The sequence below is a fragment of the Melozone crissalis genome, unplaced genomic scaffold (assembly GCF_028551555.1).
Source record: "Melozone crissalis strain CALT ecotype California unplaced genomic scaffold, PUWL_Pcris_2 ptg000016l_1, whole genome shotgun sequence".
NCBI classification, from domain to species: Eukaryota; Metazoa; Chordata; class Aves; order Passeriformes; family Passerellidae; genus Melozone; species Melozone crissalis.
The window spans coordinates 48,690,418-48,833,669 of record NW_026535794.1 but is presented as its reverse complement, the minus strand read 5'-3'; the positions used below and the strand labels follow the sequence as shown (position 1 = coordinate 48,833,669).

Sequence of the window (143,252 nt, the reverse complement as noted above, 5' to 3'; positions counted from 1 at the left end):
TGTGGTGAGTGAAACTATGTAAAATAAAAGCATAGCAAAAGCTGTCTTATAAACAAGTCAAAACTCAGTTTGTCAAAACCCTGCAACACATTATAATACCAGAAAGCATAACTTCACCATCTTTTGAAATCTTCATATTTGTTTAAAATCTCAGAAACTTTCAAATCCCATATTTATTTTCTTATTTTTGCCTTACTCCCTTATCTAGAGCTCATTGCTTGCTACAGTCCTGCAATCATCATTATATTCTTAGTTTTGAACAAAAGATCTTCAGAATTAGAGCTGCCTGGAGGAGCATAACCAAGGTGTTGCTTTTCAGTCATTTTCACACATGCAGTTTGTGTTGTGTCACAACACAAACCTCTTCTCACACCTCTTCTGACACACCCCTTGCCCATGTGAAATCCTGGCTGCAGTAAAGGCAATGCAATAGTCTTCTGCTATTCCCCATCTTTCACCCAGTCCTTCAAACAGTGTAACAGCTGATTTCTGCAGTTGTTGGCATCTCAGGTATTAACCCTGTCTTGAGAAATCAGGGACTGTGTTCAGTTCCTCTCTCTGGGACTCCTCCACCAGGTCATTCCACTTTTCTGTGTGTGACCTTTTCAATGTGAAATGTCAATAACAACATCAGTTAAAGGGATTTGCTGTTGTTGGATGCAAAATCCTTAGAACAGCTAAGTGTCACTCTACAGTTGGCTTCCAAAACAAGAATGCAACATGACCCAAAAATAAACACTAGGTCAGTGGCACCTTCATTTCTTATCCTAAAATGAAAAACAGATGAGGAGTGAATACAGACTTCTGAAGACACCTCATCTCTACTTAGCTCTGGAAAACTGTCATCTCTGCCTTCATCAGAGTTCTGTGAAGGGGTTTTTCCTTTAATCCACTTTTTAACCAGCCAGTGACTTCAACCACTCCATTCCTCTGTTAAACTATCTGCTGCTTCCTTGACATTTCTTAATAAGTGTAATCAAGAACCACAAGATTCGCTTCTCAATTATACCTTTTTAACCTGTAAGAAAGCTGAATTTCACAGACAAACCAGCAGAAAGTTGCCAAATACACGTCTCTGTGTTTTGCACACCAGCTCATATATAGTATCTACAGATGGCTATGACTGGCAACAGATATGGTGGTACACCCTTGGAAATGGGATATTCAGCCTCTTTTAGTAAGAAATCCTGCTTTCTTTTGGCCTTGTCCTAAAATCAGCAATTTTCTTCTGCTTAGAAACCACCTTGTTGTCTCCCTTTTCTCCTCCCTTGAGACTCAGGGTTCTGCTGGCACCTGTTCTGTTTCAAGGGCTGTGCTTAAATTAAAGGAGATATGTAAAACAAAATTTCCACCTGATCTTCTTGAGGAATTATTCTCTCTAGGTGATCATGCTCGGAAATTGCATTTTGTTTGCTCCTTGTTGTATTCTTATAAATAAATCACTAAAAAATGTCCACTTTTTTTTCACGGTGGACCTATTAACCACATAGGATCATCTGGTTATACCCCAGATTGGATCATCTCTTCTGCTATCACAATACATTGCTTTGAAAGTGATAAACCACCTGTACACACCATACCAAGTGAGAAAGAAGTCGCAAGAACTACTATATATATTTATTTGCCTCTCTTTTGCATAATTTAAAAGATATTACAATTGCTTTGTGACAAGAAAAAAATCAGCTACTTTAAACTTAATCAGTTTATTCACAATGTCTGATGAGAGCTGTCTTCCAAATGTCCAGAAATCTAATCTAGGATATTGAATAAATTGGCATAGAAATATCAGTTTCATAATGAGGTTTCAAAACCAAAAATGTTAGTCTATCATTTTTATGTGAAAGTCATTCATACACAGTGGTTTTCCAACTTGCTAATAGTCCCTGAGGTGGCAAATTAGGCTTGAAGTCTCGGAGCCCAATGCTATAATGTAATTTTGCTTTAGTTTAGAAAGAAAAGTGTGTGTATCGTTTTCAAACAAATATGAATATCCCATGGCACTGGGATATTCCAAACACCCAGGAGCCAATGGTTGCTTGGGGCACATTAAACTCTGTCACATCATGTGGTGTAAGGCAGCTGCCACTGACACAGAGGCTGAAATAGAGAGGCTGAAATGCTGTGACAGGCAACCTGACACTGCTGCTTTTGGCAGAACTATCAGGGATTATTTCATATTTGCCAAAAATACCTATATTGTAAATAAGACAGCAGTTAATATAGCTCCTTAAAAAAAAAAAAATGAAACCCAGTGCATTTAATATAAGAACGAGACAAAAAACACCCCTGACCTTTACAGAGGACTAAAAATAATACTGAGTTCTCTCTAAACCACATTTCTATCTCATTTTCTATGGCTTGAGTATATGAAATACAAGGGGCAAAAGATGAAGGAATTAATCTAAATGAAGGTGAGGGTAGCTAACAGTCTGCTGCTGTTAGAGCTCCATAAGCTAATATTTCAGACCTCTTCAATAAGAAATCAAAAGCCATCAGTAAAATACCAAAAATGAAAGGCATTATTGAAATCACAAAAAACAAATGCCAAGCTATATGTGAACAACACAGGATTTACCCACCACCCTCAAAAATAAATCTAAAAAAAAAAACGTTTATATGCATGCTCCTCCTTAAATGTCATGAAGGAAAGTGTTCCCAATAGAAACCAAATTCTAATACCAGAGTGGAATCAAGACAATGTATAATTTTGCCAGAACAGTGATACTACGGGCATTTGCATAACAACAGCACAGAACAAATTCACAAGATCAAATAAAAAACTCAGGATTTAAAGCTTCCTCAGCCACAGTCAGCAGGCCAGCAGCTATCCAAAGTGAAAACCAGACTTTGGCAACTTTTTACCTTACCAAGAAAGAAGATAATGAACACAATTGACTACTTCTTTCCAGAATTTTTATTTAAAGGGCATATTTAGAAAAGACCATTGTATTCTCACCAAAGTAAGGTCTGTTATCTTCCTCTAACATACTCCCTTATTTCAGCTTCTAAGTCATGAAAATACTTAATCAGTGTCAAATTCAGATAATTAGAAACTGCAATGAAAAAGGGCATTGATAATAGGTGTATTATAAATGGCAATGTTTTGATGATGTAGGATAATTCTCCATGACTCGTTTTGGAAAGTGTTCATGTATTAAAGAGACACTCATTGGTATCAAATGAGTAGAAATTGTGACTGCCTGACATCCCCTGACACTCCAGATTTCAGCTTTACCTGTGCTAAGCAATACATACAGAATTACAACTTCTAGTAAAACTCACAGAATGGCATGCTTATCATTAAGACACTTCTCCAAGGAGACATTTTATATTTTATTTATATTTTGCATTTAATAATGTCTTTCATTCAGGTGTTGCAAAGGTCATTAACATTCAGTGAAACCTTGCACAAAGCACAATAAGGCACGTAGGCACTTCATCAATAGATGACCTGATCAAAACCTAGAGCTGGAGAAAAATAGTGAAAGTACATAAATTGTATTTAGGCACCTTAGATGAATATTAAAAGCAAGACGTTTCAAACATGGAGACAATCAGTGATGGTCATATAGCAAGTCACAGAAATAGAGTCCAAACCTCAACTGCCTGACTTCGTGAGCGTCAATATTTGCCATTGTTATTACAATATTTGATGCTGGATGTGCTTTTTTTTGAAAATACCCTGGGTATTTACACACCTACATAAGCTCTCTATGGATTTTTTAGAAGTTTATCCCCTGCCTGGCTGACAGTATAGCTTTAAAAATACATTCCTTTCCTTGCTTAGAAGTTTTACTCTCCCTTCCTTGCTTTGAAGTTTTGAACGTAGTTCCTGCTGTGAATACTTATATGTGCTAGATATCAGCTTATTTTATGCCTCATGTAAAGTGAAGAGGAACCTTCGCTTCTTGGAGACACTGGTTTTCACTGCCACTGATGGCTCAGACAACAGAAAATTTAGCTGCAAACAGTGTGAGACAGTGTTTGTACAGATACATTTTTAAATGACACAATTCATAGTGTTTGGAAGCAGGCAGTTCATACTTACTAATTATGTCTGTATTGTTACTGTAGAAATGGAACACTACCAGAAAAATAGAGATGGGTGGGAAAAACAGATCAGTAAACCAGAAATAGCAATACCAATCTGACATAATGTTTACCCCAAGGTCATTTAATCTACACTGGTCAGTACTGATGAACAGGCTGGACTTGTGAGTGACGCCAGAGCAAAGGGGCTGCACTGGGAAAGGCAAGAGAAGCATCACTGATTTTCAGGGCACCTCTTCAGGTAAACTGAGGGGTAATACATGTTTCTCTCCCCATGTTCAACAGCTAGGATTAATGAATAAATTCTATTCCTCACTTCTGCACTGAATGAAAAGGCCGGAGCAAGGAATGTGTTTCTGTTTCCAGGAGTGGTTGAGCAGGACCCCAGGTGCCCAGCCTCTGCTGCATCTTTGGGAAATGTGGCCACCACCTGTCATGTTCATACATGCAAAAGGGAGGAGCCAAGATACTGCAGTCAGTCTTGTGTGTAATATAGCTGCAGATCTTCCTTAAATTCTTGCTCACTTCTCTTTTGAAATAAGGACTTCTCATGCAAACAATGCCTGTGGTTGGTGGGAAGAGAAAGAATTTGAAAACTGTAGATTTTATCTGAGAAACTTTCAAAATAATACAAAATGTGGACTTTAACGTTGTTATAAGGAAAATCCTCTACTGTGCTTTCCTTAAGAATACTTGAAAACTGTCTTTTGTGCAAGCTCCAGTCTGGTTAATAATGCTTATGATTCTTAGGGAAAATGGATAAAGGATCCATACTTTCCTTATCACTCCTGAATACATTCCACTGTAATTAAAATTTCTGACAGCAAACAGGGCACTATCACCTCTACTTTCTGCTTGCTTGCAGCATCACTTTTGCATTTCTTACCCAGGACAGAACTTGTTTCTTGCCCATGCTTTTGCAGGGTCAGCCACAACGGCGCTCCTGATGGCCTCCTCCATCTCACCATAAAAAGCACACATGACATGGAGGGAATCCAGGGACACAGGGACTCGGCATTTTGAAACTTCTCCCCAAGGAGAATTCATGGGGAAAGCCTACACAGGTGATAATCTCATGGACAGAGACCTCAGTGGGACTCCTAAGCAGTCACATCAGGCAGGTCAAACCATCTGGAAAGATAGGACCAGACTGAAGAGAGCCAGATATAAAGTCCTTGCAAAAGGGCTTTGTACTCAACAGAGAGGAGAATTTAGAGCATGTAGCTTACTTTACCTCTTACTACACTAACTCCCAAAAGACTGCCTTGCAATCCCAGTTATTCAATCCATTATTGTCATAGCACAGTGATATTCAGAGGTCAATGTAAAGTCGCCCCTGGAATTAAATTAATGCATTGCAAGACACAGTTCTGACACTCTGATGAGCTGGGTCCAAATTTACACTTCAATAAATTGATGATTGTCTCTTACAATAGGAAAAAAGTACAAGGTTAAGCCACATGGAATAATAATGTTTCTAATGGATTACAGCACGCAAAAGAAGTTAACATATTTTTGTTTGTATGATTCATAGCCACTTTCACATCCGTAGGAACCTGCTATTTAGTCCAGAAGAATAGGGAAACTAAGACCATTTGTCATCCAAGTCAGTAAGAAAGAAAGAAACCTTCTACAAGATAGAAAAGTATATTAAAGAACAGAATGTGTTGGGGATAAAAGCTTGTCACTTTGACAAGGTCAAGAGACAAGCCAAGCCTGTGCATGGTAAATGCATGGAGTGTTCACACATTTATGCTAATGACAATGTAAACACAAATGTATTTATTAGGAATGTAATTTTCATGAGAAGTCACAGCTGAATGACAAATCATGAGTGTCTGAAAAGCATGCAATGAAGAGGAATCCTTGAAAACAAATTACTTCCCTAACCTCCTTGCCTCAATAAAGACTTTAACAACCTTGCATTAAAGTGAATGAATACTGCTCAGCTGTTCCCAGAGTATTTCAAGTGTTTTGAAGAGTTGTCTGTATTCCTGAAGTTTTTATCATTTTTCCTTAAAACTTTTGAGTTTTGTAACACCGTATTAGAAATGCAATGCTTTAGCTGGGACCTTGAGATGCAGCCAGGGAATCCAGGGAAGAGATTCCCATTGGGCAGCAGGAGGCTGAGCTCTATTCTCAGCACACACAACACTGATCTGCTCTGGAGCCTGGCACAAGGCACCTCGTTTCATGGCACCTGCCTTTCCTCTTCCTAATTAGCTGTGATATTTTGGAGGAAAGGGATAGAGGGAAACTGAGGACAGGACTGTCTCCTACAACATTGTAGATCCAAAAAATTGTATCTTCAGACTCCACTTTCAGCCAGGACATCTTGGTATTACTGAGGTATATATAAAAATATCACATTGCAAAGCACCCTCTAATATTTAGAGGAAGATTGTGTGTAAAAACAGTCACCAGCTGTTCCTTCTCTGCATGCTTAGGACAACTGGTGCCACTGGTGCCATAACTTTTGGGAGCCTCAGTTAGAATTAGCTATTTGTTCTGGACTTTGATGAACCACGTATGAAATCAGCTGGAGAACCAAAATAGGAGAAGTTGTTCTGGTTACTTTTTATATTTCATTAATCTCACAATCTAACAACCTTTTTTTTTTTTTTTGAAGCCTCATCTGCAGTTATATGAGAATCTGCATTACCATAAAAAAATTCTTGGCCCTCCTGATTGAGAAAGAGTATCTTGAAAATACCAGCATTACTGGTTAAAGAAGAGCAGACAAATATGCAATACGGGCATTAACTGTTTCAGGGCTGAATTCCCAAGAAAGAAAGAATTTTGAGGCTGTGATTTTCTCTTCAATTTCTCATTTGTCTCTTTTCCTGTCTTTGCCCAGTAATTTTGATAGCACTGACTAATTTCTACCAAAACTGACAAGAGAGTAGATATTTGAAATATAACTGCCTTGTATACATTTTGTGAAAACTTTAAGCTGGCTAGCACACAGGGAGCCAAATTATTTTCCCTCACAAGAGCAAAGCAACCAGGATGTAGCTGCTCTTCACATATGCAACTGCTGACAACCAACTGGCAGTAGAACATGTGTAACCATCCATGGGCAGCCTCACATTAGCCCTGGCCCTGATTGTCTGGGATACCACTGACAGCTCCTGCATCAACAGCACACAGAGGAGGGCTGACATTATTCAAATGCAGGGAATGCATACAGGAAGAGATAACAGACTGGAGGCAAAGGACAATTCATAGGAAACCAGGATTTATTACTCCCCCTAATCACAGAAAAACTCACTTAAATCTCACTGGCTTTTGCATAGGGACCATAGGCACACTGTCAATCTTAGGACAACACAGTAAAATGAACACACAGCATTAATTTTGACTCATCAGAAAAGATTCTTAAAAGCCTTGTCACCTTTTTTTGATAGCACTTTCTTTGCTTCCTAGGCCAATATGATGTAATAGATTATTTATAAGCTCTTGAGCTCTTTATGCAATAATTTCACTGCTTTCCTAACTTAGCCTTCAAAACAAGAGTGCAAGAGATACACATAACTGGACAAGGTGAAAATTCATGAGAAAGTGTGTGGTTTTACATTGCCTTTAATGAACCCCAGAGAAAGTAGAAGTACTGAAAGTGCTTCTAAGTAGCTGCCAGTAACTCATACCCAAGTAAAGGAGAAAGATGTAAAAGAATAGGCAGCTAAAGGGGTTATTAGGATTTTTGATGGATATGGTGCTTTAGCACATTGCCACATGGCAGAAAGATAATTTTTTTCTGGTTTTGTCCCTCTCCTTATGATGTGGTTAAAGTGGAGAAAAATTTGAGGGGCATCCCAAACCATGCTTACTCAGATAAGAGAACTCTGCCTAGTGTAGCCTTTCCTCTGCCACGTGCCCTTCAGACACATCATGAGCTCACTCATCAAATGGTGTGGGCACAGTCCTTCATACCACCTCCCAGATCAGGCAGATCAGAGCTGCCCCTATCTTAGAGACATTTGTTGGAACAGAACTTGGCATAAGATGTCCTGTTAAAGTTTTCTGTCCCTCCTTCCCTGCACAGATTTGTGGTTCCAGCCCATTCTCTACTGCTCTACCTAATGCTATTTTTGATGTCCTGCTTTGACAGGAGATTCAAACTGAAACAGTTCATGTAGGTGTGCCATTGCAGAAATGACCTGTTACAGTGTTAAATTAGCCATTTTGCAAGAGATGAAAACCATCTTTCTACCAGACCTCCGCTCAAATTTCATTCCTAAACAGCTATGCCAAGATTTTAAACTGCTTTGAACTCAAAGACCTGAGACTAGACAATCTTCTTCCTGCTAAAAGGGATGAAATTCTTCAGTGCATGCAGAATAATGAGGAATAGGGCATTGACATGAATGCTTTTTCAGTCTTCTCAGGCAGCAGACATGGATGAAACACTAACTGTACAAAGATATTGTTATGGTTACAGATGGTTACAACCTTTAATTTATACTTTTCTAATTTTCCAGTGTTCTTGACACTCTCTGTCTAAACCAAGGAAAAAGAGACTTGACATTTTAATGCTGAAAAGGTGAGAAAAGAAAAACAGGTTGCAATTTCCATCTGAGAAAATTCAAATTCAGTCTCTCTAAAGCCATCTTAGATCCACTGCAGATCACTTCCCAAAAGCCCATGTGGCACCTCACTTCAAGCAAAGGCACAGCAATGCAGTGCACCTGTTATCTGCATCACTTCATCTAGTTAAACAGTAGTTTGTCTAAAACAACATGCAAAGTCCCCAAAATCTGAAGTTCTAAATTTTCCCTTCTAAATTTTCCCCTGCAAATATGTTTTCCTTCCTTTAAATGATCCATAAATCTCCCTCAAGCAAGGAAGCAGAAGTGAAGCAGTTCAAAGTAAGCAATCACTTTCTAATCCCTCTTTATTAGAAACAGGCCTGCAGTGTTGTACTTGCTCTCAGCCTGGGAGCCTGGGGACAATATTCTGCTACTCAGGCAACTTCTTCACATCACCAGCAAAGCCCTGTGGATAGTATGTGCCAGCTGATCTGAATGAGAAATCCTACATCTCACCAGCTATGTCTTTTATTTACTTAACAAGATACAAATACAGCATCTGTCTTACGGGTTTTGTAGAGAAAGGAGTGAAGTTTACAATGAAAACTTGATCAGAGTTGTTAGCCAGGCTTTATCCTCCCATGACTGTGCTGAAGGACTGTGAAACACACTCCAAGGATGCATTTCCCTTATTTATACTGAAATGTGGCATGCATGAGACACTTGTGTGAAACTGCAGATGTAGATCAATATTCCATCTTTGTATCTGAGTAATTAGAATTATCTACTGAATTTTCCATCAAATATGAACAAAAGAGAGAGTCAGCCTTAACTAAAGATGTAAAAACTCCCAGTCTGTCTGCTTAAACCATGCAGAAGAGAATCTTTCATGGATCATTTTCCTCATTTTAGGGACAAATGCAGAACCTCTACCTTTTTTAAAGAGAAAATGGGTATTCCATGTATAAACTTCACCTACTTCAAGTAACTGGTTGAGAATACCTGGAGTTTCAGTTGTTTTTAAGTACAGATCTACACACATAAATCATGCATGTGCCAATGCACACAGTGGTTATATCAATACTGCCCAATGTGTGACAAACTCTGGAGAAGTGGAGATGAGGAAATGAAATCAGTCTGTGCAGAACCATTTTTAATATTATGTTTTCAAAAGAGTGCAGAATGGCTGTTCTTCCCCTGCTCTTTCCACTGGAAGATTTAAGGAATCTACACCCATTATTTCTTTTTACTCAGTGCTTCATGTCCTGTGGTGAGCGTGAACTGCACTTGAAAATCAAGATTGTAGCAAAAATTACCTCCCCAGTGAGCTGATAAGGGAAAGAGCAGCACAATGTCAACAAATTCTTGCTTTATATTTTAAATCTGGGGGGTTTTAAGGCAGTTTTGTGAATTAATTTAATTTAATTTAGACAGAACAAAAAATTTAAGGTTTCAATCCCATATCTGTGTTACAGTTATGCAAGCAACTGTATTGCAAGGGCATAGAAAATTTCTGCAGGCAATTTTATCAGTTTATTAGTTTTGAATGTTCAGCAAGCACTCCAAAGGAGGACAATTTAGAGAGAATCCTGCTGTGGTAAATACTCAAAGTTTTCAATAAGAATTCTTTCAGAATAGAGTCTGATGAGCCTAGGATGTTTTATGGCCACTTTTCCAAGAGAGAATTTAAAGGAAAGCTGAATCTCTGTTAAAAAGTCCATGAGTGGGTGCTGTTAATAACTCCAGTAGGTTGGGGATGATTGCACATGACTTGCAGCTTTGTTTATTCTCTGAATATTAGATGACATGGCATAAATCCAAAGGGAAACAATTACTATTCATGTGCTGAGAAACAAAGCGGAGCTGGTTCTTTTACTTCTAAACTCTCCGAGGAGTGACCAAGGAGCAGATTTATGAAAGAGCTGTAACTTACAGAAATGAGACTTCAGTTCACCAAACCAAATTCACACTCTTTGGCATCTCCTCCCACATCAGCCATGTCTAAGTTCTGTCAGCACCTTTGTTTTATCCAGAAGGTGTTTAGTGCAGAATTCATAACCACAGAGAGGCGATCAGGCTTTACCACTGGACGACAAGGTCTTGGTCCCTGGACCCCCTGACTTTTTCACCCAGGAATCTCTTAATGGCTGCTTACATGGAAGGACCAGGATTAAGAGGGAACCTCGCCTCCAGTTTGGCTTTGTTTTATGATCTCAGAGTGGCAGATAGTGATGGTCTGAGTATTCTGGGTGAGAAAAGGCTCTCTGTGCTACCATTTTGTGTACAAATGCTCCCACCATTTTGCTGTTGTCTTCAAGATGGACTTCTAGGAAGTGTCTCAGGGAGATGGATCCCATGTAGACACCAGAGCACCTTCAGGCAGAGATTCATTTTCCTCTCCATTATTTCCACATGCCTAGCTTGAGGCAGCTGTACATTTTAGCTGATCTCATAAAATAAGTGTAATGGCTGCACTGGATTGCATCCTGAGGAGTTTTATTCCCTACTTGAATTGTATACATTTCTGAACAGAAGATTTTGGATTTCATTGTGGAGCCAAGCACCAGGCATTTGAGTGCCTAACACATTTACTGAACACATTTGCCTTAATGTGCTTTCACTAAAAAGAAAAGAAACATGTACGTTTAAGATCTGCACATCATTTGAGGTCATCTATTAATTGTTCATTACTCAATTGATACCAAAAGAAAACCTAAAATTAAAAAAAAAGCCCTCACAAATGCAGCTATCATCAAATGCACAGAAATCCTACAAGAGCTGAAAGAGAAAGGTAACATATGGGTAAGGCTGGAAAAGCTAATTTTAACATGATTTAGTTCAGCGAAGAACACATCCTGATTTAAAATGTGGTTTTATTCTTATCTCACATTGGTTATACTTAGTTATTTTTCTGGAGATTGATTCTCACTTTTAGCCATTATTAAGGCATGCTATTTTGCAAGTAAGTGAGGCATTTTTACTAAATTTGATGCCTTTTCTTTGTCAACTAGAAGAAAGTATATTAGTGTTCTGATTTAGGGCAAATTAAGGGGGGAAATTTCTGAAGGGGTCCCTCTAGAAAGCAAATTCAAGCGGCCTCTCCTCCACCTGGTTTGGGAGACAAAAATCTCCTTTGAGAAAAGTGGGAAAAAACCTGTTTATTTAACAAGCTAAATATTCACAAGCATTAAAAAAAAAAAAAAAAAAAAAAAAAAAGAGAGAGAATAATGTTAAACAATAAAACCTCTTGCTGTTCTGAAGAGATGGCAAATTCAGGAAATCCTTGCTGTGGGGTGTAGCTCGGCTCACTCAGTCTCTTACCCACACTGGAAAATGCCACATCCCAGGCCCTCTGGGCCGCAGGTGGGAGCTCCTGGTGTTTTTCTGGGTTTTCAGTCTATAGTAGGGCTGATCAGTTCCAGGAAAAAGAAAAGCCACAGTCCAGGGAACTTCACTGCCTCAGCTAGCTACAAAAAAACTAACTAAAAAGCAAAGGAGAGCTCCATCCCACTGTCCATGCTGCAGACAGCACAGTCCAGGAGCAGGGTGTGGGGGAGCAAGTGCAGTTTCTGATAACAAACTCCACACTTCTTTCCCCCACTCTGCTCTCAGAACCTCTCTAAAACTGGTGCAGAAATTAATATCCAGCATAAACAGAACAGATGACTGGGGACACGAGCATCATAAAGTCACCCGAGGACAATGAGGTAACATAACTGTTAGACTGTATTCTATTAGAAAAAGGCAGATAATGCTTTTTGTTTCTAAGGGGATTCCTTTCTATTCATGATTTGGGTAAAGCTAATTTGGATGGAAATATCAATCATATATAATATGCAAAAACTTGATTACTTTAAGCAAATAAATACAATTACATGGAATACTTTGAATAATGACAACACATTTATTGAATTATATTTTGAAGTTAAGACTGTTTGAATAAGGACTTCTTTGTAATCATATGTCCTTCAAGACATCTAGAATCAGAGGAGGTTAACTCCTCCCCTTCAAGGTTTGTCATTAGGTTGTAAATTCTCTTCAACCCAGGTTTCAATGCCCAATCAACTTGTCAAGTTCTAATGGCCCTTGTATTGTATTAAGCTTTTCATGCAGAAAAAAGCATATAATTTATTCCTTCAGCAAATCCCACGCACCAAATCATGGGAGGTGATTTCACCTATTACACTGACTGGACTTCTGTGACTGACAGCAAATACAGACATTGTCCTCAGTGTGATTTACATGGATTTTGTAAATAACTCTAATCTGCAATATACATTTTCATGACAATATTCAGGACATAAGCAGTAAACACCTTTTAGTAGAAAATATTCATGACAGTGGGCCCAGTTGCATGCCGTTTTTTGAAGCCACTGTTGTTTTATTGTCTTTTCATATCAAGGCAGAAAAAGAAACCAGCAAACATACATTTTAGTTTCTTGTTAACCTACTCATAACTTGGTCTGGAAATGGGTCAGTTAATGCTCTTTCATTCTGCTTAAGATATTTTTCTGATACATGAAGCAAAATAATTTTCTATCAGTGTTTATAAGGCTGGTTTTGCTCAAGGCTCTTTATCTTATCATATCAATCAGCCAAGGCTAATATGTGTGACAGAAAGTAGGACAGAGATCCCCAAAGAGGGACGAAGAAATGAAATGACAAATAAGCTGGAAAAGATGTGGGGTCATTTCCTTTTCAGCCTCAGTGAAATACCTTGCTTTATGAGTCAGCATTGAAGATATAAATAGTTTGCAATGATATAAATAGTTTGCAATAACCAATATAGTCAGATGATGAATATCAGACATTGGCAGAATGTATTTTGTTACCTCAGTTTAGCAAGGCAGGAACAAACAGGACTGATTGATCTGAGATACCACAGCTGAAAACCATAAACCCAGGGGATGAATCCATGTTTTGGTTACCTAACCAATCTGCCAGAACACCAGGCCATTGTGCAACACAGGCAGAATCACCTCACAAAGGCTGAAAAACAGCAGTTTGAGAACATCAGCTTAGGAAACCCTCCTATGTACAGAGACACCTTTCCCCGCCACTGCAAAAAACAACCTGAGAAAGCAAACAAGAGGCTCGTTGTCCTGCAGCCTTCTATTCAATAGTATTGATGGCCAGTCCAATTGGCAAGAGAACATCCCTGTTTTGATTTCTGACTAGATGAACTACTCAGAGAGTCAGAGTAGTTCAGAAAGTACACTTCAGCTTGTACTTTGAGACCTGACTGCCCTTGCACCTGAAGAATCTCACTCTGGTTTTGCTTGTTTTCTCTTTATAGCAATGAAACTAATCTGATTTTTACCAGGTTTACTCCACTTTTCCCTAAGTATAAATAAGATTAAGATGTGTTTGGAAGCATTTATGATGGGTACAAATAAAGTTCCTTCCAGTGCAGGGGCAGCAGAACCTACAGCTCTCTCTGAGCTCATGTTTAAACATTTCACCCAAATACATATATCTTCATGTAACCGCAGTTTTAACCTTGTTTTATAACAGCAGCCCTTTTTTAAGGAAACGTGGAAAGCTAATTAATTTATATTGCAACAAATTATCAGAGATGATTTTTCCCTACCCCTCCCCCCTACTTAAAACAAATGTTGAGGGAGGAATAAGTAAAATTTTGCAGGTGGAAACAGTACAGATTCTCTCGCTTCGTGATTCTCTCCCTGCCATTTTCAGATGAGTACATTTGCTTTCCAGGAGAGTTTTGAAGTCATCAGTTCTAATGAAAATGACAGGTAAATTGAGCCTGATCATGGGAAGCAAATGGCAGTGTGTTCCAGGGGGAGGCTGGGTCAGGCAGAATTGTTCATGCTAATCCAGGCAGCTAGTCAAAATCTGAACAACATACAGGGCATGAGGTCCTGCACTGGTAGCCTGCTGAAGATGACAGTAGCATGAAGCCCAGCCCTACAAACCAATATCCTTTTGCACCTAAATCTTGTCAGCACTCTCCATTTCTTCATCTCTAGATAGGAATGATCAATTCCTGTCCACTGGGATATCACAAAGCTCAGCTGTCCAGTGTTTGTAAAGCATTTTGACAGTCCCAGATGGAAGCTGCTCCATGGAGAGTCGCCTCTACCTCCTTGATGCTGCTACAGTTTTAATCCAGCCTTTTATCAACTGGTATTTCATGCACTCTCCCTTGCAGACGAAGCAGTGAGCGAACAGAAATGACAAAGTGCGCTTCCAAACTTCCCTCCCACTCACCTCTCCTCCATCTGTTGGAGAGAGAGATTTTATTTGCTGCAGAACTGCTGTCTGGCTAAAAATGTGAGCACTTTTTACAGCATGATCCCACTCTCTCCTCCACACACACCCACTGCCCAAGTGCTTCATTTTGAAATATGACATTGCTTCTTAGCTAATCCCCTGTGTAAGAAGAGGCTTCTACAGCCCATTTTATTAGGGGATGACTAAAAAGCTGCTGTAGAATCCCACATGGTGTTCACTGCTGATCACCTCCATCCTACCTATTAGGAACAGTAAGAAACAGAGGATATCCGACAATAAAGACTATTTTTCTTCCTCTTTTCCCTGTCACAAACAGTCCAATTCAGTCTTATGCCTCATTATTTCCAAATTTTGAGGTTTAATCCTGAGTCTTATGGCAAATTGGCATTTATCTTTAATACCTAGGTCCTGGAAGGAAGTGCTCACTTCAGATTTTCTGTTTCTTTTAAAGAAAGCAACAAGTCAAGTACTCCTGGATAGGGAGGAAAACTAGGTTTGGCTGAAGACAGCCAAAAAGACTCAGGAAATAAAGGCATATAAGAAAACATCAAATTTCAATAAACACACAATGCAATCCTATGGCTTTAGGCCTACAACTGTGCAACAATTCTAAACTGTGGATCTGGCAATATGAGGGGTGGGGGGAAGTTTGTGGTCATGGAATACAAAATTGTCCACCATGTGTAATTAAGCAGAATATCAAAACCTGTTTTCAGACAGTATTTTAGTCCAGATTCCAAGGTCTGGACTTGAGATGCTGCTGAAAGAGAAAACACAAAATAAATTAGACAAAAAAGAGAGACATTGTCTAATTTATTGCTGAGGTGAAACCTCTAAACTTCAAAAACCTCCCAACTCCATTCTTACTCTGGATATTGTGGCTTTCATAAAGAGAAAAGTTTTGGACGTTTTTCAGTTTTCATGGTTAAAGGAACTATTTTTCCCCCAAGTACCTATAGTGGTCTATCAATGAAACTAGGTAGACAGATAATTTTTTTCCACATTTTCAGGTAATTTTTTTAGTAATCTTTGCAGAATGAGTTACAAAATGTGATGTCCTGGCATTAGAAAGGCAAGTTATTTTTTGGTGAAATTGCCTTGTTAAGATTTAGGGCTTGAATATTTCAATGATCTCAGACTTAGGGGAGAAGGATGTACTACTATAACAGACAAAAAGAATGCAGAATTTACAAACCACAAGGACATTTGGAAAAACTCCCACAATAAGGAAAAAACTATCAAGTCAACTCAATCAACTTTGCTGAAATCAGTTCTGAGTGGGAAAAGGTAATTCTGGCAGGGGGAGTTCATGACCACTGACTCAAGAAACCCACAGACTGAAGAGAAAAATTGAGCATGTGGACTAATCAGCATAAGAAGTGAGGGACTCAACCAATAGAAGACAAGATATTAATTAGTAAGAGAGCTGTGTAACTTGAAGCTAGTGAACATTAATGCTTTTGTTTGCTAAAATGTACATATAGTGAAAAGTTTTGATAGCCACTGTGATGGCTTTGTGGATTTGCCACCCAGCACCCGTTTTTGTGCAGAACTCTAAATGAATACCTCAACTCTGCACGTGGAATGACGTTGTGCATCCTGGGTTAAAGAACCATATTTTGGGACAACATTTGGAAGACAAGCATCAGAAAAGACATGGCATTTTCTCTTCTTTCTCACCTCAATTTGGCTAGAAGGAATATGGGGATGGAGGTCCATACTACAACTTTGAACCTGTAAAGATTGCGTCCCTTTTCCCATAAGGACACAACTTCAGATTGTCCTCTAGCAATTTCAATCAATAGGCTTCAGTCAGACAAGCAGATGCATCACTGTTTCCAATTAGAGGCCCAGGCTAAATTACTAGGTGATGAGTTCCTATTAAAAACTCATTACACCTAGAAGAAAATGTTTTTCATTTGGGGAATGGTGACTAGTCCCAAGTGATGACCCCATCCTTGGACAGGATTCAATCAATCGTGACAGCTGCTCAAGAGAGTTATAGCTCCTCCCAGACAAAGGGGATTGTCTCAAAAGGGAGAAGTTCAGCATGTTTTTCTTGCCTGTTCACAAGCCACAAGAACTTCAGAAAGATCCTCCAGCAAAAAACAGATGGAGTTAGCAATTTATGAACTAGGCACACAAAGTGGGCAAGGTGAGGCCATAAAGAAGGGCTCGTGTCTTTAGGCAAGTGATGGAAATAGAAAAAAAATCCCCACTCCATATCAATATTTACTGATCAGTAAAAAACAGTAACCTAATTTTAATTCACAATGCAAAACATACTCCACACAACAACCAAAACCTTTTCTTTGCCCCTGCAACCAGACTGCTGCACAGAGCTATAAATACCCCAGCTCACAGGTATAGTTCATTGTAATACAAGTTTATTCCTTTTTTAAACCTCAGACTCCTCCAGCAAAACTAAAGAATGGTGACAAAACGTGAATGTAACATCAGGAAATTCCTTCCTATTAGCTGGTGTTTAATCTTGTCTGAGTAACACTGGCTTGAACAGCAGAGACATTCAAAGTGATAGGGTCAAGAAAAAGTGAGAGTTATCCAGGCATGTTATTTACAGAGACAAGCAGAGCAACTTGGAAACTGGTTTTTGGCACGCACTTATTTATTTCAGCTTGATCTTTCTGTTCTTTATACAGGTCTCTAGCCAAGAGTTCCTTGTTAACTGCTCAAAGTGCATCTTTCAGGGAAACTTGACCATGTTCTATCTAACAACTTTAGAAAACATGGTTCTGCATTATTTTTTTAAGCTAAGTATTTAAGTGCTTTATATCTGCCCAATAATCATTCAATAGCATGGTTAACTTACTCCAGTGGAAGGCTGTTTTACAAGATTGCAAAGTACCAGTTGCCCTAAGATCTTCCAATTCCAAAATTGATGGAATTATGTGAGCAATGTCAGTATCTGCATTTAAGGGACACTAGGGATTTAAGGGATTTAAATTTAAGGGATTAGGAGTAGCCTCATCAGTATGGGAATGAGGCAGCATTCCTCACCTTGAAGGTAATGTCAGTTTGACCTTGACCCTACACAGCAGCCGACTGACTGGGGGAAGGAAAGGGCTTCAGAAGAAGATGTGTGGGACTAGCGACTGGCCAGTATCAAACCCAAGATACTGGTCTGCACCACGCTTGGTTTGACCCTGTATCTCTACTATATGCCCAGAACTGCCATATTTTGACAAACACAGTAGCTCAGCATGTCACCTACCCCCCAAATTTAACCAAGATCCAGAAAATAGGCAGCTCTTTCTCATCATCTTCATCTGTTCAGTAAAGAACTCTCTGAGGTTCTTCCACACCATGGACATCTTCATAAAACAGTTACTGTTGACTAGCTTCTGAATCAGTGTGTTGTCCCAGGGAACAGGAGGTCCAGGCTTAACTCCACATCCACCTATCACTTAACAGTGATGAGCCTGGTTGGGGGGCTGCTGGTAATCCCACCTCTCCTACTGAAACTGTTCCACTGCACAATGAATTCTGGAGTCATTTATCAAAGAAAGGGTACTCAAACCTGCCCTACTCAAACCTGGAAATCAAGCACCACCAGTACTGCAGGTGCAGGTCCCTTTCCAAGATCTGGTGGATCTCTTTCATGTGTAGGACTGCTGTGTTGACACCTGAAACTCAAATGCATGTATTCCCTTCCTGAATGGATTCCACTTCCACCCTCTCTCTGGCTCCAAAATATCCTGAATTAGGCACCTTCAGCAGCAGCTGCAGTGAATGTTTTCTAGGCAATTTGGCATCTGATGGCTCAGAGCATCCTCCTGGGAGGGCTAAGTTTGAAACCTGGGCATCTCAGCAGAGCTAGAGAAGTATTCCAGCCACTTAGCTGTTACATAAGTATCCATCATCACCTATTCCTCCAAGCAAAATTTTCTGTCTCCTGGTGAAGGTGAAGAACTCTGACCTATTCTTTTGACAGGGAGATGCCTGAAGGTTTCCACACTTCATACATTCCTTCATCCAGACTTCCCCACTGAATGCTCTGGTGATACCAAGGCTCTGTAACTCACCTGTATTCAGCAGTTTCCTTTCTGCATGTTCTCTGACATGTGAAACACCATTTTAGATCACAGCACCTTTCAGCTCTGTAAACCATGAGGTAACCAATGTTCTCCATAGAAATTAGGCACCTGAATTATTCTGCTTCAGCATCTTGCCAAGCTACTCTGTGTTCAAGGGCTCTTCTAGATTTGCAGAGCCTGCCCATAACTACTATTAGTGCAGTAGAAGACCAGCTAATCCTACAATGAATAGTACAGAGAGATATAGAGCACTGAACTCGTGTAATGTAGCTTCAGTGAAGATCTACTCACCCCTTCAGAAGGGAGAACTGCAAGGATTTACTTCCACAAGACCTAATGAATACTACTTTAGGGTGTCACTATTATTTATTTGAGAATTTTGACATTTGTAGAATGTTGAAGAGGCAACCTAATTCTGTTAATTGTTTGCCAAAGTTTCAGTGCTGGTTTACATAGGACAGTTTAAAAACCAGTTGATCAGAAGACCATGGAAAGTAACTTCTAACTGTTTAGATATGACCAATATTTAAATCACTAGCAAGTACTCCTTTAAACCATGAAACTCTGTGTGTGGCATAAGCAGAAGATGGGCTCTGGGAAGGTAAGAGTCTCCTACCGATCTCTTTCCAAAGAAATTGCAACTATTTCCATAGACCAAGCAGCATACAGGCTTCCAAGACACTGTAACCCATCCTCCTGCAACAAGGCAGGATGAACACAGCAAAGAGTATGAACACACACTACCTGTGCACAGGCACCTACCATGCTCAGATGACAGGCTGAAAACAGTTACAGAAGTCCATGTTAGAAACCTGAAATAAATGTTCTAATTCTCAGAATACTGATTGGTAATGGTTATTAACCCGACAATTCAACTACTTCAGTATTTACGTATCTGGCTATTTAAGTATTTCACACTGATACTGAGTATGTGTACAGTCAGAAACCCCGGTGTAAAAACGTAGTTATGAAAATTACAAAATAAAGTATGCAAACTCTTCCATTCCCCACCACACCAGCTCTTAGAGCGTTAGGGAAGATATTCAAAATGTCTGCCATCTGCCACATCAAGATAAAGAGCAGGGGTGTTGCCTGGTACTTTGCTAATACACTTCTGAGTTACAAGCTAACAGAAAGATATGCCATAAATCTAACACCAAGGTGTCTCTGGGTCTTGCTGTGGAAGTGTAGATGCGAAGGCTCTAATGAAAACTGAATTATAGAATAGTTTGGATTGGAAGGGACCTCAAAGATCATGTTGTTCCAAGCCCCCTGCCATAGACAGGGACACCTTACACTAGACCAGCTTGCTCACAGTCCCATCCAACCTGGCCTTGAACGCTGCCAGGGATGGGGCATCTACAGCTTCTCTGGGCAACCTGTTCCAGGGCCTTATCACCCTCACAGCAAAGAATTTCTTCTTAATTTCTAATCTAAACCTACTCTCTCTCAGTTAAAAGCTGAGAGTCTCGCTTGTCCTATACATGTCCTTGTAAAAAGTCCCTCTCCAGCTCTCTTGTAGGACACCTTTAGGTAGTAGAAGATACTCCAGGGGGTCTCCGGAGCCTTCTCTTCTCCTTACTGAACAACCCAAATCTCTCAGGCTTGTTCTCACATGAGAGATGCTCCAGGCCTCCCATCGTCTTCATGTCACTTCTCTGGACTCATTCTAGCAGGTCTAGATCCTTCCTGTGTTGATCAACAATAACCATTTCAGAGACAGTCAAAGTGATAGGGTCACATACAGATACAGTAGTGTGTCCCTGTCCATCATATTTTTGTTACCACTTTGTTATTGCTGGTTCTATTTTTTTTTACCTCTTCTTTTCTGTATTTAACTTTCTAAATGCTCCAACAAAAAAGGCTGAAGCTCAGTAGCAACAGCTGTGGTTCCTTTCATGCAAGGAAGGGTGCTTCCTAATTGGATTTCAGCAAATTCTGCCACAGGGGTTTCTGACAGGAAAACCTTTTGATTCATTTACAGAGATATGACATTTTCTTTCTTCCTATGTTTTCCGTAAGTACAGAGGAGAAGGCTTCCCTTTAGGAATGACAGCAAATGCTTAAAAAACGGCAAGTGTTTAAATTATTTGCTGAGTCAGAGTTTGAAACAGCTGACTTTTAGGCAAGTGTTTTGGAATAAAACTGTGGGCAGTGTAATGAAAAAATGTTTTTAAGAGAAATAAAGGGAAAAGGTGAAAAGTACACATCATTTACCACACAGTTCTTTGTATTAATATGAGGTTCAAGGAAGCAAGATATTTTTTTCCTTGGGAAGTCTAAAATTTGGAGACTTGTCATGTTTAGGACCACACACCCCATCTTCCAACTGCAGCAAATAGTTTGTTCTTCTTTTTCATTTAGGTGTAATTTTTGTATCACCAGGGAGAGAGATTTTAAGTCACCAGTTTCGGAGCTTTTGAAGCCTTTTCAAAATTCTTTTCAACATGGCTTAGACAGGCAGAAGTGGGTGGATTAGCTCGACAGCCTGCATCCACTGCTTAGTTCCAAGGTTTCAGTGCAATATGCATCTCACACATACCAAGGCACCTGTCGTGGGTCTTAAGCCCTTTGAGTCATAGGTGTTAGCTGGTGCCAGAACACTGGGGCTTCCACCAGAGGTGAGAAACATTTTTTAAAAAAATCAGGAAAAAACCAGAACAAAAAAATCCCATAACCCAAGGGTATATTATATATGAGCAAACTCATTTTGCTAATGTAATATGTAAACAGCATTAATGCACTGAGATAGCTATTAGCTGAAGAGACTGCCATAGAAAAGGAAGATTCATGTTTCTTTATGGAGACCAGCATAGGTGGAAAAGCCCTTTAAGCAGTGACACTGGCCTGGAGATCCAAGTAGATTTCCCATCTCTGCTTGAACTTTACTGAAATCTTGACCTAATCCATCCCTGAAACTGTAAGCTCTGAAATTTGAATTGCCATTATTTTTGTCTAGCAGTCAGCATTTCATATGTTATTGAAATAAGTTCCAGCTGGGAGCACTGATTCAAAGTCAGAGAAAAACCACTGGGTTGCATGGAACCACATCAAGAATCACAGGTCCCTGAGATTAACTTCTGTTGTTATTTCTTTTTCTTTGTTTCCCCATTGCTTGGTATTTTGCGATAATGTTTCAGCTGTTTTTTTTTTTTTTTTATAAAGAGAGAGAAAAGGTATAGTAATTCAATCTTTAAAATGTGGCCAGCAAGAATTTTGAAATTGTAACTGTCCTTAAAAAGTTTAGGTAGTGTTTTCTGCCACAAATGTAAACAGTGAAGCTGGGAAACTAATCAGGAAAGTTTCTGCAAAATACCCATCAATACAGAAAACAAAGCCAAATAATTCACATTAATGATCAAGCTTACCTAAATCTTGACTTCTATACAGTGCAAGTGACTTGCATTACACTTCATCAGTGTATGTTTCCAAACTATCTTCTAAATCCTTGCTTAATGAATAAGACTTCTTTAAGAAGAAATACCTGGAAAGAGACCTTTACAATGCATTAGAAAATTATTACTGCTACCCACATAGCTCCATTCTACGGCAGCATTTCATTTTTTACCCATTTAAAATGTCCCATTTCCACAACACTGAGCATAATAATAAGTGATTAAGTTGTTGGTTTTTTTTTAAAGGTAATTATTGAAGCAATTTGTTATGTATACAAAGACGAACCTTTTTAAGGGCAAAATATTTCAACAACTAAATAATACTCTAATTATGTTTAACACACAAGTGTTTTAATTGAAAAGTTTACTAAAGGACACTACATGTTGTGGTTCAACCCCAGCCAGCAACTAATTACCACACAGCTGCTCACTCACCCTCCAACCTCCCCTGTGGGATGGGGAGGAGAATTAGAAGAAAAGGTAAAACCTGTGGGCTGAGATAAGAACAGCTTAATAACTGAAATTAAGTCAAATGCAGTAATAATGACAATAATAATAATAATATTAATAATAATTTCAATGAAAAAGGAGGTAAAAAAGAGAGGGTGGAAGAAAACCCAAGAAAAACAGCGATGCACAACACAACTGCTCACTCCCCCGTCCGATCCTCAGCCCCTACCCAGCAGCGATCAGCCTCTCCTGCCCACCTCCTCCCAGTTTGTGTGCTGAGAAGGTGTTTTAGGCTGTGGAATGTCCCTTTGGCCAGCTGGGGTCAGCTGTCCTGGCCATGCTCCCTCTCAGCTTCTTGTGCACCTGCTCTCTAGCAGAGCCTGGGAAACCAAGAAATCCTTGACCTACGGTAAGCCCGGCTCAGCAACAGCCAAAACATCAGCGTGCTGTCGACATTATTCTCATCCTAAACTCAAATACACAGCACTGTACCACCTATTGAGAGGAAAATTAACTCTATCCCAGCCAAAACCAGGACACTACAGTATCCTGGACACACTGAGGTTCCATCAGAATGAAGAGACACTCTGGACCAAATTTACAGATCTCACTCATGCAGGCACATACGGCTTTCAGAAAGCATTCAAAAAATCACACAAGATCAAGTGATTTTAAAAATTTTACAGGTTTTATAAAAGCATTTTACATTACAAAAATGTATCAAAACCCCTCTTATAATTAAAACTTACAAAGCACTTAAAATGCATAACATTCTTTAAAATTAGGATTATCCATTTTTTCAATAGGTACAGGTAGAAGTTTATATCAAAACTTTATCAAATAAAAGACAACCTCTAGCTTTCATACCTATTTAATCAGAGGAATATACACTGTCAGAAATATGAATGTGTTTATAGAGATTTCTTGTCTATAAAAATAGAAAAGAGGGATACTGTGAATATCTCACCTGAAGACTCAAAAAGTTCTAAACATACCAAGACTCTTAAAATCAGAGAAATTATCAATCTATTTTTCTGAGGATTCCAGCTCAGAAGAATGATGATGCAAGGAAGAAGTAAAAAACAACTGAGTGGAAAAACACCCCTGAGATAAATCAGAACATTAACATTTTTTTCTACTTGCTTGTTTCTTTGGCTTTTGTTACTTTTAAGCTATCACATAGGTCTGAAAGGAAATTGGTCCAGTCATAGGTTTTAACAATTACATTATCATAACACAGGTAATTATTCTGACACAATACAAGCAATAAAAAAGCCCAAAATAAAACACAGCATAAGTTGCTCTTTTTCTTCAGACTCTTCTGATTTCTGATCCCGCCCCTCTATTTTTAATTTTTTTTTTCATTCTAAACATGGATTATTAAGAGGATAAAATAGTCATCTGGAATAATTTTTCAAATTATAGTTTCCCACGTCTTCCTTTTTTCCTTGGGCGTTTTTTATGGACAAGTTCTTCAAAAGCCATTATTTCATCTTCCACTTCATTTTCCAAGTCTTTATCATGCACCAAGCCTATATTAAAAACAATAAATTAATGCAGAATGGAAAACCCCAACAACTTTTTCTCTTAACAGTACGACAAGCTTGTCTTTTATATGTCAGCAATATACCTTCATATGTGCATAATCATGTTTGAGAAGTGTTTAGATTAATATGACGATGTGCTTAAGAGCTCTGCAATGAAGCAGAGACTACTAAGCCACTTGCTGCTCTAGTAATTAATTTTCACACTGAAAATCTGTTTCTATTGTTATTTCCTTTGACTTTTCTAGGAAGTCTGTCTCAAGATTCAGTTTCAGCAGACACTATATTTCCTTGCTGACTTCCAAGACATACTATAAGGTTCTTTTTGAGACCACAAGAGCACACCCTCTGCTATTAACTGTATCTGCTGGAACAGGGAGAGGCAACCCAAGGCTTTATCACAACCAATTTTTTCTAAAATTGAGTTACTTTAATGCTTTACACACAGTCCATTTTGTAAGTCTAACCACTTCACTGCTGCCAACTGTTGCAATCCAACCACCTAAATATATGTTTAAACATGATCATTAAGGGAGGCACAATGAAGTCTTAAACTTGCCCTCAGAGATCTGTGATGCAACGGACTGCATCAATGTATGCTACTTTTTTGTATGAAACCAAGAGAAATGGAAGTGAAAATAAAAGAAAGAAATAGAGGCATCCTTTATCAGGCTGGGATCCACTGAAGGCCGGGGAGAAGTCTTGCTCCACTCTGGCCACCCGGCATCCAGCTGCTTTGTTTTGAAGAGCCACTGAGGGAAAGCCTGGTTATCTCCTGTTTTCCAGAGTGCCCCTGTGGGAGTGCCTCTCAAAGGTCAGTGAATATCCACAATGCTGCTGAGTGGGAGACTGAAGTGATGTTTAGAGACCACTACTGAGCAGCACTGGGCACAGAAAGCTGTGCAAATTTAAAACATACCTTCTTCTGCCATCTTGTGAGAGTCCATTTGCTTCAGCCACTTGTGAGCGTCGTCAAGGGTGTCAACCAATTTTTTGGCATGTCTGGTTATTACTTCTTCAGCTGAAATGGAGCACAGTTAGCATTCTGTGAGAACACTTAGCTGAGAAATGGACAGCAGCTAAAAGTCAAGCACGAAATGAAGTTACACAGAGCCATGTGGGATGATGATGCTGCAAACCCAGAAGTTATGGTCACCAGGATAATTCACTAATGTGGATGAAGATGATGTACATTCTAATCAACATTACTAGTACTATCAGAACAGAAGTTCTACATCCTTGTGCTGCCCCTTTTGAGTTACATCTGAATCCTGAAAACATTCTACTTTATTTTTGGGTTATAAAGTTCCTGACTCTCATTATCTCTCTGAAATTATACGAATCAAAGTCAAACATGGACCTAAAACGGTCCAGTCTTTGCTGAACTGCACAACTAAGAACCTCAAAAATGCCTGTTATAAAGAGAGGGAAAAGTAGCCTCAGAAAAAAATAATTTCCCTCTATATATTTTCACTGAGTAGAATAACAAGGTAACATTCATCGAGCAATTGTCATCATGAAATCCATTATTGCCTAATTAAACCTACTATATCCATCTTATTCATCACTACCATGGTTCACTGAGCAGGGGGTCAAGTAAACAATAAGCTAAACTTCATGGACTTCATCCATATGTGCAACTTTCCACTAGGAGTAAAGATAAAGCTTACACGTGAAGAGCACAACCTAACATTTAGTTACAAATTTAACACATTTCACTGATCAGAGCTGATGAACATATCAAGTACTACAGTTTTTCACTACTGTCAGACGTCAAAGGCAAAATGACAGCTTGACAGGATTGGTGGATTTCTACCAGTGAAGCCAGTAACAATGTTAAGATTTAAGCTGTCACTTTCCCAAAGCAAGTATACCAAACAATTTTGCTTCTAGGCCACTCATTCACTAATTCAATTTTGCTTGCAAAAATCAGCATAGAATAATGCTTTAAGCATATAAGGGGGTGGAGGGGGGGGGGGATCTAATATCAAAATGTGCATCTCAAGCACCATAAATTACTAAACTTTTTAATACCAATGTTGCCTTTGAGTGAGAGACCACAGATTTGTGGTTAAGTATCTACTTTTGCTCAGCCCTAGCAAAATTATCAGTTCAAGGGCAGAATAATCAGAGATATCCTTAGTCAAAAACTCCAAGTACTCCAACCAGGCTACCCCTGCATATCCAAATTACTATGGCTAGAAGTAAATAGGAAACAGTAGAAACAATAAAAGAATTAGTAAAGATGACCTGTCAGTAAAACTGCAAAGTTGCTGTAAAACTGTGTAGGTTCAGGGAACATAGTAGATCATGACCATGTAGAATTCACTTTACCATCTATAAAAATTCACTACTATTCACTTTTCTTCTACAATGTAATTCATTACGTTGGAAGAGTTTAGAATGTATTTTGAATATTTCCAGCTCTCTCAGTTCCTCTTTTCATCAGCTACCTGAAATACCTGGAAAAACCTTTCTCTTGACCACATTAAGATTTTCAAATGGAGCTTTGCCAGGTATAGCAGTTTGGCCAAAAAATGACATATTAAACTGCATAAAGAAAACTGGAAAGGTCCTACCTCTAGCCCAGGCTTTTTTCTCGTAGATTTCCTCTACTGCATCTGAAATTTTTTTAATATTCTCTTTGATTTTCCTCTGGCGTAAGTTGGAACCTTCTTTATACGCTAAATGGTCTCGGGTGTAATCCCTTCCTGTAATGGCCTCCACTACTTGCAGTCCATCATGTATTATTGGATCTATGTTTGTTCTGAAAAACTCAGCATAATGTCTGTAGGCAGCATGTTTATTTGTGTGTTCTTCTGTGTTTCTGTGCTCCATATAGGCCTCACTGGCCACAGAAAGTGCATTTCCTTCTGCGTGCAACTTTTCTTCCCCACTGCTCTCAGTTGGTGTCAGAGGCTCAGAGGTGTCTGACTCCATGCTCTCTGACCGGCCGAAATAGTTCTCAGAGTTTTGCATGAATCCGACCCCACAGAGGTCACACTGGGTTTGGTCAATATCTGCCCTTTTGAATATCGCTGATAGAAATTCCTCTTCTTTCACTGCAACAGGATGAACTCTGCAGCGGGCCTTCCTTTTCCACTTCACACACAGGGAAATTAAATGGAACACACGGTACAGCTGGCGTCGAGCTGATGCTTTCTGCTCTTGCTTCTGTTGCTTGCTGAGTGCAATGACTTCCAGGGGATCCTTTTGGTCCTCTAAGCAGTGAACCTCTTCAAATTCCTCTTCCAGCTCATCAGCATAATCCATTTCATACAAAGAGGTTACAAACCTGTCAAGGTTTACGCGTTCATACTGGATGCCCCGTATGGGTGGATGCCCCTGAGCGTAGGGGGAAGTGTCCCACTTCCAGCGGCAGTCAACCAAGTGCTCTTCATCTCGCTCTGTCAGCAGCTCTTGCAGGCTTGCAGCAACTTCTCTCACCTGTGTAGCATCACCCACTTGCTCCACGACCCTCAGGAGTCTTGCAGGTACTTCAGAGGGAGTGTCTTTTCTCATCGATTCCAGCATGGCTTTGATTTCAGGGAAGAGGTGCCGTAAGAGGGATCTGTCTTTAGAGCTCTGCACCTGGTCAGCATTCAGTAACATCACCAAGAACAGCACTACCGTCCGCTCAGCCTCCCCTGAAGTTATGCAGTTGGGATTCCTGAAGGCATTCAGGAGGACATTGAACTTCCCGTGAACACCACACAAGACTTCTGCTAGATAAGAGAGATGAGATCTGAAATAGTACACAGCTGCATTTGTGTCCTGCGGTCTGTACTCCTGTATAATAGAAAATGTGTCTTTAAGTTCTTTGTAATGGTCCTTGTGTCTGAACAAAAACTCCCAGTAATGAAGGAGAGAGATGTAACTCTTTGGAAGGCAGAGAGTAATGTCCTTGGCAAGGCGCATCAGGACAGCACAACACAGAATATACTGGAATTCCAGCAACATCACTGTGTTTCCTATGCTTGGAATCAGGTATCTCGTGCATTTCTTGATCAGGACATTCATGAAACGGAAAAAAAATCTTTTACAGTTTTCCGGGTTCTTATGAACATAGAATTGCTCAAGTGAATTTTCAAGAAGCCGAATGAAGCACAAGTGTGTTCTTCCTGCATTTTCGGCATTCTTGTCAGGCAGCAACATACCATGTCTGCCCTCTATTCCTCTGGTCTTTTCTTCCTGGCCTTTATTCCTTGGGGCACTTTTTGCCTTTGCCAAAGCAAACATTAGCTCTTTGTTATAATTATCCTCTTCTCTAAAAAGAAGTTTCTCAAATTCTTCAGGATATCCTGAAGATAAGATAAGGACCTTCATGACACTTAGCCACAAGTCAGTTGATTCTCTTCTGGCTGCAATCTTTTCATTATTAAACTTAGATGTGATATATTTCCTCAACATCTCTCTACAAGGTTTGGAAATAACACTACTGAATTGCAGTATTTCTTTGCATGCTCTTGGGTTCTCAGACAGTATTCTCAAATGAAAATGATTAGGAAAAAACATTTCTAGGAGGGCTTTACATGATGCATTTTCATCAGGAGTCAAAATGTCCTCAAAGTTTTTGCACTGATTCAGTAACTCTTTAGGGAAAGTGCACGTGGCTTCCAACAACAGTCCATTTATTGCCACCAGATGCATTTTACACTGAAATATTGTCCTTGCTTCATGACGCAACAAGGGTTTGTGGTAACCCTCACAAGTTTTATCTTCACAGTTCAATCCTGCAATGAACTTCATACAAATATCAGGGTACTTCTTGCTCAGTAACTCATCGGTGATAAAGCAAAACCTGCTTAACAAGTGCTGCTTCAAAGCTGATTTTACTTTCTCTGTGCTTACTGAGAGATCACCTTTTACCTTCCTCTCTTTTAGACTTTGCTTGTCTAACAAAAACTTGATAATGGGTTCAGCTTCATTTTGGGACACCTGGCAACTGTCACCTGCTGGGACGATCCCAAAATAGGCAAAGCATAACTTCACCATATCTTTCTCTGCATTGGTGGCTGCTTTTTTCAGACCACTAACAAGACTCAGAAGAGCCATTAAGCCACGTGTTGCCATGAAGAGGATTTCCAGGATGTCCTGGCCACGAGTGCTGCAGCGACATAACGCAAAGAGAGCTTCGACTGCACCAGCAGAATGATTCAGAGACAGGAACCGACGGTACGCGTCCCTCAGCTTCAAGAAGTCTCCTTTCAGAGCTCCCTGCAAAAACACAGCCTCAGCAACGCCAGACTTCTGCCCAGTTTGTTCACAAAGCTCAAGGGCTTCTCTGAGGATGCTCTCCACGCTCCCCAGGTGCGGTTCTGAACCGTGGCTCAGCCTGGCGCGAGCCTCAGCAAGCAAGCACGATGCGCGGAACTCTTTTACAGCCGTGAGGTTGGCTGCCTCCAGGGCAAAGCCGTGCTGCTTCATCAGCTTCGCAGCCTCCTCCTGGCGATCCTTCCTTTTCAGTAAGTCTGCTGTTTGGTGCAAACACCCACGAGACTTCAGAAACTCAAGCTGATCGTCTACATCCAGTTTTGAGAGGACTTGCATCATTTCCTCAGTCCTGTTCATACTCAGGTACTTTGCAGCTGCTTCCAAATACAGCTGATTTGCTGTACAGGAGAGTTTGGAAGACATTTGTCCTTTTGCATTCAACATATCTTCATATCTGAAATAACAGATACATCAATTTACTGCCACATATCACAAATCTAGACAAAAAAAGCACTGCAATAAAAAAAAAAACCCAACAAAACCATTAAACAAAGAGCTTCCCTACAAAGCCTTCCTACAAAAAGGTATACTGTTTCATGTGATATGCCTGTCAGGTGAAAGAGGATCACATCATCTTAAAAGATCTACAGAAAGAAATTAACTACAACATGAGGCTGTCAGAATCAAGAGTGTTAAAACTTTTGGTACAAACAAGATCACAAGGTTTACAGCATTAGTGAAGCATTCTCCACTCTGTCAAATCAATGTACAAATAATTTTAACACATGTTATAAGCATTAATCTTCTATTTATAAAAAAATTTAATTTCAGTGAATCCACCAAGGGTCAATATATACAACATTCTGTAAAATTTACATAAACTTGTCCGTTTGGAGATAATTTTCAAGCCTGCTGCATGTACCTGTATATACTTTGTAGCTTATTGAGTGTCTGAGCAAAACACCCAGTTGCATCTTTAGTAACATGCGCTTAAGAATATTCAGTAATTAATTATTAATAGCTGATGTAAAATGATTGATGTATCGCCTAAGCCAGTTTTGTGAAATATTCTCTCCTGAATGCTGAGAATGAGTAACTTTTTCCTGTTGGATGAGTAAATTATCATCAGCTTTTTGTTATCATCTTTTTCATGATAAATGTGGTAGTTCAGACTTTTTTGTCTATGCTGATAAATTTTCATTAATGTTTTGGGGGGGATGATTTAAAAACTTTTTTGTTGGTAAAGTGACTTTAATTTTTGAATGTTTTGATTGAACAACTAAAGAAGCTTTAATCATTCAAAAAAGCAGTTACCATTACTAAAGGTAATGTAAACAAAGTCAGTAGACAAAACCTTTCTGAAAATTTTTCAGTGAACCATCTGTATTATATGGAATTTGGAAATGCAAAAGAGAACTATATTCCAATACCATCTTGCAAGACATACCTTTCAACTGCCTTTGCTGCTTCTTCATAGAGTTCTTCCTGACAATACATTTTAATGGCCAGATCAAACTCCTCAATTAGTTCATAACATTCAGATGCTTCTCTGTAGCACTGGCTTTTCTGATAGTAAACTGCAGCATCTTTCATCTGCAATGCAGAAGTCAATAATGAAACTGAAGTGCTGTAAACAGTCAAAACTACATGCATGGAATAAATCTTGTAATTCCATCATGTGTCTCATAAAGAAGTACACTTTAATAAAATGTAATTAAAGTATCTGAATAAAATCAAATTGATATTAAAGTAACCATCACTAAAACTCAAGAGACTGTGTAAAAAAACTTCAAAATATTTGTGTCTGAAAAACTAGAGTATAAAATGAAAGGTATTATATAAGGTTTTCAAACTAATTTATCCACCCAGCTCTGCCTCTCGTTAGAAAACACTACACATGCTTCTGCTGATTTACAGATTTTTCATAATGAATAGTATTAAATTAAAACAGTTATGGATGCAGGAAGAGAACACTAACATTATATCACAAATTTCAAATATTTGAGAACAACCACTTTATATTCTTTTAGTGGAAATACACTGAAAATAAAAATATTACGTATTGTTAGCACACTACTTTAACCCTTCCAAGTTTTAATGGCTGTTATCAATGAACTTTCAGCATCATCAGACTACTGAATGAAGCAGCAGCTTAAGTTTTATTATATCAGTCATTCCCTAATTTTTGACTGCAAATGACTGATAATGACATTTGAGAAAAGCCAAAGAAATAAAGCCAGCCTGCATAATTGCATCATGCTCCACTTCATTTCTCTTCTGCCTGTTCTCTGACAAATTACTCCTTTTGAACAGCCCAACTTAAAGAGCTTGTTTAGTTTTGCTACTACCATGACACAAAAATATACTATTACTTTATGAGTAATATGAGAGGAAAAAATTCTGTAGGAAAAGGAAAGTGATATGGTGAGGATTTAATACCTTTCCTAATTTTTTACACAATTCTGCACAAAGACGGAACTCCTTTGATTGAATCAGACATTTTAGTGATAGCTTTGGTTCTCCACATTCCAAGTAAGTTTTAGCCAAAGTCATATATTCCATCTGTTTTTCCCTGTAGGAAGTAAGAGAAAATTACCACTAACATCCAAATTAAGTTTAGGATCATGTGAGCTGTCACTGAATCCAACCAACACTGACATGACACAATATTCTTAATATATTACCTGATGAGTTATGATCTTACAATTAATTATATTTTGTGCTGACACTGCTCTGTCCAGAAGTCTGTTCCAAAATATGATAGCTCTGACAGTCAAAAGATTGAGGTTTTTTTTAAACTAATATATTACTATACTGTAATATACTGTACTGTGTTATTGTGATTCTGTACTGCTTCTCTTTCCTTAACTTGCTCTCTCCTTTCTGCACCAATGTCATTAGAGACACAAGTAAATGTGTTCTCAGCATTTGTTCTGTCTAACCAAACAATCCCAGCCTTCCAGGTATCACTGCAGCATAATCTAGATTGAATTCAAAATTCTCAAGCCTGGAGAATCAGAACTGTACAGAGCATTTCATAAAGAACACATGAAACTCTTACTTAGGCTTTTTACACCAACATTAATACCTCTATTAAAAAAAAGAATTCAACTTTGGCAGCTTCATTGTTACATATGTTCTGTCAACACATTCTAATACACCGAATTCCTTCTCAAATTTTATGCCAGCTTTTGACAAGCACAGTGAACTGAGAAAAAGTTTTATCAGTCCCATCAACAATTTCTCTACAATCATGAAATTTTGTGAGCATCCTTATGCTTCTAACCAGGGCCACTAATATAAAGCAGGTAATCAAAAAAGATAAAATCTCAACTAACTCCAGTAATAGCTTTTCTTCAGATCTTCCCTCTTCTCCCTTGTGTGCCAGCTTCCTCTGATCTAGTCATTCCTTTCCCCTGCTGCTATCATTGCTAGTTTCTGGTCTCCCAGAACATGAACAGGAACTGATTCACTTAAGTTTAGATCTTTCTCCATTAAGTTTTTTCCTGTCTTATTTGAGATGAGTCCCAAAGAGTTTCCAAGCCTCTTTGGGAAACTGCAAACTCTCTCTCATGTCAAACTCTTGAGCTATTTTACACAGCCGAAATCATGAACTATATGATTCATCTCAAAATCTGTTCCTTCAAAACTGTCCTTTGGTTCAGATCTGGTCCTGCTTGTTTAGTTTAAGATGACTGTAACATTAATTTTACTCCAAAACTCACTTTTTCCTAGCAGCTTTTTTTCCCCAATGCACACCACCATTCCCTCTCCTTTGCTGAGTGAACATGCAGTGGGGGTTAGCATATTAACTCAACAAAGTGAGTTGCCATCAGCAGTGCTGATGGCATATGTTCTCCTATCTATATCTATGGTTGTAAAGCCTCTTGATGTAATGCAAATCCTGCTGCTTTTCTCTCACAGAACAAGTAAGCCTTTGCAAGGGCCAATTTCATTTGGGCAGCCCTTCCACTGCTCCCTAGAGGGAGCAGTGCCCTGGATCTTGCAGTGCTAGACCTTCCAACTCCTTAAATCTCTTTTGCCAACCACAAGCACATAAAGTTTGCACTCTTCTCCTCCTGTATTGTTCTCCAGCATCTCTGGTCAGTCCCACAGCTGTGGTGTGAATCTCACCCTCTGCACCACAAAGTGACACTCACTCAGCTGCACTGATACCCTACCTTGGGCTGCTTTTCTTTGCGTGCACTTTGAGAACAGCATCGTGTGTCAGGGCCAGCTTTGACTTCTCAGCTGCTCCTCCCTTTTGGTAACATTTGGCAGCCACCTGAGGTGAAATCACACACAGCATTCACAGATGTGCATCCAGCCCATGGCTTATCACATAAAAGCAATACTTAATTTTACAGTCACTGGAATGGAAAGCAGAAAGATTGGCAGGGTGCCTGGAAAAAGGAAAAGGTAAAACATTGTGGTATATTTTTAGGACAAAAGAAAAGCTTTATGTGCAACTACCAAAATTAGAATAATAATTACAATATTCCATGGAAGTAGTGAAAGCAGAATTCCTGGTAAGCTGATAGAACAAATGGCATATGCAATCTGAATGACAGCCTTAACCATTAACTGGTAAGTCACCAGGCATCTACAACATACTACAAAAAGCGAGGAAGACCAATGCGTGCAAAGTGAAATTGAAAAGCAAGGAACATTTACTCAATGCTATTATCATACCAGGCTCTTTCTGTGAAAACTAAACAGAAACACTGAGAGTTACCATGCTCCTAGCAAGTTTTTTTTCATTATCACCCTGCTTATTCTGCAACACCACGATTTCTTTACTCTAGCCATTAATTAGTGTTGCTTCTGTTCAGAAATTGCACACTGCAAGCCACCCTTGGAACTGCCAAAGTCACCAGATAATGTCATCTTAAGGCAGCACTGATTAGCAAAGATCAGCATTATAAAGAAAACAGATTTGTAGATAATATAGCTAATACAGTTCAGATTTCAAGGGGTTTTTTTTTAGCTGTGTGGGGTTTTTTTTCTCAACTCTTTTCTGTCCATTTAGAAAACTGCCTTTTATTTTCAAGGAGAGATAAAGACTATCTGTATAGTGGCAACTGATTACTTTGGGTTTTTGCCTTGATATAAATACTAATTTTCTCTTCAAAGAATTTTATGTTGTTACCTGCAAAATACAGAAGCTTTCCCTCTGCCATGATCTCAAAAAAGTATCTGAAGTTTTATTTCATAGAATCACAGAACATCTCAAATTGAAAGGGGCCTATAAGGATAATAGAGGCAAACTTACTGCTCCCTGTAGGACTACCTAAAACAACCCCACACAACTGAGAATGTCATCCAGATGCTTCTTGAACTCTGAACTCATGGCTTGATGCCATGGCTACTTCCTGGGGTGCCTCTGGCAGACCACTTTCTATGTCCAGAGCCTTTTCTATGTCCAATCTGATCTTCTTCTGATCCAACTTCATTCCATTTCCCCATGTCCTATCACTGGTAACCAGGAAGAGGAGATCAGGACCTCCCTTTGAGAAAGCTGTAGACTGTGATGAGGTTTCCCCTCAGCCATCTCTTCTCCAAGCTGAACAAGACAAGTGATTTCAGCTGCTCTTCTTAAGACACATCCTCTAGAGCTGCCCATGGCAATGGCAGGAGGGTTGGGACTGGATGAGCCTTGAGGTCTCTTCAAAACTATTTTGAACAGACCATTCTATGATTCTATGACTTTTCATCATCTTGGTCACCTTCCTCTGGACACACTCTAATAGTCTGTTGCCCTTCTTATATTGTGATGCCCAAAACTGCACAGAAGTGAGTAGTCCAAAACTACTCCAGGCGAGTCTGCACCAGCACAGAGCAGAGCAGGACAATAACCTCCTTTGACTGGCTCACAATGCTGTATTTCATGCACCCAGGACACCATCTGCCTTTTTGGTTGTCGAGGCACAGTGCTGGCTCTTCTTCAACTTGTCATCCACCCAAACTCCCACATCTCCTTTCATGGGGCTGCTCTCCAGCCTCTCCTTCCCTAATTTGAATGTATAACCAGGAGTACTCCACCCTAGGTGCAGAATCTGGCATGTGCCCTTGTTAAATCTCATACAGTTGGTGACAGCCCACTCGGTTATCAAGGTCTCTCTGCAGGACCTTTCAACCCTTGAGGGAATCAACAGCTCCTCCCAATTTAGTGTCCTCCAGTTTTAGTATTGCTGCAAACATGCTTAATGTACGCTCCTTTCCAGTGTCCAAATTATATATAAAAACATTGAAGAGCACTTGCCTGTAAATTAAGCACTGGGGAATCCAACTAGGCTGGCCCCAATGGGCCACCAGCCTGATATAACCCCATTTACTGTAACTCTTTGAAACCTGACTTGACAACCAGTTTCTCACTTAATGTATTATGGACTTGTCTAGCTGTGTCCTGCATTCTATCCAGAATAAAGAGACTGTGAGAGAAACTATTCAAATCTTTGCTAAAACCCAAATATACCACACCTACTGGCTTCTCTTGGTCAACTAGATGAGTGACCTTGTCATAAAAGGAAATTAAGTCGGTTAAGTAGGACTTTCCCATAGTGAACCTATGCTGCCTATGACTAATGACTGCATTGTTACTCAAATGTTATTTTCAGTAACTCCCAGAATAACCTTCTCCATAATTTTACCAGGCACCAAAGAGAGACTGAAAGGCCTATAATTACCAGGGTCTTCTTTTCTACCCTTCTTGAAAACTGGGACATTTGCCAGCTTCCAATTGACTGGGACCTCTCCAAGACCTTTGAAAAATAATGGAAAGGGACCCCACAGTAAAATGGGCCAGCTCATTCGGCTCCTGGAATGAATCCCATCAAGCCCAATAGATTTATGTGCATCCAGCTGCAGCAGCAGTGCAGAGTCAGCTGGGAGTTTATCATTCTCCAAGTCTTTCAGCCCATCATCAGTGTTAAAGACAGAGGTGAAGAAGACGTTAAATGTCTCTGCTTTGCCTATGTCCCTATTTGTAAGGTAAATGACCTTATCAAGTAATGGACTGATGTTATGTCCAATCCTTCTTTTGCTGTTAATGCGTTTTAAAATGACCTTTTTGTGCTGGATAGCTTGAACTCTACTCGAGCTTTGGCCGCATGAATTTCCTCCCTGCAGTGACAAACAGCATCTCTGCTGTCCACCTGTGTCACCTCCCCTTGTTCCAATGTCCACACACTTTCCCTTTTCCCCTAAGTTCAAGAAGAAGATGCCTGTTCAGCCAAGCCAGACTCTGCCCCACTTGCTTGACTTCTGACCCTTTGGAATTTCCTGCTTCTGCACGCTTCAGAGATAGCCCTTAAAAAGTGTCTGTCATTCATGAATTCCCAAGGGACCTTACTAATTAGCTGCTCTCCCCATATCCAGGGTCAAATGTATGCAGGACTTTTTCTTCTACAGTCAACAACTTGAAACTCCATTACTTTGTGGTCCCTGTGACAAAGACATGAATCCCCACTTCACTCACAAATGCCTCTCTGTTTATTAGGAGGTCACCTTTCCCTAGTCAGCTCCCCTAGTACCTGCACCCAGATGCTATCTTCAACATGCTCCAGAAATTTCCTGGACCTGTTTGTGTCCACTGTATGATTTTCTCAGTTAATATCTGGGAAGTTAAAATCACCCAGAAGGACAAAAGCATTTGATCTAGGATACATCCCTTATTTCCCTGTAGAACATTTCATTGATGTTGTCATCCTGGCTGAGTTCTGCTTTGATGCCATTAACTGTCATCCCATATCTGGACTGCATTAACTAGGAAGCTAGGAAACAAAAGACTGTAAAATCTCTGTTTTTTAAACACCAAGGGAATGAAACCATCATTTTCCTACCCAAATTAATACACTTCCAAGAAATGCTTTCATTTTTCTACAGTATGTGTAATGATACTGTCAAGAACGTGGTTTAGATTCACGCGTATCAGTCAATTGTGATGGATGCTAATAATTGTTTTTCCAACTGTCTCTCATTTGTGTGCATTAAAATGTATTTCCCTCATGAGACTGCAGATTTCTGGGCAGTGAATTGAAGATTACAAAAAAAGGCTTGCTCTCCCTGCTCACTTCTTGTAAGTCATTTACAAGCAGACACATAGCTATAAACCACAAACTAAGGCAGACTGCTACAGAGCAACTGAAGGTTTACAGATGGTTTTATAGACACAGAGAGAAGAAAAGGTTTCAGAATAAGCAAGAATCCTTATTTCAGATAAACATATGTTCCTACCTCCCAGAACTGGTGTTTGGCATAGTAGTCTCCCTGTGCAATCCATTCTTCTGGAGTTGAAGTTTTAGCAAACATGCTGTCATCTAAGTCTACAAGGGCAGGGGTGACCATTTTATGTTAGAATGGGTAAACCACAGAAACCACTTATCACGTACCAAAACTAAGCATTATCTCACAATGTTCCAAGCTCTATGTTTGTGCTTACAGCAGTAATGGTAACTATGAGTCAAGTGTGGTAATACTGTTGTGTGAAGCTACCAGTGAGAATACAACAATCCCCAGAGCTTGGCTGGAGACTGACCTGCTAAGCGGCCAAAAATGCATTAACACAGCAGAAAATCTGACTACAAATTGACCACTTTAAGCTATAAATATCTGCAGCCATCAGGGTCCATTGAGCTCTCTCCACAGTAACTGGCTTAGCAGTGACCTGATCTCTCTTTATGTAGGAACACCTCTTAAGGTCACCCCTCGAGGCTGAGGGATCTCTTACCCAACACCAGACATCAATGGGCTGGTAAAAGACATTTTTGCATGTATGTAATATTTAATATAAGTACAGAAAGCTTATGTAAAAAGTAGAGTATTGACCACCAGTCCATCCATACTTACTGAGTATTTTACATATCTGAATGTACTGGTTAGAACTCAATAAACTAATTACAAGATCAGATCTGTCTAAGGGATCACTGACTCTCCTCCTGTGACAGCAAGAAAACCTAAAACTAGTGAATTAGCAATAAAGTTATACTTTAGCATATTCAACTGATCTTTAGAGACAAAAGAATTAAGACCCACTGAAATAAGTGGAAATCTGCAAGGGCAGTTATCAATGCAAACTATTAAAAGGACCAAGGCATTTACGCTTCTTTATTACACAGCCTAAAAGCAGAAAACACGAGTTTTGAACTGTTTGACAATCTTTTAAGGAAGTTTTAGGACAACTTTACCTTTCTTTTCATCTGTTTTGACAACCTTAACAAATTTTCTTTTGATGAAATACTTAAAAGCTGGAGCCCGTTTATCACGGTCTTCATCAAAGATCCAAAGATTGACTCTGGCTCTCGTAATTGCAGTATACAATTGCTTGAGTTCTCCATTCAGCATCTGAAGCAGAACAAAAAAATTGAATTAAATAAATGAAATGCCAGATGAGCTAAATTGTTAGAAAGAAACATACTTTGCAGTTATAAGAAAATAGAGATTTTATACAGAATGAATAACAAGTAAGAAAGTGCTTTTAAGTAAGCAAGTCTAAATATTAAATATGGGACTCCAATTACATAGGCCATTATCCATCTAACTTATAAGCAACTAGTACTACAAATCAGCTGCAGGAATGACAGGCTATTTTCCTTCTAATCACTTGCACATATAACTATTAATTTACCATACAATCCTGAAAATATCTGACTCACCAGATTCTAAACAACTTCCTAAATTTCAAGGTAATGACACCAATCAGAAACCAGACTATAGGAATAATGAATATTTTCAAGCTGAATTGCTATTTGCTTTTACAGTTGTTCTGTAAATATACCCAAAAGTCTATGACACAGGTTTTGTTCTCTAATCAAATTACATTTGCAAACAATCTCTTATCTTTTAAAATCAGTATTATATGTATTATATTACATTAGATCTATATTATATTAGATGTGAACAACTATAGAAGGTAAAGCAACCTTGATAAACATGGAACTAACAGGATGAAAGGATTTAAGAAATTTCCCTACTTTAAAGATTTAAGAATTTAATTTTTCCTTCCTATTCCTAATGTTACAAAAAACTCACCTTGTACATTTCTACATTAAATGGAGTCCTTTCCTGCATACCAGTGGCATCCTCTAATGGCACCTCAATTAGCAAGTTGCTTCCCACTTGCACATCCGGATCAGGACTATAAGAAGAAATTATCTTCCATTCTTTGCTAGCCTGAAATATCAAGAGAATAAGATTTATTAGTATGTACTAACTACTACTGCCTACATCTGCACAAGGTAAAATGGCATGGTGTGACCTATTCATCCCTACAAGGGAAGAAGGCTCAGAGGAGAAGACTGGGGGAGAAAATTATCTCAGGGAAGAATGTAAAGAATAATCAGCAATTTTCAATGAGAAGGCTGAACTTCATCTCAACACAGCCTTTGCTTGAGATACTTGTCTGTACCAGATGGTCATCAAGGCATAGAAACAAAAATCCCTAAAACAGCTAGTACAGAGTTACACCTTCCTGAGCTGCCCAGGCAAAAGCAAAAGCAAAGATGTGCCTCAGCCCAACAGACTGCAGAAAATCTGTGGAGCAAAAAAAATAAACCTTCTGAGTGCAACTGGCTTGAGCTGGCTACAAGCTTCATATTACTTTTCAGGGACTGGGGATGGCCACCATCATGATGGGGAAGCCAATGGGAGTACATACATACAAATACATATACATATATATGTATATATATAAATGTGTGTGTGCGTATGTGTGTGTATATTTGTATATATATGTACACACAGGGAGCACTAATGGAAGTCACATCTATACTGTGATTCCAATGTATATTGCCATTGCTATATTATGCTTGCCTTGGGATTTCAGGACACTGCTATATCACTCTTCTAGATCCAAATCATATGCAATGCTCAATATATCAAATAATTACTTTGATATTAAACATGAAAACCTCCTTAGGTGGACTAAACACTTTCAGCCAAACACCCTTTCAATGACCCCTCTGTGGAGGAAGTCAGGTTACCTTCACCATGGAGGAGGGTCAAGATTTAGTCCTAGGGACAAGGATCCTCCTACAAGCCCCCAATACCACAACAGGCAAACTCACTGAGGGGGAGGTGTGCTGATTGCTGGGGCAGGCAACTCCCTGCCAGCTTGGGGCAGAATGAAAGGTAAATGGTGGTGGGATAACACTCACAAGCTGCTATTTGTCATACTAAAATCTACTGTCTAAAACACATTGGAGAGATCTTGGCCTGCAGGTCAGGAAGGGCAGCCAGTAAGTCTCCTTGACTCTACAAAACTGACAAGCTCAGTGAGCTGGACCCACACATATCCCATGCTGGCAAATATTCTCATCCTCAGGGTTCCCAGAAAAGATCTGGCTGGTCATTCATGTGATGAATGTATTAAGCCTCGTGTTGAACACCAGTAACTGCTAGTGCTGGTCTCAGCCAGGGGGTGGAATGGCACCTGCCAACACCTCCTCTTGTAAGAACACTCAGAGGTGAGCAAAAAAAGCCCACTCATGGGGAAAGTCTAAAAAAGCGTGGTCAGAAAATATTGGACTCCAACACAGAGACATGTGAAGGGTGTCTATAAATATGCACAGGCACTCCTAACTGTAATTTAAGTGTGGCAGCAGATCAGTGCTGTGCACTCTCATGCCATGTAGGAAATGCCAGCTTCTGATCACACTGCTCTGCAGGCTCCTGATCCCCTGCAAAACTAATAACCTTAAAATCATGACTATATTCTAAGTGATGTTCATTTTTCCCTTTTGGTATTGAAAATTCCATTTAATTGAAATGTGATTAAATACTGCCAAGTTTCTGGCACATGAAAAATACTCATAATAAGGCTCAAATAACATTTTTAAAGTTTATATATTTCTGAGCTTTCAGCAACACAAAACAAGTTAACTGTATTCTCATGGGGGAAAAAAGCAGGAAGCCTTTCCTGCAAAATGTATTTTGAAGTTAAGTTTTAAAAAAATCATCAATTAAGATATTCTTAAGCCTGTCATAGATTGTAACATGATCATCAGCTAAAGGTATCAGTTTGGTCAAGAGCTTGCTGTGTTTTGGGGACCTGGCTTTTTTGCCTTCTAGATTTTTCATTCACATCTGCTTCCTGAAACAAGACTCTTCTTAAATTTCATTTTCAAGACAAATAAAAAGAAAACCCAACACTTTACGAAGTGCACACAGCCACACTGCTGTGTTTACAACAGTTCAGAGATTCAGCTTTTCTAAATTAGAAAACCTCAGGGTGAGTTGCTTTCTTGCCTGCTTGTTTAGCTGCTCAAATCAACTCAATTACTCATGACTCACAGAAACACGGAAGAATTGTATGAAAACAGTTCTCCAGGCCTGACACACATTAGTCTGAGCTAAAATGCTCTACACAACTCAACTCCGCTAAACTGCTTCTCTAAATCCTGATAAATGGCTTGTTGTTTTCCTGATTGCAACTTTCATCACCAGAAACAAATCAACTTTGAGAAATCTACTGTGACAGCCAGTATTTACCTCAAGCTCCTTCTTTCTGCCCTCACCATATAACATTCACTAACCTCTGTGAAGAGCCACCAGTAAGCTGCCCTCGGTTTTCTTGTGGTTTTCATCTGCTGAAAACCACATGAGACATTGTTTTGAGGGGCAGAGGCAGAGGACATCTGCAACAGGGCTGTTCACACTGAATGTTTAATCATAGAGTAACTCAGTCATGGGTACATGGAGTGTCTGCAGGCATGGTCAGTAAGGAATACTTGGAATACTTGCCTGTCTGGAGTCAGAGGAGTGGTCTTGATGTACAGCAGAAGAGTGTGTGTGTGTGTGTGTGTGGGCAACGTGGTGTGTAACCCAAGGTTCTCCCTTAAATTTTAACAGTAAACCCAAAGGAAAATGCAGCACTTAAGGAAACACGTTCTCAATTAATAAACCTATGACCTCTCTGCTTTCTATTGTGATGAAACCACTCATCTTCAAAGAGGGAATCCTTTTCCAGCTGAACCACCAATTAGACCACAAGTAAGATGGACTTCAGAAAAAATGCAGAAAAAGGATAAGAATTAAATACCTCTGAATCTGTGAAAAAGTTGTAAAGAAGGACATCATCAAATTCCAAGCCCTTTGCTTCATAAATTGTCAGTACAAGTGCCAAACTAAGTTCCTCAGGTATCTTCTCCTTTGCAGTTTCATTTGCCACTAATACCACCTGCAAATAAAATGCATTATAAAAAAACACTGGAAAGCAAAAAGGAAAAAAAAAATAACAGTTGCATAGAGAAAGACCAACATGATGATAATGCAAAAGCCTTCTAAAAACTAGACATTTCACAAAGACATTTCAGCACACTCCACAAAAAAGGTCATAAAGCTGCCACTAGAAGACTGACAAATGCGTGGTATGTGCAGACAGTTTTAGATCTGGTGTAAGAAAATTTGGAGTTAGAAAGGAACAGGTCAGACAATACCTCACACAATACCTCACACCAAAAAAAGAACAGAAAGAAGCAGACGTCTTAAGAAGAAACAGAAACCAACACAATAAAGGTTTCTAAGCTTGAAATGCCTCATTTATCAGAGAGACAAGGGCCTAAAAAAGAAAGTTGTGGGCAGTTCATACAAGACTATTATTTAGCAACAGAGCTGACAGAATCTGCAGAAAGCCTAAGAAAAGCAAACCTGATGTGCTCCAAATTCTATGGGTTGTGTTTTCCTTTTGTTGCCCCTCAGCAGAATTGCCAGGTCACTAACACTGCAGGACTCCAAGACAATAGGTTTTGGCCCATCAAAGAGACCACAGTCCTGAGGAAGGCGATCAAAAGATTCTGGAAAATAATGCTGGAGCAAATCAACCACTCCAGATGCTAAACGGAGAATACCTGCACAAAGCAGAACACAGGTTTTAAATTTCATCCTGAAGTCCTTGCAAACACACTTTTAGAAGTTTCTGCTAGAAATTTGGAATCAAGAAATACGATAAAAACACTGATCAGGGAAGGCTGCAGCTGTAAGCTTCAATTTATGTTTCTGCCAATTTGAGTGGATGTCATTCTTGGGCCTCTAAAGATCAGAAAACATGCTACAGTGGCTTAGCAGCATTCTCATAAAATAAAGATCGCAAATGGGAAACAAGTAAGAAAAGCAGAAGCAGCACACCAATGCTGCAAAATCTAGTGCTTTGGGGGACAGGACAGCAGAAATGGGAAAGATAATTTCTTAATTTTTTCGTCAAACACAGCCAAAGCATCCAGTAAGCATGAGAATTCAAAAAATTGCAATTTTGAAAACATTCATTTCTGGTTTTCCAGTTGAGCTGTCAAAAAACAGAACTGACATATCAGAAAAAGCTGTCCATCTGATCTTTTTGAAAAACAGGCCACATAGAGATTGGCTTTCAATTGGCCAGCAGAAAACTTCAATTATTAGTGACATCTGAAGAGCCCAGGCTCCGATCATAAATAAATTTGTTACTCTACCTGAATGGGACCTGTAGTTCTGGTACAACTGATAAATCCTTTTCGGTTTCCTAACACGCTGCTTCTTGTTCACAGAGCTCTTGCTTGCATAATGAAACAGCGACCTGAGGTCACTAAAACGAAAAGCCACTCCTTTCATGATGCTCTGGGCAGTGTCACCGGTCAGAAACATGGCATTGGGGTCATTGATGCATTTCATCAACAGGGCTAGCTCAGCTTGTGTGAAATCCTGTATCTCATCGCCATAGAACTCATGGATGGACCACGGCAGCTCCCTGAGCTTCGCAAGTCTTTGAGATAAATTATACAGCAAATCTTCTTCATCAAAGTAACCCCTCTGTGATCGTATCTGCTGATAAAGACAGAAGAGGGAATAGATCTCGCTCCTGTCTTCCGTGAAGTTTGGCGATCTCTTTCGGCCTAGCTTTTTGTATTGCTCCTCAGTAAGCTTGCCCCCAAAGCAATTCAGTGCCTCAAAAGAGCCTTTCAGAAATGATTTGATTTCTTTCCAAACCAGTGCTGGATTGTACAAGCTTTTACCTTTTATCATTTTTGGCCATATTTCATTTGCAAATACGTTGTAAGTCACAAAAGTCCAAGGATCATTTTCCTTAGAGCATGCATCTGCAGCTCCTCCATCATCACCATGCTCTGCTTCAAGATTGCCTTCTTCATCCTCATCCTGCCAATTTGGTACAACCAAGTCTTCCTGAGGACTCCACCCAACAATTGCTCTTTTAAGACTTCCATCTTCATTTCTTGGAAAAAATGGGTCGGGCATGGATGCATCTAGTAACAGCAACAACTGCTTGGAGGTGACAAACAGTGGAAAATTTTCATCTTTAATGTCTTGTAGCCTGTGAATGTTTGGGTCCAGAGGTTTGAAGTGACTGGTCACCTTGGAAGACTTGCTAAGTTCAATGAAATTCTTCTGAACTTCTCGGCACAGGACAGGATTCTTTGTTACGAAGATCTGGTGCAGGTGCTCCAGCCTGTTTGAAGCTTCTGCACTACACATTTGGTCATCTTCACGGTCACCACATGAATTCATTTCTGCCCCAGCTGTGCCCACAGGAACCTTTTCATCCTCACTGTCCTGGTTGTGCTCATCACTCACCTGCTCCTCACTTGAATCTTCGCTCTCGTGTTTTGATTCACTCTCTTCCTTCCCTGAAATAGCTTTTTCAACCTCACTGCACTGCCTCTGCTGCCATGTCTGCCTCTCCAACAGAGGTCCATCTGCCAAGCTGGATTTTTCCCAGTATGAATAGAATTTCTTCCAAAGCCTATACAAGCAGCAAGTTGTCTTCCCTGTCCCACTTCGCCCAATTAAAATGATTGGCTCCATAGGCTTTGGATTGAGATCAATCACTGCGTACTCCAGCTCCCCAACACGGAAAGGGTAATCAACAGAAGACTGCACATCATTTATAATGTTAAGTGCCATGTTAGTACTGAAGCTGTGGAATTTCATTATATTGTATTCCAGTTCTGCTGCACTAGCTGGAGGGAAATACTCAGGCATGGTATGTTCTTTTGATTTTTCTGCCTCCATGTCTTCAATGTAACAACGCGGAACACGCTTCTGTGTTGTCACATTGTGGTTCTGATGCCCTTCGTTTATACCCTTGAGCTTTTTCCTCAAAATGCAGGATAAGCCACGGTTGTAGGAAATGCATATATTTTCTAAGGCACGGTTCAGCTTGCAGTGGTCAAGAACAATGGCCCAAATTCTAATTATTTCTGTGTAAACTCTACCTGATTTTTCTAGATGACTTTTTGTCTGTTCTGTCTCCATGATCTTTTCTGGACTCTCACTGCAACGAGGAGAAAAGTCAATGGCAAGTTCCCATAGCATTCTTGCACCTTTGCCCAGTTTGGCCTCATACAGCTGGATATCAGCTTTCAAGTGTTTCAGTGGCTTCTGGAGACCCCTAGACCATTCCCCATTGCCAAGGCGCTTAATTGTCATGATGGTTTTAGCTTTCAGATAATGTGGCACAGCTTTACTGCTCAAAGTCTTTAGCATTTCAGGAGTGCACTCTATTTCCCAAGTCATGTTATCAAACTCCTGCACATATGCCTCAATATCCAGACTCTTCCCCTTTTCTTCCTCTAGTTCTTCCTTCTCTCCATTAGGCAGGGCCATACTTAATTCCCCTGCTCCCTTCTTTTTCTCCCAGTCATCCCCTTTTTTTTCAGGATGAGCTATGCTTCCACAAGGTTGCAAGAAACTCCTTCCCTCTTCCGAGTTAGTCTGGGCTGAAGATGGCTTTTGCACCAGAGGATGATCCTTTTTCAGGTTGTCGCTCACTTTCAGTTGCTGAATTAAAGCTGTGATTGCCTGCACTAGACTTTCCTGCAGTGTTAAGGGGCTGTTTATTCCTTCTGTTTCCTGCTTTGCCAACTGACCCCTTTTTGCTTTCATGGAACATGGGGTTTTTAAATCATTATGCACTGCGTTGCCAGATGGTGCCTTTAATGAGAACCCAGATGAAGAACGCCCCGTGCTCTTTGACTGTGAAATCTCAGAGGCTGGAATGGGTTTAGATGCTTTAACCAACTGCCCTGCTCTGTCTTGGCGGTGCCTCTTCTTCTCCTGCGTGGCAATATTCCAGGCTTCTAGCAGTGGATCTCTCTTCTTAATTTTGTGCATCACATCTCTTCCTGATTTGTTTTTTATGTTGAAGTTAATGTCAAATTTTGCCAGTAACTCCACTATTCTCTTAGTCTGCTTTGAAAATCCTCTCTGGAAAACAATATGCATCACTGTATTTCCATTGTCATCTTGTATGTTCGGATTAAGATATGGAAAGTCAGATGGTCTTGAAGCAAAGAGGTCAAGCAGATAACTTAGGATGTTTAAACCAATGACATCTGAAAGTAAGAGAACAAACAGAAAATAAACTAACTCACTTTACAAGTCTGCATTGTATGCCAACAATTTCAATACTTTTTTTTTCTGCTGCTAGGAAATGAAAATCAGTTGCTTTTAAAAAGAAAAACAAAATCTACATTTCATGTTTATAAAACATGCTCGTCTGAAACAGCTCAAACTGAGCTTTCCCAAGTTTCAGGAAAAACAATACAAAGGCAGCAAAGCTTTAGAAATTCCTAGTGCTGCAATTATTCCCGTAGCATCAGTCAGCTTCATTCCTTTTTTAACCTCTGGGTACAGACAGATTTGTTCATTTTCCAACATCAGCCCTGACTGCTTCCCAAGGGACACTGGTGCCCTGTCATCCAGACAAGCAGCAGCTCGAGACAGTGCTCTGAAGTCATTTGGTTCACTTTAATAAGGCACCCAAAAGTAATCTGCTGCAGATAACTTTGCTTTACTAAAATAACCTGCAGGAAATCCCAATTATTTCCTGATATTTGAGGTCCCTGGAGCAACTTCCTACAACATAAGATTAGTTACCTCCCCAGGGGGGAAAAAAATACATATATATTCAACAGCTTTCTAGGTTTCATCCAGATAATAGATGTGATTTAAATGAGACAATATACATGAAACATTTATATTCTAGCTGTAAAGTAGTGGCATGCCAAAATCACTGTAATGAAATTGCACATCAAAAACTTTGCACAAAATACTTCGGAGAACATATTGTCATGGAACTTCTTAATCTTTTGATTTTAAAATGACAACTGGCATTATCTATGCTTGTAATCTCTCTAAAGCCATTCAATGAAATGTTTATGCTTTAAAAATTAATAAATTCAATATTTTAAATCATTTTAATCCTTCAACTCAAAAATGCATTTTTCTCCTAACTTAAAATTAAACCTGATTTAGGGGATAAATTTCACAGTTTATCCTAACTTTTTACATTTTTACATAAGCCCTACAGTTCTTTCACTTACTTCTCCCCCAAACAAAACTTTCCTTGATTTATGACTGAACAAAAACTGATAAACAGATTTCAGATGCCACTGCAGGATTTCCTCCAAAGTCTGCTGCTATTGCTCTAACTTTACCTTTGTTTCTTCCAACCCACCCAGCACTTATTTTATCCCTTTGGGGGCTGAGTGAGACACGGTCAGGCATCCTGATCCACTGTCCCTGCAACAGCAGAACGGGCAGGTAAGGAATGGGGAATGTTTCCAACAGCAGAAGCCTTACCTTTTTTATTTAAACAGATGAAAACTGCAGCATGCAGAGGAGTATCTCCTTGTGTAACAGAGAGGTTTCGAGGGTCCGCGCCTTTGGTCAGCAGCAAATATGCCAGTTCAAAATAATTCTTTCTGAGGCATATTTTCAGTGGTATTTCAGAGTTGGTTCCAATACCATCAGGCAGAGCTGGTGTGAAGGACAGGAAAATACCAGGCTTTAAAACTCATACACCAATCTGCTAACTGCAGAAACCTGAACAGATGCAGTCAGATGCTGACTGTCAGGCAGGTGAGAGGGGTATTTTTTTTGCCAGCTTTTTATGTGTATCTGTTAAAACACTTCTTGACTAAGAAGATCTTCATCATTTCCCCTTGTCTCCCATTAAGCTGAACAACCAGTCCTTCTGCTGTGATAGGAAGACATAAAGGCCAGAACATATCTTCTCCAAGTCAGTCAGTCATTGACTGAAACAAGAGGCCTCCTTGCTCCTGCGGCCTTCAAAAGGTTTCAACAGGACCATGTGTCCGTAACGTATAGCTAACATCAAGCTATAAGATTAAATGAAATATGCCAGAGGATCCTAGAAACAAGCTCATGCAAAACACAAAGCATGATGATGTCTGCAATAGTTAAAAAAAGAAAGACATCTGGTCATGCCTTTGAAATCAATTAAGTCCCCTATTTGTAGCACAACAGCAGACTGAACTCAAAGATTGTGGCTTACACTTTCTACCAGGACCATATTGCGGCTGAAGACAGAGAAATTGAGGCCCAAAACAAACTACAGGTGCAGGAGCAATGATAGTTCTTGGCCTTTTACTAACCCTAGCAGACAAATTTCATTTGATAAACATCTTCCACCCATGCAGCCTCACTAGCAAAACCATGTCCCACACAGCAGATGCAGCCAATGCATTGCAATCCAACAAGCTGCTGCATTTATACAGAGCCACAAAAACCCCATGTGTTGGTATTTCTGAGACTATCTTGCTCCCAACATGTCAAATAACATACTGCATCTCTTATAGCACATTAATATCACAGTTTTTCACCTCCTCGTTCAAGCAAACATCTTATGAGGTGCACTTGCGCGTCCAGTTTTTCACACTGTTGGATAATGTTGCCAATGTCAACATCTGAAAGACTGCAGGTTTTGAAGAGTCCTCCACCTGATGGATTTTCCCCATCGGCTTTCCCTGTTAGGAGCAGCAAAACTTTTTGCCACATTTGCTTCCCCAGCAACTGTTTTATGAAGCTGTTAGCACAGGCACTGGAGATGTTGCATGAGATTTCTTCAGGGATTTCTGCAAGACAGTCAAGACAACATAACTCACTCAAAGACTCATAATGAAATCCACCTCATTGTAAACTAATTTCAGAACAATTAACTTGTTAAATTGAAAGTAAGGAACAGCAAAATATATCTTTCCATCCTTATGCTGTCAGCCAAGTCAGTTTGAACATTTTGATACATCATGAATTTCTGTGCATATTCCATTGGTTCTAAGTGCAAAACACAACACTAAATATAATTAAAAGCACATTGTTCCAGTCATAAAAGTTACAGAAACACATAACAGAAGGAAAGGTAAAAGGGCAGTAAGTTTATGTTAGCAACAAACACATTTTTCACAGCAATTAATTTTTGTGAAAGGGAGAACTGGGAACTCACTGCACCTTTCACAGAAGACAGCCATTTCAGAAATCGCTTAACTGCATCTTCCTTCAATACATTTTTATTATGTGCTCCATTTTCACACCTGTAGAACTGGACAAACTGTTCCAGAACATCCTGGAGAGAATCTGTATCAGCTGCGGCACTTTCATTCTCTCCTGCAAAACATTACAGAAATTGAAAATCCACTTCCTTGTCAGCATGTTTTCAGGGCAAGACTGTAATGCATTACATCCCAGGGCTCTAAGAAATATGTAGTGACAGATTAAAAACAGATGGCTGAAACTCTTACTGCCAATGCCAGTCCTGTGATGGATTTCTGACCCCAAAGGAAATTTGATACTTTCATCAAATACACTCTTGTTCTGGTTTTGCCTGGGATAGAGTTATTTTTCTTCTTGGTAAATGGTACAGTGCCATGCTTTGGATGTAAGACAAGGATACTGCTGATAGCACAGTGACGTTTCGGTTGTTGCTGAGGAGTGCTCACCCTGAGACAAGCACTTCTCCTTGTCCCATGCTCTGCCAGCAAGCAGGTGCACAATAAGCTGGGAGGAAGCATGGCCAGGACAGCTAATCTGAACTGGCCAAAGAATATTCCACACCAAACAATGTCATGTGCATTATATAAACTATGGGGAATTGGCCATGAAGGGAACATTGTTGCTTGGGGATGGGCTGAGCATCAGTTAATGGGGTGTGAGCAATTGTACTGTGCACCATGTATGTTTCTTGAGGTTTATTCCTCTCTCTTTCTCCTTTTCATAACTATAAAAATAATAACAGGAGTGGTAGTAATTTACTTTACTTCAATTTTTAGACTGTTCTTATCTCAACCCACCATGGGAGGGAAGGGGAAGTGAGTGAGCTGCTGCTTGGTACTTAGCTGGCAGTTGAGGTCAAACCATGACTCCATTTACCATAATTCACTAGGCTGAAACTGTAATAGCTTCTGTATGCAGGCAGGAAAATGCTGCAATTATATAATTGTTCAGAATTTTTAGAGTAGATGACTAAACCCAGTAATGTTTGCAGCGTGCACTTTTAATGAGCTTGTCTTATTCCCCAGTGCCATTTAAAAAATACAGCCATAAAAGAATTTCTCCTCTTAAAATTAAAAAAACAAAGCCAAAAATAAAGACCACACCACAATGTTACCTACAAAATAAATACCACACAAAAATGTTGTCTACAAGTTTTAAGAGATATTCATGTAACGGGAAATAGCAGATTTTAAATAATTTTGTAAAAATTGCCCTTAAACACCAAAAAACTTGGCTTGGACCTCCTAAATGCTTCAAGGAATTCAGATACATGAAAGACCAAACAAAACAGTAGCTTTATCTCTTAGGTCAAAGAGAGAGACAACGTTGTTCATCTTTTTAGAAAGAAGGACTAACCTCAGATTGTTACCTATAAAGCTGAGGCTCATTCTCCAGCCTCTCATTACACTAAGCTTAGAAAATTTGCAGGCTGTGCATCCCCAAAAAAACCTCAAAACCAAAAATCCTTAGCCACAAAAGACAGTGAAACCTGAAATGCCAACCAAAGCCATAATTACCACAGAGGTATTGGTGTTAACTCCTAATGGAGAACCACTGTGCTAAAACCTTCTCCAGAGCAGAGATCTCCACAGTAAAGAAAGAAAACCTCCTTTGCCAGGAGCTGTAAGGTGCAAGCCCAATGAAACCCAGCGTTTTCCAATAAACTTATAAGCAATACACACATGAAAACTGAGATGTAGCCTAAACACTTTCCTTGATGCCAAGATTGATCTGAACATCACTTGGCCACTGACTAGCAGGAGATCACAGTGACAACTCACAGGGAAAGTTACATAAAACACACCCACAATAACTTATTTGAAATAAAATTATTTTGTACCTAAAGGTTATAATTTTAAAACAGGAAAAGCACACACTGCTGTAGTACCTGTCTGTTTCCCAGAGGAAGTGATTTTCTCAATCTGCTTGCTGACTTCTTTTACAGCATCAAAGTTTTTGTTCTTTTTCAAGATATCTATGACATATCTTGACCGTGCATCTGGAACAGTGGGATCAACCCCAAAATTCAGGAGCATGATCACATCTTCTGTTTGTCCTAAAGAAATACATGAAAAAAAAAAAAAAGAAAAAGAGGAAGAATAATTCACATTTTTCAGGATTTTTTGTTATGTTGTCTTTTTTATTTTTAATTACTTGGCACAATTTCTAGCATAATTTTAACTTTAAAAAAAATCTAAATTCTTCCCAGTGTCATAAGGTGACAGGGTGGAAGTCAAAGGTTGGACTTGAAGATCTCAGAGGCCTTTTCCAAACTTAATGATTCCGTGATTTTATGGTTTATAATATTTATTATATATAGCTATAAAGAAATAAACTTTGATACATATAAAAATACACATTTTCTAATAAAATATATAATACATAAAGACATAAACATTAGTAAATAAATACAGATTCAAAATATGTGCTCTGTATGTAATAAATACCATATGAATAGTACCAAATAAACTTTAGGCATCCAAAAGTCTGGAGTTACATTGGCTGTGATGTTTGCTTCCTGTTGCCACCTCGTGGGCAGAGTGAGGAATACAAGGGAAAAAGCCAGGGTAACATAAAATGAAATCCCACAGAAACTGTGGGAAAGCATTTAGTTTTCCTCCTCTGACAAGGCACACTGCTATCTAGGCCTTCAATTTTCACCTATTTAAAAGAACAGGAGAGGCCTGACAGAAAATTATAGCTTAGTTATCCAGGGATTTTGTAGTCCTTTAAAAATTTAGTAATGAACTATGTTTACTTAGCTAAGGAATGTTCGACTGTGTTACTTTAGCTGGTTTTAATTTAGACCTGTGTTGGCTGAGTGTCAGTAGAAGACCCTGAGAAACTACCTCACCAACCTGCAGAAGGAACTCAATGGACCCACACCCTTAGAGAACTTAATCAATAGCTGAAGAACAGAATTCAATAAAGGATTGTTTAATGCTGTCATATAACTAGAGATTAATTAAATACCATAGAACAAGAAAGATACCTTGAGAGAGTTAAGGAGTCAAAGGCCTATGCACCCCAGAAAACTTGATTAATACATTGCAGGTGCAGTAAAGGAGCCACTTCATAGGCTTATACAGCCCAGACAACTTAATCAGTAGTAATTGTCTAACCAGGACAGCAAATGTAATAAAGAACTATTCAGCTGGATAAAACTTAAGTTATTCATTAAAAAAAAAAAAGATAGATGAGATGTTCTGGTGGCAATTAAGAAGAACAAAACACCTATACCATAATGCAATAAATTGGACGGGGAGTATCTATAATAAAAAGTTGGATGCTATAGTGTATATAAATGACTGAAAATTTTTATTTTTTTGAACATGTCTATGGCAAATGAATTTCCAATATGTTCCCAATTTTGACTTAAAATTGTTACTAGGAATGTTCATCTCACAGGTTTTTGCTGTTAGATTTTAAACTCCTGGTTTCAGGCCTCCAGGTGGTCCAATGTGATTTTAAGGGCACATCAAAATTAAAAAATTTCAACTTCTAGGATTCTAAAAACTGCAGCATACTTGTGAGAAAACCATAACCAAACAAACCAAAGGGCAAAGAAAACGGTCACACATCAGGCATACAAATTTAAAAAGGAATTCTTGGAATGTTTAAACATCAGTTGCCACTACAAGTCTACAGATACTTTCTCATTTTCTTCCTTAGCATGAAATATTTAACACCAGGGTCTGAAACTTTCTTCCATTATAGATTTTTCCATATGAAAACAAAACAATACACACACACACAAAAAGTACTTACTGCGTTTCTGTGAATATTCACTGGAAGAGGCCACAATATGCAGCAGGGTCTGTCCATCTCTGTCCTTCTGGTTGATCCTATCCTTCAGCTCTGGCCTCCAAGTCAGCAACCACCAGAAAAGATGGTTCTTTGCTGAAATGATTAAAAAAAAAAAAAACCAACCACTTAAAGAAACAGATCCTGGGGGTTTTTCCCCCTTTGGAGTGGTAAGATGCAAATCTAAGTTTGACTCCTGACTCTACTATACACAAAGAAACAGCTGCTCCACCCTGAGATGGAGCCCTGTACCTTTTTTAATGCTGATAGATTTGGGTTACAAAAGACCCATATCAATCGCACTTTTGTTTCAAAACACAGAAAAGAACAATTATATTAGGTTTCCACCACTATCAGGCATGGGTGATCAAGGAGAGTGTTTACAACATTTCTAAGAGTGCTTTATTGGCACGTGCAAGGTTATACCTGATGACCTGACCTGAGCTGCTGGGTTTTAATTTTTTTTAATTTTATAAAGGTCCAGCTGTCAGTCCTCTGATAAAAGCCAGCATTGTTTTATTTTAGCTGCAGATGTCACTCACTTGCTTTGATACACAGTCTGATAACAGCATGCAGCGGATACAGCCCGATGGACTCAGCCTTGGCCCCAATGGAAATCAGCCACTTGACTAACTCTGCTACTTCCTGCAGCTTCTCACCATGACCATACAACTCAGAAGTCTGGCAGCAAAGAGAACAATTGCAACATATTATTTTTACACACACAAAAAGCATTTCTTTTTCAGTATTTTCTATATTTTCATGACAAGAATCAGTAGCACAACAACAACCAAGCCATAGCCACTGTAAAATGGAAGTATTTATTTCATAGACTTACACAGAATGGCTTGGGTTGGAAGGGACCTTAAATACCATCTAGTTTGAACCCCCTGGTGCAGGCAGGGATGTCTTTCACTTCACCAGGCTGCTCAGAACTCCATTCAACCTCAAACACTTCCAGGGATGGGGCATTCACAACTTCTCTGGGCAGCCTGCTCCAGTGCTTCAGCACCCTCTGAGTAAAGAATTTCTTCTTGATATCTAATCTAAACCTACTGTCTTTCAGTCTGAATCCATTCCCCCTCTTCCTGTCACCATGTGCTCTTGTAAAAAGTCTCTCCACATCTTTCTTGTCGGCTCCCTTCAGGTACTGCAAAGCCACAATTAGGTCACCACAAAGCCTGTTCTCTATCAGACTGAACAATTGCAATTCTCTCAGCCTTTCCTCACAGGAGAGGCGCTCCATTCCCATAATCATCTTGGTGGCCTCCCCTGGTGGCCTCAGTCCCAACAAACTGATGTCAGGAATAGTATGGCCTTCAGGACCAGGGTGGCAATGGTCCCTCTGCACTTGGCACTGGTGAGGCCACACCACAAGTCCTGTGCTCTGTTCTGAGCCACTCACTACAGGAAAAACATTGCAGTGCTGGAGTGTGTCCAAAAAAAGGCAATGGAGCTGGTGAAAGGTTCTGGAGCGCAGGTCTGATCAGGAGAGGCTGAAGGAACTGGGATTGTTTAGCCTGGAGAAAAGGAGGCTAAGGAGAGACCTCACTGTTCTCTACAGCTTCCAGAAAGGAGGTTGTAGCCAGTTGGGAGTTGGTCTCTTTCACCACCTTCCAGGTGAAAGATGGAGCAGAAATGGCCTTAAGCTGGGTCAGCAGAGGTTCAGATCTGATATTGGGGAAAAAATTTTGACTGAAAGAGTGGTTAGGTATTGAAATAAGTTGCCCAGGGAGGTGGTGGAGTTACCAACTCAGGGAGTGCTCAAGAGACATCTGGATGTGGCAATCGGAGTTTAGGGATGATTATAGTGCTGCTGTGTTGATTGTGAAGGTCTCTTCCCACCTCGAAACTACACAGCCTGAGCAGAAGCCAGCTGAACTTAAAAAGTATGTTCTAGCAAGCACTTAATGAACACGAAGCACAGTCTACAAGGGGTATAGCAATATAGGATACTCTGGAGGTGTGCAGCAGAAGCTAAGATGGGAATTGAGACAATATGCCAGAAGGATCAGGACATGAGGAGGTGGTCGGAAACAGCGTTCAGACAAAACTTCTCCATTTGTGCCAGTCATCTTTTTAAATAGCAGCCTTCACACATGCTTCCAACATTTACAAATAAATCTTTTTTTCTAATACTTCATGCCAAATTTTGACTGGCAAGAAATACTCTTTGAGCAGAGTTATCAAACCAAAATACAACAGATTATAGGGAGAATGTAGGAGCAGCAGGGGAAGTTTGAGTTGTCAGAAAGCCACATTTTTGAATTTTTGCAAAGGAGGATTGGTACTTTGGGATTTTTCATCTTGATTCTTTCAGCCTTCCATGCGTACAACAAACCCACTAAAACAGGTAAGACTGGTTGGGCCAATTCAACAAAAAAAGGGCTGTACTATTTGCAAAGCCTACCAATTTTTCCTGACTCAATGAGGCATTTTGCTTTGCTGGAAAACACTTTGCTAAGACACTCTGCATGGGTCTTCTGCTGTGTTTCCAGGCTTCACTGCCAGTGTGGAGTTACTGTGCTAGCACTGGCACAGCACAGCGCCTAATGATACCCAACCAAGACATGCTTGCATATATCCGTTCACTAATTCTTCCACTATCTCTAAAAACAAGCCTGTGAGGAGATGTGAATTAATTTCCCTTGCATTACCCTCAGAAATACTCCTGCTCACTCTGTCAGGCACCTAGCTGAAATACAATTAAGGTAAAAGCACCAATTTTAAATTATTATGACCAAAGTACCACAAGGACTGTAACAGTCAAATGGCAAATTCTAGTATATTCCACCAATACAACTCAAAACTGTGGCAGCAGCTCTCTGGCCACAGACAGCAATGCACAACTTTCCCAGGCATTGTCCTGGGGAAGGCTGTGAGAAGATCAGAGAAAAGAATGATAAACAATTCTTATCTTCACTTGCTGCACATGTTGAACACGTGGAATGTGTTATGGAGATTTGTTTACCAAAGGGTGGTTTCTTAACTGGCCAATGGTGATGGTGTTTGGATGGAAGGACCAGCTGGGTCCACCTGTATTGTGAGTGTCTGTAAGGGCAATGGGTTTCTTAATAAGTATAAAATAATAAAATGATTCATCAGCCTTCTGAGAATCATGGAGTCAATCCTAATTATTACCTGGCTGTGGGGGCCTGCAGTGACATAAACCTTTGTGAGAAACAGCAAAGCCTGATACTGAGAAAATTCCTGGGAATCACGTGAGGAAGTACACACTGAGAACAGGAAAGGTGTCATTTCTTCGAAGCTTGCAAACCTTGAGGAAACTAACAAACTGTCAGGCTGACAGATTTATTGCAGGCCTGCAGCCGGGTTGCATGCAAAGGACTGAACAAAGATTCTCACACTAAATGTATAAACACTGTCTTAACTATGCAAGAAACAGATTCATTTTGCTCTCAGCTTGTGAGTCTCGCATTCATACATCACCAAACCTTGCAACAAATAATAGCAAGCAGAGATACTACAGTTACTAAAGCTAATGTCTTCTAAAGTTCCTGTCAAGAAAGAAACTGTATATAGAAATTCTTTACTGTGAGGGTGGTAAGGCACTGGAACAGGTTGCCCAGAGAAGCTGTGGGTGCCCATTCCTGGCAGTGCTCAAAGCCAGGGTGGATGGGGCATTGAGCAACCCGGTCTAGTGGAAGGTGTCCCTGCTCATGACAGGGGGGTGGAACTAGATGATCTTTAACATCCCTTCCAACCCAAATCATTCTAGGAGTTCACGGTAAAGCCCAGTGGAACTTCTCAATTTCTCACAAACACGGTGGATGCCTTTAGAAAGCTGGTATGTCACTGCTATGGAAACTGGCTGCTCCTGAGCTGCAGAGCTGCTGAACTCCCAGCAGCTCTTGGATCACAGCCAGCCTCCAGCTACACCTTTGTAATACTAATACACTTTGGAACTATTAAATTTCATTAAGAAATATTATGTTACATGAAATTAAAATTTCAAACAAATAGATGATAAAGTATAATACTATAATATCCATGTATTATTTTTAATTTTATTTTTCTTAGTTCAAGATGGAAAATCTCTCACTAAAGTTATTAGGAAGAAAAGAAATAGATACAAGGAAAAAATAAAAAAACATGAACTTACCTCAAAGAGATTCTTCAGAGATACCTGGTTAACTCTGAGATCATGGGGCAATTCTTGCTTCTCAGACAACAACAACAGACAAGACTGAAAAAAACCCCCAATCATTAATGCTCTTATAAGCACACTTAAAACTTTGTTTTTTACTGCCTCATCAGATCTTGTCAGAAAGCCAAGATAGGCTAACAGTATTTCAGACCTTTTTGTAATATCGCAACTGAATCTCAGTTTCTAATTTTCAACTGAATTAATGTAATATACAGTGGAGAGTAGGAAGTTACAAGTGATGAAAGTTTCTTCAGAAATAAAAACATGTTTAAAAAGTTAGGCCCTAAAAGATTCTCCAATACTTGGAATACTTCCAGTGCTTGGAAGTAACCCTTTGCTTTAGGAATGGACCTTTACACTGGGGACAAGACTGTCCAGCTAACACCAACACCCCAAGCAGAAAGCAAGAAATGAATACAGTATCTTCTTCTGCTTTCTTCTATCTACCCAGTTTCTCTAAAAAACTTTGCCTTGCTCCTTGAAAACCCACCTAGCTTCACCAGAAGACAGGGGAAGGACTGTGGATGCCATCTACCTGGGCTTCTGCAAGGCCTTCACTACAGTGCCCCACAACAGTCTTAGCTCTGAACTGTGGTGATATCAGTTTAATGAATGGACTGCTGGATGAATAAGGAACTGGCAGAATGGCTGCATCCAAAGAGCTGTAGTCTATGGAAAAGCGTCCAAGTGGAAACCAGTAGTGAGTGGTGTCCCTCCAGCGCCTGTAGTGGGACCAGTACATTCACTGTCTTCATTAATGACATTGCCAGTGGGACTGTGAGGTGCCTTCAGTCACTCAGTGAGTTTAAAGCTTGGTGCAGATGGCACCAAGCTGAGTGATGCAGTTGATAATGCTCAGGGGAACATCCAGAGAGACTCTGCCAGGCTTGAGGAGCAGGCCCATGGGAAGCCCAGGCAGTTCAACAAGGCCAAGCACAAGGTCCTCCAACTGGGTCAGGGCAATCGCCAGTATCAATACAGACTGAGGAAGAAGGACCTGTGCGATAATGGTGGATGAAAAACAGGATAAAAGCCAGCAAAGTGCACTCACAGCCCAGAAAACAAACAGAATCCTGAGCTGCATGAAAAGTAGCATGGTCAGCAGGTCAAGGGAGGTGACTCTACCTCTCTGCTCCTCTGAGACCAACCTGGAATGTTACATCCAGGTCTGGGATTCCCAGTACAGAAAAGACATGGACCTGTTGGAATGAGCCCAGAGGAGGGCCACAAAATGGAGCAACTCTCCATCCCCCAATTAGATGGGGATGGAGGAACTCTCCTGTGATGGAAGGCTGAGGAAGCTGGGGTTATTCAGCCTGGAGAAGGTTTCAGGGAAAACTTACTGCAATAACGTCAATATAAAAAAGGGGGCTTTAAAAAAAGAGTTTTTAACAAGGCCTTTGTGACAGGACAAGAGGCAATAGTTTTAACCTCAAAGAGAGTTTGTTCTCATTGGACATAAGGAAAATTTTTTTATGATACAGGTGGTGAGGCACTGGAACAGGCTGACCAGAGAAGCTCTGAATGCCCCATCTTTAAGGGGCTGAAGGTTGAAGGTCAAGTTTGGCCAGCCTTTCAGCAATCTGATCTAATGAGAGATGTCCCTGCCCAGAGCGGGGGCTTGGATGGGGCATGTGGGGCTCCAGTGAGTCCATAGCTCCAGTGTGAGTCCTCCACAGGCTCTGGTTACTGTCAGAAGCCTGTTCCTTCACGGTCTCTCCACAAGTTACTCTGCCTAAGCAGAGTGGTGGTAAAGTGGTGATAAAACATCTTGAACTTTACCTTATTTGTAAAAGTTATCAGTGTTGGATAGAGAAGGGAAGGTCACACTGCTTATGGTCTTGAAGAATGCTGAAACCAGCCTGACTCATCAATCCCAGAGTTATATGTTCTAAGGATATGAAAAACAGTGTTTCCTGACAGAAACTGGTACCGGCGACAACACAGCAAAGTTCCTGATAAAGGAACCAACAGGTGATGCTACTGATAACTGATCTAAAGCTGCTAAGCTGACACAGCCAGCCTAGAAATACATGACTGACAATCCCTTTATGTGACAAAAGCACAGTCAAACTTTTTAAAAGCAGCATCTTCTAACACATCCCTTCCTGTATGTGTGCAGAGATTCCTCTCCTGAGTGGAAATTCCCCTCAAGGCTACTCCTAGAGGCTGAGCAAAAGAGCTTTGCTCATAACCAATGGCATGGGAGAGTAACATCAATCTCTACTTAACGACAATTTTGCTATCTTTAATACCAATGTTTTACTATTGCTTCAATAAATAGTACACTATTATATAGTGTTTATATTATTATATAATATTTACTAACTGTTATAACTATCTGTACCATGTAGTAAATAATTCTGATTAAAGTATTTTAGTCTGATCATTATCATAAATTTAAATAAGTCATTAATTTTATTCATATGTATATATTTGGTTTGCCAGCCTTAATCCTGGGGGACAAAGTCATATAAAGACTCAATTACACATATATTATCCTTTAAACATAAACCATTCACCAAGTCTGGGAGTAGGACTGGATCCAACAGGATCTAGGCACCTCCCTGAGGAATTTAGAAAGCAAGTGGGTTCTGTCTGAACCTTATGACTCAACAGGAGGGTTTCCCTGATAAACCTCAACTGAAGCTTCCATTTTGCCTGGGACAGGCTGCAAAGGAGCCCCTTGCTCTGGCCTGGAGCACCTCTTCCTTCTCTACCCCTGGAGCTCACAGGGCTGTTTCTCTCACTCTTTTCCCCCTCACTCTCCGGCAGAGCTTGGCCCTTTTTAAATCACACTTTCTCTGAGGCACCAGCACCTTGTTTGAGCCATGACCTAAAATAGGGCTGTCAGAGCCAGCTGGAAGTGATACAGCTCCAGCCACTCCTCACAGGTGCCCTGCTGGCCCTACTGCCAGCACTCACCAACAACATCCCATACAGGTGTAACTGTGACAATGATCAATTTTTTCCACAGTTGAGAGACTACTAAAATAATTTCAGATTATCCACCTTCTGATTTTTCTAAATTCTCTGGTTTTGCTCAACAACCATGAATACTTCCACTGAGATGCTCCTTTACTGTGGGTCTTTCACAGTTTCAAAAATCCAGCTTGCCATACAGAAGGAAAAGTAAAAGGGACCACAAATAAATTTGTATTTTTACCCCTCTAATTCGAATATTATTGAATTCAATAGTGACTCTAGGTGGTACTACAAGAGAGACAACAGGATTTCAGGATTTCAAGTCCATCACATCCCTTTCAGAAATGAGTTTCAGAAATTATTTATCACTAAAAGCATTTTTCCAAGTCTTAAAAATCAAGACATTTGAACCAGGCAGCAATACACATTGACAGTTTTGGCTTTTAAAGGTAACACAAACTTATGCTGAAGTGGTAAGACATGAGTGCCCAACGCGCAGTGGGAGGTGACATGGTGACACGGTGACACACTTACCCGCCACTTCCCTTTCTGGGCCAGCCTTTCTATCACTGCTTGCCAAATCAGTGCATTGAAATGTGCACTGAAGATATAATTATATGCAGGGTAGAAAGCTCGTGGCAAGATTTGTTGATCTGCAAGAATAAGCAATAGAGAAGAATATTTGTTATACACCACTTCAAAGGTCGGAGTGTCCAACTTCATTGCACAGAGATCATTTTAGCACTGGGCAATACCCAGGGGACTGCCCAGTGAGGGCTTAAGAAACACTGGTCACCCAACTGATTCAGCACCCTGGCCAGACTTCATTAAACAAGGGGGAAAAAATAATTCCCTGCTCTCAAAAAAAAAAGCAGGGTGGTCTGGACAAAACCCACTTAAAGCCTCTGGGGTCTGGAGCTCCAAATCTCCAATCTTGTCTTCCTGACTGTAAATTTTGACCTTTTCTGAATATTCCATAATTGACGTGTTCCTGTCCCTGCACTGTTTTGAGATTGTTGGTGTCTGCTGTATGCAAACTGAACCAAGTTCACCACATCCTCAGTATATTCCTAATCCTCAAAGAGGCCTGACACACTGAAGGATCAAAGGAATGATCTCAAAAAGGACATGCTACTAAGTGTCATCACTACTGAAAGGCTCTTAGAAAAATCAAGGTCTTAATTTGAGCTTACCATTGACACTTATGAAGATTCCTGCTATAAACTCTGCAATTTGAGTTTGATCTGAAGAAGAATTCAACAGAGACAGACCTCTGTGGAACATAGAAACTGCCTCATTAGACTTTGATAACATGATGAATGAGTGGCCAGCTCTATAATAAGCCTGGAAAAAAAAGGAGAAAAAAAGATGTTGGGAAAACATTCTGAGATATTTACTACCAAAAAAAAAAAAAAAGTTGTTGCTTTTTTTTTAATTCTCACATTATGTTATAAAAATGACATGTAGTACTATTTCCACAGCTTCTTATACATAGATCCAAACAAAAAAAAAAAAGTGAAATAAACTGTTTTATTCTAATTCCTTGAAATTCACAATATCTTACTAATATTATCACAGATACTAAAAGAGCAATCCTGAAATTCAAAGCTTGGAAAATAACTACAGGATGAAAGACCTGCTTTCAGCAGCTGTATGTTAACCTCCTCTGGACAATACTGAGGGGTTTTTTTGTGTCACAAGGTTCAGAATAAATATTTATGTTTCCGCATCACTGCATTTTGCAGTATTTCTTTCCCACAATCAATATATTCTTCAGCCAACAGCACCTGAACGCGTTTATACTCACCCTGAATTAGATTGTACCAGTTCAGAGTCCTAGTGGAGTTAATTTGTTCAAATCAGATAACCGGCATGTTGCAACACAGCACAAGTTAAATGGGTATTTGGGTGCAACTTTACCATATCTAAATATAAAACGTTCTACTAAAGGCTCCAGGAGTCTTTGGTGGTTAGACCAGAAGACTGTTTATTGCACATAAAAGGCAATCAAAGAGTAGACTCTGTATCATAAATACTGTACAGCTCCTACTTACTCCTAGCTACCTGAGTCAAGGTGTACTTAATCAATGTGTATTTAATCACAAGCCAAGTGTAATGTATTGTTCTGTCCACTGGAAATACAATATGACCTCGGTCACAAAGTACCACTCCCAGGAACTGGGGACTCATTAACGTGTAACCCTTGTTTGGGATATTGGTAGTTCCAGTTCTTGAAAGCATTGGTACAGAGAGAACCAGCATCTCCTGGTACAAAAAGGAGCTGCATCATTTCATTAAAAATACTACTACAGCTGTGAATCTGATGCTTATGTGGAGAATCAAACACTGATTCTGGAATTTTATGCTATGTTTAATCATCATGCCCCAAAGCAAAAACACAATAAAAAGAAGATCATGACACCATTATTAAATAAAAAATAAAATAAAATAAAATAAAATAAAATAAAATAAAATAAAATAAAATAAGCAAGGAAGGCATGCAAAAATTGCCAGCTTAAGCATCTGAATACCTTAACATAATCCGGATCCCACTGTAAGCTTTGGTGGGCTAAGACCATTGAATCCTTCCATTTGCCCAGGCAGTACAAGGCAGTTGATTTGTTGCACAACAGCACAGCTATGTCCCGGAAACACCTAAAGATATGGTTTTGGAATGACTCTTTATTCACTTGAAAAAGGATCATACTTTACAGTTAGTGATAAAAATAAATTTAAAAACTGACAGGTATCACCCACCTGACAAAATCAGAGGTAAAAAATGCAGCTGTAGATAATAAAGATAATTTGAATATTGGCTATAAAATGTCTTAGAGACATCCTAATGCTACCTTAGTGATACCCACAGTGATAACCTGGTGTCTTCTGAAGCAGAAAGCCAAGCCACTGGAATAATGAAGTATGAGGATTTAGCAAGAGCTCAGACCATCTCAATACACCCACATATGGCTCAGCAGCCAGGAATGGGGAAAAACAGACCCATGAATGGAAGCTGTGGGATGGAAAGGGTACTAAACACATTATGGTCACCAAAAAAAACAACCTCAATGCATTTTAGTGTATCATCATTTGGTGAAGCCAAGAGAAAAATCCACATTTAAAATAAATGAGTGGCCGGTGTTAAATGAGGTTAACAGCAGTGTTAATATACAGGACTAATGAATATTTAATAGTTAACATAATACTCAACTATTTAATCATTAATAACATTACCAACTTATGTTAACTGATGAAAAGCATCTGGAAAAAAAAAGTGCATCTGGAAAAAAATACCCAAAGGAATATTCTGCTGAAAAACTATTTTTAACAAGTCACAGAATACTGAGAATGACCCAATAGCAAGAACAAAGTGACCTGCATGAATCATTTTACAGATAATCAGATGATTCATATAACAATAGGCCAGGACATGGCAAAATTGCAGCATTTGAGCTTTAGTTTAAAATTGATATTTATGTAAAAATATTCAGATTTAAGTCCCTAATTAATCTCTCACATAAATGTAAGGAAGAGAATAACTATAAAACTGGTACACTAAAGAGTGTGAATAAAGATACAACAAAATCAAGTGTTAGGTCAAAATACAGTTTTGAATTAACTGTGCAACTGTACATATTTACATATTTCAGGTTTGTCTTATGGTTTGCATCTCATAATTCAAGAATACTTACGGGACCCATTGCATTAAATAACCAAGTGTTTGTAGAGCTTCATCATAGTTTTTGATGGCCAAAGAGTAATTTCCATTTTTAAAATCCTGGTTCCCAGCTTGCCTCTTCAACTGTGCATATGTCATGGGATCCATGCTAAGGGAAGCAAAAAAAAGAAAGAATAAAAATTAATCAAACAAAAGCACCGACTTATGAGACATTTCTTTCCCTAAAATTGACTTAAATTTTCATCTTAGTTTTTGCATATTTGAAAAGGAGGACAAAAGAGCACATCTTCTTTGTTTCCTGCAGTTGGAAAATAGAGCTCTTGTGACAGCCTCATTTTTGCTGTTGATGCCTCCTCAACTTTTCATCTACTCTTAAATAAACTTCAGCTAACAGATCTGCCACTGGTATGCATTTTTGTTTCAATTTTCATCCTCGGGTCTTAAACTGTATCTTTTAAATTAGGATTCCAAATCATTTCAATGTGTGAGTATATACTCAATGCAGGAGGAAATATCTGAGAAAACACAGCATTTATATGCTTAAGAAATACATGAAGCTATATATTTCAATTAATTAAACACAACACTCATTTACTTGCTTTTTTTTTATGAATTTTTAATCTAGGTCCTCTGTTTAGATACTCAACAATCCAATTCACACAGAACTGATAGAAACTTAATTACTGCAAGAAAATATTGCAACATAGCATGGTAATAGTGCTTGAGGACCTTGAATCAGACTTAAGACAGTTATTAAAATTAATACAGGAAGTGGCCAGAGAAAACAAAGGTTGAAACTAGCATCAACTGTAAGTTACTGAAAAACTATTTCATCATTAAAATTCTAAAATTAGTGTCATTAAAGAAAGCTAATCACATGGTCAAGCAGCTAGATGAAAGAAACAAATGCAAGAGGAACAGCAGCTACACGTATGAGAAGCAGCACACAAGAAACAGACAAGAGAAATATCCAGTGCTAAGCTGCTGTGTAGAATCCTTCTTCACAGATTGGTTTTATTATTAAAAGCTGTTTCCATTACCTGCAAAAACCTGTACAAATCTCACAAATCTCAGTGCAATTACGTAAGATTAATTCGCCAAATAGGAATGCAGAGATTTACTTATTATCAACAGGCTTGTAACAAAACCCATAAAATCTGCAACCTTTGCTACCTGCTAACATAATGTCAAGGTTTAGTCTGGCAGGCAGCTAAACACCACACAAACCTCGGCTCATACCCCCACTCCCTGAGTGGATGGGGGAGAGAATTAGGGGAAAAAAGTAAGATTTGTGTGTTGACATAAAAACAGCTTAACATCATAGAAAACGAAAGGAAAATACTAATACTGATACCACTAACAATATATGTAGAATATACAAAACAAGTAATGCACAGTGCAATTGCTCACCACCCCCTGACCAATGTCCAGCCAGTTCCTGAGGAGCAGCCCCTGGCCAGTTTTCCCCCCTGATTTATACACATGACATTCTATGGCAGAGAACATCCATTTGGCCAGCTCAGGTCAGCTGTCCTGGCTGTGTCCCCTCCCTGTTTCCTGAGCTCCCCTGCAGCTGACAGGGAAGCATCAGAAGCTGAGAAGCCCTTGACTTAGGGGAAACACAGCTCAGCAACTACTAAAACATCAGGGCATTATCAACATCATCCTCACACTAAATCCAACACTCAGCACTGTACCAGCTACTGAGTAGAAAATTATCCCAGCTGAAAGCTGGACTGAAATACGTGCAAGATCTCTTGGCTACAGAGCAAACTAGATATTTTTAAGTATATGAATGTACAGACAAAGCAAGAAACATGACTGATGTATTTTCTCTGTAGTACTCCTCAGGATGAGCCTGAAACACCAGGAATCAGTGCTGTCTTATGAGCACAGAGGTATGGTGAAGCACACTACAGATGGCACTGTGCCTTTGCATTTATCCAAGCAGAAAAAGCTCTCGTCAGCCTCACAAGTGCACTAAGCAGATGGCAGAGCAGCAGCCCACATCTCTGAGAGGGCAACAGCAGAAAAACCAGGTGAAACCATAAAGCTCAGATCTGCACTGCTTCAGGCTGACTGGGAAATGACCAGTCAGAAGTTACACCTTAACTAAACAAATACACACTCCGTGATGATGTCTGTAATTGAGCCATCAGCTTGCTAATTCCAGGGACACCAAGAACAGGTGAAATCCTGGACTAAAAAACTAAACTCAAGAGAAAGAGGTCCCAGCTACTTGGGGGAGGCACGACAACCAGTCATGCAAGAGGGGTAATTTTTACAGTTATCTCAAGCAAATTAAATCATCACTTTATTGAGCAATGTACATACAGTATACACTTTAAAAATACTACTTCTACAGACAGCAAATCAAGTGTACTCATAAGATATTCACAATTTATTTTACACTGCATGGTATGAGCATTATTAAGGTGAAAAAAGGAAAATAATAGAGCAACAGAACAAAGGAAAAAAACAAATACTAAAATATGGTTCTACCTCATCTTTTGTGTAATTCTTTCAGATTTCAATTCTTTATCATCAGGAAGTTTGACAAATTATTTTCTCAAGAATAATACCAAAATAGGTAAGCTACACAGGAGTTTTTTCAAGTAGGAATACACATTAACTAGTGGTTTTCCAAATTTAGCTTAATTTCAGGTTTTTTCTTTTTTAAAGGAAGCTATGCTTCTACTCAGTGTAATGTTTTTCCCCAGAATTATATTTTTGTCTTACTTTCCTTTGGAACATATTAAAAGTGGAAGTACAAATAAAAGGTATTCGCAAGTTATTTAAAAGATTTTTTTTCCACAGTAGAGCAGAAGCAGCAATGAGCATTTTAAAAAGGATTTTCCAATGTGTCTTGCGCTGATAAATTTTGGAACTGAATTCCCTGTTTCAGATCAGAAGGCAGCATGCCCTCCCCTTTCCAGGCAGCAGGAATTTTCACCAGAACACAAGTTAATTTTCCAGAACTGGAGTTTCCCAGCCAAAACTTCAAACTGTAGATCATATAAATAACTGGGCTGGTCTGCTGCAGGCTTTAGCAACTATACCCAGAGAGTGTGCAGACCAGAGAGATACACTGGGCATGCAGACCTGACATCATCTGAGTTAATGATCCAAAAGAACTGCTGTGCAGGCTAGCACAGCATGTCTTGCTATTATTGCCCAACATCTTCCTGCAGCATAAACAATTTTAACTCAAAACCAATGGACTAACTGGGGGCCTATTATGTAAAGTCTATCAAGCGTGAGGATCATTAAACAGAACTGTTGTCTATGACTCTGCCTGAGCTGGCACAGGTAAAAGACAAAGCTGTATCTGGATACTACTATAAAAAGATTTTTGGGGATGAGTGCTGTGGGTTAACCCCAGTGGGCATCTAAGCGCTGGCATGCTCCCACCCCCAGCGAGATGTGGAAAGAGAAAAGGAAGAAGTAAAACAAAAAAAAAAATTGTAGATCAAGATAAAAATTGCTCAGTAACCAAGAGAGACCTGGAAGAAGGGAGAAAGATAACAGAAGTGATGGAAAGGCAATCATTAACCATCCCCCTGACATGGAATAATGCCCATGTTCCCAAGACAGGGAAGGCTAATCCCCCTAAGTCCCCTTCTCCCCATTACCATTGCTGAGCATGATGCCACATGGCATGGACTATCCACTCAGTCAGTTTGGGTCATCTGCCCAGCTGTGTCCCCCTCCCAACCTCTTGTGCACCCCAAACTTCTTCACTGGGAGGCCAAGTGAGGAACAGAGAAGGCCTCAACACTGTGCAAACACTGCTCAGCAATAGCTAAAATATTACTGTGCTATGAGCATTGTTTTACCCAGAAATTTAAAGCACCGTACCAGCTACTATGAAGAAAATTAACTCCATCACAGCCAGACACCTTGCCCTCAGGAAGCAGGGATTTCTCCTAAGCTATGGAGTCTAAGAAACACATAAAGGTGTGGGGACACCCTAAGGCCTGGGAGACCCTCCCCAGTGCATTGTTGAGACCTTTTCATTCACAGAAATAAAACAGAAACAAAACAAACAAACAAAAAAATCAAACAGACATGATCTACTCTGTTTACTTTTTTTATGACTCCTGAGACCAGCATGAATGCAAGAACCAGCTCCACCAGCATGAAATGTGACAACAAAATGAAGCACATTAATTTTTACTCACAGAATTAAACCAAAACATTATACAGTTAGGTCAGAAACAATCTTCTCCAAACCCTACTGCTGCCAGTGGTCAAAATTCCCATTTACTTTAGGTGTCATCAATTCCTGTGTTACTGTGCTGGTCAGTGTCCCACTGAACTGCTTCAGTCAGACTGCTGTCAGAAGCAGGGAGCTTTAGAGTAGTTACAATGCTAAGTTTTGATTTCTCTTGCTTCAGAAGATAACTTTGAAAACACAAATGGAGACTGGCCAGAAAAGCTATTTGTCACTATTGAAAAATGCTGCGCTCCTTATGCCAGTATGAGTCCCAAGAGGCCAGCTTGTGCTTTCTGAACATCTGAAGCTGGCAGTGCTAAAAACTTTAGAAATCTGAGAGCGAACCCAACCCTTTGGTTTTTCTGTCTGCATCTGCTTTACACATTTTGAAAAGAGAAACTGCATGATACTGTTTAATTCACAGGGAAAAAAAATAGAAGGCCTTCACAGCCATGCTTTTAATTATTTTCGATTCTGAAAGTTAAGCCTTAAGGATCCATCCCTATGGCATTACTCAGTGGTAGGATAATGTTTTTATTCTCCAAGCACAGTAGATTCCCATAATGCAAGGAACAAATGAAATACAGCAATCTTAGAATCTCTGCATCTGAATTAAAAGAATGGTGACAAATAAGAATTCTCCTATTTCCAGGAAATCTGACTTCTAAAGACTGTGCTTTTCTCAGTCCAATTAAGCAGACAAATCATTCCTTCTTCCTTGTTAACCCAAGAGGCAGACATTACAAACTTGGTTGGAAAAGAAAAAGCCCAACAATGCATCTACACTGTGGCTGAGTTGCAACTAAATACATTTCATCAGCATTCAAATAATTCATGTTTTCTCAACAGGAAACCTCAGGGCTCCATTAGCTCTCCTTCAACAAAAGCATCCTGGCTCCAAGAGCATGATGCCAAGAAAGGACTGTCATGTCACCCCTTCTGCTACACCAGCAACAGGACACTGCATTCAGATCTTCCAAATGACACTTTCCTGGGACCTGATATAGACATTTGTGAATGTCAGGGCAGACCCAGTAAAAGAAAGAAAAACACAGGCCAAGAGGGCTGTAAGTGGCTGTAACTATGGCAGTGCTCGGCCTGCTAGCCAGTTTTACCTGTTTTCATGACAACAGCAGCCACCAAAGACATATGTACAGAACACAGTCTCCTTTCAATGTGTTTAAGCCTAACCTTGACAGTGAAAAAATGTACTTGGCAGGGAAAAATTTACTTCTCTCAGTTTTCCACTGTATGTTGAAAAGTCAAATGAAAAATCTGGAAATCACATGTACTTTCAGAGGATGCCCTGAAGAAACAGCAGAGACAAAAATGAAGAGCTTATAACTTATCAAGCTACAAGCAGACACATTTGGAAATCTCATGATGAAGAGAGGAAAGAAGGTGAGATTCAGACATGGACATCCTCATGGATCTATTTAGTCTGAAACAGATAGTGGCATAGTGGCCATATCATTTGTCTGAACAATATTTTAATTGTGTCATCAACTCTTGTTCAGACAGTATCTCATGAAGAGAGATATTGAAGAAGATGACAATGAACAAGAAGATCTCATATTCAACCCTTGTAAAATGTCAGCTCATGTTGGAGAAACTGGCCAACGCAAATGAAGAGCCTGTAATTTACACAGTCATCAGACATCCCTATCATTAGGGACATATTCAGATGGATAGATAGAGATAGCCTTTTCTATAGATAGAGTCTCACTCAGTCCTATAAAACAAAGAAAAAAATAAAATTCTGCAAGAAGTCACCTTGCTAGATTTGTACCAGACCTTGCAAGTTCCAAAGACCCTTAGCTCCCAGTAAAAGCCAGCACCACTTGGAAAATAATGAATGAGATTCTAGAGCAGATTTCGATTAGATTAGGGCAAGCAGAGCAGCATAATGATAGCTTCCTATCAGAAGGTTGCCCTGAACTCAGCACAAATCGGACCAAACGAAGTTTCTTTACTGCTCCTGGGCTCCACAGCCAGTTGGTGTCTATACATCACAGAACTCCAAAGATAAAGACAGCATGCATCTCTGGAGCTGTGTGCCTCTAAAAACACAAAACCATTTCCCAGGTATGTGAATAGAGAGAACATTTTATCAGGTTGTTTCAGTCTGAACTGGAGACCTGTCCACAACCTCCATCACCGGACACAAGCAACCCTCAACACCACTTGCAGAATTTTGGTTCTCTAGATACTCTTCCTTCCTAAGTGCTCAGGCAGAAGCACTACTAGGGGAATTCAGGCTACTGTTCTGTAGCTTCACTTATGCAGTACCACACTGATTCAGCACACCTTGACAGCACAAAGGATCTCTCACTATTGAGAAGGAATTCTCACCTGACCTGGGTCTAGCAGGCAAGCACAAGTTCTTTATTTTGGAAGTCAGCTGTGAGACTTCTAAAATCTGCTTTCAAAAGATGTTAAATGGCTGGGGTGAGAGAGCACAGAGTGAGACAGAACATCTCTACAGCTCTTCATTTTATACCAAGCTTTCCCTTGGAAATGTGCTCTGACTGATGACTGCAGGGCACAGACATTGTCAGAAACAAGACAAACATCCTTATCAACATTTGGCAAATACACCCCAGATGCAACTAGCAGAGATGTCTCAAAGGCCTGTGAACACCTCAAACACCACATACAAAGCAGACAGGGAAGATTTGTGCAAGGTCTGAATGAAACAAAGGGTATAAGCAGAATACACACAACAAGACTCTGGGCTAGGGCCGTGCTGTGGGCAGAGCTGGCCTGAATGACCTCCCAGGGTCCTCTTTTTTCAGATTACCACTGTATGTTGCTTTTTGTTTGTGGAAGCTGTCAGAAAGGAATTATTAACAACAAAGCCCAGCCACCTGATGTCTCCAACCAAACTCACAGCTGAAACAGCTCGGTAGCTCAGTTCTTCTTCAGATGCATGACCACCAAACAGGACTACAGAAACAGGACCTAAGCCCAGCCAGAAGTTGGGCCAGCCGTGCTGACAAGCAGAAATCCATGCAAAACCTCAAGAAGTGGACACTAAAATGTTACTAATCTTTAGAGCAGAGATTTGTGGTTGACTTTCACACAGGAAATGTACTAGGCAAGTGACAAGTACTAAGGAAGTGACATAGCAAGGAAATGAACATCAGAAGCACGGCACCAGGAACAAGACAACAACTTTCACAAAAAGAGATGGGTGCACACACCAGCTCTGTACCTACTTTAGACCCTGGGAAACACGAGTTTCACACCCATGGACAAGGCAACAGAAACCTGACAGAGCGATGTGACATTCCATGGTATGGAATATCCCCTTGGACAGTTTGGGTTAGGTGTCCCAACTGCATCCCCTCCCAGCTTTCTGTGCCCTCACTCAGCTTCCCCACTGGTGGGACAAGCTGGAAAACACTTGACTTAGGATAAGCACTGCTTAGCAACAGCAAAAACATCACTGTTTTGTCAACATTACTCTCATCCTAAATCCAAAGCACAGCACAGTACCAGCTACTAGGAAAAAGATTAACTCTATCCCAGCCAAAACCAGATGACACCTCAGAACATCCTTCCTCCTTTCCTTGCAAGCTGAACTCAGGCCAAGCACATTTGACTAGCTTTCCCTGAAGACTGTTTCACAGCTTGCAGCAGCAACAGGTCTGGCCTTGCTCCACAGCACATCCTGTTTTGTTAACAGAAACAAAACAGCCTTCTTTGCCTTCAGCTTCAAATGATTCTTCCCTCTTTGAAACCTACCAGTAACAAGTCATACCTAGGAAACTTAGGGTTGAGCCATGCCTGGAGTTGCTTTTTCAAGAAACACACCTGTTTATACATATAAATACCTATGATTTCCAGTAAATTAACAAAATACTTGCATTTCCCATTTTATATACAAAAAAATGATGCAAAAGCATGTTCAATATTCTGTTTGCACAGTGTCATTACTGTATCAACACAAAAACCACCAAAACCTCACAACAGCAGGAAAAGCTAATCTTTCTGTTTCTCTCTGAAACAACAGCAGTCTTGAAATCCCTAATCTAGCTCAGCCATACAAGACCTAACTCAGTCCAAGAGGGACTTGTTTACACTGCTGCAGTTGTTTACTCAGCCCGGCAATGTTCCTGTCATCATTGTCCTGCTCTTCTTTGCACTGGTGTGGCCTCACCTTGAATACTACGTGCAGTTTGGGGCACCACAAAATAAAAAATACATTAAGCTGTTAGAGAGCATCCAAAGGAGACCACAAGGACGGTGAAGAGGAACCTCTGTGGGGAGCAGCTGAGGTCACTTGGTTCATTCAGCCTGAAGGAGACCCAAGGGAGATCTCTTTGCTCTCTGTGACTTCCCCATGAGGGAAAGAGGAGGAGCAGGCACTGATCTCTCCATTCTCGTGACCAGCAACAGGACTCGATGAAAATGACTGAAGCTGAGTCAGGGAAGGTTTACACTGGATATCAGGAAGAGGCTCCCCAGGGCAGTGGACACAGCACCAAGTCTGAGCCAAGAAGCATTTGGACAACGCTCTCAGGCACACGGTGTGATTATTAGGGGGTTGTGCTGTGCGAGGCCAGGACTTGGACTCAATGATCCTGGTAACTTTCTTCCAACTCAGCATTTCCTATGATTCTGCGATTGGGTAAGAGAAACAAACAGCCTGCATATTTCCTTTGTATAGATTCACTCCAGAGGGTATTCACTCTGGAATGAGGAAAAAACAAACGAAAACCACCCCAAGACCAAAACACCAAGATTGCCCTAACATCAAGGTTTTCAAGCTTGCGCAGTTCACAGCCAATGCTTGACAAACTTAATTGCATGTAGGTTAAAAAACACTGATAGGAAATACTCCTTCTGGCATGTTTTCATGGGAAAGCAAAGCCTCTTCCCATTCGCAATAAATCTGAAGTTAATTCCCTGTAAATCGCTTTTAAAAAACCCCAAAAGCTGGTGAGAGATCCTTCTGCATTTATTCTTCTGCAGTGCACACTGTGCTCAAACTCCTTTCCAGTTGAAAAAGTCTGTTTTGTTAAGTGACCACTCCACGACCTTGTAGAAGAGTTTTTGCTTTTCAGGGAAAGGATCCAAAACCACCGAAAACAATGCTTCGCTCCGGGCTATGTTAAAGGAGTTCTCCGTTTTCTTTTCAAGCACCGACACGGCATCCCATCTCCCCCAGCTCCTCCACGCAAAGCACACCAGGCCAACACACACTCCCAGATGCCCGGCCGGACCAAGAACGCACTCTCCTCCTTTTCCTTCAACCACCCCACACATTCCCTGGCAGGCTTCCCAACCAGCACAGCCACCCCCGCTGCCTACACGCCAAATCCCGCACCCCCGCTCCTGGCCCGGGGCAGCGCGTCCCCTCTCCGGAACTGCTCCGAACACGCAGGAAGCTCCCACCGAGATGGGAATGGGAAGCCACCCCCAGGAGGCCGCGGCTGCCCCCGCGCCACACCAAGCGTCCACGGAGCGGCGCGGGGGGAGCGGGCAGCTCAGCCCGCCGCTCCCCGCATCCCGCACCGAGCTGCTCTCGCCGGGAGGGTGACGGGGGTGCAAGGGGCGGCCGAGGCACCGCATCAAACAATCTATCCACCTACCTGCCTGCCCGTCCCCCGCCGCCACCGCCACCGGGGCGCTCCGCTTGTCGCCCTTAAACTCTCCGCCCCGCGTCCCGCCCCCGCCGCCCGCGTCACCGCGCGAGTGGGAGTGGGGGAATCGAAACAGATCCACGGTGCTCCGGGAATCGAAACGGGACCGCCCCGCCCGTGGGGCATGGGCCCCCCCTGTGGGGGATGTGTTCGTCCCGTCCTGTCCCGCCGCAGGGAGGGTGGCGGCGGGGGGAGGTAATGGGCGTCCATCTCCCCGCCGGAAGGTTCGGGAAGGGGCTCTGGGATAGCTCTGGGCTCCCACCGCAGCGGGAAGCGTATACAGTGACATTTGTTAAAATGACCTAGTGGTGCCTTCAGGATGGCTGGAAAAGCGCCGCTGGTGCGCGCCAGGGCACCCCCGCGTCCTGAGGCGCCGCGCTGTCCCGCTGGATTCTCACGGCAACCCCGCTCCCGGGAAGCTGTGGCTCCTTGGGACTTCACTGTGCAGTGATCACCTGGGGAGTGAAGCCTTCTCCTCCTGCCATGCAACTGTTCGCTGATTTATCGTTTCCCATGGTCTTTTCACACCATAAAAAGTGGATCAGTGAGTCCAAGATTAATACTTCACAGGAGATCATTCCATAATTCACCCCTCTGTTAATCGCATTTCTAATAAAGATTTTTTTCTCTCATATTGAGTGTTACCACTTGCACGTCTTCCTCTGTATCCGGGCTGGCTGGGATGGAGTTAATTTCACTGCCAGCAGCCCCCACCGTGCTGGGCTTTGCTTCCGGAGCTAAAACCAAAATTACATTGCTCCTTCACCAGTGGGCAAGATCTTGGGAGAGGACACAGCCAGGACAGCTGGCCAAAAGGATATTCCAGAACGTGTGATGCCTATTCAAATATAAAAGCTAATAGAAAGGAGTAGGAAGGTGAGGCATTCATTATTTACATTTGCCTTCCAGAGCAGCCACTGCACATGCTGAAGCCCTGCTGCTTCCCAGGTCATGGATGTTGCTTGCTGATGGGAGGTAGAGAACAATCTTTTGGAGTTTCTTACCACTGCTTAAGCATCCGTTTTATTAAACTGCCTTTATGTTGACCTATGAGGGCTTTTTCCATCTTTTTTCCTTCCCTCTCCATCCTGCTGAGGAGGGGAGTGACAGAGCAGCTTGATGGCCTCTTGATTTCCAGACAAGGTGAACCCACCACAGTCCTTTTGATGCCCAGCATGGGGCACGAGATAACAAGAGTTTTGTATGAAGTGTTCTATGGCTGCAGTGGACACTCAGTGTCAAGCTCCTATGCAGGTCACAGAGATTGTTGACTGCACTGCTTATCTCTTTATTTAGTTGAGATTTAACGTGTTAATAAAAGCAATGGTTCTGTCCTTTGCCCTGGCATTTCTGTCCTTGCTCTTCTGGAGGAAGTATCTTATGGTGAGCACGAGGAAATATATATCCCGCTCCATACCTGGGAATAATGCAGATGGTTTTATTATCCACGCCTCAGAGATGCTTGCTCATCCTTACATGAACTGTTTAACACTACTTATTAACACTGTTAGCATATTATGGGGTTTGTGGAACCTGTTTGTGTGATCCTGATTGAGGAGAAGACAATTTTTGGATGAGGTGATACTGAAATGTGCCCTGGGACAGCTGGTCCTGGGGTGGCAGGGTGTGTGGAAGGATTTGGGCAGGTTCCTGGGGCAGTTAACATCTACCAAATCATGGAAATTCACACCTGAAAAGGCAGGTTATCCTGGCAAACTGACATGCCACAAACTGATGGAAGGGTACCTTGCCTGTTCCAAGGAAAACCAGCAGCTTCTAGCACTGTACTGGGTCCTGCCTATGCCTATGGAGCCACAGTTCAGTACTGTCAGAGGAACGTGGCTGAGACAGGAACAGCTACAATAATTCTCCCAGTACTGAGAAAAAAACAGTGGATGAAGAAAACAATAGATCCATATTGTCAATTAGTAAAAGAGGAGGAAGAAGATAAGAAAAGGTCTGAGCAAGAAGCCGATTCCTTGACAAATGATAAAAAATTGGGTGCTAATGTCTTCACAAATGGAAGATGGGGTTTGGGCTCTTCCCTAATGGTAGGGGACATGGGTTTTGATGTCTTCAGTAAGGCCTAGGTCTGAAAAAAGCAATCAGGTCTTAGAAGAACAGCTGTGGGGGTCTTTAGGCGAAGCAGGTGTTAGTGTCTTTGAAATGGGTCTAACATCTCTACGAACATCAAGCCCTGTTAATTTCTTACAGAACCCAGGCAGTTTGACCCAGACTGAACTTCTGAACTTTAGGGTAATTGGAGAAATGGGTCTGCGACAAATCTATTGCAGATCCCAGACAGTTTGAGCTTCTGATGGGTCTGCAGAACCCAAACAACCTGAGCCTCCAAACTTTCAGGGAAAATGACCATACAAGTTCAAGGGCAGGGGGGAATATGTAGTAGGTGGTTCAGGAGGGCTGTACTCCAGCCAGTGGTGAAAGAAGAGGGCAACATATGGTTGGAAGTTTAGGATTAGAGGAGGCTGCACCTTCAATACCTCAAGAGAGAAGCTGGGGAGTATGGCCTGGTGAACACTTTCCCTTTATTCAAATAAAATTGCAAGACTCCTCTGTTTCCTTTGTGGACCCTGGCTTTTCACAGTGTGCCTTTTCTGCACACAAATTGGAAAAATGAGTCAGAGAATTCATACAGGAAGCAGGAACTACCCAGTCCCTAACTTCATCAGAATTTCGAGATACATTGGGAAGATCATAGCCACCAGATAAGTGAGTGGATTTCTGCCTGGCTGCTCCAGAGCTGGGAGAACAGGGCAGCAGTCAGCAACTGGAGAGTAGGGAAATCCAAAAGCTGGGATCTCTGGAAACCAGAGAGCTGAGAGAGTGGAATAGAGTCAGCAATTTACAGTCTTTGGAGATGGTTCCTCTCAAGGGTAAGAGCAGAGTACCCATTCAAGGAAGACCTTGTGAACTTGCCAGGAATGGGTACCTACCACAGAGAAAGGAGATAATTAGTGGTGATGAAAGTCATCTACACTGATCTAAACAATTATGAGATCTCCAAAGATCCAAAGGATGTCCTGTGCACACAGGCCATGTGCAGGAAGTGCTCCAGCTTCATATTCTAACAGGTTGGCAGTAATGTATTGCCCAGATATCAACGCCTCCATTTTTGGAGTCAAGTCTTTTCCAAAACATTGAACACCATCTCTGTACACCTTCATCCTTATGGGTCAGTGCCTTGGCAGTTGGACATGCTGCAATAAATTAGTCTTCTCCTGCCCTGGTTGGAAGGAAAGGGAGCCCCAGGCATGTGCTGCATGGCACACTTCATTTTTTCCTGTGTGACCAGGAGGAGAAAAGGGACGGCCAGGCTTACTGGACCACGTAGATTTAGTTGCCTAGCAATCAGACCCACAGAAGTAAAAATCCATGGTGTACAGTGTACTCTGGTGCCATCAGGCTGCAGGGGCACAGGACACATTTAGATCTTTTCAGTGACAGAGGGGTGACAAGAATTGTCTGTATTGGAGGCAGAGCAACCACTATGCATGTTAAAACCCTGCTTCCTAGCAACTATCTGGGTATGGCCTGCTTGAATATAGAATATTCAAGCATATAGAATATTCAAGCATATAGAATATTCAAGCATATAGAATATAAAATATTCAAGAATATAGAATAGAGAAAACAAATATTTTGTTTTCCTTTACTTATGCACTCAGTCTTTGGTTTTGCTTTAGTAAACTGCCTTTGTCTTGACCCATGAGGGTTTTCCCCACTTTACCCCTCCCCTCCATTCCTGCTGAGGACTGATACAGTGGCTTTGATGGGCACTTGGTATCAACCCATCTCATTCTCAAAAAAAATTGAGTTCCCCTAAGCATCCCTCTTCTGTGTTGAGTTTTCACATAAATTATCCTGCTACCCATTTAGGAACTAGAGAAACAAAGTAATACTAACCTTGGCATGTATGGTTGTATATCACTTGGCTCCTAGGGGACTGCATCAAAATAATAGACAAAGCTGCTTTTAAAGAAAGCAGTCAAAATACAGCCACAATTGTTTTGGATGCATCCACACGAGGTGGGGAAATACAGTGTAATCTTGTTTCCTGAGTCACTTGAAGATATCAAAGTACATGGGTGGGATTTTGGAGTTCTTGTTGAGGCAAAAGTGCCTGGATGAATCAACATGATATAAAGGTTGAGAGGAATGAGTGGCTGATGCATTCTAATACATCTGGAATTTCATGTGACCTCCTGTAAGGCCCCCAAAAAACTTGCTTGAGGAGAGTTTTAGAAGGGCTTACGGTTCTTTGTGTACTCTTGAGTTAGGGGAATGAGAGAAATACTGACAAGGTATGCTCAAAAGGTCAAAACAACAAAAAAATATCAGTATCTTGAGAAAATCAGAGAACTTTACCAAAGTGTTTGGAGCAACATTCAATCGACATGAAACACTTCCCAAAACATTAACTTGGTCCATTCAACTTAGCAAACTCTACATCCATTCAGTTTTAAGTTACTCAAAAATTCCAAGAAGAGGAAATTAGAAGAATGAAAAAGAGAGGACAAAAAAGACATAGAAAAGGACACATACAGCTACCCACTACTGTGTTCCAGTGATAGTAAAGGGATAAAGTATTTCTAAAATAATGGGATATTCAGGGGAGCTGGAAAGAAAGGTTGAATCTGGTAGGCCCTGGGAAAATGTTAGGCTTTACTGGATCATGCAAACTGCACCTGTATAATCATTTAATGACTATGATAAATGATATGATTGTTAAATGTGATGATTGTTTGGTAATGGGATATGATTATTGTTTAATCTTAACAGGAATAATGAGAAACGATGTTTGGGGAGTTTGATGGAGATTACAAGAATCCATGCTTGGATGAGATCAAAGTATACAATAGAACAAAATTATTTTAATAATTAATAGGTAGTTATATAACCATAAGGGTACAAAAACATGTTCATCCCGAACCCCTGTCGGAGTCAGATTTGGGTCTGTGCCCCTGACACCCAGAGCTCTTCAATAAAAGCACCTGCATATAATCATTCCGTGATTATGTGTTCCTGAACGTTAACACCAGCAGTGTTCAGGTAAAAGTTCCAAGAGGAGATAGGGTCAAGCCATGTGCTTGCCTCATGTTCAGCCTTTAATGCACCTTGGCCTTCCTGGTCCATTCCCCCATGGAGGACTTTTGGTCATTTAGCCACTCAGGAGCTGGGTTGGGGTCTCCAGAGGTGGGTGTGGAGCGTTGCCCCTAGTGTGCCAGGGATTGGCAGCCACGGCCAGGCTGGGGTACAGGCCCTGAGTCAGGGGGAGTGTACAGGGCAGGGTACCACCCCGCCAGGACAAGGCCTGACCTGCCCCTTCCCCCATACACATGCGCCCCAAAATGTCTCGAGACATCAATCTTTGCAGTTGCTGACACGTCCAAACTCTCCATCATTGTTATTTAGGGATGTTTCAGTGCAGCACAGAGAAACCAAGGACCAGCCCACTTTAATACTGATGCAGAAACTGGAACTCACTGCTTTTTGACACAGAAGGGACTCTGACCTGTCACTGGCACAACAATCTTTGCTACATCTGTTGGCATGCTATGGGTGTGTTTGTCAAAACAGTCATGAGACAGAAAACAAAACTAGTTGGTTTTTTTTTTTAATAACTCAGCTGTGAAAATGAAACTTGGCAGCTTGCAAGCCTCTCTCGGGTGTGCAGCAGGGCGTTTCCTTCTCACTGCAGCATGTCACATGAATTGCCAGTGAATTACTGAGTCTGCAAATTATTGCATTTCCTGATCTGTGTGAGTGGAGAAGCAGCAGAAACTGGAAAGGGTGGACCCACTCGGGGTGGCAGTACTGTTTGTAAGCAGTAGGGAGTTATATGTGCTGGTTGATAAGGGGTGCTCATAAAGGACAAAGAGCACTGGGAGGAGGTGCTCATAAAGCCCAGTAAGGCAGCAGAAAAGTATGTAAAAAGCCATTTAGACATACTTTAGCTGCTAAATCCCTTCTGTTGTGACTATAGAGTAGAGGTGTCTGTGTGGGTATATTTCCAAGGGAAAACATTTTTTTTGCACGGTAGATGGAGTGATAGATCCCTCACATTCCTTGTCACTCAACACATGTACCTGTACATCAGAGCTCATGATGCAGGTACATGGAAGGATGGGTCTTGGCATAGTGCTAGCAATCCTTCTTTTTATCTCTGCTTCTTTTTCCATGATGGGAAAACCTCCCTTTGAGGGGAAGAACAGCCTTCATAACACATCCAGGAAAGAGAATTGCAGTGCATGTCACAGGCCTTGGGTCATGTTGAGCTTGAGAGAGCTACTCCACCAACAGCTCTCCCTCTCCTGTGCAGTCAGCATCTCCTGGCTCCTGAGAGTACAGTCTGTGTCAAATATTGCTGCATCTTATCCCAGACCTGCACCTGCAGGTGAGGCAGACTCAGCCCTGAGGGCAGTGCATCTATTGCAGTGGCAACATGCACAACTGGAAATGGGGAACAAACATCACTCCCTCTCCCCTGAGGACAAATGACACCGTACATCAGGGCCTGGGGACACCCACCATCCTCAAGAGCCCTGACCAACCTCACCTGGGGCACCCTTCAGCCCCTGTGCTTCCCTAAAGGTTAATTCAATTTCTGTTCTAACTGTGAGCTGAAAGACACTGTGACTGTGAACTTTTAGCAGAGAAGACACTGTGTCTGCAGGCCTTTAGCAGAGAAGCAAGGCATGCAGAAATTATCCCCCATGCAAGGACATTAGAAGATAGAGGGGACATCTGGCTGAGGAGTAGAGCTACAGCCAAAACAAGGACTAACTTCGGGAACCTGGGGGACATGGGGAGGGTTTTTATGGTAATAGGTAATAAGTTTTCTTGTGTGAAAAACATATGGTAATATTTTTTTATGGTAATAGTGTTTTTATGTAAAAACCACTATGCATTAGTGACTGTATATCAGCAAGTCGCTTTTAACAGTCAGATGGATGTTAGGATGAGTGATCCCCCATGCCTTCCAGGCACTTAAATAAATGATGCTCTCTTTAACACAGGAAAATTGGTGTTTAGGAGTCTTATTCTTGTTTTCAGAGATTAGGTAACACATGGGCCTGGCAATCACAGGGCTGAATCTGACCCTAGTTCCCCTCACCAAGCCTATTTCTGATCCATGCCTGCAAGCACACATCCCAGCCTGGCCTCAGCCCATCCCCATCCCCATGGGGCAGAATGGACCCTGGCTAGGGAAGCCTCTGCTTGGCCTGTCTCCCAGGGATTTCCACATGTCCCCAGCCCTTGGGAGGGAACTGGCCTCTGCTGCTCCCTGATACCATACACAGAAAAACATGTATTTCCTGGTATAACTGCCCCACACAAGACAGCTAGGCAACAAAAATATGCTGGCCATAAACAATAACTTCAGCTATTACAGCTATGAGGGCAAAAGTTTGTGGTGTAGGTGTGGTTTTGTGGAAAGCTGCAGCTTCTATCAGCATGATTATTTCAAGATGTATAATTGACTTTAAAACCCTATCTCGAACTGATGTAGTGATACTGGTGACGGACTTCTGTTTGTCCTGCTTTATTTCTGAGTCAAGAAACAGGTTTCAGAGAAACCAGGTGCTTCAGAATAATACCAGCTTTAAAAGAGCTTTTAATTAGGTGCATAATAATTAAAGGACAGTGCAACCAAAGGTAAATACATGCCTAATTTGTTATTCTGCTGCTAGTGTCCCTAATGCTGAAAAATCCCTTTACATCTCTCCTGTCTAATGCTTCTTGCATATTATCCTTTTCTGTTGCTCCTTTTCCTTAAAGCCTGACTGCTTAACCATGTCTGTCCCATCATCATGTAGGCCAGTACACTCATAAACCACCTGAAGGACTACTTGTCCCCCGTGAAAAAGTCTGTATGATTTTACATTTGTCAGTGATGCACACACAATCTCTGTTGCTCTTTCCAAGACGAAGCTTTTTGCTCCTCTTGTGTCTGCTACCAACACAGCCGTTCTCCAGTGTGATTCTTTACACACTTAAAACAGTTGTGGCACAGTATGTCCTGAGTGGGGACTGGAGTCTGTGACAGCGAGCACTGTGTATCCTGTTAGGAAAGCAATATAATCTGTTGTGCATGGCAAGACTGCTCTAGCAATGTCTCTTAGCTAGGCTTTAACCCAGCTATTGATGGTAGCATTAAAACTGCACAAGCATAAAAGTCACTTAGTATCACAAAAATAGTTACCTTTCTTTGCTATTTTTATTTGTGGCTGCTAAACAACTTGCAATAACCCAGCCAGTTCAAGACTGCTTATGGAAAGTGTAGTCACTCCTGTGGGAGCAGTTAAAGTAATCTTACAGAGCCAAGCAAGGGATGAAGAATGGGCAAGGAGAGCAGTAAGTGTGACCAGGGCAAAGAGATGTGCTCCTTCTGTACCTGTCACCTCAGCCTATTTGTTTTGAAGGCAAAAGAGCTGAGCAAGGAGGAGTGGAGACAAAAGAAGAAAGAGAAAGTGGAGACAAGAGGGGATGGTGAAAGTTTAAGGAAAGGCACTTCTTGAGGCTCTTTGTTGAGGGCTGGGACTGGCAAGTCTCCCTAGTAGTGGTGCCTGAAGGAATCTGGAGAATGGGCAACCAACAGCTGGCAGCAGCAGAACAAACAAAAACATGAGGCTTGTGGTCACAGATGAATCATCCTGGAAGAAACCGGAAATAATAATAAAACAAAGGTGTGTGGGTTTGCACTCTTTTGTTTTGAATTAGATACATAATTTTTCCCCAGTTCTTGTTCAGGTAATTTTGGGTCAGTAACTTCAGACTCATGGCCTTGTTGCTTCTGTCCCTGTATGTTCTAATGGGGTGCAGACACCTATGTGTGGTTGTTACAACCTGCTGCAGAAGGCAAGGGTAACCCAAGTTCTTGTTAACAGATCCCTTGGAGTGGATTGGAGTGAAAAAACTAAATCGTTGGTGTTTGTAAATATACATGTGTAGGTATTATTATAGTACAATTTAGTTGCAAATTAAAAACAGTTATGTAGCAATTTTGGTTGTTATTATCTACAGTTATATAACAACATGGAAACATTGCAATATGAATGTGCAACAACACCACCTATGGCCATGTACAAGGGAAAAGAAAGAAATAAAGAGAGAGAAAGGATGAGAGGGTAAAGATCTCAGCACCTGTAGGTCCAGGGACAAGACTTGGCTGCTGCACAGTCTTGTTTGGATTGGTGGTTGCAGACCAAAGCCATTGGGCGGGGTTGGAAGTCCCAAAGTATTGGTGGGGAAAAATCTCCAGGAACATTTAAGCACGTGAAGGAACCCTACAACCCAGTGGTTTGGGCAAGGGAGGACAATATAGCATGACAAGAGGCATCATCCAATTTCCAAGCATGTCTCCTAACACACTCACAACCCATCATTCACCCTCTGTCTTATCAGATCAGAGATCAGCCATTATACACCCAAAAGCTCACCTCTTCCATTTCAGCAAAGCACCCTGGCTTCTCCACAAATGGGGGAATAATTTTAGTCATTATCCCTTGTTGGGGGATGGGTAGATATAAGTTTAATTGTGTCAGGAACTCACGTCTTTAAAAAGGAACTCACTAGGCTGCGGCAAAATGTCTAGTATGGACAACATTGTAAACAGACTAGTGAAGAGATTTTTGCTTTTATTTCCAGCACATCAGTCTCATAATACCAAAAGGAGACATGACAGTTCACTGATCTATCCCAAAATGTCTCCTCCAGGAGGGTTCATACAGCAATACATAAAATCATCTCAATCTAGAGTTCAGCTAATCACACACAGAAAACACATATTGACAAGCATTCTATCTAATCCTACAAAGTATACGTAATCGTAGCTAAAACAAAGACTGGTTCATAAGAGACAATGAACAGAGCTCTATTCATGCTAACCTTCTAAAGATATACATTAAATAACTTTGTTGCCATCTTAAAACTAATTCTACAGAGATCTATTGTTATTTATCATGTCTACTACTTAAGAAACTTTTCTGCTTACATGAAAAACTTTTCTACTTGCATTTGCAATGCTAACAAAACTTCAGTCTGAAGCCTATACTTTTTTAACCATTTCCTAAAAACCCTCTAACAACCCTCCAACAATCCCTTAACAGTTCAGTCTCTCACAATGGTGTAATATGTGAATGCCACCTTCCTGAGATCACTAAGACTGTATGAAGCCAATTGTGAACATAACAGTAGCAGAGGGTTATCAGATGTTTTGGAGCATGACAACCAAGTTTTAACCAGCAAAGAACATGCAATCTACAACACCAAGGACTGGACAGGATTTTAGCAAGAGAGAGTGACATTGAGCTTTACTTCATGAGAAACAGAGGTGACAGTGTTGGTGACACAAAGGAAGATGATTGCTCCTAGGAAGAGATTCCCGAAGGTCAGGAGATGTTTATGTATCAGGAAACAAGTCAAGAATCTGTGCAAGTTTACTAGGACAGCTAATTCAAATATATTCCAATCCAGATCTCAGCACTAGCATACTTCTGGCAGCACACCAGGAAAGATTGGCAGGATTTTCTGTGTTTGTTTTTGTAATGAGTTCGTGCCAAGTTTTAAGCAGGAGGTATTTGTTTTTAGTGACTACAGTGGGCACCGCCATGGGTTCAGAAGTGCAAACAGGTTTTACAAATTTCTCTTGTCCCCTTTTGTGATTCAAGCTCTCAAAACCAACCCATGACAGAGACTACTAAAAAGGACACCACCTGCCACCCATCCTCCAGGACCTTCCAATGGAGCCAATGTGATCCCCTCCACCCCAGGGGTACAGCACGGCTGACATGGCCATTCCTGTACAACTGAGCATCTGTGCAGGATGTTTCCTCCAGCTGTAGGACTGCCTGTTTGGTCTGTATCTAGACTTTTGTCTTGTTCTGGAGATGCTGACAGGATTTACTCTTCCTGAGTTACATACTTTTTACCAAGCACTACACCCAATCCTCTCACTCAAATAGGAAGCGCTGAAAAAATTGGTTATGTGTCCATTCCAGTTTATCAAATAAAGATCCTTGTCTGAAAAAAGGCTCATCTGTTTTACACAGTTACCATCATACCACTAGAGGAAGACAATATAGCTGTGATATACTCTGATTACCTTCAAAAATAGCAGGGATCTCTTTAACTTAGCCTCTGATAACTACTTATTCAAAGGTCTCAGAATAATTTCCACAGCTCTTTTAACTCCTACAGGCTTACAAAATGGTTTTGTGATATATGTTATGGAATAATTTGTGCCTGTGTAAAATATACATGAAATAAGTTGTGCTTCTAGGAAAAATTCTTAAAGATCTAAAACCACAAGCTGCAGTCAGGGAAAGAGATTGCTTCACAAACTGTGAAATCACAGACCGCAGCAAAGAGAAAAAACCTAATTAGCAAACAAAAGACGTGGCTCGGTGTGGAGATGGGCCCTTTCCCAGGACAGTCCAGAGACACCCAAGGGATGAATACCCAAAAAGTATCTATGATCAAGATAGTCAGAGTCATCAAGGGTATGCATCCCAATACCAGATTCCCATAACTCGACGATCAGCATTCACCACTTCCCAGAAATGGTTTTGTCCAGCCCAGCACAGAGAAAAGGAAACTACATGAATATGTGAAGCGATGAGAAGAATAGGAGAAACTCTGCCCCAGGCAAAAAAAAAGGTATAAAAGCAGCCTGGCAGAGACAGCAATAGTGAACAGGGGAGATCTGAAGCAGTAGAGTTCACCCAGCGCCGATCCCGGGCTTGACGTTGACCCTTTGATTGTGGCTATCGGAGACCGAATCTTGGTCGCGAAATAAAAATCTTTTTTTTATTGATTATTGATTTGGCTTCATCATTTATTATTCATAAGTTTCATTATATTTTTCATTAGAGCACGAGCAGGCAACCAATCCTGAATTACAGGCTGCAGATAGTATTATCTAAAATCCCCAGAAACTTCTGTAGAATATGACACAAATTTTATGTGAATCTGGAGGTCATGGTGTTCTTACAGTTATGGAACATAGCCCATATTGCAGTAAGGGATTTCTCTGTTTGGATTTGTAGCTATTTGCTTAGGCTTTCTTGTTATTGGAGTATGGTATCTGCATACAAGAGAAACACAAAAGTAAAAATTAAGCAGAGCTGACTGAAGTTCATGATGCTTTTGCTACTCTTGATGTCCATTGAAAAGACATTAAATACCCTGAGAAGAGTGGTGGTAAATTGTTTCCAGGCCTTGCTCAGTATCTGAATCACCTATGTCCTAAAATGTGACATGTATATTTTAGAGCATGCAGATCACTGACTGGCTGTGAAAAAGTCTGGCTTATCCCCCACTGCACTTATTTCTGGAAATAAAGCTTTTTTTTTCTTCATTTATTTTACCTCAGAATTTCAGTAAAATGGAAGTCTTTAGAGATTTCTTAGCCCAAGACTCAGATGTTCCTCAAGAGCTAGTTCACCTATTATGGGAAGGGCCAAGGTATTGAAACTTTGTCACATGTATTTTGTCCATTCTTGTAATGTATTAAAGAGCAAAATCAAAATGGGACTTAAAGCACAATAAAAAATAGGTTAAAACACTGCCAGTGTTTACTGGCAATGAAAATATTGGAAAACAATTTTTTTTACTGCAGTCCAATCATGCGATAAACACAGAACCATAGAAGAGCTCAGGTTGGAAGGGGCCTCCAGAGTTCACCTGGTCCAATTTTTGGTGGGAAAGGGAGCCTTGATGACATTATCTAGCACTGTGTCCAGTTGCCCCCTGGACCAGTGATGGAGGGGTCCTCTGCAAGCTTGAGGAGGTTTTTCCACTGATTGATTGTTCTGACTGTAAAAAAATTCTTTCTTATGTCTCAAGATGAAGACACCTGTATATAACTTAAAATTTTTTCTCTATTTTTTTCCAGTAAGATATAATTCAATATAGTTAGTATAGTACTTTTGAGTCCATATTAAGCTTCTTCTGCCACCACGCCAAAAAAACCTGATCTTTCAGAATATACAAAATCCCTGAGAAAAAAATCCAGTAGCAGAATTCATAGAATGTTATGCAGAAGTATTACACCATCAGGACCTCACAAAATACTTCATAAAAGTAACTCTTGCATGCTGAAGAATACACAGTCACACAGGAAGTAAGTTACAAAAACAAAGGAATAAAACAGTCCTTTTGTTTCATACTTCCTGATTGGTCCAGATGTTTTGTTTCAAAGGAAAATATAAGTAGGATATCAAAAAAAAACCCCTACCATCATCATGAACAGTAGCTTGGAAAAATTTAAATACCATGGAACGATGCTGTTGCTGTAATGGGTGGAAAAGAAAAGTTGGCATAAATTTGGTGTCAAAAATTCCATCTTTAAACCATTTTAGGACCAAGGAAAAAGCTGCCTTCATAGTGACCTGATTAATTTGCATAAGCATTCTGCTTGTGACAGTTTTTAATGCCAGACAAAGAGATAACAAGTAATGTTCTGGTACAGCTGCAAAGACAAATATGAGCTGTCTTGCCTACAGCAATGTCCTCTCTAAGAATCAGGGCTTCACCTGCAGTCAAGTAAAGGCCATTTCTGCTACTATATATAAAAACCTGAAGGATTTGCATCAGCTTGACAGGGCGGGGTCTGGGTTATGTTAGCCCAAGCTGATTCTGGTTGATTTTAGCAGTGATGGGAACCACCCAGTGGTCAGGCTGTGTTTAGGCTCCCTTTAGGTGATTGTGACAACAGGAAGTTATTTTCTGTTCACTGTGTTATCTATTATCCTAGAACAAAATTGAAGGTGAAAGAACCAAAAATGGGATGGTACCAGTGGTCCCAGGCTGTGAGGACAAACCAAGTGGTCATTACAGGAAGAGAATCTTGTTAAACCCGTTCAGATACAAAAGAAAGAATAGAAATTTGAACAGTTGAGAACCAATGGAGAGCAAGTTCCCATACACACAGTGCATTAAAGAACTCCATGTACTTAGTGCTGACCATTTTTTCCAGTAAGATTTGGAGAGTAACAAAATTTCAGCTTGTACAGCACAGTATTTCTTTTTCCCTAGGTGCTGCCTTAAACAGCTGGAGCAGAGGCTAGACAGAGTTAAGGGGAATAAAAGGATATTTATTGAAGGGCCTTCAAAGGCCACACCCTGGCAGTACCAGAGCCACGGCTTTGGCTCTGCCCAGATGGCTCCAAGATGGAAGCAAAAGGAGGCTTGGTCACAAGATCTCACATTTTTACAAGTTTTGGTCCATTAGCATATTGGAGCTCACTGTCCAATTACAGCCCCAGCCCATGAAGTTCCATCCTTGGTTTTTTCTCTCTTCTGTCCATGTTGTTTATACTCTTGGGCCTGAGATCTGCATTGGCTGTCCTTGGGTCCATGACTAGAGAAGGAATTGTTGTGTCTACCTACTCTGTGAAGAGAGCTTACTATCCCTGTATATGAAAACCCACACCTTACTATCCCCTTATATGGAACCCAAACCCACAAAATCACAAAAAAGACAATAACAGAAAGCTAAAGCCCAAGGTATCATAGGAAATGCAACTATGAGTGTTTTAAGGTCCATAGAAATAAATGCCCATATTCTAGGTGGAGAAGTGATATTATGGTTAACATACTGATAAAAAAGAATTATTCCAAATTCTATCAGGCATGTCCTATAGGATCTTGCACAAATCACGCTGCTCATCTGAGTGCTCCAGGGCCATCTCAAGTGGACTAAATAACTCCTTACCTGACAGGACTGCATACATAGGGTGTGATGAGAGGATGCAAATACTTCCAAGTTATTTTCTCATCATGAGCTTCCAGAACATGTTTTCCTTCAGAACTCATAAAAATGCACTGTAAACTAGGGTGAAAAAAATTTTATTGGGGCAATATTGTTCAGCAGAAATTCCTCTTGCCTCATGCAAATGCCTGAGGCTTTGTATAATGGTGTTTGACACGTAGTCTGGAGCAGCTGTTCCACTCATAGAAGCACGTTTTCACCAAACCCTGGACCATGAGTGACCAACTCAGAATAAAACTACTGTGGCTAAACAAGTGATCCTGTGTCAGGTACTGTCCTGAATTATATATGGGATAATCTGATTTCAGTGGAACATGAATCTGAGACCTTTTCTTCTGTCATGAGATGGGGGGGTTGTGGGGGGGGGGGGGGGGGTTAGGTAGGCACTGCATCCACTCAAAGCAGCTCCTTCTCTGTAGATAGGTTTAGTAACACATCAGTAGTGCCTGTTTCTTCTGCTGTTGATATACAGCCAACCTTGGTCACACAAATTTTGTGTTAATGTTTTATTCTACATCCTAAATATGCAAGAAGAGTGGGTCTGTATTCTGCAATGATAAGGGTTAAAAGAGCTGCCTGGATACTCTGGGTGCCTGTCAAGACAAGCTGAAAAGAAGCAGAGGTCTGTGAATCAAGGTTATTTGTTTGCATTCTTTCAGTTATCTCTTCCTTGGCAACTGGAGACATTTTTGAGAAACTGTCATAAACTATGCTGCAGTTTGGCATTAAAAACTGTAAGAATCACACAGAATCACAGAATCACAGAAGAAGGGTGAAAGATGCCATTTTCCACTAACGTGCACATCATGGGAACTTATTCAAGGGCAAATGAGAAGACATTTCCAGATACAGGCATATCACCTAAAAAAAACCCAGCTGTTTTTTACAAGGAATTCTATTAAAGTGGTAGTGTACTGGAATGCTGCTCAACTTGCTTCTCTTTAAAAACAAACAGAAAATTGGGCTCTTTTTTTTCAAGGAATCCTCATCTTTTAACTTCCTATTCTGCTTAAGCTGCAGCCTAAAACCCAAATAATTCTAAGGTTTCAAATTGGTTTCTTCAATCCTTTCTTCAGTGTAGCAGATCTCTGCCTTTTTTTCAGCCATGTCTCATGTTTCAGAATGTAGTCTTGGGTTCTAGTTTCACACAGAAGACAGTGTTGTGCCCGATGCTTAACCAGCCAGGCTTTATTTGCTTCCCCTCTGCTACAATCCCATGCTCCAATTCTTTCTTAAACCTTATTTACTATTTCTTAACACTCTCTTTTAACTGCTCAAGGCAAATAAAGCAATGTTGACTTTGAAGGGGTCAGTAACTACTTACAAATAAGTTTCAAAGATGTTTTCGTTTTCTGGGGTTCCTAATATATTTGAGTTGGAATAGTAAGTACATGCTGCAGGTAATGAGTGGCTAGGACTTAAAAATGATATAAAAAAAATCAGAACAGTTTGGATTGGAAAGGACCATTAAAAATCATTTAGCCCAACCCCCCTGCAATGAGCAGAGATACCTTCAACTCGACCAGGTTCCTCAGAGCCCCATCCAACCTGATCTTGAATGTTTACAGGGATCAGGCTGCCACTACCTCCCTGCAAAACCTGTTCCATTGTTTTACCACCCTCATTATAAAAAACTTCTTTCTTATGTCTAAAAGAATGTATTAGATTAATATTATCAGACCCCAAGTTAGATAGATCGTTGCATTTAAGAACACAGATTTTCTAGTAAAAAACAAAGCATTTAAAATCCATATTGTTTACTGACACTTAGGCCACCTTTTCCCAGCACAAATAAGATTTTTGGAAGATTGCAGCTCTTCTATTGCTTTTTTTTTTTTTTTAATGATCCTTTATGTCTTAAGGGAAAAAACTCACTACACTTCTCTGATGACTGTAGAACTGTTTCAGTTTCATGTCTTTCTAGGAAACTAATTCTTACCTTCTGAAATTTCATAACATTGATTGCTAAATATATCAACTTTCCTCTCTGGGATCTTAAAAAGCATTAAGATTCCAACAGGTTCTTTCTATTCATTCTTCACCACTTCTTTGGCTCTAACACCACTTCTGTGCTCTGGCACCAAAATACACTGGTTATATCTTCCTAAATTATTTTAAATGAAGTCTAGATATTTGGGGGTTTATTTGCTTTAATAAAAACAAATTTATTTTTTAACACACTGTCACAGAAAACCATCCAAACTGGAATGGATGAGAGCAAAGCTTGCCAGATATGAGCAAGCAGGGCTGACCTCCAGTTGGAGCAGTTGCGATGTAAATATGAAGAAATATTTGATGACTATTTGCAGTTAGAGAAATAGACTTTTTCACACCTGCTTCCACACAGAAACTAGGGTATTGGCACATACAGACAATACAAAAGTTTTAAAGCTTCATGCAAGTGACATCCTGAGCTGCATCTCTGTGATACAAACTTTAACACAGGTAAAAGGAACATAAGTGAAGATTTTCCTACAGGCTGGTCCAGGGCAGATACTGACAGCAACAGCATGGACAAGGGAGAGTTGGAGAAAATGTCTTCTGTGCCAGATCAAATGCTGAGATCCAGCAGATTCCTGCTCCCATTTCCAGCTGCTCTGGGTGATGCTTGTGACTGTCCAAGGCCACTGAAAAGAGATCCCTCCTCTAAGTTCAGATCCTGGAGCAGAGTCAGATCCATAGATCTGAAGTTCAGTGCTCCCCACACTCCTGGCACTTCCCAGGTCAGTACACAGTCAAGGTGAGTGTACAGTAGGTCACCCTCCCTTTGTCCCTATTAACCCTTTGCCCCCTGCCCCACTCACCCTTACAGCTCCTGAATCTTTTCCCGCAAGTCAAAACAAAAGTGCACCATGGCCAAGATAGTTGTCACTGCAACCTGGAGGTTCAGGAAGCCACGGGCAGGGATGTGGTGGGGCAGGACTGCTGTCTTCCACCCAGGTATTTATGCCAAGGTCAAAAACTGGGGAACATGAAGTCAGCCTCAAAAGGGGCTTTTGTGGAGATCTGTCATGCTTGGGGGCACTGCAGGCACCTGTACATATGGACAGGAATTAGACAGAGTGAAACTTGGTAGCAATCATCCCAGACAGTTCTGAGGACACAATGTCCTTGGAAGGCAAAGCATCTTATAGCAAGGTACCACCAGTCCAGGTTTCACATGCTTAGTCCTTAACACTCACAGAAGTGAGTTCTGCCTCTTGCTCTACATGTTCCTCAGAGGGACTGGATCTTCTTCATGACCTTGGTCAGGACCATCCTGTTTAAAGTGACAGCTGTGAAGGGATATTTCTCAGGATAGGTTTTTTTTCTTTTTCCCTTCTGCAAAGTGAAAACTGCTTTGTTTATCGCTGTCAGAATTTTACAATTAATGTACAATTCCAAGGATGAAGACAGGTGAATATGAAGAGGATGAGAAGAAGCTGAAGTTATATTACACTAGATTAAGAGATGCCAGTTGTAGAGCATATTCAAGTGGAATGATGTCCATTTCTTGGTGCTGCAGCAATCAAGACATAGCAAGACATAAAAAACATGAATACACTCAGGTGTTTTACACAGCAATACACTTGCTACATCACCCTGACAAGGCATTGCAGTGACACTGCCATCCTGGAGAAGCTTCTGCTTCTCTGAAGCCACATTTACAGCTTGCCCGAAATTAGCAGTGGCTGCTGTGCTTAGGGAAATGCAGTGAAGAGCTGTTTTGTTCTTTTTGTCCAGAAGATGCTGGACTGCTACCATCCCAGTACCATCTCTTGAGATGGAAAAGTAAAAGAGGAGACAATAGTACAGGTAATCTTACATCCCTTTTGATACTCCCTTAAGGGAGCCTTAAGTGGTGGAGCCTTGAATGGGCTTCCAGTGCAAGTGTACTGCACCATGCAGACCCTGTCTGCAGAAAGGGTTACTTATTCTGGCTGTTCGAGCTGTTGTAGGATTTTCTTGCATGAAAGAAAATCCATTAATCATTTCTGCTGTCAAACAGAAAGGATGTTCACATGAGAACTCCTTGCTGCATTTGTAGATAAGGGAAAGGCCTCATAGGTGGTGTAATTGCTGGTGTGGAGGGGGAGCTGCCAGCAGCTTCCTCCTTCACAATGAGGCTGAGGCTCTTTAGGGGGGGAAGGAGTTTGTGCAGCACAACACAGGCCCAAAGCCATGCTGGCTGTGCAGCAGTTTAATTCATGTGTGTTCCACTGACTCCTTTGTTTGTAACCCTGCTGGTCAGGACCACTGTGAGACCAACAGGTTTCATTGCATTGTGGCTATGGTCTCTTCCTCTGCTGGAAGGAAGGGAATAGCTTCCAGTCTGCCATATACTGGTCATGCTCCAACCATGAGTCTCAGAACAATGCATGAGGTTGTACAGAATCACAGAATCACAGAATCATTCAGGGCTGAAAAGACCTTTGAGATCATCTAGTTCAGCCCTTGACTGATCACCACCTTGTCAACTAGACCATGGCACCAAGTGCCACAACCAGTAGTTTCTTGAATACCACCAGGAATGTTGACTCCACCACCTCCCTGGCAGTCCATTACAATACTTAACCCCCCTTTTTATTTGCACTGGCAGAGAAAGCAAGAGCTCTGCTCAACAAATGTCTCCAAACCTCAAGAGATCCCAAAGCCTGGAAGTTGCTGCCAAGTTTTAGCTGTTGCACAAGTAAGGATCTGCTTTATATTTTTGAGTAATTACTGAGTAACAACATGTACTGCGATTGCAGAGACATATATCACAATGGATACAGAAATGCCCTGGAAAGCATGCTGTGATTGGAGACATGTAGTGGCAGTCACACAGCAATGCAGTCCTGCTGTCATGGGCACGGAGCTCAGCCTTGAGGGATGCCACAGTGCTCACAGCAGTTCACAGAATCACAGAGTAGGTCAGGTTGGAAGGGACCGCACTGGGCCATTGGATCCAACCTCCCTGCTCAGGCATGAACACCCTGGAGCACATGGCCCAGTATTGCATCCAGATGGTTCCTGGATATCCCCAGTGAGGGAGACTTCCACAATATCCTTTGTGAAAAATGCATATTTTATGATTAGCTTTTCACAAATATTAAAATGAATATTATATGTGTTGTGTTAGAAAGTAATGCTGTATTAATTCTCTTAAGCAGTGTGTTAAATATAGTTTTAAGTTATAAAAAATGTTAAAATAGAAACGATGCTATGTAGGATATTTTTTTAAAGAAAGGACTTGCAGCGAGATAGCAGCCACAGGACACCTAAATCTTTCAGAGAGAAAGAATTTATTGCTCTCTTATCAGAAGAAATTAACTTCTTCCCACCTCGAAGGCACTGTTAGGATTCAGAGGAAGAAGTTGACGATGACCAGACAGAATCCTGTATTTGAATAAAATTCATGCATCATGTATGAAGTGTATGAATATGCAACAAGCTATTGCTTTTAAGAATTAATCCTTTGTTAACGAGTGTCCTTTTTCAGATTTGTGCTGCCCAGAAAAAGGTACCTGGGTGTCTGTAATTCTTTGTCTCTATTGTCTCATATTGTCCTATTCAAATTGTCCAAATTATTATTACTCAAATGGTATTAATATTTTTATAACCATTTCATTACTATTAAACTTTTAAAAATTTAAAAACAAGCGATTGGCATTTTTCACACCTCTTTGGGCAATCTGTTCCAGTGCTCAGTCACCCACACAGTTAAGTTCTTCCACATATTCAGTTGTGCATCACTTCCTGTGCATTAGTTTCTGCCCATTGCCTTTCTCATTCTATTGCTTGGCTCCACCAAGAAGGACCTTGCTCCATCTCCTTGGCACCCATCCTTTGGGTATTGATACACATTAATACAGTCCAATCTCAGTCATTTCATCTCAAGGCTGAACAGGCTCAGCTTCTTCAGCTTGTCCTCCTAAGAGAAATGCTCAGACAACCTTGTTGCCCCCTGCTGGACCTGCTCCAGGAGCTCCATGTGTCCTTGTACTGAGGAGTCCAGAATTGAACACAGCACTCCCGACGTGGCCTCACCAGGGCTGAGTAGAGGGGCAGGGTCACCTCCTTCGACCTGCTGGCAATGTACCCTAGGGTATCACGGGGGTACATTGCTGGTTTGTAACCCCCACTGGTTTCTAAGCCTCAGGGACCCTGCTGGCTCAGGCACAGCCCGCTGTGCCTCGGAACACCCGGGTCGGACACACCCGGGGCCCCTTGCGGGCCGCGGCTCCGGCGGCTCCGGCCCGGCCCGGCCTCCCCTCCCTCAGCGCGGCCTCCCTCCGCCAGGGGGCGCGCCCCTCCGCGGCGGCGAACCCCGCCTCCCGCCCGGCTTCCCGCCCGGCCTCGGCGGGGCGGGCGCGGCTCCCGCCCGGCGTCGCCCATGGCCGGCGTTATCCGGCGGCTGGATGAGGCCGTGGTGAACCGCATCGCCGCCGGCGAGGTCATCCAGAGGCCGGCCAACGCCATCAAGGAGATGATCGAGAACTGGTAACGCGGGGACGGCCCCTCCCGCAGCCCGGCCGCGCTGCGCGGGGCGGGGAGGGCTCTGCCGGGGCTGGCCCCGCGTCCCGGTGGGCAGCCAGGGCCGAGCGGGAGCCCGGGTGCCGAGGAGGGGCAGTGCCTGCGTGTGCTCCTACGGGAGGCAGCTCCGTTTGGAAAGACGCGTTTCTGTCTGCTTTTGTGTTCCGGCCTGTTTTGTTGTTGTTTGAGAAACTTGTGAATTGTCTGCTTTCGGTGCTAGGTTAAGGATTCATAGGTTCATTTAGGTTGGAAAAGACCTCCAAGATCGCCAAGTCCAACCATTAACCCACCACTCCAAATCTACCGCTAAGCCATGTCCCTAAGCCCACATCTCCAGGTATTTTAAATACCTCCAGGGTCAGCGACTCAAACACTTCCTTGGGCAGCCTTTTCTATGCTTGACCACCCTTTCTGTGACCACCCTAATATCCAATCAGAACCTCCCCTGGCACAAGTCCAGGCTATTTCCTCTTTACCCATCACTTGTTCCTTGGGAGCAGAGGCCAACCCCCACCTTGATACAACCTCCTCTCAGGGAGGTGAGAGCAATGAGTAATTCCTTCTCAATAAGATCCCCCCTGAGCCTCCTTTTCTCCAGGCTAAACGCCCCCAGCTCCCTCAGTTTCGTATCAGCCGTGTGCTCCAGACCCTTCCCCAGCTCTGTCACCCTTCTCTGGACATGCTCCAGCCCCTCAATGTCTCTCTTGTAGAGAGGGGCCCAAAACTGAGCACAGGGTTTGAGGTGTGCCCTCACCAGTGCTGAGTGCAGGGGCGCAATCACTGCCCTGGCCCTGCTGGCCACACTATTGCTGATCCAGGCCAGGATGCCATTGGCCTTTTTGGCCACCTGGGCACACACTGGCTCATGTTCAGCCAGCTGGTAGAGCAGCACCCCCAGGTCCTTTTCCACATAGCAGCTTTCCAGCCACTCTTCCCTAAGCCTGTAGCACTGCATGGGGTTGTTGTCACCCAAGGGCAGGACCTGGCACCTCATCTTGCTGACCCTCATACCATTGGCCTCAGCCCATCAATCTGGCCTGTCCAGATCCCTCTGCAGAGCCTTCCTACCCTCCAGCAGATCAGTGCTTCTGCCCAACTTGGTGTCATCCACAAACTGAATAAGGCTACACTCAATCCCCTCATCCAGGTCATGGATAAAGATATTAAACAACTCTGGGGTTGAAATTGCTTTCTTTGTTTCTGCAGTTTGGATGCTAAATCTACGAGTATCCAGGTTGTAGTTAAAGAAGGTGGTCTGAAGTTCATCCAGGTTCAAGATAACGGCTGTGGTATCAGAGTAAGTAAACAAAGTTGACAGGTGTATGCTGCTGTTTGATACTACCCTTTAAAAATTATTTCAATTTATAAGTGTTCCTGATCTTGAAAAAACTCAGAAAGTGACTGTTGCTTGTCCCTTTCACATAGAAAGAAGATCTCGACATTGTATGTGAGAGATTTACGACGAGTAAACTGCAAAAATTTGAAGACTTGGCTAGCATTTCTACATATGGTTTTAGGGGCGAGGTAAGCTCTTCATCAAGGTTTTGAAACTCTTCATTGCTGTTATTCTGCTGTAGTGGGTTCTGCATAGTATCACATTCCCAGTACTCTTTACAGAAGCTTCTGTTTGCTGAGAGAGTCTGCCAAGTGAATATAGTTCAAAATACATGTCAAGATTAGGTGAACGCCTATAGGGAGGTATATATATTCTTTTTTTGCTTTCTGGAATAAGATTTTTTTTAATTGAAACAAAGCCTCTCTTCTCAAATGATGATTCAAGAATGTACAGGTAAAAGATAGTGGAGGATTTGAATGGGAGGTGAATCTTTGATGTCAGACATTTGTCTAAATACCACACTTAAAACTAAATGTGCAAAATGTACAGTGGTCTTCCTTTGTGTTTGCTGCTAGACAAAGTTAGTGTCTCTGACCCCTCAGATATACTGGTTCTTCATACTTTCATAGACTGTATCTAAACTCTGGAAGAGTCAGGGATGAGTTCAGCTTTTCCCTCTGGATGAACAAGATATATGAGTGTCTGTCCTGTGCTCAGATACATAGATGCTCACATGCTCCAGAGAGCAGACTGCTTGGGTCCTCTCCTCACACACTTTCAACATACTCATCTCCACAGACAGTGGAGTCTGATCCTGAGGCTGGTTTCATCTGTGTAGACATGTCCAGTGAGTTTTCCAGGAAAACCATTGTCACCTAACATTGTAATGTTACTTACAGTCAAGAGAAGAACTTGGGCAGGAGTGAGAGAGTAGCAGCTAAAATCTTCCAGCTGCTTTCTAGTTAACATGAAAAAGAAAAAGGCACAACTGTAATAATTTTGCAAATTTCTTTTAGTTATGCTACATGTTTAACCACTTGCATCATCAAGATAACAAAATATTAGGGAAGCCAGAACAATCTCCTGGATAAAATGACTGGAAGTTTAGTGTTATAGGTACTAAAATTTGTTTAAGCTTTACTGACCTGCAATTTCCTTGTAAAGATTTTTATTTATTGCTTGCTAGTGATGGTGTTTAAAGTGTGGACATGCCTCAGCATTGTGCAGAGCAAGGTTTACAAAGATGTTTTCTCTTTTCCTAGGCCTTGGCTAGCATCAGTCATGTTGCCCATGTTACAGTAACAACTAAAACAGCTGATGCAAAGTGTGCATTCAGGTAGGCTGCCTATTACCCTGGTGACTTCTGCTGCATGCAATAACAAACAGATGTATCAGTTTCAGAGCTCCTGTCATGGAGGAGGGTATGGTAAGGGTAGGTATCAAAAAGACTTGGAATGTGAGAAAATGTATTTTTTTCAAATTGTAAAGGTAAGCTTTAGCTTAATAATGTATTTTAAAATTGGTGGAGGTAGCGTGGGGAGGCAGGAAATCTTGAAAGAACTTCTATTTCAGTAGCTAATGTAGGTTAAACATTTGTTTTTCTACATTTCAGAATCATAAATTGCATGTATATTACGGGCATCATGTCTAGCAAATTTCACAAGTCTCAGCACAGGAACTTGCACTTAGTTTGTTATCTTACCTTTATGATATGATATGTGCTTTATCCTATCCAAAAAGAGTTTTGGATATTCTTTTGAAAACTTAATCTAAATTATAAGCTTTTCCATTAATTTCTTAACTACCCTTAAGAAAAGGGAGTGGAAAAAAGAGATGTTCTGGATCTTGGTTTTTCAAAAGATTGTGTGATTGTGGCCTTTCTTGCATTAAACATTCAGGGTATATTAGAGGGAAAGAAAAATCTATCCTTTGAATTTATGGATCTCTATAACTTTGTTAGCTGAAAGACCTCTGTGGGTCACAAATCTCTAATGCCCAAAATCCTGTTAGTGTCAAAGAAAACAGATCTTTGACAAAAGTCAAGAATTTCTTGTTAGCACAATTGAAGTGTAAAATCTTGTGGAATAATTGTTATTAGGCTGTGTCTAGCTACTAAAGAAAGAAAAAAATGCAGTAATCCTGCCTTTGGAGGGAAAGTCTCAGTAATACAATTTCAAAATGCATATGCCATGATCTGCCTCCTTTCCTCTGGTATTATTCCCTTTCTCCCACTTCCCCTCTGGCACTTACAATCAATGAAGACAGTTTTACTCTAGCAGAAAGGTGGAGGAAGCTAATTCTCAGTGTCCCAAATTCTCTGCTGGGAGGAGTGTGACAATTATGGGATTTCTTTTTTTCATCCTCTGTTTTCATCTGTCCATGTCTGCCCTCCTGTAAATCTGGATGACGAACAACTTTTTATTTTCTTCCTAGAGCTACTTACAGTGATGGAAAAATCAAAGCCCCTCCGAAGCCCTGTGCTGGAAACCAAGGAACTCAGATCACAGTAGGTTTTTGTGCCTGTTCTCTCTTGTTCCTTTTCTGTTCCCCTTGCACCAATTATGTTGTGAGGTACATAACAGTATCCTCTCTGAAGCTGCAGTTTGTTAGGTTAAACATTTGTTTAAGGAGTTAAGGAATACACTGAAAGTTGATTTTTCATAAACCAAAATATTCTCAGAAAATTTATATATAAAATAAAAATTAACAGGATGAATTTCAATTAATTCTGTAGTAAGAGATAATTTTAAAAATTGTTTTTAATTGTGAACTTTTTCTCTGTAGGTTGAAGATCTTTTTTACAATGTAAATACAAGAAGGAAGGCTTTAAAGAATCCAAATGAAGAATATGCAAAAATACTAGAAGTTGTTAGCAGGTAAACTAAAATAGGAGACTCTCAGTTTTATATGTTGCCATGGGGAGTACTGGCGTTCTTCAGAGGGACTAGCAACTGTGTGTTTGGTGTCATTTTGTTGGTGGTGGTGGTGATTTTATGGGTTTTTTTTAACTATTTGTTAGTATGCAGTGTCAGATAACAGTCAGTCCAATTTGATATGAAAAATCCAGATAGGAAGTAGTGTATTCTGTCTATTAATTATTTGTAAGAATTCCAGCAAATAAATGGTGATGGACTTGAATGAGTAAATTTTAAATGTACCTGGGCTGAATAGAATTAGTGTAAAAACTGCTCAGGAGCATTGAGATTTGGCTGAATACAGAAAAAGCTGAATGGCAACTTCACATCCCCAAACAGAAATAATATCATTTTAGCTATTGGATGTTCCCTTCCTGGGCCCCTTGGTTGCTCTTTTGCCACTGCTGTAGTCTTCCATAGTCTTGCAAGCAGGATCTGCACAATTTCAGCAAAAGAACTGCTTTAGGCTTTCAAAAGACACAAAAGATAGCAAAGAGAAGCAAGACTGTATACCAAGGTTTAGCCCATTTCCTAAATGAACTATTCAGGAGTCTCTACTGGCTCAGGCAGACTTCAGCCAGGAGGTGGAGGGTCAGATCCTGCTGCTCTGTCAAACAGGGTGATTTGAAATCTTGCTGAGTTACAGCCCTCCAGCTCATTGGTTGTTCTTTCTCATTAGGATTTTTCTATTATTTAATTTTGGGGGTTGTTTTTTGTCTTGAATTATTGAGTTCACAGTCACAGCAATCTTTGGTCTGCATTTTCACATTTCTCATCTTGCAAGGTTCTATGGTGTGTTTTTTCTCACAGTGCATTTATTTCCCTAGAAATTTGAGCCAGGATTACACAGCTGTAGTGTATCAGATCTCAGCTGTGGGATCACAGATAGCTAAACTGTCTGGGTAGGAGAAGTTAGAAGGGTGGGCCAGCCATTATTCAGATGCTTTTCCATAGTAGTTGAGACTAGATTCTGTTATGCTGAGGATGTTTTGATGGGTTTTTTAGTTAAATGTGTACAGTGAAACTGAAAAAACAGGTCTGTAGAAGTTGATCCTTGAATTTCCTATGGTTACAGTTGAGTTCTAAATAGGACACACTTTTTTTTTTTTCTTTTTCTTTTTTTTTTTTTTAAAGCTATTCAGTCTGCAAAAGCTCAGCTTGGCTCAAATTGCATTGCTGCCTAACAGGAAGTGAAATTGCTTGCCCCCATTACTAGCTGCTTTTCACCAGTCAAGGGAAACAATTGCCTTTTGTTCCACATACTGCAGACTTACTTTTATCTGTTTTTCAGGTATGCCATCCATAACTCAGGCATCAGCTTTTCAGTTAAAAAGGTGTGTAGGTAAAGTTTTTGTAACTTTGCAGTGTGTCTGTATGTGCCTGTATATATGTATACATAATGTGTATATCTGAAAATGCCAGAAAATTTGCACTATGTCTTTTGCAACAGGATCAGCACAGAGAGCCTTCCCTTATAATGAAATGTTGAAGTGTGTTGGTGCAGTTTGGATAGAAAGCACATCAGTTAGAAGTAAACAAGACAAAAATATATTTGTCAGGAGTTTGGAGGATTCTGTGGTCAGTGGTGTATTTGGTTTAGCTTTATGTGTTGTTTCAGCTTCTCTGGAGAGCCTGGTTACTAAGTGCTGTATGAAGGAGGCTTGGGTAGATTATCTTTGTTTTATGCCATTCTTGATAATTGTTTACTGAACTGAGTTCAGTAAATAAAGTGTTCCTCACTTTCCAGGGTGGAGTTACTAGCCTCAGTGGGTCTGATGTGCTCTAGCTGATCTTGTAAACATGTGCCATGTACCATCCATTGCTTTTCTGAACATAAATAAGTAAATAATGCGAAACAATATAATGATGTTCTGTTATTCCTTGTAGGTTTTTTTAGAAATGTTATTGCTAAATTTAAAGTATTTCTAAAACTTCCTCCAGAAGGGTGAATTGATTGATACTCATTCCTGCTCTCTTTAGCAAGGTGACACCGTGTCAGATGTTAGAACCTTATCCAATGCCTCAACAGTGGACAACATCAGGGCCATCTTTGGAAATGCTGTTAGCAGGTACACTGATGTCAAATTTCCTTTTGATATGAGGCTTTCCAGTGAATCACTCTCCCTTTTCTCTTTAAAGACCATGGGCTTATGATAACCTTTATTGCTTCCTTCCTATGGTTAATTTCAGAGAAGAGGGAGTGCTACGATTAGAGAGCTCTTCCTTCTTTTCAGAATGTGTGCCTTTTTTTTGTGCACCAAAGGGAGAGGAAAGTTACAAAGTTATTCCTTTAATGCACTGAAAAGGAACCATCTGCTTGTAACTTTCTGTGTCCTCGTGTAAAAGCAGCAAGCTGAACCTGTGTTCTGTACAAGTTCCTGGTCTCTTCCTATACCATGAACATCCTACCTCTTCTTACTGTCTGCTACCTGATAAATTTTGAAGCTACTCATATTGGTTTTTTCTGAAATATTATGGTTTCTTATTTTGACAAAAGCTACGTTAGTTGAAGCTGTGTAAATCAGATAGAAAAATCAAAAAACTGGAAGATCATCTTTTGAAGATGTATCTGCCATTTTAGGAAAAATTCTCTTTATGAGACTTTCAGCTGTGAAGAATCCATTGTATGTATTTGTCCCATAGCTGGGTGTCGCTTTGATTCTGTTCTCTCACTGACTGAAGTCAAGCTTCACATTTATTGGATGTAACTTCTAATTCATGAGAACAGTTTAGGAAGCACAGCAAAATAGAGAGGCTGCGAAGTAATGAGGTTTGCAGTGTTACATGTATTTCTTTGCTGTGCATTTGGTTTTTTCTACTATGGATAGTAGCTCATTTGATAATGATTTCAAAGTAAATGTTTTGATAATTTCTTTTCAAACAGCAATCTACCCAGCTCAAGATAGTGTTAAGAACTGAACACAAATAAAAATGGCACTTGATATATATATTGAGGTTAAATTGGAAATAAGTAGCCCTTAAGTCTGTTCTGTGTTAACTTTACAAGTTGGCATAATGCCTTCCTAGAAAGCTGTGCTCACAAAGTGCTGAAGTGGATTTTCCTTGACTAATGAATTAATAAAATGATTAAAACTGTTATGAAAATAGTTAACATTAGGATCTATGTGCATGAGCAAGAGAGTTTTTACATTTTAATGACTTCTTAACAGACCGCCAAGACATATTAGACTGATAATAGTGGACAAAGTAGTCAAAAAAAAAGTGTTTGTTCTTCCTTGGCTGCAGACAATTTTGAAGGGTTCTTGTCAATCGCTGTCAATGACTTAAACAATGAAATGCATATTGGAGTTATCAATAGATTATAATGCTTTGGATATTGTGATATGTGACAGTATTAAAAAGATAATGGAGGTAATTTTACAGATTCCAACCACACAACATTACCAGTTTATACTTAAGAAGAGGAAATTATGCAGTTTAGGTTAAATAATTACCATGTCCCTCAAATAATTCTAATGTTTTCATTAACTGTGATAGAAGATGTATCAGTATATGAAGTAGTGAGACTTGAGTAATAGGCCCTAAGCCAAAGTTGACCTTTAGATGAACCTTCCAACCATATGTTATATGATATTTGCATCTGCTCATTAGCAAAATATGCATGATCATTAGCAAAATATGTAGTGTGATAAGAACATATTTATCTTTCCATATTTAGAGGATGGACAAGGCCATGAAATCAGACATCTGACATTGTTTGGAGGTATATGGACAAAGCCAACTCCCTTGGTTCCTCCTTGAGCCCTGGCCAGGCTTTGGGTGGAGCCCAAGAGGAGAATGAAACCAGATGTTTCTGCATTAGAATTATGTGAGCATTTTATTCAACGATATAAAAGCTGGACCCTTTCCCAGCAAAGGTGGAGTCTTCACCTGTGTGTGGTGAAGACACCCTGTGATGACACACTGTGTAGGATTTCCCAGTTATCAGGAGTGGTTCTCCAATCCTTTGCTGTGACCAGGGCTCCTCAGCTGATGCGTGTATCTGGATGATGGCAAAGTGTTAGGGTAACTGGTGATATATCTTCTTAATCTTCTATAGTAATGATTAGGTGCATTACTTATATGATTCTTCTGTAATTCTTTGCTGTTTTCAACTATAGTTAATTACACTCTTCCCTTAAAGTTGGTGCCTGTATCTTTTGTGCTGATCCTGCCAACTGGCAAAACAGAATATCATTGCTTGTGAGTACTGTTCCAAATTTATATCAACAGAAGAATTAATTTTTTGTTCGTGTTTCTTTCAAACTTAATAGGGAACTCATAGAAGTGGGCTGTGAAGATGCAAATCTGGCCTTTAAAATGAAAGGTTACATCACGAATGCAAACTACTCTGTGAAGAAATGTATATTTTTGCTCTTCATAAACCGTAAGTTTAAAAAAAAAGCCAGCATTTTGTATGGTCATATGTTGCTTACATAAACAAAAGAACAAAACTTTCTGATGACCTACAAAGTGCATAAGCATTCTTAAAAACATTTTTAAGAATAAATATTACAGTTAATTGTAAATCTTAAAGCGTTTTTCAATTTGTAGTGTGCATCACACTCGGTGCTGTATTTAGTGGAAAACAGCTAAGACTGGACCTAAAGAAGCTTTGGTGTATCGAGGTTAAGGCTGTGTCCTGCCAGCTTACACAGATTGATCTCTCTTCTGTAGCAACACTGGCATGGGTTGACTGTATGAAATAATGAAAGGTAGCCTGGTTATTCCAGTATTTGTGGGAAAAAATTCCTCTAAGTGTAAAACATGCTGAGAAAAATACTGTCTATTCTTAGGTTCATATGAAGAATAAATAGGCCCTGGGGGAAAATGGGTATAACAGATTCCCTTTGAAGGCACAAAGAGTGGAGATGCTTGTCAGAAGGAGGAGCTGGGCACTGTGCAGGCTGTGGTGGCTCTTTGGAAACAGCGCTGTGTTCTGTGTTTCAGATCGGTTGGTAGAGTCAGCCGCTATGCGCAAAGCCATAGAAACTGTGTACGCTGCTTATTTGCCAAAAAGCACGCACCCGTTCCTATACTTAAGGTAAAGTAAGAGGAAGAAGTAGCCTTTTAATACTGTCCTGTAGGATAGAACTAGGGTGAGTAGGTTTAGAAGGACATTTCTGTTCCTCATGATAGTGTTAAGTATTGCACTGAGTTAATTAATCTCCAGGCAGGAGATAATTAAATAACATTAAGGAAATCCTAAGAAGACAGGCCTTATTTTTAGCAGTAGTGAGTATCTGTAATTTCAGTTGAAGTCCTTTCCTATTAATTCATGAGACACTGCAAGTAAAAGATATTTCTTAAAGTGGATTTTTGTAGTTGTACAATGGAGAGGTTGATTTAAGCTTACCTATCTAAGCTCATTTTGGTGAGTGATTTTGGATTATGTTTTAATTATCTAAACAAGTCTAACTGTAATATAACTTCAGCAGGTTTCATGATCATTTTGACTTCTTTGTGTGGAATAACATTCCCAAGCCTGACAAATGTGAACCAATTTTTGATTTCTCTGCCATCCATGGGATATTTTAGATTAACTTCTTTTAAAACATTTTGCAGCCTGGAAATAGCCCCCCAGAATGTAGATGTGAATGTGCATCCTACAAAACACGAGGTCCATTTTCTTCATGAAGACAGTATTCTGGAGCGTGTGCAACAACATGTAGAGAGCAAGTTATTGGGCTCTAATTCCTCAAGGATGTACTTCACTCAGGTGAGGACATCTATGGAGTGATGGCAGTTCTGCATTATTTTAATGATCAGGGATAATTTACTCTGTTCAACAGTAAAATCTTTGCAGATATGGCACTTATCAGTGTTGTAGTGGTACCTTTAGATCTTTGCTCTGTTTCAAGTTACTTTAATATACCACTGATAACATATGCAGAAGAGAGGGAAAAAAGTATGAGAACATTTTAAGTACATTTCTGTCAAGTACCTGATTAGTTGTCTTAATTTTATATTAGCCTTCACATGTGATAAATTGTTTTTTTTTTTTTCTGTCCTGGTTTATGTGAAGAAGATGTGATTGAGGAAACTGTTCTATGTATTTGATAACATTTTGAATTTAATCTTACCAGAAAAAAACATCAGGGAGATTCTCTACTCTCTCTTTATGTAAAGCATAGCAGAAGAATTGCTATAATTTTTATACAAACTAATTTTCTTATGATTGTTTTTACCTTAAAGATTTTTTCTTTTGAGACAAACGAATGGTAACTATTGATTTTAATTGCCAAGATGACGACGTTCACTCCATGTGGATAGCAAGTGCAAAGCTGGTGGCCTTTTAAGCAGTTGACACTGTGTTGCTGGGGGTTTCAAATTTGCCTCTGGGCAGTAAGATACTGTGAGAGGTGTGACTAATCTTGCTAAATCTTCTTTTCTTATTGTTCAATCTCTTCTCTTTGCTTCCTCATGTCTGAATGAAGACATTGCTTCCAGGGGCTGACTGCTCTTCCAATGAGGTTGTAAAATCAGCAGTAAACTCTTCAGTGGTCACCAAGGGAAGCAGTGATAAAGTTTATGCACATCAGATGGTCCGCACTGATTCCCGAGAGCAGAAACTGGATGCTTTTCTTCAGCCAGTGAACAACCCCCTGAGTGCAGGCACCACTGAAGTGACAGCAGAGGTTGATGCAGGACCTCCAAAGGGTGCAGAGAGGCCCCAGGATGCTGAAATGGAAGAAGTCAGTGACCTGGTTGAAATGGTTGATGTTCAGGAGGATGCAGTGCAGCCAGAGAGTGGACACTTGTCCCCTGAGACTGTGCCTTCTCGGTAGGTCCCACCTTTCCTGAACTGGGGCAAGGCTACCTATTTATTTCATGGCATAGCCCTGAAACTATAGATTTTTCTGATCTCTTTGGGGTTCTGCTTTTCCAGGAGGGAAAAATTATCAAGAATAACTTTTCATGACTTTTTATTGAGACATTAAACCTAATCTGTGAACTGTAAATTATATAACTTGTGATAAATTTTGTGACTGGAATAGCATTTCTATGCATACTGAAAGGCAGGAATCAGTGTAAATGATGACATTAGTATAGGGAGATCGTGCTGGTCTGTCTCTTTCTGGAACCCTTCCTTTTATGAGGCATAGAAACTATGTCACTGAATTTGACATGCATTTCCCTAGTAAAAGCTAAAGTGCTATAAATTTTTTATAGCTCCTGCAGAAGATGTTACAAGAGGCCAACGTCTTCTGAGGGAATCTGATTCCCTCTCCCCAGTATTACAGAAAAATGGGTATGGAAAAAAATTGTTAGAAATAGGAACATTTTTGATGTGTCCTTTAGAGCCAAATTTGCTTGGTGCTTAAGTAACAGCTGCCTAACGTGATTGGTATTAGTGTCACAAATTCTCCTAAAATTCTGAACTACCCTTTCCTAACAAATTATTCCTCAGAAGCATTTCTTTCTGGGAAGGTGTCTGCATTTCCTGTGTTAACATACAGCATGTGAATGGAGCATCTCATCTGTTGCTGTGTTTGGCTTAAGTGATAGGAGAATTTAACATAATTCCTTTTGTTTTGGTATTGTAGGAAGAGACCACGGGAAGACATGGATGTAGAATTGGAGAAAGATGACACCAGACAGGACATGACTGCTGCCTGCACCCCCAGAAGAAGAATTATCAACTTGACCAGTGTGTTGACTCTCCAGGAGGAAATTAGTAACCAGGCACATGCAAGTAAGCATGACTTGTTCCTCAAAATTACTGTTATTCCACCGCTAAATATGACTGATCAAAGTGGGAAAAGGTATTTAAAAGGAGGCCCAGTGAGCTTACTGTGCTGCTAAGCAAGGTTTTAACAAAAACTTTTGCTTTTCATTTTTATTTGTGTCTGTCTCACTTAAATGGTGAGACTTACGAAATACTCTCCTCTTTTGTTAAGAGTTATTTAGACAAAGGTAAAAGGTTTGTGAATCTTTCTAGGGTGTTTCCCTCTTAACTTAGTTGCCTCTGAAGGCAAGTTACACTGACTCATACCCTTATTATTCATATCTCTAAATGCTAGGAATCTTACATTCCAGGGGTTTTGTTGGATTTATTTTGATTTTTCTGATTGTAAGAATTGGGGATGCTCCACACAGACATCTGTAATAAGTAACTTTTCTATAAATTTATAAGAATCTTAAAGTTTAGAAAGCATGAACTTTTACTTTATTTGTGCTTCAGTAAACATTTTGCAGAAGACTGGTAATTCTGACCCAATAATTCCATATCTGACTGTCACTGTTTAAATATTGAAATCAAAGAGTTGTCCCAGAACCTTAAAATCCCCAAAAATATCCCAAAATTCATGATAAAACTGGTGAAGCTACCTGAGGTTGTGTATCATCTTCACATCTGTAAGAAATATCTAAAAGAGACTTTGGAAAGAGAGAAATCTTTTCTGGGTCTGTTACATTCCTTTAGAAAACATAGCAGTGGAATTAGTGAAATTAGCATAGTGCTTTCTACATGCTGTGACTGCAGTGCCAAACATCTGTAATAAGGCTTCTCCCAAGGATGGCAACAAGTGAATTTTTTTTTTTGTGGAATGTCTAAAAGGAACCCTTTTATGAAATCTAACTTCTTGTACCTTTCCCAGTCTTCTCACTCATACATATTTTAAAAACAAAGTTATTTTGTAAGAGAAATAAAAGAAATTATGAAAAAAATATTATGGACCTATTCTACCACACCTCTAGAATTTAGTTTGATAATACCTAGATTGAGTTGCAAAACTGGTTTACACCTGCAGTTTTTGAAGTATGTATGTGCTCCTCACCAATCTCCTGTGGCTGGAAATTAATTTTGGGAGGCTATTCAAACAAAGGAACTTTTATTTTTTTTTTTCTAATTTGCATTTGTAGTTTAAATGTTAAATAATTCTTCTGCCTTACACTTTATTAGTATGAGTATCCATAAAATTATTAATATTTCAAAACTTGTGAATAATTGGTCATACAAGGATATAAGAAGAAGCAGGGGTGTAAGAGTGATGAACAGTAATCTGAGACTTTCATGCTGAAAAGACACAAACCACTCAACTAAATAAATGAGGGCAGGGTTGCAACTATGAAATTACATTCTTTTGTTTCTTCCCCACCTCTTTGTTGTTTCAGAACTCCAGGAGATGCTACATGAGCACTCATTTGTTGGTTGTGTCAGTCCTCAGTGGGCTCTTGCCCAGTACCAGACAAAACTGTACCTTCTCAATACAACAAAACTCAGGTAAAAGAGTTGTTAGACCTGTTGGCAGCTGAAAAAAAGCACCAATTGTGAAGCTAATTAGAAGAAGGAAGGGAATGACAGGGAAAAGAACATTGTTTTCTTGTTGCCTGTATGAAAAGTCATGAGGGTAAAGATTAAGCAGTCCTTTGAGAACAGTGGGAACAAGTCTGGCACACTTGGGAAAAGCTGCCGGGAATCAGTGTCATTAAAATGCCAACTACTGTGTTGTGTGCTCACAGACAGTGGGAAGGGAAAGATTTTTTCTTGCTTCATGATGATCTAGATAACCTGTGATCATCATCATGATTCGCCGCAGGATCATCTACAGCACATTGTATAAAGCAGAGGCTTCAGAAAATTGCTGGAAAACATTGTATCCAGTTGGGTTAAGAGTATCTGCAGGACATGATTGTAACCTGAAATTTGTAATTTTGCCTGTGCCAGCCTTACAGGCTCAGCTGCATAAATTTTTGTAACAAGTCAGAGAATAGACTTGAGATAGACATGTCCATTATATTCCCAGTTCCTTTGCATTTCTTACAGTGCTGTAAAGGAGTAAAGAAGTTGAAATATAAATTATCAGGGAATAAATTGATAGGGATTGGATACTTGAGTATGTTACCTTTCTGCACCAGTGTGGCTGATGATGTCAGAAACCAAGAAATAGATTTAATTGTAAATATCTAGATAATGCAGGTGAACCCCTAAACTCTTCAGGTAAAGTAAGACCATTATAAATAAGACTAGATATGGATATCTGATGTTTCCAGCATGATCCTTACTTTCCCCTCTTAATTATGGTAACTTGGAGATATGCAATCCTGTCCATATAATTACTTTTTGTGCTTCAATTTAGCCAAGAACTCTTCTACCAGATACTTATTTATGACTTTGCAAACTTTGGAGTCTTAAGGTTGTCAGTAAGTATACTTTTACATTATATCCTGTAGAATTTTTAAAATGTATTTACAATATGTCTGTCCTTTTAGACAAATGCATAGTTTAGGTTGCACAGTCAGGTTGGCTTTTATCCATTACAGGAATGTTGTTTTGTTTCTCAGTAAGAACAGAATGTAGAAAACTTAGGAATTTTGTAGCTGCTACTGTTAAATTGTCATCCTGCCTGCTTGTTATTAGTGTCAGTTGTAGTTATTCAGCAAGTTTTGCTGTTGCTCATTACATTGGGACAAATAATTAATTTGAATATACAATCAGCAGAAATACAGTGTTGATTGCCAGTGTTTATCCTGTAAAATATCACAGTGCTCAGTGGGATTGTGGATGGCAGAAAAAGAAGAAAGAAATTCATACCTTTTTAGCCTTTTTATGATAAACAGAACTGTTAGTTCTGCAGGCCAGAAATAGTGTATTACAATTAATTAGTATGTGAAGGAAGAAGTTACAGCCTTCCAATAGAGTGTGCTGATCATTAAACAAAGTTTTGCCTTCTTCATTTTCAGGAGCCAGCTCCTTTATATGAGCTTTCAATGCTTGCTTTAGAGGATCCTGAAAGTGGCTGGACAGAAGAAGATGGCCCAAAAGAAGGGCTTGCTGAGTACATTGTGGAGTTTTTGAAAAAGAAGACTGAAATGTTGAAAGATTATTTCTCTCTTGAAATTGATGAGGTGACTGCACCTATTACTTCTGATAGTAAATGAATGATGGACTTGGAAGTGTTAGGTTTATGATTGGATTAGATCTTAAAGGTCTAAATGATTCCATAATTTTACATTTTGGTGACAGATAACTGCAGTAGTTTGCTTGCAGTGCTTACCATCACTAAGAACTAGTTCCAGTAAGATTTTAGTTGGCATAACCCTTTAATTTAAAATGCTCAGGACTTATGCTGCCTTTAAGGAGGGTGCTACACAAAGTTTCTATTTAATTAGTTACCAAGTCACAGAATGGGTTGGGTCCGCAGGGACCACAGTGGGTCCTTGCTCAGGCAGGGTCATCCTGGAGCACATGGCATGGGATTGTGTCCAGATGGTTCTTGAATATCTCCACTGAGGAAGACACCACAGCCTCTCTAGGCAACCCATAATTCAGTCGTTGCTTCTATAACTAGAATGCAGATCTCTTAACCAACAAGGTGTGCATCTTAGCCAGCTCTCAAGTCAGACAGGGCTGCAGCACCACTGTGCTCTCAATGTGTCTTTTTTTGTGTGGCTTAAGGCATCCCTTACTTTATACAAAAGTGAACAGCTTCATCAAGCCCAGGCACTTCATTTGGATATTTGCCTGGGAAGTGGCATCTGTGTAACCTGGAGCTAGAGGAGAAGGTTGAATTCAGCCACTCCCTGAGCTGAGTGGCTTAATTCATGCTTGTGAAATTAAACACCACCAATAACTCTCTTCAGGCAGTGTCTGCCTGGCTGACAGGGCTTTAAAAACTTGTAAGGCTCACTGAGTTTGGTAAGAATCATTCTTAGAATACATAAGAGCTTTGGTGCATTTACTGCAAAAAAGAACTTTTTTCTTTTTTTTTTAACTGACCCAGCAGTATTGCCTTGCAGGAAGGAAATCTTACTGGGTTGCCACTTCTGATAGACAACTATGTCCCACCACTGGAAGGACTGCCTATATTTATCCTGCGCTTGGCCACAGAGGTACATTCTCTCAAGGATTTTATTAATGCACAATTACTTTTTTTACTTTAGGCAATTCCAGCCTGCCTTTTCAGTTTCTGGTGCAGCTTAAATGTATTGTTACATGTTCCAGATGCTGTTCTGTGGTTACTGATTAGTTATGCTTTGCCTTTGTATTCATAACTACTGACTGACTCAGCCTCTATTTTGATTTAAAAGCCTGCATTCCTAGCCTCTTTTTTCATTCTATACCTTTACCTTACTAGGAGATAAATAGCTAACACATTAATACAAACTTTCCATATTAAGAATCTCTATCTAATTTTCCATATTAAGTCTCTGACTGCTACCCAGATTCTATAAAATTACTTTTTTTTTTTATTGTAACAGGTAAACTGGGATGAAGAAAAGGAGTGTTTTGAAAGCCTGAGTAAAGAACTAGCCATGTTCTACTCCATCAGAAAGCAGTATATAATAGAGGAATCCAACCCAACAAACTCTCAGGTACTAGAATACTGTAACTAGTTCTGTGAGCAGAGGATTAACAACATACAGAAAACTTCTGCTCTTTCAGACGTAGACTGCTATTCCCAGCTCTTTCAGGGAACTGAATCAAGTAGCAGTGTGGCAAGATTCTGAAAGAATGTGGCTTAAATTTTCTGAAGTATTATAGGTCTTGAGTGAACCTTTTAGCTTTGGGCATTGCAATGTACTTAATATTATTACAAGCATCCTTGGCCTCTGAGTTGAGAATGTATTTTTTATGCTGTATTTCTATAGAAGAATAAGGATGCATATAAATTGCAAGTACAACCTGATTGTGTCTAAGTATTTGCCTATTGATTAGTTAAGCTCACCCATTCTGCAGGTGACTTTACAGCGCTTAGAACTGACTGTATGGAATGAACTTTTCTAATACCAGCAGAATTTTACAATTGCTGCAGTCTTACATAGTACAGTTTTTAAGGCAGGCCCTCCTCTAGTTAAACAGAACCTCATTTTGTTTGTCCTTGTTTTCCTGTATTTCAGAGTGAAGAATCAGAGTCTGGTTCAACAACATGGAAATGGACTGTGGAACATGTGCTTTACAAAGCTTTTAGGACTCATCTTTTACCTCCTAAGCACTTTGCAGAAGATGGCAACATTTTGCAGCTTGCTAACCTGCCTGACCTGTATAAAGTTTTTGAAAGATGTTGAGCAAGCAGTTATTAAAGACTGTTTTTATAGATAGACACCATTCAGTTTTACTTAGTAAAAGCTAAAGCTGGAATCTTGATAAGGGAAAGAAAGAGGGGATTTAATACCCTACTAAACTGCTAACATGTCAGTAAATCATCTATTTTCCTTCTGTTGATCAAAGTATAAAAAAAAAATTTTTGCTGTGTCTAACCCCAGTGAAAATCCCTAAAATAAAATCTCCACTTAAACTCTGAGTTTCCCTATTAACCAGTCTGCTAACAGAATAGACTTCTGCTGAAGAAAATATACTGGGTTAAGTGATTGTGGAAGAAAAGGGAACTTGATTTAGTTGGAATGTGAATACTTTAACTTTGCTTGCCTCTGGAAATCAAACTAGGTTACGTGCATTCCTTTGTTTGAAGCATGAGGGTTGTCTGACAGTACCTGCAATAGGAGTGTACATGCAAAGCACTTAAAATCATCTGTTACTGCACAAGTTAGCCTTGCAATATTTCAGGGCCCTTGCAGAAATAAGGGAAATCCCTTCCCTTTTAATCAAAGAGTCAGAAAATAGAAATGGTAATGTCGTGCCAGATAGTAAATGAGCATGCACATTCATTGTCTCCAATTTAACGAATAGGGCTTGGGAGATCTACTTCCTTTGCATAAAAAATGCAGAAAATCTTTCTTGCAAAGTATATTTTGAAGTTAAGATTGCAATAAACCATCAATCAAAACATTCTTGTCATAGATACATGACAAGCAGGTAATGGTATTACTTTGGTTAACAGCTTGCTTGGGTTATTTTTCCTTTTAAATCCTTGATTCAAACCTGCTTCTTGAAACAAAACTTCTTAAATCTCATTTTCAGGCCCAACAAAAAGAAAATCCAACACATTTACAAAGAGCACAAAGCTGTCACAGTCATGCCAAGCAATTCAGTCTGTTACCATGGGCCTTGACATGAACAATCACCTCACCTGTATTAGAATCAAAATCAAACAGCTTTTTTAAGGAAAGACTGGTGGAAAGTTCTGGAGATGTAGTTAGGGCTACCCAAAGAGACCAGAAATCCTGCCCAGGGAGGCAGAATTGAATAATAGTTTTTGTGTCAACTTTGCAGGTTTTATAGTAGGTTTGAGAGGAGTGAGCAAAATTATTCCAGATTGTTTTAACTCCTTTCTATACTATAACATGCATTTTAGATTTACAGGAGATGCAGTTTCTCATGGCAGCAACCAGAATTGTTTGGGGATGCACCAAAGGGAGTAACTTCCTTGGCAAATGACCCATGTATGAAAATATGGCATCTCAGTTAACTCACTATGCAGAGCATCCAAGCCATACACTCAGGAAGAAAGGTGCTTATTTAGGAGAGGCTTGCAAAATCTTTACCTGACATCTGCCAAACATCACTATTCATGTCTGGTGTAACAAAATACCCCCCCCCCCAAGCATTTTCTGTCACCAGTGCATATGATTTGTTATGCTTTGCAGTTTTTGTATTAATTCCCTTTTTTCCAAGTACTGAACTGCAGGAGGAAGCTGGCTCTTCTCTGAGAATAGGTTGAATTTCTTAGATATGCAGAGGAATTTCATATTGCCGAATGAAGATGTTTAAGTAAAGGGTTGTACACCTAGATGAAGTTCATAGGTTTAATAGAACCTTTGACCTCCTATCCCAGATGTGTTTTTCTCACTGAATTTAATCAGAGAATCCAGAGGGTTGGATTGGACATCTGGAGGTCATCTGGTCCAACCCTCCTGCCAAGGCAGGGTCCCCTGGAGCAGGTGACACAGGCACACATCCAGGTGGGGTTGGAATGTCTCCAGAGAGGGAGACTCCATGAACTCCCTGGGTAGCTGTTTAGTGCTCTGCCACCCTTAATAGAAAGTTCTTCCTCCTGTTGAGGTGACACTTGTGGTGTTTTAGCTTACAGTCATTGCTCCTTGTCCTGTCGCTGGGCACCACCAAAAACAGCCTGGCACCATCCTCTTGGCACCTGCCTTAGAGACATTTATCTGCATTAATGAGATCCCCTCTCAGTCTTCTCTAGACTCAACAGGCCCAGCTCTTGCAGTCTCTCCTCATAAGAGATACTCCAGATCCTTGGTTAGGAACATTCCAACATTGTTAAATTACACAGTTTCTCTTCTCTTTCTTCTAATAGTTCATTCTTACCTGCAGCCTCTGAAACAGACCTTGGCTATTCTGAAGCAATGTAAGGGATAAACTTGGTCCTGGCTTCTATTTTCATTCAGCAATTACAGAAGAGAACTTCAGGAAGGGCATACTGAAGCCAATGCAGCAAAGAAGTGATATGCCACCACCACTAATATGGCCTCCTTACAGGCCATGCAGGGAGTCCCAAACAGTACTATAACATTTTGCACAAAATCTATGCAAGCTGGAGTCCTTATTGCCCCACATATAGAGGAGTGGTAAATGTAGATTTTTCTATTAACAAAGCAATGAAATATCATAATGCATTACTCATGTTTTAACATTTTTATTTTAGAAAGTGAACATATCCATTAAAAAAAAAGAAAATGCATGGAGTTAAAAAAAAGTAAACATTAACTAATGACAAAACAGCAATAACATAAAATAATTTTATCTAGTGAGACCCAATAATTATTAAATATACTTCCACCACAGAGAAGTTTTACTTCATTATATTACCAGTCTCTTGATTAGGTACACAAGACAACACTTTCCAGTAATTACCTAGTCATTAGAAGATCAACTTCAGGAATCACTGAATAATAAAATACATTGTGGACAAATACTTTCATACCACCTGGGAGGCAACCTAATATACATATGTCAACAAGGTACATCTTCATGAGGTATTACAGTACATGGGAACCTTTCCCTTTACTTTCTAACGAGTAAACTCTCCTGTCAGCAGCTCTGCCAGCAAGTCAGCCACAGACTCTGTTGCCAGTTTCCAAACCCCAACAACTTCCTGCAGAGATTTTCTTTCTGCAACAGATCACACAAGTCAGGATGAATGAAGATGGGAGTAAACAAACAGATACTGTAAACAGGTAGGCTGAAAAGAAAAGGGCATCCACTCTTCCAGGTGAGCACTAGAAGGCTTCAAATCAGAAGTTCCAACTTCTCAAGAACATTTAATACCTCCCTCAGCCTGAGCTTTGCTGTGAGTGGTGAAGTGAAAGCATGAGGCACGATAATTCCAGAAGTAAATCAAGTCACTTCCAAAATAAGGAAGTAATCTCATATTTAAACAAAGTACACTACAAAAATGTTAAGATGAGGCTGCTCCAGTGTAACCAATTTGTAGTATTAAACAAAAGGGGAAATAGCAAATCAGGTTTGCCCATGAAATCTTCATGCATATTTGTCCTAGATTTAAACCAAAGAAAATCTCTTCCTAGCATTCTTGTGCTTTCCTCTCCAAAGCAGTATATCTCTTTGCTGCCAAAAAAGGAGCTTTTACACATCTGGTCCACTACTGTCCTTTCCAGGAGAACTAAAAAATAAATGCAAAGGAGCCTGACTCTAGGCTCTCAAGAGCTTCACAGGATTTCCTTCTTGAAAGCTGCTATGAGAGACAGACTGAGTTCAAAAATTATGAACTCTGAAGAGTTAACACACCATTTAATTTGTTTGGAAAGGAACTAAGAAGAAAAAGTATATCTTTAGGAATATTCAGGTTCTATGCAAAAGAACTTACCTGCTTTTTCTTATTTGCTATACAATTGGTTTTTCACTGTCTTGTTTTTCTTCAGAGTCTTCATCAGAACCTGAAAAGGAAGACAAGAATGCTGTAGATCAGTTGAGAGAAGCTAAAAGATACGAAAGTGTTAAGATTTTTTGGGGGGTTTTTTGACAAATTAGTCTGAATGTCTTTCATTTCTTGGAATAGCATATCAGCTGTGTTTTGAAGCTCAAATCGTACAGAATAAATTTACTCTTTCCAGGCTGATTTTCCACTTGCAACCTCCAGAATAGACTTGGTTACCAAGTAACCAATGTCGAGGATGAAGGGTCACCCCATATAAAGAAGTGGCTCCAGGGCATGTCCCTGGACAGGTGCAGCTTCAAGAGAGACAAAAAGAGACAAATACGCTGACAATTCCAACTGAGCTAAGTTTATGTCACCTCCTAAAAGCAAAGATTTGTTTTAAAAAATGTTGCGATATCAGCAGAGAGGTTTATTCCCCGCTGCACAATCACAGGGGATAGTTTATCTCTACATATTTGTCAAATCAGTATGTATGGCATGGTGACCAAAAATTGCTCTCTTAGAACAATCCATAGTTTGTCTTCTTTGAAAGAAATGCATATTTTTGAAGGAAAATTTTAATAATGAGCTATTTTTACTCTACATTATCCAGCAGTTTCACTCTGTGACTACCAGTGTGTGTTAGTTCAAATATATTAATCTGACTGTTTCTTTTGTGTCTCATACCCATAAAGGGTGCTTAAAATATACCTGGCAGTCAGGGCAGACCTGGAGAAAGCACCTGAGCTGTTACTGAATCCCATTGGACAAGCTGAAAGTAATGGCACACCTACAGTCAATACATGCATGCTCAAACACAACATCTCACTGCACAAGCAACACTGACCCAGCCACAATGTCTAGAAAAACACGTTAGCTTCACTTGCACTTCCTCTCACACTGTGTATTCTGCTGCTAAAAAAAAACAACACAAAACCCAGCTGAACAGCTGAGTCCAGTACAATACTTCCATTATTCCTCAAAGCAGACCCACAGTTGTAGCTGAAATCCATTTTCAATTTGAATCGCTGGTTATACTCGACACTAATGCTCAGTGACCCCTAGATGGAGCTCGGAGTCATTCACTAAGCCAAGATGCTCAGCAGAGAGAAAGCAGACAGACATTAAAATTAAAAATATCACCAACATGTGTAAATCTATACTGCAAGAGAGGCAAACTTACCCGTAGCAACTAGAAGACATTATTTTAATTATATTGCCTTATACAGCACAGCTTTGCAGAGGAGGTTTACTTTTTAGGAGAAAAAGACTGATACAGGAGTTGGGGGTCACCACTGCATTCTCAGGTAACTCAAATTGTAGGAAATTACTTATTTCCTTGAAATGCTTGAGACACATTCTTGGATCTTGCAGGATTTACATTTATTTTTGATTTAATCAGTTCATATCTCAATTAGACAAAGCATATGATATGCAGAGTTATATCTGATTTACCCAGACAGGTGAACCTTTTTATAGAGAGAAGGCTTTTTTCTTTTTGGTATGAGAAAAGAAAAGAAGCTCTGATTGAAGTTTCCGTTTGCCTTATAGCAGTTTCAGATTCATTGTCTATCCTAAGACAGTATAAAGCTCCAAATTTGGGCTGGATTAAATTGTGCATTGCTGCATAAATGCTATTGCTGGCAGATAAGAAACCACAGAGTCACAGAACATCTCAGGCTGGAAGGGACCCACAAGGATCACTGATGGCAGAAGCAAACCATAACTGCCTTCTTTCAGTTGTGGTGCCATTTTATTTCAGACTTACCTTGCTTTTAGTCAGAATATGACTTAACTATGACTTATACACTAATCACATGTCTTGTAACCCATCTGGTAGACAGTAACTAAACTGAATTACTGAACAAAAAAGAATCTTGCATTTTAGGATGATAAATACAGTTTTCATTTAAAAACAAAAATATATTTTTCCCCTTCCCTTCTTGAAGGGCATGAAATATGCAGGAGTGTAAAGTGAATATGAAACATCTGTCACTAAGCCAATGCAAGTACCTGCTACAGACTCAGGGGGAGAATAGAACTGCCCATCAGAGAGGACTCCTGGATGAAGAAGAGCTGCTCGTTCTGAAGCATCCTGTGCTATCAAAAATCCTAAAAGAAAATAAATAGCAGAAAATAATTCCTCAATGCTAACACCTAAAATCTTAAAAGATCAAATACTGATGAAGAACCTTGAAGACTGATGTATTATATTAGCACTTCTAACTAGTTACTTCTTTAAAGAAATATATTTTTAAAAAGCATCAGCAATTAATTTAACACTTATGTGTTCTATTTAAATGCTGGCAGCTAAGGTGACACACACTAGCAAAACAGAGATATTGCACACATGAATTAAGGAATTTTTCCTTCTACTACGTGGGATTACATGATTACATTGCCATATGTAAATTCATCAATATTCACTGGCTAACTAAAACTTCTGAAATATATTTTTAATGATCAGTGAGGCGCCATGCACAACCAAATAAATTATTTTCTCTCTTTGCCACAATGACCCTTCACTAATGGCTTGCTTTCACCTATCTGTCTCAACATTTCTGCAACCTTCATAAACTATTTGCATGTGTATGTATGGAATATTTTGTCTGTGAATATTCAATATGAAAAAATGCAAAAGTCTCCAAACTGGTTACATTTCTTATCTTATTTAGATAACACCATGATGCAGCTGTATTTCCTCATCCCCTTACAAGACAAAAAAAAGTTACTCTAAGTTTCTTTCTCTCCAGGTAAACCCCACTGTTCTCATTCAACCACCTTCCTTCTCAGACCAGTGAAAAAGAAGAGGGAAGAGATCCAAACAGAAAGACTACACTCAGAGCACATAAAAATGGAGGCATCCATGCCCATTCAAAGTTTTTTGATTTACCTAACAGATAAACATGCCTTTCCAACAGAGTTTCAGACTGTATTTCAGGTAATGATGCATAAATAACAGGTTGGCTGTATAATTACTCTTCTGCTATTGAAACTCACAAGCATCTGCAAGCTTTCCTCCCCTCACCCCTCAAGCAGTATTCTCTTTCAACTGAAACAGTGGATTTCCTCCATTTAGTTGAATACATTGAGTGTCAGATGACCTGGTGCCTCATCTCAAAGGTTGAAATTCACATTTGTCCTGGTCTCATTCTACCTGTACATGAAACAGACTCTCCACAACACTTCTTTGCTTTCCCCTTTCCACCTCAAAAGAAGAGTTAGTGACATTGAATTAGTTACTGTGTCTGCTCTTCCTAAAAGAGGAGCCAGACACTTTATGCATTATCCAGAAAATAAAGTTTTACAAGCCCAACTTAGTTAAATTTTCATACCTCAAGCATACAAAATTAAACACATTCCCAAGTGCTTGACAAAACTGCTCATCTGGCCCTTTTGACTTTTAACTTTGCCTCCCTAAATTAATTAACACCTCACTTCTTTGAAGGCATATGTTCCTCTTTCCAAGAGGAAAAAATCATGACATTTGATTTAATTTTTTCCACAGCCTTTCAAATTTTGAGAAGCTGAAAGAAGCATTCTTCTGCCAGTTAACATGGGATCAAGTGTTGCCAAAGGCAGTGACTGAAGGGAAATAACACAAGCTTACTATTTTCTTCTTCAGCTTCTTGTGGTAACACTTTAAAGTCCAGGAACCAAGTTTCAATCCAGGCAAGTATGAATGATATGATGGGCAGCACATAGCCAAAAGCACCCTGTGAGAACAGCTAGAAAGAAAGAAAACATTACAAAAATTACTCTAAAGAATCTTGCTTTTAAGAAAACAAAGTAAAACAAACGTGTGATTAGAATATATACCTGTGAAATAATTACTTTTGCTAATAAAAAGGCACTGGTCACTGCTGTTGTAAACTGAAAGAGACAGAAGAGATAAACTAATGAATGGATTTAGCTTCTCATTTCTGCCATTATGTATTACTTGCAGCTCTAAATATTTACTGATATGCAAGATGACATAGATTAATAGAATATAACAAGCATGATACAATTAACTTAAAGTGTTATCAAAATAACCTTATAAAAGGTAACTTCTAATACAAACACCTCCAAACATTGATTTCCACATAGCATTTTGTAGAAACTAAACTGCCTGAGTATGTAAATTGTGATCTCACTGCATAATGAAGATAATGTAGATTATTCATCAAGTCCCTTAAAAAAACCCAACTATTTATGTATTTGGGAAAAAAGAAAACAGCAGTTGTTCCAAATTCTTTTCACTACCATCCAAATCAAAATATCCATTTAAAACAACAAAACATCTTTGTGGGAATAAATTGGAATAAATATTTTAATTCATTAAGTGGTATTTCGAATTTTTTTTGAAGACTTAATACTCCCTGATACATTTTAAAAAATCAGCATGCTGGATAAAATATCTTCAAAATGCCCAAAATCTGAAAACGCAGTGAACAAATACTGTTCACATAAGCAAGGCCTCTATATGTTCTAGTGCATTTGGGTCCAGCAATTCTTTAAAAACCAGCAGAACCAACTTCTGTTAATCACAGGTAGGATGTTAAGATTCAAGGCTTTGGCAAAACCTCCAGTGAAGCTTTATGTATCTAAAATTATGAGACTGAGCTCACTCTCACCACCTCACAAACACAAGCATCAAGCTGGAGGATTAAGAAATACCCTAAAGCTACCCAACTAAGAGCAAGGACTTTTTAAGAGGTATGCATTTAAATATAAGCACAATCAGAGCAGCAGCTGCCACGATGTATGTGACTGTGCCATGCTAGTTACACAATCTATAAAAATCATGGCATGTAGTCTCAGAGTACTAAGCAAACTGCACGCTACTCACTTGAAGAAAGTTACACATGAACATGCTCTACAGGCACCTACCACAGTGTAAGGGGAAAAAAAAAAGTCTGATTTACAAAGCACTAAGCCAGCAATACACCTATTGTATTACAACCTATAGTACTGACTGGTGGAAGCATGAATTTTTCACCAAATTTTGCATTCTTTGTCATCCACATCATACAGCTGCATTAAAGATACTGGCTCCAATCCACTGTGGTTGCCTACAGCTCTTGAGAACTTCCTTTATAAGAAGGGATGCATATTCAACCTTTTGTATTGGAGCATGAAGCAATACAGGTGCTAGTGTTCAATGGGTGGCACCTGCAACTTCTTAAAGAATGTAGGACTTAATGGACACGTGGATCTCTGGCACAATAATGCCAATTCTTGTTTTCAAAGGAGGTTCACTATTACAAATGCAAATATATTTCCCACATTGATTAACAAGTCTCAGAGGTAACAAGCAGTTATTCATACTGGACTAAAAATAAACTTTCCATTTGTATTAACATGATACCTAACAAGAATCACACCCACTGTTCTATTAAATTCTTGCCTTTAGGCTGAGAATCTTCCAGAAAACAAGTTTTTAATTTGCTACTGTGCAACAAATATACCATCAAGATGATTCTTAACACACAAGGGTTAAGAGGCATCTAAAATTTTGTCTGCTTGATCCATTCTAGGAAAAACTCCATGATGCTTGGCCACTACTCACAGCTATTGCCCACCAATGGCGCAGTCTGCACATTGCATATGCAAGTATTAACACCTTAAACCGAAAGACTGCCAGTAGCTATAGAGAAAGGAAAAAATATTGGTTGGTTAATTCAGAACACAGAAGAACCACAACATTCTCAGCTCACCGAAAATACTAACTACTTACAAAGAAACTTAAGACAGTCTAAATTCTGTTACCAAGAAACAAATTTGAATGTGTACTTATAAAACAGAAATAGAAGGCGATTTCCCATTTGTAAAGCCAATGGCAACATCCACCTGCCTAGACAGGCTCTAATGTGCAAGCATGTGCCATTCCACGAATAAATTAGAAACATAAGAAAGCTATACAAAGTGTCTTCATGATGACTTTACCTGACTGGAATCTAAACAGTTATGTTAACCCAGATTAACAGCTGGATGCAGTTAATCCAGCAGATACCTTGATCATCACTGTGCATCTCACTGATTTTAGCAGCGTGCTACTATACTTCTAGTATTTTGTGGAATATTAACATTGTAATAATCATTTATTCTTTATGTAGCTGCCCACAATAGCAAGTCATTCTATTTGGCAGTAGAGAAAGGAAAGTTATGGCATTTGTAGGCCAGAAAATTAAATCCATAGCAGACAGACAAGATCTCTGAACCAGGGACCCTGAGCTTCAATTTCCCTATTTATTTATTTTTTGACAGTAGATTTTCGATTCTGAACACATCTTTTAAAGCAAGTTGGAGACAAAGTGTGAAACAAATACTTAAAAATGAAGAGAAATCAAAGACAGCCATGGCCAGAGGTATGATAAACCCATTTAATCTTACGCAAATGTGTAGTAGAAACAGAGGAAATCCTGTAAAAACCCACAAACAATTTGCAGTTCTAGTCCCTTTCCAGGGAATAAAAGTTTATTATTTTGCATTACATGCTCTTAACCCTTGGTTCACCTACAGGATAAAGGAATTTCAATGGTTACAGATAACATTTTTTGCCTTCTGCAGCATGGTATATCATGGAGACCCTGCCAGCAAAACAATGGAAAAGGGAGAAGGAGCATAGTTTGCTAGCTTATAAAATTTTTCAGTCTAGTATGTAAATTCATTCGGTACAGCAAATGCCCAATGCAGAAGTAAGGATGGGGTTTTACACCAGTTTCAAAGAGAGATTCTGGATATGGTCATCAGTAAAAATGACTGATACCAAACCAAGTCACCTCTGCAAGGCAAAGAAGATCTGGTAGAATTAACAATCTTGCCCTTTAGAAGCACTGTAAAAAAAATCTTTTACTTGGGTTGTGCAGCTACAGACTTGCTTAAAGAAAGAAATTTCCTCTTATGTGCCTAAGGTACTTATACATAGTAAGAGAGCATCATTGTGCCATCTCTTTTTGCTGTTTGAGTTAAAACACAGAACTCTGAAACACCTGCCCTGTGCAGGCCACCCTGGGCACAAATCTCTCCTCCTTGCAGCCACCTTATGCCCAATGAAGGACAAAAATGTCAGTTTAAGCAAAATGATTTTAGAGTGCAGGGCTGTGGGTCTTGTCCTCTTAATAAACTACTTTATGTCACATAAAAGTCACATTCTTGACCAGGTTTTCCACCTGCTTTTCCACACACCCCAAAGCTAAAGATGCAAATAGATTGGCCCTAAGCATTTCTATCCACAGGCTCCATGAGCTTGCTGCCAGAGCAGGATTGGGCAACCCCTAGATGGGTGAAATTTGGCCCTTCTGGTTTAAATTATCAAGAAAAGATCAGCCCTTGCACAAGACTCAAACTAGGAAACATCTGTGGAAGGAGGAATGGGAAAACTATACTTTTGCTGCTCCTTTTTCTTTTTTTAAGAACACTTACAAATATATCAAAATATGAAGAAGAGTAGTCATAATGTAGGACTTCTTTCTCTAAGGTAGTCTCAATGCCTCCTTTTACCTACAAAGGAACAACAACACACAGCTTCAGAAAACAAAATACACAGAAATATGAAGAGTAAAACTAATAATTCCCTGCTGATATACAAAAAGATCATTAAACTAAATACAGAAGAGCTGTCTGCCAAGAATGATAAGGTCAAGACTATTGTTGCTTTTTGTTTTTCAAGATTACATAGACTTTTTGAAGTGAAAACATTTAGGATTATGATCTGGCCTAGGCAAGCAACATTTCAGGCTGTCCCAAAATAAAAGCAAACAAGCTATTGAGGGAGGAATAAATTATTAAGTGTTAAGGACTGCTACACAAACTCACAAAGTGCTTTACCTCTAATAAGGAGCATCAAAACAGCTGATCAAAAAGCCAACCATAACCCAGTTTCTATTTAGTCACATGTTTCACATAGGAAACAGAACAGAGACTGAATTCATACTTCAGATCTCTTCCTTATCAGCCCTCACACAATTTGTTAAGAGAGCTGAGCCAAAAGATCCACAGTAAAAAAAGTCAGAAGCTGCAACTATTAGAATAATCTCACACAAATAACTAAGATTCAAGTTTAATTCTTCCATTTGCTGATGAGATTCAAAATTACATCTTCCTTAGCCACCATGTTTCTTTCCAGTGGAAGGACTCAACTGTTCAAACTGGCCTTGTAAGAAAATAATTTAAGGTGTATTGGCTCAGAGAACGAGAAGGAGTATCTATCTTAGTTGAAAATTAAAAACCTCAGTGTCCCTCTCCAACTGTTTTTAATATGAAATTCCATAATTAAACACTGCATGAAATATTTATGTAAAATACCAACAGAAGGCTTTAAAATTGAGTTCAACTACTGTGATATCTTTAAGGAAAGGAGCTACCAAAGCACACCAACAACATATGCTCACTATCTCAAAGCAACGCAGTCTCCACACTTCCACACTTTTCCAACTACACTGCAGGACAGTGTTTTCCTGAGATTAGTCACTCCACCTCTGAATTTCTTCTATTTCTTCTCCTCTTCCTCCCCTCTATGGCTACCTAACAAATAGCCACTTTCGAACTAGTTTTCCCTTGGTTACTCTACTGTATCACGTGTGATTATCTGTTTCCAGCAGAAACAAGGAAGATCAACTTCCCTCACTCCAAGCTGTTCATCACTATGTGGCTGTGTGAGGACCATATTAAAACAAGGATAAACAGAGGACCATGGAAGCCTTGATTTTTGCTCAAAATGCAATGGAGCTACTCCCCGAAGCATTTAACAATAAGCTACACTACACCCAAGGAAACTGGATAATGGCAACAAAGTGAAAACAATGATTACAGGAAGTCTCATAGCAATTCTGCACCAATAACACAGGGTCCTAACACAATGCTATTTGACTTCTCACAAACAAAGCAATTCAAAGAAAAACAGAGCAAAAAACCTAAGCATGTGCCAGATCCCAGATATCGAATTTTAGCTTCTAATCTCATTGACTTTGAATGACAAAAACCTGTTTTTTATTCTTGCTGACATGTGGCAGTATAGGACACTTGTTCCTAATATGTTGTCCTGAAAATACAGCTTTTTACAAAGAAAACTGCTGTGATCTTGAGGCCCATTGATACTGTAGCATTCAAAATGAAACACCATATTATGAGTTGGTAGCATTTTCTATTCAGAATCTTCAATATTCTGAGAGCACTTATGTGCAAATCTGTACTCTAAAACCTCAACAAGAGATATAAACCCACTCTGTTCCTCTTAGTCGTATAAGCTGTTGAGAAACTGGCCTAAAAAAAGAACTGCATCAGAACACTATGCTACAACCACTTTTCCACCTAGAGAGAAACAGAAAGTCTAGTCCCAAAATTACATCATTCGGGCAAGCAAAATTTTCTTTCTCAAATTAAATCAGAACGAATATTTTTCACTGTATCAATGAGCTATTGAACAGTCAGCTCCTGAAGCTTCATAATGTAAATCAATAACCAAGGTTATTTATCTACTAAAGAAATGCTGACAAAAAATATTTACTCAAGATCTTTATTTCTAGAAAAGGGATTCCTCCCTAGTGTGTCCTTTCTTAAATGCAAAATAGATTACATGTTAAAACCCAGCTCAAGAACTAGGATGCTACTTATGAAGTAACAATAAATGAGCTTTCATGTTGCTTTCTGGAAATTTTAGACCAGATTACAAATGTTGGAGTTAAAAGGTGGCAACTGTGGAAGTTTATGTTGTTTAAATGCACCCTGCCATCCATACTGTGTAACACACCAAGTTTACATCAAAGAAAATACAACAAAAGAAAAGTTTTGGCCATTAGAAGTCCTTTCAGGGACTAACAGTGAAATATCACTGACTTAAAGTTGCTCAGAAAGCAGTCTTGAATCTGGTTAAAATTCATATTTTGGCTAGAAAGGAGCAACTTATCAACCATCTCTGAAGTGAATAAAACCTTAATATACCATCTAAGGGTAGGTACTGAAAAGACAACTCACATTCAATTCTATTATCCACAGTAAGGTTATGAACAAGAGATCAAATGTAACAAACAAACAGAAAGTCCTTCTGACATCTGAGATGCCTTTCTTCTCCCTGCCTTCATACGATTCAATCCTTGCCATCAGCTGTGTGGGGTTGATGGAGTGGACATCCCGCAAGGAAGGACAAGATTCCACACTGCTACTGTGAGCATTTTCTGCATCAGCTGGGACCCGAATCATCCTGGGTTTGCTTAGAGTGCTCTTCTGCCAGTTTCACCATCACTAGAAGGCTGATCCATACAGGAAGGATTTCTAAACAAACAAACAAAACCAAACCATATTAGTCAATAAACCCCCATAATTCCAAGAGCTATTTTCATCTTACAATGTCAGTTCTCTTTTTGCTAAACAGATGACTAAGAGAATTAGGCAAGTAGGCCCTTGAAATTGTTTCTAACACAGTATCAAGCTCCTCTTCATCCCTCAGAGGATTTGTGAAGCAAGAGAATTAATGTTCAATTAGGCCACATGAAGTAAGGGAGCACTGTCTAGATTTAAAGGGTCATTTCTCCATGCTGCCAGAGTGAGATCATTGAGTAGAATGAATAAAAAGCACAATGCTGTGCATCCTTTAAGGTTTTCAATACTGACTTAAATGCTCTCAATAAATAGGAAGACAACTTAAAGGAATTTCCACATACAATTCCTTAAAATAGCAGTGTTAGTTAATAGCACATCCAGAGCTGACACAAACAAAAGATGAAAAGTCCATTAAAATCCCTGAATAGTGTAATAATCATTCTATAAAGCATATACACTGCTATTTGTTCTGTAAATTCAGCTGCTATAGCAACTTACATTGCCAGACAGTTTCTTCATGAAAAAAGTATGTGTAACTAGTGGTTAAAGGTAATGCAATTACCCTAAGTCTCTTCTGACTACAAGGCTTTTGAAAGAATTTTCAGGCTGAATTTCCTATAAAACTCAGGCAGTTTGATGCATGATTCACTTAAATCCTCCATGAGAACATTTGTCCAATTAAGGCTTCTAGAAACGGACTCAGAAGGTCACAAAAGTTTCATGGAAACACACAGAAAATTTAATTTTATGTAAAATGCTCAGGTAATTAAGCTACACATCCTGCAAGCACAAACCACATCAGACAAGTTTTTCTAACACTGGGGGAATAGCTTTTTGAAATTCAAGAACAAAACTTTGCCTCCTCCTGGGTGGATTATCTCTAAGTTAATGGCAAGAGATAGAGAAATTCTTCCCACTCCTGTCTTTCAACAGCATTTCAATTCCAAAGCTGCAAGAACACAGTCAGCCAGAGCTCAACAGGGCGCCTGTAACACACCACTAGGCAAACACAAGGGAGGATACAAGGACACAGGGGAACAGTGAAGGTGCTGTGGGGAGCTGCCAGAGCACACACATCACAGCTGAGGAAGACAAAGCTAGCCAGGGAGGGTCAATGTCTAGGTCAAGTCACACAGAACAGCCTTTAGGGAATTCAAAGCACCAGGCAAGGGTGGACAAGCACAATGCGCCTTTTTATCTTCCTCCTTTGTTTCCACAGCAGCTGCCTGAAGCATGGCTGGCAAAGGGCTGTAGGGGAGGGAGACATAAGTGGTGTGTGCTTGGTCAGGTGCCTTGAGCACTGCACTGAACTTTGGGCACCTGAACCCGAGGGTGTGAGCAGGATCGCAGCACTCCAATGCTGTAAACAGCACTTGCTTTGTACTGGAAACCCTCACACTAAAGTGCCCTGCTATGTAACAGCAGCCCATAGGAAAATGTTGGGGATGAGACAAGACACAAACCTCACATCAGGCCATCAATGGTTATATTTCAAAATAAAAAGATAAGTAACACCTGAACCTCCAAAAAATCCCATCTATATTGGCTAAAATATTTATTTTATTTTGATGTGGAACTCAGTGCCAAATATATAGGAAGTTGTTACTTCCAGGCTGGATTATTGCTAGATAATAGACAGCACAGGATGGCAATGCAAATAGTACAGCCAGAGTGAATTGCTTCAGAATGTGCTAGTTCAGCATCCATTTGCTTTGTGGGGCCGTTTGCAAAGAGAAAAGCGTGGTTTTAAAATGTGTTTGCTACCAGTTTGTTTTGAAGCATGACTCAAAACATCAGATTCAGCTTATAAATCCCATGTACTCTTAAATCCTTACTGTTGTAGACATCTTTTCATTAAAATCCTTTTGTTAGGATTTTTCCTGCTGAAGCTGAGAAGTTTCAGCAACAAAGTGTAAGTAATGGTTATCTGCTGCTGTGGAATGCAACAGGTGGATCCGTGATTGGTCTCCTGTAGATGTTTGGATTTACTGACCACTCACGGCAGAGCTGCTCTCGCTCTCGGTCTGAGCCAGCTGCCTTTGTTATCATTCTTTTCTTTTCTATTCTTAGCTTAGCTAGCCTTCTGAGAACTTTCCTTCTATTTGTTTTAGTATAGTTATAATGTAATATACATATCATAAAATAATAAATCAAGCCTTCTGATAATGGAATCAACATTCTCGTCTCTCTCTTCACCTGCAAACCCTTGTGACCACAGTCACACCTTACTACTGACAGTCTTTTTTCCCTCAAGCCCTATAGATAGAGGATACTCACAACAAGAGAATTTGTCCCTGGTCTTGCTCTGCCTGCTGATCCATCAGATCCATGTCTGGACACCTGGCAGGGCCTCTCTTGTCACACTAAGCTGGCATCAAAATGTTGTGATTCCTTAACTGAACAGACATAGCTTGGCAGCTTTTTGCACTCATTGCAACAGCTCTGCAAACTGATTAATCACCAAGTATGTGCTAAAGATTGTTTCCCATAGTTTCTCTCATTAATTAAAATAAAAAGTTCCTTTGTACCTGAATGACATAATCAGTCATTTCATCACACCAACATTCTAAGATGGTTTCAGGTGTGTGCACAAAAAAAAAAATCTTAAATTCTTCTTGGCAGCTGTTTTACAGGCACACGAGCGCTATTAAAAAGAAGCACTTCCCTTTTAGTGTTGAATGGTGACTTGGCCTGACACTTTCCCTCCCATCTCAGCACTAACAGCAACAACAACTCTCCTCCCTTGCACTTCCAAAGCACCAATCATGCCCTATCTCTCTCACCCATCACAAGTTTGCAGTGGGAGTGAGCCCTGCTCTTCCCTTGGCTCCATTTCTCCAGGGGCTCTTGCTTGTGCAAAACAGCCTGTGCTTGGAAGGGTTCCAGGCTTGCAGCCCCATGGGGAGCTGCCACTTTTCAGCCCTCCATGTGGGCAACACAAGCACCAGGAAGGCACAGGAGTACTTTTCATGCATCTCTGGCCAAGAAACTCAGTGGCGGAACAAGTTTAGGAAGGCAAAAAAGGTGTGTTTGTCATTGAGATGTGTCACACGTTTGAGAAAACCACACAATTCTTTTGCATGTGACTATTACTGATCCTTATTCTTGTTATTCAGGAAGCAGGCAGTGCTTGGCCTGAATTCATGCTGCCACATTACTTGAGTTTTTGCATCCAAAATGATACATGACATTGTTGTTGTTCTATTGTCGTGGTTATTGTGTTTTCTAAAAACCAAAATAATTTTAAAACAGAGAAAAAATTATAAACTGGGTGTGAGGATGTCTGGGGTTTGGGTTTTTAAAAGCCAAAATGCAAATTCAGCCAGAAAAAAAATTAATTATTAAATAAAGAGTGAAAATCACATTCTTAAAACTTCTGAGTTGATTTTTCCTAGAAAGAGCCTTCTTTGTGTGTCAGTCAGTTATCTACTTTCCCGTGTCTGGTAAAGGTTAATATTTTAGATAATTTTTAGGGTGTTTTTACAATATCAGTAACATATTTTCAAGACAGCTTGACATCTGGGTGTCTGGGTCTCTGATTTGAAGGAAACTGGGTTTACCTGGCACCACTTCTTTTGGCTCCAGGCAGTTCCATTGTTTGGAACAATGTAATTCTATATGGTAGGGTTCAGGAAGGGTGTGTGGTCAAAACAAACACATCCTATGAAGAAGTGATGTTTAGAGACCAGCACATTCATTTTCTGCAGAGCCTAGGTGAAAGACACTCACCAGGAAGATAAACAGCCCATAATTCAGAATATTCCACGAAACTCTATGGGCAAACTTGCCTGGAGAGGTGGAGATCATACAACTGTGTTGGATACAAACTGTGCCATTAACTCCTTGCCATGAGAGACAAGAGAGCAAGACAGAAATCTGTTCTCCCTACACAGGCCCATCAGCAAATGGCTCTCCACAAGATATAGGGGATTTGCAATGTTCTGTAGCTTTCCTTTGCCAGACTTCAAGTGATGGTTTTCAAGCTAAACTGAAGATTGCATGAACCTGCTCCTGGCTACAGCTGCACATTGTGATAATGCTTGTGAACATCTGTTCTGAAAGAGTCAGAAAAATAAAATCCTGTTTCCAGTATATCTCTTATGTTACATGTTTTTAAAAAGTGTTTTCAAAGCTAAAAAAATCCCTGGCATTTCAGGCCAATAACAGTCTGGTTGTTATTTGACTCATCATGAGGGCAGAACAAAATAGAGTATTTAGTTGAAAGGGACAGAAAACCTTATCCAACTGCCAGACCACTTCAGGGCTGACCAAAAGATTAAGTATGGCATTAGGGACAATGCCCAAATGCCTCTTGAACAGGCTTGGGGCATCAACCCCTTCTCAAAGAAAACTCTTCAATGGTTCAATCACACTTGGTAAAGAAACATTTCCTCCTGTCAGTCTGAACCTGCCATGATAGAGGCAGCTTTCAGCCATTCCCACATGCCCTGGTACTGGGCACTACTGAGAGGAGATCAGCAACTTCCCTCTCCACTTCACCACCTCAGAAAGCTGCCAAGAACAGTGTGGCCACCCCTCAGCCTCCTTCTCTCCAAACCAGATTAACCCTGTATCTTCAGCTGCTTCTCACAGGGCATTACTTCTAGCTCTTCAACCAGCTTCAGTGTCCTCCTTTTGCACACATTTAAGGACCTTCACATCCCTTTTAAATTTTGGGGCCCAAAAACGCACAAAGTACTCAAAATGAAGTTGCAGCAGTGCTAAATAGAGTGGGATGATCACTCCTTTTGACCAGCTGGTTGTGGTGCATTTGATGGTTTGCCACTGCTGACTTTGAGCCTGCTGTCTGTCAGCCAGCATCCCCAGACCCATTTCTGTGGTGCTGCTCCCCAGCCACTCTTGAAATTTGCACTTGTGGAAGGTATGCTCTATCCCAGGTGCAGAGTCTGGCATTTGTTCTTGTTCAGTTTCATGCTACTGATGATTGTTCAGCACTCCAATCCACCCACATCCCTCTGCAAGGCCTCTTGTCCCTTGAGAGTGTCAACAGCACCTCCCACTTTAGCACCATCAGCAAACTTGCTGACAGTGCATTTGACTCCTGCCTCCAGATCACTGATAAAAACTGTGAGCAGAACAGGGAGAGAGCCCAGAGGAGTCCCACTCTCTACAACCCTTTGAGCCCTGCCCTTCAGCCAGCTCTTTCAGCAACCATCTACCTGCTCACTTCACAGTCAGACTTGTCCAGAAGGATGTTGGGAGGTACAGTACCAAACACCTTAATAAAACCCAGGAAAACTATATTCACCACCTTTCCTTCATCTGCTAGGCAGGTGAAATGACAGGATCTACAAGCTTACTGAAGTGTAAAAACATTTAAGAGGGAAATAAAACTTCTGAAATAAGAATCCACATTAGTATATTTGTGATATGCCTTCTTCAAAAAATGTAAGATTTTAATGAGGCTTTTTTGTTTTTTTCATAACTGCATATATTCACTCAACTGCTAGTAAAATATTTAGATAAGTAAGTTTTCTATGTTGACCTATTCAAAGTCATAGCAGCATATTTTTCCTGGAAAGAAAGCCTCCAAGGTTTGTATCTATTTAAATTAAAGGTGTGTTTTGCCTTTTTTTTTTAAACACTTAATCATTATGCCCGTAACTTAAGTTTCCAAACAGAGAATTAAATTCTCAAACTTTCTAGTGAAATACAGATTTTACACTTATTAATAGTTTTCACTAATATAATAAGTATAATAAGTGGAAAGTAAATCAAGCTAAAAAAAAGTAAATCAAGAATCAAAATGATCAAGCTTAGGACTGCAGTCCTTCCCTGCTCTCAAAATCTGCTAAAGACTTCAGCAATATATGGTGAGAGCTTGCCCATGATTTCAAGCTACATTTACAATTAACATCATTATTTTCATTCATAGTGACAGAAGCAGATGGCACACACTGCATGTGTCAATTTTACACATATCTTAGAGATGGAACATCAGAATGCTGCTTCTCTTTTCTATCATTATTCTACCCCTATTCTTCCAGTTTATTGGTTTAAATTATTTTTGTTTACTATATTACTGTAGCATACATGAGCAACAGCACTATATATGATTTGGTTTTCCTTCCAAGAAGAAACCACACAGCAAAATTTAACTGAGAAGAGATAAGTGATTAAAAAATGAAAAAATAAAAAGGATTACTTAAAGGCTATCAGCAGCTCAGCAAAATCAAAACTGAAAGTGCCACACAGAGGCAATTTGGAAAAGGCAATAACTTACTTTAAAATATCAGAGAAGTCACCTTTGCATAAAGTAACTCGGCACACAATGTAACACTGTGTCACAACTGCTGTTGAAACATACTGAACACCTGGAATACTTAGTATATGTGTCCAGACAACAGTAAATATGGACCAAACATTCCTACCATAAACAGCTTTTCTGTGAATGTTAAAAAATAATCTGAAAGTATTTCTTCTTTCCAATGAGTAAAACAGGATGACATGGCCAATATAGTGGGCAAGATGCTCAAGTACTGTGAAAACTACAGGGTAGTTTTTTACTGAAAAGCTGACACCAAAAGAGCAGCAATTTTCACTTGTAAGAAAAAAAAAAAACACCAAAAAAAACCCCCAAAAACCAACAAACAACCCAAAGCCAAACAAAAAATCCCACCAAAAACAAACAAAAAAAAGCAATTCCTTGCTTAAAACTTTCCTCATAAGGAGACAAATAAAACATGCCAGTCCTTTATCAAAGGACTGATATATTTTCTGATCAAAGGGCTGACATTGCTGCTTACACTACTTGCTACACAACATGGATAAAACCCAAAATTTCTCACAAGAACAGAGCTTAATACAGTAATTGGTATTGTAACACTAACATTCTAATATTTAAGTTATACTTAAAGACAGTTTCAGACAATTTTAACGTACCTAAAGGAAAATGGTCTCAAACCATTGTTTGCTCTGGCACCATCATGAAGCTCAACTTCATTCTCTATCTAGGCATAGACACAAATTGCTCTAGCCAACACCACGGACAGAATATACAATTAACTGTAAAGACTCTATATTGGAAGTCAAATAAACTGAGAGTTTCTGGTATGAAGCTGTATTAACCTGGAGGAGTATTAGCAGAAGGCTCTCAGTGTGTTTTCTGACAGTCTGAGCACACACCCTGATTAAGAGCCAACACAGATAAAACCAATACCTATGAAGTAATGCTGATTATAAATGAGGGGAAGGAAAAAACCCCAAGAGCTGGAGACTGTCTCCAAAGCTTACCTGGCTCGGGAGGTTGCCGTTTATTGCAGCCCCGAGACACATGCAAAGTCTCTGTTTCTGCCCGCGCGTTCGAAGAATGAGTCGGAGCTCTTCAGTTCTCGGTCTCAGAGTTGTTTATTGTATCTTATCTATAAAAATTTTTCTCCTGTCCAGCCGAGGTCCACTCAGCAGGACAGCCAGTGGCACTCTGACTGCCCCCGGGGCGGTGTTATCTCTTTATACTACAAACTACGTATAACATGTTTACAATTGCTTTCCAATACCTATTACCTATGTTAGACAGTGAGCTTCTACTCTAAACCAATCCCAAAGTGCCAACATCACAGCACAAGATGGAGGTAGAGAAGAAGAAGAAGAAAGGCTGGACACACCCAAGTCCCTCCATCTTGTCTCCAAGACCCCTATTCTAAAAATCCCAAAATCTATTTTTTCACCTACTGATAATTTTATTATTACACTACTTAAACTTCTGTGCTTTCAGGGCTTCATACAAAGCTGGCAATTTGATCCACGGGTCATAATCAAATCCAGCGGTGTTCTGGGCTGTGTGCCAGGGTCTCTGAGCCCCCCGACAGGGGTCCCAGCAACTCTGGACACCCAGAGGGATGTACTGAGTTCTGACACACCTGGACACATTTTTTATGGTTTTCCACTATAAATGAATGAAACCCACTCTGCTGACATACGCTGTCCCTTTTGTTTGCATAACTGCAAGAACTAATTTCCCTGAAATCCACTTGCAGCAGATACATTACTAGTGACCTCCTGATTGCCACTGCTCCTGTTCCTGAACAGCACTTAAATCCCTTCCAAGCTGCACTCATTTTGTCCCTAACTGTAACACATCATTGCCTCAGAAATATTTTAATGCTTCAATGCCTTTAAAAACACTGTTTGAAGCACTGATCTGTCCAAAACAAATATTCCTTAGTGAACATGAAGGGATATTTAAAAAAAAAAACAAACAAAACACCACCAACAAAAAAACCCCAAACCTGGGGCCAGACACTTTAATCAAAGTCAGACTGAAAAATTCAAACTGATGCACACCCACAAAATTCCCCCAACATAAGCAGAAGATACTGTAGAGTGCTTTGGCAATACTCTAGCTTTTCAATTAGGCAACACAGCAGGAATTACAAGTTACAAATATGCAACACATTTAAAGACTGGGAAGGTTTCCCACTGGAGGAGCAGGGCAAGATTTAGCAGCATACAGGAGAGAGCTCCTTACAAAGAGTTTGGCTTTATCTGAGTGTTCAGAACTAGAGCAGCTCTGATTTATCCTGAAATAGCAGCTCTTACCATAAGTGACTTGTCCCTGTAAAAACAAAACCAAAACAACAAACCACCAGTTTCCTTGAGAAAAATGTTTCCCCAATTTCCTATGCCCCCATGGTGACCTAGCAAAAGTAACAGGGCAATTGTACACATTTGTACTGAGCAGTGTTTTTCTCAGACCATTGAAAGAAGGTGAAAAAGAGAAAGAAAAAAAAAAGGAAATACATTTCCAGGTTAGTAGAGCATCTGAGGAAACAGCAGTGTCACCTTTCTCCATCCCAAGAGTGAAACTCCTAGATTCAGAAAGTCAAATCAAAGTGCTCCAACCTTGGACTAATTTTCTCTGCAGCAAAAGAATCCCTGTTACTGAGCCATGTCCTGCAAAACACTTTTGTCCTTTTCCAAACATTTCATTTTTTATTCTATCAGAACTGAGGAAAATGGCAGAGTAAACAGCTTGTAAACTTGGCATCAGCATTGTCCATCCTTCCTTTCATCTCCACAGTCTCTTCCCCTCTGGACTCCTTCTTAAGAGCATATCCCAGACTTCCACTTTTAAAATGAGCTCAAACCAGAATGAATGGCCCATACAGGGCTCAAACCTGCACCACACCATTATTAGAACTGTGCTAATATGCAGCTATATCCCATGTTAAGAAAATACTAAAAATTAACAAAAAGGATGCACCATAACATGTTCCAAAGGTCTGCCTCAGATCTCAGCTGCACTGAAGATACTTCAGCATTGCAAACTACAAAACTGAATCCTGTGCATGTTATCACTGTTAGACCCTTAGAACACAGAGAGAGAAAGTGTCCCAGGTATAGAACTGGCAACATGTCATTCCATTTAAAACCTATACATTCCAACTGACAGTACTCACTTCTTTGAATTAGAGAATGCTATGGATTGGAATGGACCTTGAAAATCATCCAGCTCCAACTCTTACTTAAATAATTACCAAACCAAAACTATAGTTTTTTAAAAAATAACATAATCCTTTCTTTTGGTTTAAATCTTGTGGACTAATCTTGCCAAAGACCTGAAACTACATTGGGATTTTACAGTTTTATACAGTAAGCTCCCCTCAATTGTTTTAACCCATGTATACAGTATTTTTGTGTGCTGTATGTATGCATACACATTCCAGTCAGAAGAAATATCTGGAGAAGAGAAGAGAAGAGAAGAGAAGAGAAGAGAAGAGAATTATTTCTTGAAAGAGCAGGGAGGGAGAGGTGGGCATAAAGGGGAACTGGTACAAAAATAAGGGAAAGACAGTTAAAAAACCTCCAATGAATCTGGTACTAACTCTCCTTCACATCTGTTATTGTGCTCTCTGGAGCTGATATTGCAGCCTACCCAACACCAGCTCATAGAAATTAAGATTTCATGGCAAACTTTCTCCATTAAACACTAAATAAGCAATTGGGCCTAATATCCATTCAGTTTCTCAGAGTTCTTTGTGGGCCAAAGAAACCATTTAGATAGCAAAACCACATCTATTTTATCACGTCTGCATTCCTCTAAGTACAAAACACAATTTTTCAAAGACGCCAAACACCTCACTGAGTGCCTCAAACATCAAGCACGATACTGGTTTATAACACTGACTACTCCTACTTGTTTGTTTGGTTTTTTCCCAAATCAACAACAAAAATATGCCCCAAGGCTGCTAGCCAGACACTACTTGGACAAGAAAAGCTATTCTTTTGCTAGCACAGAACTGTGGGACTCTTCCTGAAATAGCTCAGGCATTTTATGTATTAGTGAGAAACACTCAGGATTCTGTCACTCCCTCAAGAACCATTCCACAAAATGGTGCAAAAGTTTATTCCAGGCAAACAACCCCTGAAAATTCCTGAATCTTAAAGAAAACAGCATTTCAAGAAACTGACATACATTTCAGAAAGGGATAAACTTATGTAAGATTTTTTTTCACTCTTAATTCCTCTTTTACAGCTCTTGAAGGTGCTTCAAAACAAAAGGAGGTTTCAGGTTCTACATTTTAGCTCTACTTTTCTTCTTAAAGGACCTTATAAAGAAACAATTAGCTACTCCAAGCAGCAGTTCCAAGTTCTAGCAAAGACCTACATCTGAACCACAAGGAGAAAATACTTATTTTTAACACACTTCTGTATAACTTATCTAATTTTTCTGTCAGTGCAAGATGGAAATTAACTCCTGATGTCTGAAGTGATGCTATTTTAGGCTGATAACTGAGCAGCTGAACTTAATATGGAGAGCATAACGTCATTAGAAGATATTCAGTTGTGTTTTTTTGGTTCTAAGACTACTTTTTTCAATTTTTCATTTCTAATTCTACTCTCAGCTGAATTTAAGACAGCAAGGCAGAGAGGTAATGTACAAGTTGTCTTTTAACACAGTTGCTAACGATTCCAAATTAAGAACAGATGTTTAGCACATACAGTTAAATTAGAGAATGTTTAACAAGCAACAAATCTGTGATCCTTCAAAATGACTCATCTGAGTTGCTGGATGAGAAATCACAGTCCCTGCTGTGATTTCGATCACAAGTGTGATTTACTATTATCATGTCATCAATACCTTCTGCAAAATCACTGGTAATATTGTTCATGCTGACTTAATTCACTGAGTGAAATCCTTTAGTTGTGCTTATTAGAAACTAGATAACTGTAAAACATTTCAACAAATATATTTTAATAACTGTATGTTTAGCTAGGATGCTCTGACAAAGTTTAAAATGGTAAAGTCCAAATACATTCCTTCTCATGAATGAAGGCCTAGAACAATTGTGCTAAACTCATTTTGAAAAAATCATGGCTTGAGAATTTATGAAAATTAGACCACATTACATCAAGACAACCACATTTAAGGCCAAATGCACCAAAACAAATGCCTAATCCAACTGAGCTTAGTATTTCATCAATTCCAGCATTGTTAAAAGGTCACATATATCTTTCTCAACATGCCAAGTCTATAGAAAGCAACATTCATCCTGAAAAGGTCTAACACATGAATAACAAAAAAATACTTAAAATTATGGATTTGTGCCACAACAAGAGGATCATGGGTGCGTTTTTTGCAAAGTAACTGGTGCTGAACACCATCAACAAACAAACAAAACCCAAATCACTCTGCATCTGGCCTACTTAAAACTGCAAAGCTGATGAAAAACATCTACTAAAAATAGTAGCACCACTACAGACTTATAAATAGAAATGAATCTTCTTACAATGCTGAATTCACTAACAATACCCCAAAACACTGCGATTTCCAGCACAAAATGACAATTTTCATAGCAATTAATATTCAACACAATATATATAATACGCAGATATTATATAAACCAAGATGACAAATTTGCACAGTAAAAAGTATTGACAACGTCGTGCAAAAACACAGTGATGGTCTTTAAAACACAGTGATGGTCCTTCAAGCGGACTAAGACAATTTAAAAACAAACAACCTCTTCAAGCAAGTTTAGTATTTGTGGCGAATATTTCCCAGGTTAAAGCCGACCACTGTGTCTGCTGCCACCTGACCACAGTGAATTGGGAGCTGCCGAGTGTCAGCGCTCCATCAATGAGTAACTTGAGCTGCTGCTCCAAGGCTGCGGCTTTAACCCGCTCTCTCTGCAGACGCGTCACCCTCGACACGGATTACAAACGCTGCACTTCAGCACTGTATGACCCACTTTAAATTCGGATGCTGAACGCAGGCAGTGCCTCTCCGAACCTGCCTAAATTAACCAGAATTAACCCTCAGCACGACATTTTCCGCGATGCAAGCCGGGCGGTCGCAGGGCCCGGCTCGCTCGCAGCGTTACCAGCAGGACAAACAGGTCGCCGTACCTCCCTGAGGATGGAACTGCTGGGCTGGAATCGCAAGGAGAGAGGGAAAGCAAACCTGCTGCGGGTCCGCCGGCAGGAGAGGCGCTGGGCACGCGGGAGAGGCGGCCCTGCCCGCAGAGCATCCCCGAGCGCCGCACGCACCCCCTTCCGGGACAGGGATCCCCTTCCCGCACAGGGATCCCCTCCCCAGAAACGGCCCCCCGCCCCGCTCAGCCCGCCTCCCGCACGTGATCGCCTTCCTCCTCCTTCCTCCTCTTCCTCTCCCTGCCCCCCCTCGCCCCAGCAGGGCAGCGGGCTGCGAACCGAGGGGGACAAACCCGCGCCCTCCCCGGAGAAAGCGGCGGCTCCGACACCGGAGGAACTGGGGAAAAGGGAGGGAAGGGAAAGGAAGAAAGGGAGGGCCGAGACGACCCGGGCCGCACTGGCGGCCCCGCCGCCCCTCTGGCAGCAGCACGCCCCGCATCCCTCCCGGCCCGTTCCCCGCCGCGTTCCCCTCTGCCCTCGCTCCGGGCGAGGGTCAGCGAGCTCACCCAGCGCGCCGCTCCGGCCCGCACAGACGGCCCCGCCGCACCGGGCAGCGCCGCAGGCCGCGGGGACGGGCGGGGCGGGGCCCGGCGGCAGGGGCGGGCCCGACCCGGCCTCCCGCTCCCTCACGGAGCGCAGGATGCGGCGGGACTGGCGGCAGGGGCGGGACTGGCGGCAGGGGCGGGCCCGGCCCGGCCTCCCGCTCCCTCACGGAGCGCAGGATGCGGCGGGACTGGCTGCAGGGGCGGGCTCGGTTCGGCCCGGCCCGGCCCGGCCCGGCCCGGCCCGGCCTGGCCCGGCTCGGCCCGGCTCGACCTCCTGCTCCCTCACGGAGCGCGGGATGCGGCGGCACTGCCACCCGGCCCCCCCGCTCGGGGAGCCGGCGGCAAGGGGGGCAGAGCCCCGGCGGAGGCAGCAGGAGCGGCCCATAGATAAGGCTCTTGTCTTTGACCGTCAGCACCCCCAAGTTGTAGTGCAGCCGTCGGGACGAGCAGAGGGACCGGTTAGCTGTCGTTCGCCCGGATTCCACTTGTGTCTTGTCATAGCATAGTCCTTATCTTTGCAGGGATTCGCACCTGAAAATCACAGAATTGCAGAGTTGGAAGGGACCCTCAAGGACCATCGAGTCCCAATTCCCAGCCCCAATTCCCTGCACAGGACACCCCTGTACAAGAGTCTCACAATGTGCTCAAGAGCATTGTTCAAATGTTTCTTGAGCCCTGTCAGGTTTGGTGCTGTGACCACTTCCCTGGAGAGCCTGTTCCAGTGCCCAAATCCCACACTCTGGATAAAGAACCTTTTTCTTATATCCAACTGAAACCGTCCGATAGCTTCAGGTCATTCCCTTGGGTCTTGCCACTGGTCACCACGGAGAAGGGATCTGGGCATGATTGCTGTCATTGTGAAAATACACCAGAAAATCAATCACCCAGCTGCTGTAGGAAACCATCCATTCCTTTGGGAAGCACAGTTTCCAATGTTATTGAAGCCCAGGGATTGTCAAATGCTTACATATGTCATAAGGTTTGTCTGCAGTTCAGTGCTGCAGGCTAGATCCACCTCTTTTAACAAGAAATGGGTATAGCAGGGAAACAGAGGAAGAAAGGTGAAAATATAGCTCCAGGAAATCTCAAGATAAAGGTCACTTGCTCTACCCCGCCTTGCCCACTCCACTTCAGCCCAGCATCTTTGGGGATATCCGCGCAGAGTAGCTGCAGCAAGGTGATGCTGGGCTGTTCAACCTGGAATTAGAACACTGCTGGAAACAAACTAAGAATTTATTATTTAAAAAGACATTATGGTAAATGATAGCTGGGGTGAATTGCTTAATCTTTGTCCCACAAACCCAGAATTCACAATAAAATGTCCTTTTCAGTATCAGCTCTGATTAATGGGAAGAGGAATTTCTGGAGGTGTGAGGAGTACCTTGCAAGATGCAAGATCCTTTTTTTTTGTCTAATCATTTTTTCTTATTCTAACTTTGTAAATACAATCTTTGTAAATACTTTGTAAATACAATCTATCTAAATAAATACTTTATGCAATTTTATGCTCTTTACTCATGTTGGTTTATTTTGATTATCTATGTTTGGTTTCTTTTGTTGTGCTTTTTGCAGTTATTGCACTAAAGATCACCTCAGGCTTTCAGGGAGGTAACTGTTTTTACTTATTACTGTTGTTTTTCATGCAAGTAGAAAGAGAAATACGTGGTTCTCACTTGGCAGTCTATGTTTGAATTACCTGTCACCAAATAGACTTATACAATATGCTCAACACATTGCAAACCAAAGGCAGCAATCCTCTGCCACAGCGTGTTTTGAAGTAAACATAGCTTGGAATAAAACGTGGTTGAAATTTAGCTGAACAGATTAGGAGTATAATTTGTGATAACATATGAACAGCCACTGTTATTGAGGCCTCATCTGTAGTTGAAATTATATGAAAAGATAAGTGTTATGTCTTAAAAATATAGCCAGTAAATAGAGACTAGATTTCAGAAAACTAAAGCCTGTGCAGATTGTGTGTAACCACTAACATCATGAGGAAAGCAAAACCCTCAGTATTCCTTCATATTCCTGACTGAATGACTTGTTATAATCCAATTAAAAAATATTATGTATTTGATAGCTATAACTAGCTGTGGCTCAGATCTCAATAAAATGCTGCTATCAGATCTGATCGCCATACATGCTCACAGAACCAGCCAGCTTGCTGGTTAGTAGGGAAAGAGAGATCTGACTGCAAGAAAAGGCAATTAGATTGTAGCTCTTCCATTTTGGAGTTATGCTACAATAGACACAGGATTAGAGGAGCAAAAAGATCCCCAAACCTAATTTCCTTAAACCCTAGGTGTTAAAGAAATTTTTCCCACTGGGTTCTCATTTCCATTAGATAGATTTTATTGGCACCAATCAATTATGATACCTGATAGCTCCAGCCAAGTGCCTGATAAGAGGGACCATGGAAAAAGAAATCCCTGGGCAAATACACCCTTACAATGTAATCTCCCCATCCATCATGTGACAGGCTGGAGCAGCAGCTGTATTGGGGCTGTGGTATTGTTACCCTTTGTTGTTTTTTAACTGAGTGATTGCTCTGTGATCATTTTTACATCCCCTTAGGTTGGTTTCAGTGGGGGTTTCAGCCAGTTTTGTAGTCTATGTTGTAATTTTGTTGTTACAGTTCATATGCCACAATTTAGAGGCTGTCCATTCTGGAAAAGGAACGATCAGCTTTAAGGGAAAGGCATGACAAAACTATGGAAGGAAGGGGGGAAAGGGATCCTGGGTAAAATCTAGCAGAAATGAGAAATATCTGTCTTCAGATAAAGAACTAATATTTTAAGACCTGTCAGATTAATGCCGCCTCTGCCTCCTTCTGGGTGGCCTATCTCCTCTCCTCTGCTAGCTTTGTCAAAATACTGTCTTACAGAATCTCACTGGGGAGAAAAAAAAGTGTTCTGCTTTTGCTGTTCTACAGAGTGTATGGAGAGGATCCTGATGGGTAAAGAACTGTTTAGGTTCTACTGCAACAGCATCACATCTTGCTTCAATCAAGGAAATTCAAGTAGGGTTTGCTGAGAAGGCTTCATTAAGCTGTATTAAACCCAGTCAGTAATTAAAGTGCTTAGCACAGTATGCTAAGGCTATGTTTTCTAATGTACTGAGAACATTGCGAGTCAAAATATATCATCGTATATCACGCAGAGTATTATTGCTAGGTGCCCTAATTTCAGATCATACTAGTGAGCTAAACAACAACTTAATTTTGGGAGCTGATAATCTTCTGCTTTTGGACAGGAAATGGAGAGATTTGGGGATTTACATTCAGTAACCACTCAGGACATGACTTCAAACAGATTAAATTATGTAGAAGTTGGCTTTGAAAGTCCTTCTGAAGAAATTTGCACAGGTAATCTTGTGTTCGTAATGCTGTCCAAAGAGAAGACATTTAGCAGTGCAGACTTGAAAAAAACGAGCTGAGCATGGACTAATGGACTATCTTTTCCAGATTGTGTAGAGGTATTTTCCTAACTGTCAGTGGATCTGAACACAGGGAAGGACCA

General features: G+C 40.3%; 3 protein-coding genes across 7 annotated transcripts; 1 reads left to right on the top strand and 2 right to left on the bottom strand.

The window, feature by feature from the left end:
• Positions 1–23,467: 23,467 nt before the first annotated feature.
• TRANK1 (tetratricopeptide repeat and ankyrin repeat containing 1) lies at positions 23,468–74,208 on the bottom strand. The gene is made up of 24 exons (XM_054274031.1): positions 74,152–74,208; positions 64,356–64,490; positions 63,198–63,321; positions 61,860–62,010; positions 61,201–61,319; positions 57,697–57,780; positions 54,116–54,254; positions 53,538–53,669; positions 51,658–51,825; positions 49,728–49,883; positions 49,103–49,354; positions 48,060–48,236; positions 43,934–46,810; positions 43,137–43,336; positions 42,529–42,666; positions 39,522–39,662; positions 38,678–38,834; positions 37,728–37,816; positions 33,674–33,777; positions 31,932–32,064; positions 30,940–31,085; positions 26,858–29,946; positions 25,198–25,299; positions 23,468–24,266 (listed from the first exon to the last, which is right to left on the bottom strand). Exons 2-24 carry the CDS (start codon positions 64,487–64,489, stop codon positions 24,154–24,156), a joined length of 8,925 nt encoding a protein of 2,974 aa, XP_054130006.1. The 5' UTR covers position 64,490; positions 74,152–74,208; the 3' UTR covers positions 23,468–24,153.
• A 21,122-nt stretch (positions 74,209–95,330) lies between these two features.
• Positions 95,331–112,987, top strand: MLH1 (mutL homolog 1). Of its 2 annotated transcripts, XM_054273430.1 has the most exons (19): positions 95,331–95,462; positions 96,702–96,792; positions 96,921–97,019; positions 98,094–98,167; positions 99,265–99,337; positions 99,616–99,707; positions 101,038–101,080; positions 101,727–101,815; positions 104,021–104,133; positions 104,697–104,790; positions 105,312–105,465; positions 106,184–106,530; positions 107,294–107,442; positions 108,864–108,972; positions 109,829–109,892; positions 110,433–110,597; positions 111,489–111,581; positions 111,951–112,064; positions 112,590–112,987. In XM_054273430.1, exons 1-19 carry the CDS (start codon positions 95,356–95,358, stop codon positions 112,755–112,757), a joined length of 2,238 nt encoding a protein of 745 aa, XP_054129405.1. In that variant the 5' UTR covers positions 95,331–95,355; the 3' UTR covers positions 112,758–112,987. The 2 variants fall into 2 exon arrangements, with proteins under 2 accessions (XP_054129405.1, XP_054129406.1); XM_054273431.1 differs by lacking the exons at positions 95,331–95,462; positions 96,702–96,792; positions 96,921–97,019; ... (4 more) ...; positions 101,727–101,815; positions 104,697–104,790 and having other exon boundaries at positions 104,025–104,133.
• A 3,453-nt stretch (positions 112,988–116,440) lies between these two features.
• On the bottom strand, positions 116,441–139,756 carry STARD3NL (STARD3 N-terminal like). 4 transcript variants are annotated; one of them, XM_054273588.1, is made up of 8 exons: positions 139,693–139,756; positions 126,449–126,745; positions 123,899–123,976; positions 122,043–122,120; positions 120,311–120,364; positions 120,102–120,219; positions 118,505–118,603; positions 116,441–116,510 (listed from the first exon to the last, which is right to left on the bottom strand). In XM_054273588.1, exons 2-8 carry the CDS (start codon positions 126,671–126,673, stop codon positions 116,458–116,460), a joined length of 705 nt encoding a protein of 234 aa, XP_054129563.1. In that variant the 5' UTR covers positions 126,674–126,745; positions 139,693–139,756; the 3' UTR covers positions 116,441–116,457. The 4 variants fall into 4 exon arrangements, with proteins under 4 accessions (XP_054129563.1, XP_054129564.1, XP_054129565.1 ...); XM_054273589.1 differs by lacking the exon at positions 139,693–139,756 and adding an exon at positions 139,163–139,294; XM_054273590.1 differs by lacking the exon at positions 122,043–122,120.
• Between the last annotated feature and the right edge of the window lie 3,496 nt (positions 139,757–143,252).

Coding starts and splice junctions, on each gene's coding strand:
- STARD3NL (XM_054273588.1), bottom strand. CDS start 126,673: ATGATTCGGGTCCCAGCTGATGCAGAAAATGCTCACAGTAGCAGTGTG. Junction 118,604..120,101: donor AGAAGCTGAAGAAGAAAATA/GTAAGCTTGTGT, acceptor ATTTTCTTTTAG/GATTTTTGATAGCACAGGAT. Junction 116,511..118,504: donor TCCCCCTGAGTCTGTAGCAG/GTACTTGCATTG, acceptor CTTCCTTTTCAG/GTTCTGATGAAGACTCTGAA.
- MLH1 (XM_054273430.1), top strand. CDS start 95,356: ATGGCCGGCGTTATCCGGCGGCTGGATGAGGCCGTGGTGAACCGCATC. Junction 95,463..96,701: donor AAGGAGATGATCGAGAACTG/GTAACGCGGGGA, acceptor TTGTTTCTGCAG/TTTGGATGCTAAATCTACGA. Junction 104,791..105,311: donor CACCCGTTCCTATACTTAAG/GTAAAGTAAGAG, acceptor AACATTTTGCAG/CCTGGAAATAGCCCCCCAGA.
- TRANK1 (XM_054274031.1), bottom strand. CDS start 64,489: ATGGATCCCATGACATATGCACAGTTGAAGAGGCAAGCTGGGAACCAG. Junction 39,663..42,528: donor ACTTTTTCACAGATTCAGAG/GTATTTAATTCT, acceptor TTGATATTTCAG/GCTAGCAAAGAATGGAAGAT. Junction 24,267..25,197: donor TCACAAGATGGCAGAAGAAG/GTATGTTTTAAA, acceptor TTTTTAATATAG/GCTTGGTGCATGATAAAGAC.